Source organism: Erpetoichthys calabaricus, chromosome 2 (assembly GCF_900747795.2).
Source record: "Erpetoichthys calabaricus chromosome 2, fErpCal1.3, whole genome shotgun sequence".
NCBI classification, from domain to species: Eukaryota; Metazoa; Chordata; class Cladistia; order Polypteriformes; family Polypteridae; genus Erpetoichthys; species Erpetoichthys calabaricus.
In genome coordinates this window covers 260117806-260229100 of record NC_041395.2, presented here as the reverse complement: position 1 = coordinate 260229100, position 111295 = coordinate 260117806, and the positions used below count along the sequence as shown (strand labels likewise).

General features: G+C 37.6%; 1 protein-coding gene and 1 pseudogene across 2 annotated transcripts; both read right to left on the bottom strand.

Annotated features, from left to right (window-relative positions):
• Nucleotides 1-1658: 1658 nt before the first annotated feature.
• a1cf (apobec1 complementation factor) lies at nucleotides 1659-109867 on the bottom strand. Of its 2 annotated transcripts, none has more exons than XM_028795418.2 (12): nucleotides 109754-109867; nucleotides 77853-77996; nucleotides 51826-51960; nucleotides 50214-50344; nucleotides 45428-45666; nucleotides 34797-34961; nucleotides 25389-25486; nucleotides 21146-21422; nucleotides 13068-13282; nucleotides 11237-11373; nucleotides 8792-8922; nucleotides 1659-3811 (listed from the first exon to the last, which is right to left on the bottom strand). In XM_028795418.2, the coding sequence occupies exons 2-12, from the start codon at nucleotides 77949-77951 to the stop codon at nucleotides 3660-3662; spliced, it is 1779 nt and encodes a 592-aa protein (XP_028651251.2). In that variant the 5' UTR covers nucleotides 77952-77996; nucleotides 109754-109867; the 3' UTR covers nucleotides 1659-3659. The 2 variants fall into 2 exon arrangements, with proteins under 2 accessions (XP_028651251.2, XP_028651252.2); XM_028795419.2 differs by having other exon boundaries at nucleotides 13068-13258.
• LOC114645582 (uncharacterized protein K02A2.6-like) lies at nucleotides 90725-94684 on the bottom strand (annotated as a pseudogene).
• Nucleotides 109868-111295: the final 1428 nt, after the last annotated feature.

Below are 111295 nucleotides of genomic sequence, written 5' to 3'. Positions count from 1 at the left end.
CAGCTGACTGTGGCACTGAACAAACCATTGTAATGCATTCTGATCTTATAAGTTGAGTTGGGTAAACATTGTGACAGATAAGGGTGCTCTCACTCCCTTGAACCCTCGGACAATACCCCGGACGCCGGATAAAAGTCCAAATATGATATTTATTATAATAATACTGTGCACAATGCACCACCACTCCACAAATCTCCAATAAACCATACACAATAAACAAATCACAATAATCCTCCACTCCCAGACGCTTAGCCACACTGCCACCCAACTCAGCTCAACGTCTGGGATCTCCCAAAGTCCTTTTATAGTCTGTGACCTGGAAGTGCTTCTGAACCCTCAGTCCATGTGACTTCTTAGCACTTCTGGGTCAGATCAAAACTCTTCTTTTTCATCCCGGAAGCACGTCATTTCTTGAAGCACGTCATTTCTTCTGCCCATGTGACTGGGGCGTACTTCCGGGGTGTAAGGAAAATAGTCCTTACTCCTCCCTGCAGCATCCTCTGGCGGCCCCCATGGTATCCAGCAGGGCTGTGAATGAAAAGTCCACTGTCCATAATTCCCTGCTGGCATTTGAGGTAAATCCACGCTACAGGGAGGGCTCCACCTAGCGGCCTGGGGGTATTGGCCAGGATGAATGGCCTGCCATATCCCACAACACATTGGCCAAATTCATAATAATCCAATCATCCATACATTGTCTGACACACTTGATGATTTCAGGGTGCCTATTTCTGGAACATTAGGTGTAAAGTGGGAACTAGCTATAGACAGGAAGCCAGTTCATCCCAGGGCACACTCATACACACACACACACAAACACACACAGTGAGTGTGTCTTTGGTATGTGAAAAAAGTCTGGAAAACCCGCAAGAAAAAGGGTCAGCTTACAGATACAGTTACAGTCAACAAAGATTCCTTGTCTTTGGTAAGGAAAGGATAATACTCTGAGAAAACTAATATGCATACCCAGGAGGACTGTCCAGACTCCACAGAAGCTGTGCCCATGCTGTGAGCCTGTTAGAAAGAGGAAGCCATCAGGGGTATCCCACTCTTTTAACAGGTAGCAACTAAGAAGTCATGCTTGGGATGGTAGGCTGTCCTGTTGGTGCTCCTTTTCCTTCAGCTGGTGTATTAGACTGCTGTAGTGCCCTTTGCTCCATTACTGTTGCCTTTCTATCAACTCACACCAGTCTGGCCATTCTCCTCTGACCTCTGGCATCAACAAGGCATTTTTGCAAAGAGAACTGATCCTCAAGGGATATTTTCACTTTTTCAGGCCGTTCATTGTAAACCCTAGAGATGATTGTGCATGGAAATTCCAGTAGAGGAGCAGTTTCTGAAATACTCAGACCAGCCCATCTGGCACCAACAAACATGCCATGTTCAAAGTCACTTAAATCACCTTTCTTCCCCATTCTGATGATTGGTTTGAACTTCAGCAGGTCATCCTGACAATGTCTACATGCCTAAATGCCCTGAGTTGCTGCCATGTGATTGGCTGATTAGATATTGGCATTAGCAAGCAGTTGAACAGGTGTACCTAATAAAGTGGCCGGTGAGTGTGCAGTCTATACTTTGTTCATCTGTTTGTCCCCAAGTTGGAACATAAAGAGTATATATACTGTAGAATGTGAAAGTAATTTCAGAAACAGACAGTATACTTGTGTCAAAATTGTATTGTATTTAGGAAATCACAGTTGAATAAATCAAACATGTACAGCTCTACTACATTGAAAGATATTTGCTTTATATTTTTTTTTCCAAAATGTTTATTTCCCACTATTTTTAAACAATAATAGACATGTACAATTGATTGGAATTCAGTTCATTTCTGAGAATTCTGTACAAATAATGTTGCATGACTGGTATAAAAATAAGTTCTAAGTGCTATATGCACACTTTAATACTGTCAATGTCACCTACTGCCTTGGCTTATTTCCATTTTTACAGAAGCAAATTCTTTTAACTATTTAACTACTGTTTATGACACATTAAAATCATGTTTTTCCTCTTAATACAGCTGTCATCATAGTGACGTAAATTAAACAAGTTTCATCTTATACTTGTATTAGTTATTCCTTCTATCCAAAATGTGTAATTTAGCTCTGCACAAATGTAACATTGCCAAAAAGTCAGATGCTAGCTTATCTTTTTATTCAAATGAGAGCAATTTCAATATACGGCTTGTTTAATATATATAGCCAGCATATGGATGACATGGGCTATGGTTATTATTTGAGGTTTTAATGAGTAAACTGTTAGCTAAATTATTTTGTCGCAATCCAATAGAAATGTACAATAATAGACCATATGAACGGTGTGTGATCTCACATTCTGGAATTTACAGCCTGTAGACATACACAAGTATGGGGTCTGTGAAAGGTGCTATATAAAAAATAATAGGTGGATTGACTGAGAACAGCATCATTAAAAGGAATGCAGAAGTGTGTAAAACCCATATTTTGTGGTCTATTAATATAATATATTGAGTGAAATTGCAACTAAAACTCAACAAACTGTTAAGCAACATTCTTTGTGCCGAATGCTTAACTCTTCTGAAATGATTACATTCAAAAATAATAATAAAACTGTCTGCTTTCCACTTCATTTTATCTGCACACTTTCACATGTGTCACGACAATTACAAGCTATGGTGGTTTTTAATCAAGTCAATTAATTACTTGTCCAAAAGTCATTATTTAATCTTAAAAACCCTTCAAGTAAACGTGAGGGAAGGCTGCTGACTTTATTATTGATATACTGTATATGGAAAATTTATACATTAAAAATGTACGTACAGTATTGTAGGATTCATTATTTAACTTGTAACTACAATATAACTAGATTATTCTTGACATGTTTGTAATTCAATCACATAAATTTGAATAATAACTTAACAAGGTTCTGATTTATCAGCTTGATATGCAGATTTATGTTTTTCATAGTCAATTCCAGAGTGAAAAAACAGATAAATGAATTTTGACTTTATTTACATTATATAAAAAAAAAACTTTTCTCATAAGTATAAAATATTTGGACAGAAGGAACAAACTATTTCCTGTAAATGTTCTTTTACACAGCTGTAAAAGATAAAAAGGTGTGTATGTATGTGTATATATATATACACACACTTAAACATACCAAATCAAAAACAGAAAAACAATATAAAGCTAAATGTCCTTATAAATACTTGGATTAATCATCCTGCCTATTGAGATTTGAAGTGTGGGGCATGTTTTATATGTTGCTGCAGTTTTCATTTTAGATTCTTCAGAGAGGTTCTTTAAATTCTTTCACTTTTATACATTATAAGCATCTTCTATCTCAGTGTTTTAATTGAAGGAGATTTTAATTATAGTGGGTTCAATTAGGTGATGATAGTATTTTGTGTAAGAACATAACTCATAACTCTCCCTGTGCAAACATGTTATGTAAACATAAGGCTTATTCCTTAGAAATATCGGGGCAAAGCTAACTACAACTCCTTATTACATACAGATTCACCATCACTGTGTATCACTAGTGCAACTAATAAAGGTTATTTCAATTAGTTAATTTATAAAGGAATTACAAAATCTAAGGATAGAAGATTACACAATAACTGGCAGAGAAATAATAAAACACCAGACATAACAGCGCAAACAGTGTTTTTACAGTCCTCAGAAAACTCCATATCCATCTCCTCGAGTTGCCAGGGCAAATGCAGGATAGGCTTCATACGTGGCATATGCAGCAACATCTTGTCCCAAGGTGACAGCTTGCTTAAGCTGCCCGGCTGTCACAGTAGCAGCAGTGTTAGCTATTGTGTAGCCTGTAAAAGAATACAAAACATCAATTTTAATTCTGAATGTCTGACTTTCAGTTAAAATAAGTTTTGAACAGTTCATTGGAAAACCTCATCTCTGTCATTAACAGAAATGTATTAATTCTTGATCAAATAATCAACATTTTCAATTTCTTTGAAGAGTCTTGGGTAATGCAGTGAAGCGCTGATTAACATTTGCTCCCCACAGCTCCAGAACAGAGTATGAATCCTGGTCAATATCTGTGGGTGTTACCCTGCTGTCTGAAAAAGTGACTGGTTGGCACACATGTGATCTGACCTTCACATTGCTTATTTTGTCATCACTTGACCATAAACGACAGCAGTGTACATTAGTTTCTGTACAATATCTGGATTAAACAAATGAAATATTTCATAATGCGTAGTTAAGAAAAAGCTATTTAGTTAATATTAGGAACTATGGCTTGGTTACTTTGACTTTAACTTTTGCAGTCTAATTTTTGCTTCAGTGAGTAAGTGAGGGTGTGTAGATGAATATGGCACTCCATCCAAGTTTGTCTCCTGTCTTACACCTGTTGCTGCCGGAATAGGCTCTAAACCCTATCATCTGGGTTAAGCAGGCTTAACAAATGGATTGGTGAATTCGCAAATTTGAGCTTTATTGAAGTTTTCCTCTTTGTAGTTGAATTGTAGTTATCATCCATATGTGAAGTTTGTTTTGTCTATATGTCATAAATGAATGGCTCAGATAACTCTACTCTGGAAGCCATGCTTTAATTTAACTTCGGTTAATAGACTTATTAGATCTGTGACAGAAAGCATAATATGACATCAAAGCCACAGCCACCTGAAGAGCTGGCAAAGGCAGTGCTGTGATTTACACACAAAAATGGCAAAATGGTGGGAGTCCTCCAAAACAGAGCCCAGAAGCAGGCCAGCTTATACCGATAAGGCTGACTCCCCAAATAGTCCCAAAATATAATCAAAATTCCCTCACAAGGAAAATTATTACCAAAAACCTGGCTTGTACGGAGATGGGCCATAAGTATCCTTATAAAACAAGATTTATTTAACAAAAATATAACAAAATGCAAAAAAGAGGCAAAAGGAGTTGCCAGCAAGGTAATCCAAAATCAAAAAGTTCCAAATTGTAATCCATCAGAGTAAACCAATAAAACAGAATGAAAATAACCAATAAAGAATAACAATACTGCACTGCTATCAAAACTCACCTCCAAAGTGTATTCAGTGAACCTCAAGGGACTGCATTACCCATTAGCCTTTATAAGGCTGGGAATAGTCCCTCAGTGGGCGCTCCGGTTTCCTCCCACAGTCCAAAGACATGCAGGTTAGGTGGATTGGTGATTCTAAATTGGCCCTAGTGTGTGCTTGGTGTGTGGGTGTGTTTGTGTGTGTCCTGCGGTGGGTTGGCACCAGGCCCAGGATTGGTTCCTGCCTTGTGCTCTGTGTTGGCTGGGATTGGCTCCAGCAGACCCTCGTGACCCTGTGTTCGGATTCAGCGGGTTGGAAAATGGATGGATGGATGGATAGTCCCTCAGTGGAGGTGGACAGGTGGCCCCACCTCTTGGGGAACCACCCACAAAACACAAGGAATATAAAAACATTTAAACATTTAAAAGAAACTTTTTTTTTAACATAAGAAAAATAATAATACATTAAACTTATTGACTAAATCATAAACAAACAGAACATTATTAACTGAAATAATCATATTAAATAATCCAAACTGAAAAATGAATAAAAAAAGGCAAAGAAATGGATTATAAGCATAAGCCTGGGAAGGAACTCCGACCAAAACATAACAAGCGGAAAGAGTAATATGATACTGTTTGCTAAAAAGAGATGCAGATAAGGAGGTGACCTGTGACTTGAGGAGACCTAAGCCCTGATGCACCTGGAGGGACCCTAGCCAGCACACACTCCAACTGGCAGTGCCAGGGCTCCTAGCCTGGCAACAGAAAGACAGTGCTTATGAATGGAAGGATTCAAGGAAGTTGATAACTAAGCTGATGTTATATATAAAAGAAATGAAAGACAATATGAATGATATGAAGGAGCAAGTTAAACTATTAGGTAAACATTAAAGGCCAAAAATGGAAAATTAGAGAGTAAAATAATAAATAAAATTAATCCAGTTGGTGCCTAGCTGAGTAGTGTGAAATACAGATTAATATTTGGCACTGAACAAGTGGTGTCTGAAATAGACAAAAGGGTTTTAGAGCCATTTATTAATAATTTGTGGTCAATCATTCCATTATCTGAAAGATCCTCTAGAAATGGAGACAATTAATACATTTTCTTTGTACTATTGTGAATAAAATATGGGTTTATGAAATCTGCAAATCATTGCATTCTGTTTTCAATTTCATTTTACACAGTGTCCCAACTTTTTTGGAATAGGGTTGTAACTTTATGCCTTAAAGAGTCATTTATGTCAATTTAAAAAAAAATGATTATGTGACTCATTTAAAAGCATGAGCATTTTTAAATAAATGCTGGACCTTTGCTACACTACAAATTTCCAAAATATATCCAGGACAAGATCTGAATTGTGAACAATGTTATCGAGTGCCTGTCTTGTTTTGAAAATGCTTTATACTTAAATTTTATTGGGGGTAGAATCGTTGTTTATTTGTGAGACACAGTATTTGTGACAATATAGGCCATTGCTTCTAAACCTTTCTGGTGTCGTGACCCACTTTTTCCCATGCATGTGTCTTCATAACCCACCAATTGGAAGGGCTCCCTTGGTGAATCAAGCATAATCGTCTGAACGTATAATCGAGCAGGACGGCCGGAATATAATCGTAACCCCACGCAACCCACTACCAACTGTCAGAACACAATCGTGAACCAACATGACCCCCTACCATTATAAGCAACTTGAAGCCCATCAGTGGCAGCTCGTGACACAATAGTGGGCCACAACCTAGTGGTTAAGAAACACTGATATAGGCTACTCCAAATTCTCTAGTAGAATTTTTCAGTTTAAAACCAGATGGAACAATACTGTTGTGAAAAATCTGTTGTAAAATCTCACATTAATTTGTGTAATCCTGTGTAACTGAAAGAATCCCTTATACAGTAACTCAGTCTTACTTTACTTAGAAAATTTGTTCCTTTCTAATTTTATGTAACGAGAAAGTGTTTTCAGAAATTGGCAAGAATTTATGAATGCTGTACTAAAATAAACAAGCTGGCCTCTGTTAAGCCGATTCATACATAAGTGTATACTGTTAGGGGGATTACTGTACATCGGGCATTTTGTTCACAAAGCTCTTTGAATCATGGAAGGAAGGCATGCTGATAATGAGTGGATTTTGATATGAGTAAAAAATGTATGGTAGGAAGTATTGAATGAATTCTTGTTTGTTTTCTGTCTCATTTTTTGTAATTTGATTCCTAAAATTGACATGCCATATCATTCTCAGACTCTCTCAGGTCTGTTGTCTGTCATGGGGTGGTGGTGCTGTGTGAAAGCCAGAAACAACCAGAGATAGGGAGGCAGAATATTGAAATGCAATACATTACAACATCTCTCTATTATAAAAGAAAATCTTGAGACAAGACTATTTCCAAGAGATTTTTTTCAAGTTTCACGAGACGAGACTTTTGCCAAGAGATTTTGTCAATTCCTGCCCTCCTCTCAACCATTTACAACCACGCTCACAGTCCCCTCACCTCACATTTGTGTGAATGCTTTTGTCAGACACAGTTCCTGTGCTCTCAGCTCTTGTAAATTTTTATGTTTTCCTCACTTTAAGTTCCCAATAAAAGAAGACTTATTATGTCCAAAGCTTATTGATGAATTTCATCCCGAAGTGTTATCAACAGAAGCAATGAGTACATAGGCAATCCTAGCACCGAGAAACGATGAAGTCGAATGAATTAGTGTGAAAATTGTCGATTGGTTACACGGCAATGGCAGTAAAATTTTAACAGGCGATAAGAAAGGTAATGTAGTACATCTTCCGTGCATAACATTAGACACCAAAGGAGATCTTGATATGCCATTTGTATTAAAACATTTACAGTTTCCCATTACAATAGCTTTTGCTATGACAATTAACCAATCACAGAGACAAACATTCAAAAAATTCGGTTTATTTATTAATGTAAGTCCAAAGACAGAATCAAAATTCAATGCGATATTGACGAAAAGTTAATTCAAAAATTAGTTTTTACTGAGGTTTTACAGTAAAAGTGTAAGTTTAAAAAGTATTTGTGTGTTAATTTCAAAGCCAAACAGAACAAAAACGTATAACACAACAAATACCTCTAACGCAACATGAAATATAATTTTGTTTCAATTTATTATGTTTTACTATTTTTTACTATGGTACATTACTCGCTGTAATGTAACATAATTAGTGTAATGTAACATAATTAGGTGTATTTTGCATATGTAACAATTTCCATGAAAATAACAATCTGTTTAAATTGTAAATCCGCTTCCCCATACGCGAGCGGCAGATCCGCGAAGTGGCTAGCGTGTAGCACCTGCACTGGGGTTGGCAAGTGAAGCGAGCAGGGGGCAGAGCCCCTTAGTAAATTCAAAAATAAATCTCTAATTCTTTAAAAAGACAATGGAATGCTCATATTTAATTTAGTAGCATTACCCTTAGGTGCCAGCTGTTATGGGATTCGAATCTAATCATTATACACCCACACACCCAACAGTCAATTTAGAGCTGATATTTCACATTAAATATATGCCTTTGTGTGGAAGCTTTAGTGTCAGGGGCAAACTTTAAGGAGATTTCATGCCAACACAGACTCCTTTGGGAAGTGAACCCAGGCCCCTGGAGCTGTGACACGACCACATTAACAAATTAGTATGGTAGCTACAGATTCTCACAGAATGTAATTAATGAATAAACGATAATACTAAACTACTTCAAAATTTATTATAAAGTAATGGGTTTGTTTCTGTTTTAATACATACAGTGATCTTTTGACAAAATCTGTGGTGTACTTCATACATACCCGTGAATGCTGGTGCTGATGCAGTTTCTGCACTCTCTGTATGCAAGCCCAAGATTTGTAAAACATTCTCAGCAGCAATGATTTTCGCGTCATCCACTGATGTGCAAAGTTTTGCTGGGGTGAACGGATGTCTGTAGAGATAACAGAGAACAAGGTACCTAGGTGTTCCCATGCAGGATTTGATGAATAAATGTTAAACACGCATACTGTATACACAGAGCATGAGTATGAACTTTAGAGGACTGTAAATGGGTAGTTCACAGATGCAAGTCTAGACAATGCTGTACTTTCAGGTCATCACAAACGGTTTCCTTTCGACAATAACTAAACCAAATATGCATTATGATGAGGCCATGAGAAAGTTGATTTTGAAACCTTGTAATCCTTTAATTGGAGATCCACTCCTGTTTTTAGCTGAATTTTATTCATACATTGGTTTTCAAAATGATGATCTGTTACAACAATAATCTGAACATAACCACGGTAAATATAGCCTACCAGGTTAATGGAGAATTGTAACATTTAGCAAGCTAATTGACTCCCTTTACATGTCCACTGGGAATCACCATTGCCATGCATTGTACTTTTTATTTATTTCTTCATTTTGTTTTGTGATATATTTTGCCAACTGCTCCGATGAGACGTGAAAATAAGAATTTCATTGTACCAGAAACACCTCAAAATAAATTTGATTCGCCTTGTCTTTTAAACTTGTAAAACAAGTAATGATGAAATCTTGAAACCGACTAAGAAAGACCAGTGCTGATTTTTGAAAGAATGAGTGTATGAAAAAGGAAAAGAAGGCAGACAAATAAGAAAATTTACAGTAAAGCATAAGCCTTCCTACTGGAAAATTCACACATTGTTTTCGAAAAGAATTCAAATAAGCCTAAGCTGAGTTGTACAGTTTCAACTCATTGAAACATATTTCTGAAAGGTCTGAATTAGAACAGTTGGTCAGTATATAAATTATATATTTAAATATAATTTAAAATGTTTTTGCTCATAGATGTTTTTATCCTCTTTCTTTTAATATTTTGATAAATTGTTACCAGGAGAAGCAGCCTTTTCATTTTGCAGTGGCATTAATGGAATGTTTATATTGTAACAATGATGGAACACTTAACGTCCTTTTGCCATCTGGAGACGTTTTAGCCTCTAGATTTCATTTGCACTTGACGCTGATCAGTCTCCATGAATTTACTGTTTCATGCTTCCTAAGGATTAATTGTTTACTGAACATTTCAATGTTTCTTAGTACTTACAGAAAACCAGTATCAGCCTATAGTCACATCTTCACTATCCTGCACACAAGTCTTTTATGACGATCAATAATTTAACCTTTGCTGCAGATGTCTTTTTGAACAGCTACATGCTGGTGATAAACTATAGTGGAGGTGTAAATGCTAGCTGAGGTTGTTTCAAGAGGAAGTTGACATGTACAAAGCTGATGACCGATTACCCTGTCCTTAGTGATATACTGTAGTTAATAATGCTGTTGCAATTTGTTTTTTTAAATAAAATAGTATTGTTTGAATGTCAGACAAAATGAAGGCAGCAGAAGACAGCGGTGCTGCCTCAAGCATCCAAAGTCCTGGGTTCAAGTCCTGGAGTCTTTGTTTGTCAGGGGTCTGCATATTCTCCCAGTCTAGATGGGTTTTCCTCAAGGTGGTCCAGTTTTCCCACTTTATTTCATGACAACGTATTGGCCCTATGTGCTTGAGTACACCCTGTGATGGTTTTGCGTGCCTTATAACCATGGTTGCTGATATAAGTTCTGACTTCTGTGACCCTACATTGTGTTAAGCAAGCTTGAGAATCCTATGGTTGGGTATCACTTAATTTTACAGATATGCCGTATATTAAATTACCCACCCATCCATCTGTCTTTTGAAAATGCGTAGTCTATTGCATGTAGTAAGGGACTAGGGCCTGTCCTGGCAGCTTCGTCGGTAAGCAGGAACCAACTCTGGACAGCGCTTTGCAGTGTAGTCTCAATTTGCATTCATTGTACCTTCTAACAGACGTAAAGACCACAGCCAACTAGTCTGCTTTACACCAGTTATGCAAACATGAAAACAAAATGAGGTTGGATTTGGGTTAATCTCCATAGTGATGTTTAGCACACATACTGTACAGTCAGTCTCCTATTTCTTATTTTGTTGTTTACATCTTGCACTATTTTTGTCTGCAGTTGATTGAACGTGACCAACAAAGTGGGGTTTACTTGGACAAGCCTGCTCTTACATAATTGTTGTTTAATGAAAAGGTAACAAATGTGTGTGTTGATGTTGGCACTGCCTTCATCCCTGTCAAAGCTTGCTTTTGTAGTGCACTTTTAAAAGTGATGTTACGGTTTCATGTTTTGAAACAATAATGGGAAATGGCAAATTATCATCATGAAACATCGCAAAATAGATGAAAGTTTTTACATGTATTACTTACATATTTGGATACTGGCTAGCAAGTGCTGGGATTGCAATTTTATACAAGAAAAGCTGTCTCTGGTCAGGTCCAATAGCAGAATGAAGCTGGTAGACTGGTTGTCCCCAATTATTCTTTTGGCAGATATCTTCTAGAATCTGGTGGAAATAAGTGATATTTAACAAGAATATGGGAAATGAAAATGTAGAAGCAATAACTGAATCAAGAAAAAGAAATATACATAAATGTGTGCTTGGTCTTTCTTTCTTCATCATTGTTTATTGCTCCTAAAGTGGACAAATACTATCAGATTTCTTTCCTTCCCCTTGTAAGTCTTTCTGTGACATAGAAATTTCACTTTATCTTGTGTGAATGTTCTTTTTGGTCTTTGGAAGGATTTGAGCCCACTGATTCAGGGGCATCACTAACTTCAGCACGTATTAGGGGCTTAGCACTTGATAATATCGTTACATCAACAACAAGCAGCATTTTCATGCAGTCATCCATGCATGTCAGAATGCAGAATTGGAGGAAGAATCCAAAGTCCATTGTATGGGGGCTCTCAAAGATCAGGGGCTTAAGCCTCAATCGCCCCCCAACAATACCACTGTTCTGATAATAAAAATCTGATTATAGCAAGTTGTTCACTAATAGTGCAAGTAGTAATCACACTTTATTATAGTGAATGCTAATGATGAGGCACATCTGTATTTACCTAACAATGCAGAATTTATGATCACTCGGGGGGCCATTTTCTGAAATGGGGCTTTTAATTTTAAATGCAATTTGTCTTCGCTTTTTGATTCAACATGGTATATTCCCTTATTTAACTTAATTAAACTCATTTTTGTTGAGCGATGTCCATATTGTCTGCTCTGATGCGTTCATCTGCAGTTGATGGTTGCTCTTGTTGGGCAGGGAGCTCAATGTTAATTAAACAGTCACTCTTGTCCTTCAGTCTATACTCATCTTGCCTTGGTTGAGAATGCTTCTCCCAAATTAGCTATGAATATCTACTCTTACGCCTGTGGCGTCTGGACTATTGAAACATCACACTCTAAAATATTTCATTTCTGATTTTCAACTATTTCAAATTGCTGATTTTTTAAAGCATTGCAAGAATCAACTCTCGAAGCTGAAAGAAATCGCGTAACAGGTCAGTAACTTATCTGTTCTTTTGGGAATGTGGTTACTGGAATCATGTTTTCCTTTTAGGGCGGCACGGTGGCGCAGTGGGTAGCGCTGCTGCCTCGCAGTTGGGACATCTGGGGACCTGGGTTCGATTCCCGGGTCCTCCCTGCGTGGAGTTTGCATGTTCTCCCCGTGTCTGCGTGGGTTTCCTCCGGGCGCTCCGGTTTCCTCCCACAGTCCAAAGACATGCAGGTTAGGTGGATTGGCGATTCTAAATTGGCCCTAGTGTGTGCTTGGTGTGTGGGTGTGTTTGTGTGTGTCCTGCGGTGGGTTGGCACCCTGCCCAGGATTGGTTCCCTGCCTTGTGCCCTGTGTTGGCTGGGATTGGCTCCAGCAGACCCCCGTGAACCTGTGTTCGGATTCAGCGGGTTGGAAAATGGATGGATGGATGTTTTCCTTTTAATGTTCTTCTTTATAGATTTTTTTCAGTTTATTGAATTGTGACTTGAATGTTTAAAAAAATTGTTTTAGAGACACTGGGTACATTTAAAGCATATGTACTGTATATGATCTATTCACTGTAAAGTCATTGAAACATATTTAAAGCCAAACATTTAAAGTAACATAGTACAAACATATTAATATCCAGGCTCATGAAAGAAAAAAATGAGTCAACTAAAAGCAAGGCAGACAAGACCAGGATGCCTAATAAATCATGTACCTGAGGAGCATGTTTGATACTGGGAGGTTTTATGGTTACTGAGTTCATAGGCGTCAGCTCCATTCCAGGAAGAAGGTCGTAAAGTTTGTCCTCTCCTCGCTTGTCCTTCAGGTGATAGCCAACATATCCACGGCCCACACCAGCATATGCCAGGTACCCTCGTCCGCCTGGGCCCCGGACACCCGCAGCCCCTACAGGTACATTCATGTAAATTTCTAGGAATGCAAGAAGGCATTAAATCAAATCAAATCACCAGAAATCACCCAGAGTCATTTGATATGAATGTTTCCCACATTTGCACAGTAAAGAGGTATTTCTGTAGAATTTGTGGATGCTAATTTAGACACATCATTTAACCCTTATAATGTCCTCAAATGCTGACTCGATGAATGTTAATGTCTTTTCTGAACCGATCCTGCCACCCCTTTTTAGATGCCTGGACATCAGATTTTTTGTTATACCCCAAACCTATTTTATTTTGATTAATCTATAATACTGTTGATACATTTTACAGTATGTGGATGACATTTTGGTGTTTTACGAGATGTCCTAAACGGATTGTAAAATCCACTAAAGTAAATGGTGGGTCAAAATTGACCCAATGGACATGGCAGTGTTCAAAATGTGTAGCAACTGCACGAAAATGTGACATTTGGAACCTGGGCAGAGTTTGACTAGTAGACATTTGGGGTTGATGAACCATAAAAAATAACTGCATTTATTTAAGTGTCCCAATCGTATTGCTACATATTTGCAAAATCCCAAGTAAAATATAAATTGTTTGTAATATAGTTATAATATAAATATCACATTATTATATAGTTATAATAAAAATATCACATTAACACATTTAAAAATTGTAAATTAAAAAAATACTGTTAACTATATGTAAATAACAGAAAACACTGTTATTTTTTGTTTTTTTTTTAGTTTGTCTACTTATTTTGCCATAATTACAAAAAGTACTTTCTGACTTTTTAAACAAGTTAGAAAATATAAGCTTGTGTTACATTTTGGGTGCATTCTGGGACTGGGCTACCTATTTTGATAGTCGTGATTTATTTTTTTATTTTCTTCATAAAATAGACACTTGCTTGTTAAATATTTTGTGTGTGTGACGTGCGATAGATGTTTGCTCTGACCTCCATCCTGCTGTTTGCACAAGGAGCACATTCAGGCATAAGCCATGGGCACACAAGCATAAACACACGACTCAGAAGGTGTTTAAATAGCTTGGAGTGTCTACTGAGGCTTGGATCTGTTTGCTAACATGAATGGTTATCTGACTTGTAAAAGAGGAAAATGCTGTATACCAAATATACAAGTTGAAGAGTTCGTTTTAAAGTTTGTTTCACAATAAATTACAAATGCACTTTGTTTGGTAAGGGTTGTGTAAATATATTAACTGTTTTTCCTGTATTCAGATATCTATGTCTAGTTATGCAAGATGTTGAACTTTTTGAGGTTTCCTCTCTAATTTTGGCCTTTTACACCTTATGATAAAGATTACACCAATTGGTGTCTGGCACCAAGGGTTTACCCCCTAATGGGATACTTAAAATATGGGCACAATGGCCACTGACTGGGGACCCCAAGAGTGTAGGGAACCACTTTGTTTCTGATGCCTATGTATGTTTCTGTTTTGCTATCAAAACAGTGGCCCCAGGACCCTGGGATACTGAAAAAACGAGGATTGGTAATATTGGCAAACGGAGTGTAGTTTTATGTTGTTTTGAGGTTGCTGATCACAAATATGATAATATTTTTCATATTGGATTCTTTACTTGTGGTGCTAGCCCTCTAAGATACACTTAAGGTTAAAAATGACAAATTTCAAACATAATCATGTGGGGTATTGTTTTAGACTATTTCAAGGTCAGTGATTATGAATGATATTATTTTTGATTTTGATCCTATACTACGGATATAGCCCTCTGTGGCACTGTATGGATGAAAAATGACAAATTTCTATTACAATCAAGAATACTTAGACTTTAAGAACACATTTTAATATTTAAAATATTTGATATAACTATTCTTGTTTTTAAGTATTTCCAACTCATTAAGTAAAATATTACATTTCTTATGAGCACAATCCGAATTAGGATGGCTTATGCTAATTTAGACTTTTTTTTTACTATAATATCACAAACATCTTTGTTAAAAGCACAGCATTAGTGCTGGAGCAACACTATACTCATACAGTTATAGGGTCATTATTGCAATTCAGCCACAGGGGATGCACAAACCAGTGCGTTTCTTCGTGCTGGTCCCAAGCCTGGATAAAGGGTTATGTCAGGAAGGGCATCCGATGTAAAATTTTTCCAGATCAATATGCAGACAACAATGTAGACTTCTATATGGGATCGGTCGAAACCCAGGTTAACAACAGCCGCCACCAGCAGTGTTTGTCAACAGGGTGATGGTGGAAATTGGTCTATTGTTGGCTGAAGTAGGGGAAGAACATGTGTGAGATATGTCCAGAGGCAGGAGGAGAGGAGGAAGATAATGAGAGTGGAACTGAGAGCAGGGACTTTGAATGTTGGCAGTATGACTGGTAAGGGGAGAGAGTTGGCTAATGTGATGGAGAGAAGGAAGGTTGATACTGTATATTGTACGTGTAACAGACTAAATGGAAGGTGAGTAAGGCTAGGTGAATCGGAGGTGGATTCAAATTGTTCTATCATGGTGTGGATAGGAGGAAAAATGGGGTAGTGGTTATTCTGAAGGAACAGTATGTCAAGAGTGTTTTGGAGGTGAAAAGAGTGTCCGATAGAGTGATGATTATGAAGCTGGAAATTGAAGGTGTGATGATGAATGTTGTCAGTGAATATGCCCAGCAAGTTGGGTTTGCGATGGATGAGAAAGAAGATTTCTGGAATGAGTTGGATGAAGTGATGGACAGTGTGCCCAAGGAACAGAGAGTGGTGATTAGAATGGATTTCAATGGACATATTGGTGAAGAGAACAGAGGAGATGAGGAGGTGATGGGTAGGCATGGTGTCAAGGAGAGGAATGAAGAAGGTCAGAGGATAGTGGATTTTTACGAAAAGGATCGATATGGCTGAGGTGAATACCTATTTTAAGAAGAGAGGGGAACATAGGGTGATGTACAAGAGTGGAGGAAGATGCATGCAGGTAGATTATATCCTGTGCAGGAGGGTCAATCTGAAGGAGACTGGAGACTGCAAAGTGGTGGCAGGGCAAAGTGTAGTTAGGCAGCATAGGATGGTGGCCTTTAGCATGATGTTGGAGATCAAGAAGAGGAGAAGAGTGAGGGAAGAGCCAAGGATCAAATGGTGGAAGTTGAAAAAGGAAGACTGCAAGTTTGAGTTTATTGTGAAGGTGAGACAGGCCCTGAGTAGTAGTGAAGAATTACCAGATAGCTGGGCAACTACAGCAGAAGTAGTAAGGGTGGGAACAAGAAGGGTGCTTGGTGTGACATCTGGACAGAGGAAGGAGGTAAAGGAAACCTGGTGGTGGAATGGGGAAATACAGGAGAGTATACAGAGGAAGAGGTTGGCAAAGAAGAAGTGGGATAGTTGGAGACATACAGAAAGTAAACAAGAGTACAAGAAGATAAGGTGAAAGGTGAAGGGAGAGTTGGCGAAGGCTAAAGAAAAGATGTATGATGAGTTGTATGAGAGGCTGGACACTAAGGAGGGACAAAAGGACCTGTACCGATTGGCTAGACAGAGGGGCCGAGCTGGGAAAGATGTGCAGCAGGTTAGAGTGATAATGGATAAAGATGGAAACATACTCACAAGCAAGGAGAGTGTGTTGAGCAGATGGAAAGAGTACTTTGAGAGGCTGATGAATGAAGAGAATGAGAGAGAGAGAAGGATGGATGATGTGGAGACAGTGAATCAGGAAGTGCAACAGATTAGCAAGAAGGAAGTAAGAACAGCTATGAAGAGGATGAAGAATGGAAAGGCTGTTGGTCCAGATGGCAGTGGTGTTTTTAACCAGGTTGTTTAATGGAATCTTGGAAAGTGAGAGGATCCCTGAGGAGTAGAGAAGAAGTGTAGTGGTACTGATTTTTAAGAATAAGGGGGATGTGCAAAGCTGTAGTAACTGATGAGACATGGCATGAGGTTATGGGAAAGAGTAGTGGAAGCTAGGTTAAGAAGGGAGGTGATGATTAGTGAGCAGTAGTATGATTTCATGGCAGGAAAGAGCACCACAGATGCAATGTTTGCTCTGAGGGTGTTGATAGAGAGGTATAGAGAAGGCCAGAAGGAGTTGCATTGCCACTTTGTGGACCTGGAGAAAGCATATGACATGGTGCCTCAAGAGGAGCTGTGGTATTGTATGAGGAAGTCGGGAGTGGCAGAAGAGTATGTAAGAGTTGTACAGGATATGTACAAGGGAAGTGTGACAGTGGTGAGGGCTGCAGTAGAAGTGAAGGTTGCATTCAACGTGGAGATGGGATTACATCAAGGATTGGCTCTGAGCCCTTTATTATTTACAATGGTGATGGACAGGCTGACAGATGAGATTAGGTAGGAGTCCCCATGGACTATGTTTACTGATGACACTGTGATACGTAGCGAGAGTAGGGAGCAGGTTGAGCAGACCATGGAGAGGTGGAGATATGCTCTAGAGAGGAGAGGAATGAAGGTCAGTAGGAATAAAACAGTATACATGTGTGTAAATGAGAGGGAGGTCAGTGGAATGGTGAGGATGCAAGGAGTAGAGTTGGCGAAGGTGGATGAGTTTAAATACTTGGAATCAACAGTACAGAGTAATGGAAATTGTGGAACAGAAGTGCAAAAGAGAGAGCAGGCAGGGTGGTATGGGTGGAGAAGAATGTCAGGAGTAATTTGTGACAGACGGGTATCAGCAAGAGTGAAAGGGAAGGTCTACAGGACAGTAGTGAGACCAGCTATGTTATATGGGTTGGAGACGGTGGCACTGACCAGAAAACAGGAGACAGAGCTGGAGGAGGCAGAGTTAAAGATGCATTGTATGTGACGAGGATGGATAGGATTAGAAACAAGTACATTAGAGGGTCAGCTCATGTTAGACGGTTTGGAGACAAAATCAGAGAGGCGAGATTGAGTTGGTTTGGACATGTGCTCAGAAGAGAAGCTGGGTAAATTGGGAAAAGGATGCTAAGGGTAGAGCTGCCTGGCAAAAGGAAAAGAGGAAGGCCTAAGAGGAGGTTTATGGATATGGTGATAGAGGACATGCAGGTAATGGGTGTGAAAGACCAAAATGCAGATGAAATGAAGATATGGAAAAAGATGATCTGATGTAGCAACCCCTAACGAAAGCAGCCGAGAGAAGAAGAAGAAGAAGTTATAGGGTCATTATTGCCTCGTGCATATAGTACAGGTAAATGATTACATGGGCTATTCAGCACACAATCATGTTGGCTTTATGACCAGTGGCAACATGAAGGTGTACCGGTCAACTTTCTCTTCTTTTGACAATTTCATTAGCCCGCCATGATAATTTCTAAGCTGTAATATCTTGAATTTCTGTATAATGAAAGATATAATCTCATCAAGTACTGTGCAAATGTGGTAATATAGATTTGGAGTAAAGATTAATGTGATTTTTTGAGATCCTGATAGTTTACTGTGCTAGCAATTAATGACTTATTTATTAATGTTAAGATTACTTTCTGAATTTATTGAAAGGTAATAAAATACAGGTTATGATAAAGTTCAAGATTTTATGCAGAGATTTTTAATATACCTCTCTTACAATCCTGGACCCACTGAAGCACTTCTTTTTTTTAATGAATTAACAAAAGGTAAAAAGCAATTCTCAGACCAGTTTATACCAATTTAGGGGTGCAGAGGGCTGGAGCCTATCCAGACAGCCTCATGTGCAAGGCAGGACAGAGCCCCAGACAAAAAGCCGATCTATCAGGCATGTACACAGCCACATTCACACTCAGAATGGGGTCAATTTAGTTGACAGTTGACCCCAATCTACATGACTTTGGGGATATGGGTGGAAAATCAGAGACGCCTGTTGAAATACAACACAAAAACGGTTAGAATATGCAGAATTCACACAAACAGTGACCTGGTGTAGGATGGAAGCACAGGATACTGGATCCATGAAGCAGCAGTGATAACAATTGTACTATCCAGTCAATGGTTTATTTGACAGAATTGAGGCTTCAGAATCCTAGCAATCTGAAAGAAATCTGTTTGTGTATAAGAATTTTAATATGCTTTTTCTAATCAAAGAATCAAAAGTGTGGAGAAAATGATTGGAATAAAAGAATTTTTGCTTACGTATTAGCTACCTCAAGGGATGAAAATGTAAAGCAGATAAAGACTAAGCTTAATCTGTAAGTATGCTAGCTCACTATCTTTTTGGAAGAAGAAGAATTAAAGTCTCATTTTTGCTTTAGAGCATTGCAATGAGTTGTTGGCAAGGGTAAAGGTAGAATCTGGGTAGTGCCGAATGAGGATAATGCCTATTACCCTGTATGTCAGTGTGGGTCACCACTCAGGGCAAAAGCTTGAGAAGAAGGGTCACAGAGGACCTTTACAAAATCACTAGAGGTATGTACACCACTGGTTTCTATAGCTTTAATATACAGACCTTGTTGCTTACAGTGGAAAACAGGCAGGCCAACAAATTCCATGGTTCTCTAAACTACCAAACGAAAGGAGGTGTTATTTTGGCACAATACCTCTGAGGAAAGAGGTTACAGTAGAGATATTTGCCATGAAACATTTGGAATCCAAGCTCTATCTATGAACAAAATAGGCAGTACAGGAGCTGTCTTTCAGGTTTGGTTTCTGTTAGGATGCTCATAGCCCAGGAAACGTTATAGGACACTGTAGACTTGTGGCCCTGGGGCTTTATAGGACATCACTATGTGATTCTAGGCCTTGACCCAGAATAAACTTTAAATGACACTACCTGCCTGGAGAACACTGAATTTGGAGTTGGAAGCTATTCATAAGGGACTAGCCATGCTACCTGATAAAGACAGGTGATAGAATAGTTTAAAAACATTTTCTATTTCACTCCATACATGGACTGTTTTAGCAGCTTTCTTCAGCATCTATGTGTGTCTGGACCTCTCATGACTAGTGACTCTGACTCTTGCATTATTTTTGAGGAGCCTTTCTTGCCTCCTGTCCTGTCCACCTGTCTCTCAGCTTGCCTCCTTATGTCTTTTCTCCTCCTCATGTGTCTTACACTCGTACTTCCTCTTTCGATTGTGTCACCAAAGGCAAACTGACCAATCATATTGCTCTAAGGGACAGGACACATGCACAGACCTTAATATTTTATTATATGGTAAATTAATGAGTGAAATAAAAAAGACAGATAGAGTGGGCCCTCAAATTGTTTTACCATTTTTTTTAGCTTTGATACATTTTCACTGTCTTCATCCCTCAATTTGTCTATACGTAAAAAAACACATTATTTTGATAATTTAGAGCCTTAACATAGCAATATCTGCAATGTATTATAAGTGTAAAGAGTACTGATTAATCTTGCACCTTAAGGACAGAGAGTATATACTGTACTTCAACTGTATCATTTAGTGACAAGAAATCAAACTTGGCAAATAAAAGAAAATCATTAATCAGAAAGCGACACTCCCTTTGGTATCTATAGCGTAAAGTGCCCAAATGCACTATTGCTCAAATAGGTTTATTGTCAGTCTCATTTTGCACCATGAAAATGAATAATATTCAATAAAATATTCTATGTACTGTATATCAGCATTTTTAAAATCATCATGTTAGATATAGTGAACTTTCTTTGTGGTTGTTTCAATGGCTCTCAGACAGCAAAGTGAAACATAACTATTCAATTGGCAAATGCAGGCAGATGATATGCAGATGACGTACCATGGACTTGCCTTAAGAGACCATTTTAATGTTGTATTACCAGAGTGATTTCCAGCTAAATTCTTCATAATCAAATCAGAAAAGTGATGCCTACAGTTATAAGCATTTAGTAGGAACTTGTAGCTTGTCTTTCATCTAATATTGAGTATTTCATGCTCAGTGGGAACCAGTCTAAGGAGGTAAAGTCTCTTTATCAGATTAACCTGTTCTCAAACAAAGGAAATGTACACAGTTTTTATTTACCTCTGATGGAGGGAGTCCGGACCATGCCACGCGGGCTAATGTGAGCCTTGTTGGCAGGAAATCGCAGTTGGCTTGGAATAGCAGCATAAGCCTGTGGTGCGTAGAAGACTGGAGCTCCTAGGTAAGCGGCTGAAGGTTCGTACACTTGACCCAGTGTGTAGGCGTATTCTCCTTGGATCATTGCCCCTCGGCCCCCAGTGCCTCGGGTATAACGAATGTAGCTGTCCTTGTCAACAGGCTTGGCTAAAGTTACCTCAATTGGAGATCCGTCCACCAGCTTGTCAAAGAAAAGTACACATGTAGTTTGAAAAAAACTCTTTGTGGTACAAATCTGCACTGACTAATTAAATCACATTGGCTTCAAAACTTACAACCTACTTATTTTTTGACATTAAGACATAACCAGGCATTAACATTTAAGAAGAAAGTTGCAGTAACAAAATATCATTCTTATGGTATACTATATTATGCTCTATTAAAAAGAAAAAACAATGAACACAATCAGAATCTTAGAATTTCAATCAAAATGGTTTAAAAGTCACATTTTGTACATTTTGCTTTTACTTTCAAGACAGGCACTCACTTCTGTATTTTGCCAGTAAGGATTTATGGCTAAAGAATTTGGCCAGCAATTGTAAGGTCAATTGAATAAACCATATAAGAAACTCATTTTGTTCAATAATTCATTCACATAAATCTTTTTTATTTTAAGTATCTAGTCTGAAATGTCTTTAAAATTAAAACCTAAACTAAAAACTAAAATGGGAAACTGTAAAAAAGTGTTAAATTATATTTATAGGCTTTCACACCCAAACAGAAAAAAACTTTGGAGAGTCCAGCCAACGTAGCAGAGCTGAGAGTGGGCCTGTTACAAGGGCAAGGAAATCTGAGCAGGCAAAATGGCTTCATCTGCAGAGATCCTGAGTGTGCATTCAGAAGTTGGGATAGTCTTTGTCATGGATTAGTCCTGTTACAAAAGCGCCAACCTAAATGTGATCATAAATAAACAGTACAGCCTGAAAGTATCTGTAATCAACATCTAAATGAATTGACGTTTATGGGTCAGTTTTTCCAGTTTTTGGCAAAAGCTGAACTGCAGATGTAGAACTTACAACAGGGCTATGATATACCAAATGCAAAATATTTCCATAATTGTTAAAGTCTGTAACCAAAGAGAAAAAGAAAAATACAAACAGATATGTAAAAATCCAATTAAAGCATCTAAGATGGTAATTTTGAGGCAAAAAAAGCTAATGTGCTATCATGTCAGCCTAGGATATATAAGAACTTCAACAAAGCAGAGGAGACTATTCAGTCCATCAAGCTCACTACTTTAGTTAATAGCTAAGCTGTCCCAGTATCTCATCCACACATGACTAACACAATAGTGAATGGGGCACCCTCCACTGGTTTGAGATAATGATCCAATTTTATTTCTCAGTATCATCTTGTCACATGAATGCTTCATAAAAGGCAGATACACAGGGTCAAGGGCAGACAGTTTGTGATTGTACCTGACAGTCTCATGAAGCCATCACAACATCCAAACATGCATATTAGTATTACACCTTAAAACACAGTACGCAAGAGATTGTCTGACTAAGTCTTCCATTAATTTTGTGTGATTTGTTATCCACACTCTGAAGGACGTCTTTTTGCTTTTTATATCCAATGATATTTACAAATGATAACCCTAGGATCATTCATAATTATTTGAGGGGTGTTTGCTAAAGGTTAGGGTCTTTAGAGCCTTTATAATTTGGTGACATACTTTACATTTTTTGTACTGGCCCGTGAAGTTGTGTGATAATTTGCCACTCTGCTGAATATAAGAGTAGCTTTATTAACTCAGAATCCAAATTCCAGATGTTTTTCAAAGTTCTGTCTTGAAAAACAAAAAGTTTTGTGCTTTGTTCGCGAAAGTCGCTGTCACCACCTAAGATTGGGCTACCAGCTCGCAAGCTAACATTCATGTATGTTGTGTAATGTGTTTCCAGACCCTTCGTAGCTTTGTTCAGACATAAACTGAGACGATTAACAGTGATATAATATCAAAGGTCCGCATATGAGTATACAATAATACATTTCCATTTTACAGACTGTCAAGCTTGAGTGACTGGTTCTCTTGCTTGGATAAGTGACATATTTATTGTAAAGCAGATGGATCTCCAGATCCTAGTAAATTCTTTATCTATATATTTTACTCCATAATTGTTGCACAAGTATTAATAATGTTCATAAAATCTGAGGTAACTTTAAATGGTAATGTAAGTAGCTGTTCCACCAATAAAAATACTGAGTGATTGAATAAATTCAATAAAAATAGCAAATGCTGGTAGTCACAGCTCTTAATAGCGTTCATTACAATGGCCTACGCAGTAGAAGTCCTCATACTGTATATCATTTAAGCTCTTAGCTTTCCAGCAACTTCCAAAGATCTCTGATGTATCCGTTAGAATCAGAATTGCATTAAGGAAATAGATAGGCATCAATTTTCCCTTCAAAATGTTAAAACTGAATTTTCCTACCTGTTGTACATTAATATTGTGCCTGCGCATTGCTGGAACTCCACCAACAATGATAACCTTTCAGACTCAAACTTTTAAAGCTTTGCTTAGTTCCCTCCAGATGTGAATTATTTTCATATATTCCTAAGGTATTTATTTATTCTTGATGACTAACACATAAAGGTATTTTGTTTCTATTATAATAATAATAAATGGGTCCTTTGATAGTCCTTGCAAAACGAAGAGTCTGCAGCCAGAAAGAAGAATTTCACAAAAGTTATTTAAGACAAAGTGAAATCGTTGTGAAGAAGCTGTCTTTTGTTACGATCCTACCTTTGTCCAGTCTGATAGCGATCACGGGACATTGTATCTTTGATTACTGGTACAACAAATAGTTCTGAGCAGGCATCAGCCACAGAGCTGCTCTTGTGAAAAGAATGGAGATAAATGCCATCAACTCAGAGAGGGAGAGGCAATTTTGTTGTATCACGTGAACATCACTGAGAGAATGAAACTAAATAATAAAGAAACAAGAGCTAACTTTTACAACTAGCCAAAATTTACACCGGGTGTTACAGACTCAAAGCAAATGTATGTTTTTATTATATTGTAGAAATAATAATAAATAATAATAATAATAATTATAATAATCGCAGCTCACTACTCAAAACGCGGAGTGCTGTGTCTCAAACCTGGGACATTTGGGTTATAAGGCAGCAATTATTACCTCTGCACCATTCAAATATATGTGTTAACTCCCTGTCGATTGATATTTGAGCGTGAGTTTTTAACTCATTGACAGCTACCTGTAAATTCGAATGCTTTTTTTTTTCTTTGGTTATATTCTTGAATAAAAGTGCATGTATTGATTTGATATTTGGACTAAAGTCTTCACACATTATACACTTCATTCCATTATTAGTATAACATGGAAAAAGTTTCTGCTTTAGGCATGTGTTCGGCATTTCTTGCATTTCCTTTCATCCTACACTTACCCAGATCTTTGTAGACGTGGAGCACACACACAATGCATGTATTCCAAATAACGATATACTGTATTATTTACCCAGTACAACTCCAGATCTCACATGCAGATAAGGAGCCTTGCCTTGAGCTGGGAGAAGTTTTTGCCAGAGATGAGCTCCGTCAAGGCGGGGGATGGGATAGCAGGCTGCTTGTGCTGATCGACACATTTACAAAACAAAAGACGCTAATAGAGAGGTGTGAAGGGATTTAAGGTGGACCGGGATTACAAGTTTTTTCGTAGGCTTCAGGAATTCTAGTGTTAAATAGTACATCATATTTTAAACGTCTCTGGATACTCTGCAAACTGACTGTACTCTGGTATGAATAGGGAAACTCAAAAACTAAACCCAGAAGATACACAAGGCCACACCAATGCAGTCACTGTGGATTAATCGCACTAATAGCATTTTGATTGTGCTAATAACCAAAATGTCAGTAGGGATACACGCTGTAGCTGAACCCCAAAGGCTTTATGTTACATCTGTGTGGTGTTTCACTTGATGCCTAGAGGTCAGTTTCATTATTTTTGAAGCTACAAAATTCTATTTTCACTGCATTTTTACTTTGTATCAAGTCATGTTAGAGAAAAACAACATTTGAGACACGGTCCTTCCATCTAAAACACCAAGCTAATCAGCGTAAAAGTACCTTTCCACTACTTTAACTGTAAAGCTTAATTAATTCACAGTGGTCTGACCTGTTTGAATTACCTTTCCATTCAAAGCATTCATTGCATTTATTGCATCTTCTCGCTCTGTGAAGTGTACAAAGGCGTAATCTCTTATCTTCTTTATTCTTTCAACAGCCCCTGAAAGCACAGTGTTAGAAAAGGATATTCTTAGCTTCTCCCATCCAGCTGATCCATTAAATAGTTCAATGATGATCTCTCAGCAGCTGTATAAATGAATCCTAAATTACGGCAGTTCTTTTTTGTAAAAGTGCACATGTGTTTGGCACTAACAAAGTCAGCCAAACCACATAAAAATTACTGATTTTAAAGGAAAAATGTTTTAAACACTTGGAAAGATCATCAAAGGTAATGTGGACACATTTTGTTATCAGCACAAAAGAGAGATCATCATTGCTAAGATATACAGTAGTTTATTAAAATGGAGAGCAGCTTAAAGCCTTGATGCAAACAAAATTGAATAGAATCTATTTTTTACTTTCATGTCACATCATAAATTGTTATCATTAGAAATGTCTGGATCCTTCTTGTTGTTTGATAATTTTATGCATAATTTATAGCAAAGTGTTCAATAAGTTGGTTGGAGTCATACACACATACTTATATGTAACAAATATGGATATGTGGTATTAAAAACACTTTCTTGGATATGTTCTTGTCTGCTGTTTGAGACTGCACTCTGCCTGCAAAAGTGCTGTCTTTTTTGTATCTTTTAACAATATGTGGTACATCCTCTATTAAAACATTCTTGGTGGGAGTTCTGGGAGTACAGAGGAAAGAAAACTGTTAAAGTAAAAGAAAATAAACTTTAATGAACTTCTGAAGTCTAATTCAAAGTCAGCAATGTGTCATTGTGTGCCACAAGTTAATGAAGAGGAGACACGTAGAGGTGCTCATGAGTTGGACTCCTCCAATTTGGAGAGCTCTGGGATAGCATCTAGCAGAACCTTCAGCCCAGCCTTTACTGAGTCTGGAAATGAGCTGAGAGTGAGAGCTTTTTACACTCATTCCACAAAGCAAAAACTGGGAGTGTCTTGTCAATCCAGACAAACACACCATGCGTCACCCAGCATCGACACCAACTGGCAACACAGTGCAGAAGATTGTATAAATGAAACTCTTGAATTGAGAATGCCAATAATTGCACTTGGGATGGATATGAAGGCAAGAATGCTAAGCTACACAACAGTCTAAACAATTTCAATCAGGAGATGAAAGAGCAGGAAAAATGCTCAAATAATTGCTTCAAGGCAAAGGTGAGGGAAAATACAGGACAAATAGAAGGTGAAATAGAGAATACAATGAGCAAAATTTAGAATTAAATGAAAGCGTTTGGAGCTCAGTTTATTGATGTGAAACCTGAACCAAACAACTGAAACACCGGTAATGTCAGAGTCAACTAATTCAGTTAAGTTTGCAGCAGAATTTATTTTCTAAAATCCTGTGTGATGACTTCAAAGCAGCCACTGAAAGTAAAAGTGTTTTACCACCTGCCCAGAAATTGGTACCCTCAATGCTTTGCATTTGACAAGCTCCGAGATTTAGAAAATGTGTTGCATCGCATCAGAAAGACAACGGAGATTTTGTTTAAAAATGGTAAAATGCATATATTTCTAAATTATTCTGATCAGCCACTAGCAAGTGGACTGCATTTTATAGCATTAAGCAGCATCTGAATGAAGCTGACGTCAAATATACCCTTTCTGTTCCCTGCCACAGTCATTCCCACATCTACAACTCTCCAGAAGCTAAAGAGTTAAAAACAATAGTTCTTACAATTTTTAAACTTGAAAAGTTACCATTAAGCATGGGAGCAAAATTTGCCAACACTGCTATTTCATTGTGTTTGTGCATTTGTAAATAAAAAAAAGAATATCAATATGTACTGTATATCCATCCATCCATTATCCAACCCGCTGAATCCGAACACAGGGTCACGGGGGTCTGCTGGAGCCAATCCCAGCCAACACAGGGCACAAGGCAGGGAACCAATCCTGGGCAGGGTGCCAACCCACCGCAGGACACACACAAACACACCCACACACCAAGCACACACTAGGGCCAATTTAGAATCGCCAATCCACCTAACCAGCATGTCTTTGGACTGTGGGAGGAAACCGGAGCGCCCGGAGGAAACCCACGCAGACACGGGGAGAACATGCAAACTCCACGCAGGGAGGACCCGGGAGGCGAACCCAGGTCCCCAGGTCTCCCAACTGCGAGGCAGCAGCGCTACCCACTGCACCACCATGCCGCCCCTGTACTGTATATGCACACATATATAATATCTTCATCTCTTTTGCTGTTTTAACTGATATTGCATATTTATATTATTATATAGTATATAGCAAATATTAATAATCATTTATATTAGCATACATTAGTATGTAACTGGAGAGTATACATTAATGATAAATATAGTGGGTTTAGAAAGCAACATTTTTCTATATTGCAGCCTTGTGTTAAGATCATTTAAATTATTTTTTCCCCCACATAAAGCAACATTTAATACCCTAGAACGACAAAGTGAAAACAGGATTTTAGAAACAGGATTTTTTATTACAAATAAAAGAACTGAAATGTCTCATTGATTCAAGTATTCAGACCCTTTTCTATGATATTTGAAATTTGTCTTAGGTGCATCCCATCCTATTGATGATCACTGAGGTTTATTTACACCTTGTCTGAAGTCCACCTGTGGTCAATTCAATTGACTGGACATGATTAAGAAAGGCACACATCTGTTTGTAGAAGGTCTCACATTTAACGGTATATCTGAGCCAAAACCAAGCTATGATGTGTATTTCCTGTAGAGCTTAGATACAGGATTTGCTTAGATGCACAGATTTGGGAAAGGCTATAAAAAATTCTTGCAGTACTGAGAACAGTTTCTTTCATAATTCTTAAATGATAGAATTTTAGAACAACCACTACTTTCCCTACAGCTGGCCAAACTGAGCAACCATTGAAGAAGGGCCATCCAGAAGGTCAACCATCACTGCAATGCTCCACTGATCTGGGCTTTATAACACAGTGGCCAAAGCGAAACTCCTCCTCAGTAGAAAACACATGGAATCCCCCTTGGAGACTGCAAAAGGGCACATAAAGACTCTCATACTGTGAGCAAAAAGATTGTATAGTCTGATGAAAGCAAGATTAGTGTCAGGTCTGGAGGGAAACCAGGCACTGCTCACTACCTACTCTATGTAATACCATTCAAACAGTGAAGCATGGTGGGCTGGATCTTGTTGTGGGATTGTTTGTCAGTGTCAGAGTTTGTGAGACTAGACAGGGCGGAGAGAAAGCTGAATGGAGCAAAGTACAGAGATATCCTTAATGAAAACTTCTCCAGAGCAAAGACAACACTGGAGTGGCTTAAGGACTTAACTCTTGGAATGTCTTTGAATCACCTTGCAAGAGCCCAGGCTTGAACCGAGTTGAACATCTCCATTCAACTTGACAGAGCTTGAGAGGACCTGCTGAGAAGAACGGCAGAAAATCCTCAAATCCTGTGTGTGACATTTGTCATGTCAGCCCTAAGAAGACTTCAGGCTAAGTACTGAGTAATGAGTTAGAATACTTGTGTCACTGTGATATTTCATTTTTTTTATTATTGATAAATTTGCAAAGATTTCTAAAATCCTGTTTTCTCTTTCTGAAGGCTGCAACATAACTAAATGTGAAAAATGTGAATAAGGGTCTGAAAATTTTGGAATTCATATTTTTTACTGTATAAAGTAAATGTTTTGTTCCCTTAACTAATAGGAGTTTAGTTTGTTAGAGACCCAAATCTTAATGTGGTGGTTTTGGGGGAAGAGAAGAGAGAAAGAGGACATTATTATTACCCACCCTCCATTATTATTCAGTAATTTACTGGTTATTTTACTAGTTGTAAGGACCATCAACAGCAGGTGTGAAATTGGTCATATAGCTTAAATTTAAAACATCTTAAAACTGCTTTCATCTAATATTAGAAAACACTTCATGAAGGCAGACAGAGTATAACACTGATTAATCAATACATTTTATATACTGGTATGTTAAAGGTCTCAGTCACTACCTTAAGAGAAAAAAGTTCTCTCACATCATTAAGGGACGATATTTACTTAAAAAGTCATGATCAATTTATTTTTTATTACATGTATGATAACAAAACCAGAGATGTGGAAAATCTTATTCACCAAATAATTCCATGTGTTGGCAGTAATGCAGTGTGCAAATATTAAGGGTGATATATTATGATGGTGTGGAATCTAAACATACAAATACAAATTAATTTTGGCTCAAATTTACTAACCAAATTTGGATTACATAGAATTTAAGCTTAGGGTATTTGAATCATTTCCCAGTATGAGGACTCATAACCTTATAATAAATGGACACTTTAATTGTGTATTAACAGGGCCGGCCTTAGGCCACTGCAACCTATGCGGCTGCAGTGGGCCCCGCACTTTCATAGGCCCCGCGCTAATTTTAGGTGTAAATTATTAAATTAAACCATTATAACTTATAATCATGTATAGGTCAGCGTGTTTATTCTGTTTTTATGTTTTTACAGTGTTTTTTATCTATTACGTCGTTGTTTCAAGTAATTACGACAAGTAAATAAAATTGAAAAAAAATTGTAGCTGCTCGGGTGCTTTATCTCTAAACTCGTCATTTAGGGGAACTTGGGGTAAGATGAAACAGACACCGTTCTTAACCTTATGATGGCTCAGCTCAGTGAAACCAATCAAACAGGAGGAGCTATTTATGGAGATGATGTTATCGATTTTTTGGATGAATAGTTTGAAATTTACCGGCAGTGGTTTAAATTTTCTCTTTTCTGCCAGACGAAGATTTTTTCACCGGTGAGTAAAGCTTGTTCCTCAGAAACAAGTGTTGTATAAAATTCGAAGATCCTGTACATTGATAACCCACCCTATGTTAACAGTCAGCCATAGAATCATCGGCACGTCAACTTGTATGTTTATACAATTTGTTTTATGAATAGTCTCTCATTTCAAATGTTTAAGATTATTTTATTTTGTAAAACTATGTGATTCGTCTACCCAAACGATTGTTTCATCTTACCCGTAGTAGGGGTAAGATAAAAAAAAATTTTTTTCACAAACACTTGCTCAAAACGTACCGATTCATCCCTAAGCGACAAGCGCATGCATATGCAGATCATTAACAATAATTTGACTGAAAATTACTGGTAAAAAGCAAAAAATGTGGATTTGACAAGGAATTTTAAAAAGTGGTTCATCTTACCTCAAGTTCCCCTAAATTGGTAGACTTAAGGTATTTTTTTAAATTTTATTTACTCGTAATCAAATGCAAACGTGACATAATCAAATGCAAATTGTCGTTCAAACGTTAAATCACGTAATCAAATGCAATAACGACGTAATAAATCAGTAAATACTTTATTTTGTTCATTTTTCATTTTTTTAACTGTGGCATCTGGTGAAAGAAGCTTCTCGCGCCTCAAACTAATCAAGAATTACTTGAGGTCAACAATTCACGAAGATAGATTGAACAATTTGGCAATTCTTGCTATTGAGCGTGATCTATGTAGGAAACAAAATTTTGATGATATACTGTATGACTTCGCTACACGCAAGGCTCGTAAAGTAAAGTTAATTTGATCGTGATTTTGTACTTAGTAAAGAATGAATAAAATGCAAAGACGAATTTATTTTCTAATACAAAATCTTAATTTTCACTTATTATCCTTATCCCTACCCCGACTGGGCCCCGCGCAATCTGTTTCGCATAGGGCCCCGCAATTGTTAGGGCCGGCCCTGTGTATTAAATCCAATCTTAGATACGTCCTCAGCTCCTGCAAATATAACATGTAAAACTGCCGTAGTAATTTCATCTGACTCAAAGAGATTTCTATACTCATGTTTGAGAGAATATTCCTTCTTTTCTTCAGTACATGATACTCCACTACTTGAGCACTATAACTTAATAGCCTCTAGTAAGCCTTGTAAATACAAAGCTATTTCTATATCTAACCATGTTGCTATTATTTTAAAGCTCAAATCATTATGTCACATGAGCCCAATTTACAATTAGTGACATATTCTATTGATATATGCTGTTAAGGGCAATTGACTGCTCATGCATTAACATTTCTGAAGAAAAACTGTAAAGCACTGAAGACAGTTTTAAAAAGACACATTATTTTGAATATTTCACATAAAAGTAAAGTGCAGTCTAAAAGGGCTTTACAGGTAATTCCCTGAATTTCTACAACTGATCAGGAATATAACAGGTCAACAACTGAGACCTGTGATGGGGAGAAGTTATCTCTAAAGTTGACTTATCTTTAAGCTATTTCGCTATGATTATATGCAAGGAGTAAGGGTCAATAAGATTTTAGTATAAAAATACATAAACACAATTTGAAACACAATAAATACAAATTACAGAGGTTGACAATGTAGTGGGAAGTAAATTTAAGGACGAACACATTCAAGGAAAACTATAAGTCTTTAAGAAAGTGAGTCTTAAGCTAAGGACTTCCTTGATAAAATCGAAATACCACATCTTGATGCTGTCAACGTAGAAGAGCTTTTTAATAAACCTTTGAGGTTCTTTAAATTTCAATTCAACTTAGTTAGCACTGTGTTAGTTAAGTTAGAGAAAATAAAATGCTACCAAAACCATTAGGCCAAGTGTCAATTTCTGTCTTATTGGACAAAAATAAAGCCTTGCTAGAATGTGCATCATATACAGTAGACCAGTTCCTCTTCTAAATAATGATGATAACGTTTAGCTAAAAGAACAAAGAAAGGGGTTTCCATCTATAATATTATAAGATCATATCTGATTTGTAAAAGACAAATAGTATCCAATCTTTGACATTTGTTTAACATGATATATTCTCCTACAGAATCTGAATCTCTCTTACTGTCATGATAGTGTCAAGAGGGGGGTATCTGTTTACCACAGTGCACAAACCTGAGTATGGCTCTGTATATCTGCATAGATTAATTTACATGATACTAGTCTGAAAGCCTTGGTCCATATTAATTTTATTGACTAGCTGTCCCTTTCTGGAAGCAATCATTAATAAAAGTAAGCACACTGTGCCTTTACAGTGCTGAACGTACTTATTTTATTTGATGTTTTGTCTCTAGTTTGGGATCTCTGGTCATATAGCTCTCTCTGTCAGATGGAGTTTCATGGATTGTTTTCAAAACATACAGATGTACTTCACATGTTATTTTAATTTGTTTGGATGGTGTTTCAATTTCTTCTTTCTTAAAAATAAATGTTCTTTTGCATCTATTTAGAAGAATGAGCCCCATAATGACATGTATATACTGTATATAAATTAGATCCAAGGTATTTTTAGATAAGCAGTATAATATGACAGTGCTCCCTCTTTCTCTTTAACAGAAAATAATGGCAAGCAAGCCCATGATTTTACAAAAGTGTGGTGTTTATTTTCCAAAAATACAGAAGAGGGTTACAGTGATCACAGGAAAGAACACCGGGTAGCCTAGATATCACAAAGAAAAAATAAATATTCCTTTTTGTCCCATAGTGCCTCTCTTTAAAACTCATTTTTTATTCTATTGAGGACTGTATTTCTCACTTTCCAATTTCCTAAAACTACTACAGAACACTTCCTCCCATTTCATTTTTGTTACTCTCCTTCTCTGTGCCTCTGCCATGAGGCTTTTGCCCAACGCTAGGCTCATTATAGCGCAAAATGTGTGACCTTTTAACCACATTCAGGAGTTGATTCCATTCCATGTCACTTACTAGAGCCAGAGAAGGCCACAAATTCCCATGAATCTAGGAGCTCCATAGAGAAAGGTATCCCTTTTAACCAAGGGAAATCCTTCAAGGCACCTTCTGGGCATGCTGTCTGTATTGGGTGGGAAAGGGAAGGACTCTGTTTACTACCACCTGCTGGCCCTAGGGTATTTGCAATCCTCTTTGGCCACAGTCTCTTGCAGGGCTGTCTCAGCAAAACACATTTTCACTGCGCCTGGTACTACAACCTTCTCCACTGGCTGTATGTGAGTCAGGCAGATTTTAGAAATTTGTGTTTATTTCTAGTTGTTTTATGTGGTGTACCGATTATCAAATATTAATGCAAAGTTTATTTATTTTAGCACTATCCTTCTTTACTCTACTAACTTTCTCTGCTTTTTCTCTCTGGTATGTGTAGGATTGCATATGGACACATGCTGCAAATTAAATAATTTTTCTATGCATATAAATATTACATCTTTTCCAAAACACGTCTAAAATCACTTTAATGTAATGCATCACTTGCATAACTTACAACCAGTGGTAGGCTTTTACAATCATTATTACTATTATACTCTTTCATTTTCTGTTCTTTTGTAAATTTATCATTTTTGGTTGTGGAAGCAAACTCATTGCATACATCATATGACTCCATAAAGGTATTTGTAATTTTTTCTTTTGAGGAGGCATAAAAATGCTCACATTCTCTTTGTTACAGTGAGTTGCAATCATTTAATGAGCTATTTATTATGTTCAGGTACTATATATTTTTTCTCTTCATATTTTTATGTATGTTAATTTACATTCATTATGTGAATAAATGTATAAAAAGATCCATGTAATCTTTAAGTACACGGCCCTTAGTCAAACCTACTTACCTCCACCCCCTTTTTTTTAAAGTTAAATCTGTGGCAGTCATACTCTAATAAAATCATAAAAAATATTTAATCAAGCAGTATTACTTTTTTATTCTCAGTTAAATGTGCTATTTTAGCATATGCACTGAACCCCTTGTGATGTTATTTTTCCCACCTTTGAATTTCTACTCTTTCAAAATGTTTTTCTTAACAGCTATGAAACTTAGCAGCCTGTTAAATTCAGTGAAGTTTTTTACAATCAAACAAATCATATTTCAGGGTGGCACAATGTTACAGTGATTAATACTTCATACTGTTGCCTCCCAGCCCCAGAGATTTAAAGTCCTGCCTGATCACTGTCCGTTCTACCACAGGAGAGCCATTTCCTATACTGAGCATTGACCTAGAGGTCAAATACTACCAGATGGTTTTTGTAACATAACACTATTAGTAATAAATAAGCAATGCATTATAAATAATTAATTTCTTCAGTGCAAAAATCCTAGTCTTATGATCACAATAGTACATTTCACTTAGACACTCCTATAGTTTTCAGTACACACCACACATACTTTCTAACCCTAACCTAACCAAGTCTATATTTAAGGACTCATATTTCTCATAATTATCTGTCTATCTTATGTAAGTTTGCATTATTTACTTTTTGCATACTATTTTTTCAGTATTATTCTTATCTAATTTTAATTTGCTTTTCTTTGTATGTAACAACTTCTTTGACATTTTGTAAAATGTTTGTATGAAAATGTGCAATTGAAATATTGTTACACAGAATTATTTTAAGACTGTCTACTTGCCTGGCTTGAGGCTGTTGAATTCTTTTTCAATTGTCTCCTCGGTGGTTGAAAGCATCAAGTTTCTCACATACAAAATTTTAACTGTTGCCATGGTGTCTTCATCAACTTCAACCTCTGGCTCAGCCCAATCAACAGCAATGGCATGGCCCCATAACTGAATTCGTCCTGCAAAACGAAGTACACATTTTTTGTATTATAAATATAATTGAATATCTTCTCTTTTTGCTTATTCTTTAATTTATTCAGTTATGGATATTAATCAGTTCGGTTTCACAGTCTATCCTAGAACTATAAGTGCGAATGACATATTCCTGTTACTAATCTTATTAAACTGTCAGGTTTGAGTTGCACTGGATGTGCTGCAGTATGTTACACAACTTTTCCAGCCACTAAATAAGAGAGCACCGCATCTAATAATATTGACGCATTATTTGTAAAGTTCAGGATTGAAACTCAATGATAACCCTTGTATATTTGTTTGTTTTACTGTACTCATTAGTTCTTCACTGTTGAGCTGTGCCTTGTGACAAAACAAAGATGGATTGTCCTGATTTCATATAGTGCCTTCCATCCCTGACATCATCTCAAAGTGCATTGCGTTTGTAATGTAACAAAATGCTGTACTGTATATAGAGGGATAATATTTTAACTAAAACATTGGCAAAACTCTCTGTGTAACCTCAAACTGTACGATACAACTGATAACCTTGTAATGCAATCATGTAAAACTTCATGTAATGATTTTTACCGCAAAACAAGGTACACAAAATGAAGATAAATTTCAATCTGCTGAAATTTCAAAAATTTCAAATTTCAGTTCTGAACAAAGGCAGTGGATTGTAAATTTGAAGAAGAAAGGTTTTCCTGTACTCCTACCAGAGTTAAGGCAGAACCAACATCACTAGGTAGAAGACGTTTGCTAGAAGAAGTTCATCATGCAACTATATGATTTAGCTTGCTACATTTAATTTCTCTGATAAGAAAGAAAGAAAGAAAGAAAGAAAGAAAGAAAGAACGAAAGAAAGAAAGAACCAAAGAAAGATGGATGATGTATGAAAGCGTCTCCCAAAGCGAGCCCCCTGCCCCCAGTGTTTCAAACGCATCACACATATAACCTTGCTGGACATTGGTCTTGTCTCAAGTGATCACCCATAATTCTCTCTTTTGTTAGATTTTTTCTGGTGCTTACAAGGCATTGGAGTAATATTGAGATATAAAGTGAAGTGAATTTATACTTCTGTAATATGGATAGAATATCCATCCATCCATCCATTTTCCAAACCGCTGAATCCGAACACAGGGTCACGGGGGTCTGCTGGAGCCAATCACAGCCAACACAGGGCACAAGGCAGGAACCAATCCCGGGCAGGGTGCCAACCCACCGCAGAACACACACAAACACACCCACACACCAAGCACACACTAGGGCCAATTTAGAATCGCCAATCCACCTAACCTGCATGTCTTTGGACTGTGGGAGGAAACCGGAACGCCCGGAGGAAACCCACGCACACACGGGGAGAACAAGCAAACTCCACGCAGGAAGGACCCGGGAAGCGAACCCAGGTCCCCAGGTCTCCTAACTGCGAGGCAACAGCGCTACCCACTGCACCACCGTGCCACCCAGAATATTCAATTCAGTCTTTAAAAATATTTGTTTTTAGTTACTTTGTTATCGACTTTTGTCATAATAGATGTAACATTCTTCAAACTGCTTAGTCCAAGATTCAGGGTTTCAGGACATGTAGCGTTTATTCTGGCAGAACTGGGCTTAAGATGGGAAACAGCACTGGTCAATTTTGGCCTGCAAATTAATTTACCATGTATGTTTTGAGTATCTATAATAATAAAAGGCAAAGCCCTCACTGACTGACTGACTGACTCACTCACTCACTCACTCACTCACTCACTCACTCACTGACTGACTCACTCATCACTAATTCTCCAACTTCCCGAAATTCAAAGCGTAATGGTAATGGTCATAACTGGAACATATTTTTGTCCATACACTGTAATGGAGGAGGCGGAGTCAAGTATCGCGTCATCACGCCTCCTACGTAATCACGTGAACTAAAAAACAAGGAAGACATTTACAGCACGAGTCACAACGCGGGAACGAAGGTAAATGTCGTTAATTTTTGACTGTCTTTTAATACTGGGTAAGCATACATATTAACACATGTGCAATTAAACGTGTGCATTTACGGGGTGATTTCTCAGGCTTAAAAGCTCACCTTTTATCAAACGCGGGAAGAAAGGTAACTGACGTTGTTCACTGTCTTTTAATACTGTGTAACTATACATATTAACACATGTCCAATTAAACGTGTGCATTTACGGGGTGATTTCTCAGGCTTAAAAGCTCGCCTTTTACTAAAAAGGTAAATGCAAAACTATTTTCAATCAGTTTATTGAAACGCTCCCGTTAAGGATTGCAATAACATATTCGCAAGATAAAAGAACGAAGTAGGGGGAAATGGAGGAACAGCCGCAAACAGCGAAGAGCAAAAAATTAATTAAACAATTGAGAACGGAGCGAGTTAAGCATACAAGCATGTTCATAAGGGAAACAAAGCACGGTGTAAAACGTAAGTTTAAATTAAGTTTATAGAAACGCTCCCGCTGCGGATTGCGATAACATATTCGCGAGATAGAAGTTAAATGAGGTATAAACGAACCACACGCCGTGGCGCAACGTTAGGGGCAACAGTTTCAACCATTCTATGATCTGCTTCTTGCAACTGAAAGACGGCACATGGCGGATGTTAGCCGACTTGCTGACCGCAATGTTAGGGGCTTCAACTATGGCGCTGACGCCATATCTCAGTGCCAACACTTTGCAGACTGTACTTAAAAGACACGCCCTCCTCACTGGACAGTTAAAAACACCAATCAAACTAACGATGACATCAAGTATTACCCAATCAAAAGTAGGAAAGGAGGCATCTTCATAAAATGCGTGTGGGATGATTTGCATGAGACGCTGCTTTAAAAAAAAAATGATAAAAAAAATACGGGATAAATCCCGTCCAGTATTGATTCAAAACGGGACGCGCAATTTCATTCTCAAACGCGGCACGATTCCGTATTTTAAAGGACGGGTGGCAACCCTACACTGGCAGGTAACCACCCATACAATCAGATTGTGATTCAGACTAGGAATGCAATGAATGTAATTACCCGATCTACATACAAGGCGAAAGTCTTGCAACATTCAAAGATGATGGTTTGGGATAAGTACACCATACAACATAAAAGAGCTTATGAAGCCTTGAACCGAAAAAAGCAAGATCTCAGAGATCGTAAAAAAAAAATAGGAGGTAATGTCGTTTTACTCGCTGTACATTTTACTCAAACATTACCAGTTATTCCACGACGGAGACCAGCAGATGAACTCAACGCGTGTTTAAAATCCATGCTTCTCCCACGCTCGGTTATATGTCGCGTGTTCTCGGGTAGGTGCACCAAAAAATGTATACATTTAAGCATGTAATGGGCAAACAAAAAATGAGGTATACCCGAAGGCACTGCAGTAGTACTTAATGTAAGTTTACTTCTTAAATGTTAATGTTTTACTGTTTAATAATTTATACGCTTCTTATATGTTGTTCAAATTCTTTTATCAAAATACCACTGACAGCGCAATGCACGATAACATGGAGTGAATACACCATACGCATCCGCCCACGGCTGCCCTCAGATAGGAGTTGATTCTACAATAAAATAAAATAAACATAAAAAGAGTAAAACAATCATCACCCATAAAGCGGATAGTAGACGTGACGTACTATATGTGTACCACATTTCAAGTGTATAGGTGAAACGGTTTGCGAGCTACAGGTCATTTAAAATCCTGGACAGACACACAAATTGCCACGGTAGCAAATTACAGAAGAAGATTTTACTGTTTAATAATTTATATTTATATGAAAACTGCTTCTTATATTACTTCATATTCTCATATGATAATGATGTTAATGTTTATATTGATTTCTGTGTTATTAAAACTGCATGTATGTGTGTATATGTATATATATATATATATATATACTAGCAAAATACCCGCGCTTCGCAGCGGAGAAGTAGTGTGTTAAAGAGGTTATCAAAAAAAAAGGAAACATTTTAAAAATAATGTAACATGATTGTCAATGAAAGCCCGTTTCAGTCAGTAAGTCTTATGTGTGTGTTTATGTATGTGTGTATATATATGTAGATGTGTATATGTAGATATGTATATATATATATATGTATATAAATGTTTATGTGTGTGTGTATATTATATATTTATATATTATGGTAATAAAACTGGAGTACCTATAGGGTAAAAAATAAACGCATGGGGCAAATCTACAAGTTTAACAAGGATGGTGACTGGATGCTGGATCAGTGACATGGTTTTTACACCTTCGAAATAGAAAATATTTTATTGTTAGTTACTTCCTAAAACCATTTATTAGGAACAACCTGGTAATAGCTGTAGACATTTTTTAAAGTTATGACATTATGTCAAAAAATTATTTCACATAATATTGTAGTAAGGATGTCAAAGTAAAACTACACCAACAGCACGCAGAATGCAATGTTTTCCAGTACTGACATCTCATTGATTGTAAATTAGTAATAAACCATCTGCAGTTCCAGAGAGATGTGGGAACTAACCAGAGTTCTGAAGGCATGAGGTTCTTGTGATGCAGGCCTCGGCAGTGGCTTAATAATAAATACATGCTTCATCTCAGGAATGCTCCAAAGGTCTTAGCTTATGATTGCATGTCCCATTCTCTGATAATGAAAAGAAGTTTGTGTGCAAAGCTTATTTTTATTGTGGCTTTTACTTCTAATTGCTATGCTCATTTAAATGAAACTTCTCACCGTATCTTTTCCTGTTGGTCCCTCCTGGGTTATTAACGTTCTGACCAGTTTTGGTTTTGTCAAAACACTGTATGGGATTCAACTGAATGTCAATATCAGTTTCCTGAGCTTTCAAAAAAGCAAATGTTATGTATCCTGAAAATGTGAAAGGTTTCTGCTTCTGTTGCAACAGTCATTGTCATGTAAGGTTTATGTGTAACTCCACAGGTCTGGGAGAAAGTGAGAAATGCCACCATCTGTTCAGTACATGACTAGATAGATAGATAGATAGATAGATAGATAGATAGATAGATAGATAGATAGATAGATAGATAGATAGATAGATAGATAGATAGATAGATAGATAGATAGATAGATAGATAGATAGATAGATAGATAGATAGATACTTTATTAATCCCAATGGGAAATTCACATAGATAGATAGATAGATAGATAGATAGATAGATAGATAGATAGATAGATAGATAGATAGATAGATAGATAGATACTTTATTAATCCCAATGGGAAATTCACATAGATAGATAGATAGATAGATAGATAGATAGATAGATAGATAGATAGATAGATAGATAGATAGATACTTTATTAATCCCAATGGGAAATTCACACATGACTAGGCTTTCTGTGGGTTTAAATACTGTGTTAGGCAGAAATTCCATGAAGCCATTCCTCCTTTGACAGTTGCTGCTCTTGTATACAGTATGTTAAAAGTGGTGCATCTTGTGCAGCCAGACATTAGTTTATCTTGTTCCATCCATAAAAACTGATTATTTACAACTGTATATTGTGTTTTTCAGTTCCAGATAATTAACTTCAAATGTAAAGGAAACACCCTAGCCAATATATTTCAATATGAAGCACAGCTATGATAAGAATGCATTATCTGAACTGTCTATCTGGATGCTTAACAATAGCTGCAATAAGCTTTTGTCATGCAATGACTGTAATATAAAAAATGAACCTCAAGTGGCACGATTAAAGAAAAGTGACAGTGTATGTGAAGTAATCAATTTTTTAATGATGACCAAGAGGTAATCCTCTCCTGAATTTTAAAGTCCATTTGCATCAGTGAAATGACTGCATATTTCACTTTCTGATTCAGTTTTGCTATATTTCCTACCAGTCTGTTCATCAGATTATAATGGAAATATTACAACTTTATCAGTTGTTTTGGAGATGACAGCAATTCACCGAGATCAACAAGTCTAAACATGGAGATTACTTTTAGCACCTCTCTTTCAATCTGACTCTATTAATGTTTTCTCACCTTAGCATTACTTTTGCACTGCTGGCATGCCTTCATACCTTTATGAAGCCACAACATGTATAGTACTGAAAAATGTCAGCTGAACGACCAATTAAAAAAAGCTGGAAACCATTCATAATGCTCTTCTACTGGTTTGATTCCCAGAGATTTGGGTTCTGGGCTGGTGTTTAGTTGTGTGGTTTCGCTCTCACTCTCTTTACTTTATTTCTCATCCTTTATGTTTTTCATTTCATTTTATCATTTTGTGTTGCATGTCAGAATTTGAAGTTTAAGACCTCTGCATTTAACTACTCTCAAAAACAGTGTTCATCAACTTTTGTGCCCTTTGTGAGGCAGTGCTTCTAGATTTCTTTTCTGCTGTACCCAACCTGGAATCCTAAAACTGGATGCCCTTTCTGACACCAGTTTCAGTTAGTCATCAATTCAGTTAGTGATCTAACAAGTTCAGTCCAAGTCTGTTGGTGGTACAATACAATATGTGCATATGTGAAAATTCAGTTTTTATATTCAGGATTTTTTACTTTTCTATTTGATTTTGGGGTGGCTCAGTGGTACAGTGTTTGGAGCTGCTGTCTCACAGTTTCAAACACCCAAAGTTAACTTCAGCCCAGTCACCCCTCGACTGTATGGTTTTTGCCTGTGTATTATAGTGTTTGTTGACATTCAAAAGATGAACTGAAGTAGTTAAAAAAATAACTCTTAGAAGATATCTGTAAGAGTGCAAGCCCTTTTAGAGACTGCTATCCAATATGGGGATAGAAAATGGCTTGCTGTGACCCTTAATGGAAAAAGTGGGTTCAGGAAATTAATGGAGGGAAAAAGTCTGTGATAAAAATGTAGTTTATAAAATAAACATGTATTTAACAATTGGTACTTTCAGATAACAAACATCATTACGGTGCAAGGCAGACCAGTACCAAATTGGTAAAACCAAAAGTTGAATGTAATCAAAATTGTATGTTAGAGAGAAATAAGGAAGCAATATGGACACTGTGAGAAATATAAAAGAAGAAACACCAGCAGTTGAGAACAACGCACTGTACCAAAAAAGGAACTGGAAGGAAAAAAAAACATGTAACAAAGTATATTTGTATCTTGCTTCCTAACTACAGTAACTATAAAACATATTCACCCCATTTTCACATTTTCTTATTGTACAAGATTGAATCACAGTGGATTTAATTTGGGTTTTTTGGCACTAATCAACAGACTCTTTGCTGTCAAATTGAAGACATTTGTCTGCAAATGGGGTCTAAATTAATTACAAATATAGAACACTAAATAACTGATCACGTGTTTACCCCTGTAATACAACACACCTAAACCATCTCTGGTGAAGCCAGTTGGCTTTAAAAGTCACATAATTAGTTCATTGGAGATCATCTGTCTGTATTCAATGGATTTCAGTTGATTGTAGTATAAATGCCTCTGTATCTGAATGGGCCAATTTGTGTGAGTCAGTATGGTGGTCTAACCTAGTTAATGTTTAAAAGAAAACTCCAAATAACTCAGTAAAAAGGTGATTGAAGAGCACAAGTCAGGGGATGACCACAAGAAAATATCCAAGTCACTGAAGATCCCTCGAAGTCCAGTTAAATCAATCACTACAAAATGGAAAGAGTATGGCCCAGCTGTAAATCTGTCTAGAGCAGGCTGTGCACAAAAACAGAATGCTTCTGGAAGAAGGAGACTAGTGAAGTAGGCCACTAAGAGAACTATGAGAAGTCTGAAGGAACTACCAGATACAGTGACCAAGAATGGAATGGAGAGACAGTGCAGACAACAACATGCTGACCAGGGGCTTCACCAGTCACAGTTGTATGGGAGATTGGAAAAGACAAAACCACTGTTAAAAATGTACATGACATCTCCACCAGACTTTGCCAGAAGGCACATGGAAGACTCTGGAGTTATTGGAAGAAGGTTCTGTGTTCTAATGAGACAGATATTGAGCTTTTGGCCATCAGTGTAAGCCAAACACTGGAGATTATCAAAACACCACCTCCAGCATGAAACTTGGTGGTGGCAGCAGCGTTTTGTAAAGATGCTTGTGTGCAGCGGGCCTTGGAAGATTTGTGAGGGCAGAGGATAAAATGAATGCAGCGAAATACACTGAAATCTTAAGGGAAAATTTGATGCAGTCTGCAGGGAACCTGCAAATTGAGAGAAGATTTTTTTTTAATGCAAGACATTTACCCCAAACATAAGCCCAAAGCTGCACATTCTTATGTTTCAGCCAGGGTTTCTTACCTGACTGATGTTTAAATTCTTGTTTAATGTCTTTTTTTCTTTATAAATAAAAATATTCATTTTACAAACATGCTGTGAAACAAGGAAGCTCTGAAGAGCACAAAATACCCAGAAGAAGTTGCCTTAAACAACAAAAGCAATCCAAGGTAAACAAATCCTAAAAACACATATCCAGAAGGCAAAGTCAAAAACCAAGTTCAAACGTCAAAAAAATCCAGAGAATCAATATACAATAATCACAAGACAACTCATACAATACCATTAAGCACATTCAATGAACCGCAAGGGACTGCTTGTTTCCTCAGCTTTAAAGGGTTGAGGGTAGTCCCTTGATGGAGATGGATAGGTGATGCCCTGCCTCTTGGGAAACCACCAGCAAAACACATGGAACATAACTGAACAAGCATTGACACATAGGAATTAAATAATACATAAAGTTTAGGTAAATATAAATATGAAAAGTAACAATATTAACATAGACAAAATAATCAAAACTGTACAAAAAAATCCATTCAACAGAAATCTGGACACCAGCCCAGCTAAAAAAAACACACAATAATGGCTTAAAAACAACAATGTTCATGACCCAACATGGCAGAGTCAAAATCCAAATCTCAATCCAATTGAGAATTTGTGGCTAGACTTGACAAAGGCTGTTCGCCTATCATCATCATGCCGCTTGACAGAGATTGAGCAGTTCAGCAAAGAAGAATGAAAAAAATGGCAGTGTCCAGTGTCACGCACATGTGCATGGGAGGCAGCTAAAGGGCTCAAAAAAGGATAATTCCATGCCGGACCAGAGGATAGCAGAGGGCATTGATCCTTTCTCTTTTTCCTCAGCAGACCAACCATGAGAAATTCCGCCTGTGCCTGATGTTGTCACTTCTGGTTCCGGGGCCCAATGATGTCACTTCCGGTTCAGAACCTAATGACATCACTTCCATTGCTTAAACTTTTTTGCTTTTCAAATTTTGCCTTCAGCCTACTCTTCAAGTACACAGGGTGGCTGCCCCAAACCTTTTTGCAGTGTCATTGGCATTTATTTCATACCAGATGACTCAAGAGGCTGTCATGGCTGCCAAAATTGCATCTACTAAATATTGACTTGAGGAGGGTAAAGACTTATACAACCAAGTTTTTGCGCTTTATATTTTTAATTAATTTAGACTACTTTGCAAAGATTTGGTTTCACTTTGACATTAAAGAGTCTTTGTCTGCTACTGTATATGCAAACCATGGCTATGTATTATTAGATAAATAATCATAAAACTATTATAAAATTTGTGCTAGTTTAAATTTTAGAAATTTGTTACTTTGGGATTTCACACTACATTTGCATTTAAATGCTTGTCTGTAATTGTAGAGATGAGTCAAAATTATCATATACCCTATCTCCTCATAATTTAAAGTAGAAGTTTGTAAATGAAGAGTCATGCTGATAGGTATTTATACATTTATAGAATCTGCTATACTGCATGTGTCAATCAGTGTCTTTGGTGCAATGTAAATGAAAGGCTTCACAACTCACACGCAGCCCGACAAATGGGGCAACAAATAAGAAAAAGATAATTGCTGGAAAGAGACCAGTTATGAAAAGTTGATGAAGGGAAGGTCAATGAAGTCTCACTCGCCAAAAAATGTAATCATAATCTCCCCTTCACATAATCTTACCATTTCCTTATCTCTTCACTTCAAGTTCACATTTCATCAAAGTATTAAACAGATTGCTGATATTTTTATGTTACATAATTGTGTTAAGGTTAGGAGACCACTAGAATAGTAGTTGCTTATTCGTAATTAAAGTACATTTATAAGTTCTTTATCATTATTCTAGTTAGAATGAACAGAATCTCCAAATTCACACTCAGGAGGTTATTGGTATTCAGTATACGTGTTACCTTCAAGCTAAAGGGAAGAACAGTTAGTGCTGGTGCCCCACAACTTCAGGAGCTGGTTTTGAATTTTGGACTGCTTTCTATCAGTGTAAGGTTTGCACATTCTCTCCTATCCGTATCTTAGTTTCTGTAAAGATACAACAGACTTCCTTCCTCATGCTAAACATGGCCAGCTTAACTGATGATTAAGAGTTGGTCCTTGGTTTAAATAAGTAAAGGTGTCTACATGACAATGCCCTGCAAATGGACTGGCACCCTGTCTTCTGCCAAATTCTGCCAGGAGAGGATACACTTCTCTAAATTGGAGACGCTAAACATTTTCAAAAAATGAAAAGTAATGGCACCTACCTGGTAGTAATTTCCTTCTGGCCATTGCAGCAGCACGATGGCTTTCATATTCTACAAAAGCAAATCCTCTGTTCTTTGTTTTGTCAGCTGCACTGGGGTAGACAATGACCTCCACCACCCCATCTGTCACTTTTCTCATTTCCGATAAAATTTCTTCCCTTTTCTTTGTTTTTGGGATGCCTCCAACAAAAAGGCGACTGTTGTCAACACTTGCACATACTCCCAAAAGCCGTCCGGTTCTGAAAATGATGACATTCCTGACTGAATTGACATTTTCAAAGATATGCATTTGATTGCTTAAACATAACTAAAAAGTTTTGTAAAAAACTTTTATAGCTTGATCACTGAAGGCAAATATACAGTTTTTTCCTAACAGATACAAAACATTGTTTTAACTCTTGAAATATATATTTTCACTCATATTTATTCAGTCATCCATTTATTTTTTAAAGAGATGGACTTGAGGCGTATAGAAAAATTCTGACTCATCAGAAGTTTTAATATCCTTGCAGAATAGAAACAAATGTAATTATCTGTTCACTATATTGCACAAATTCAGGTTTGGCCTCAATATTTTTGTAAAGATTAAACTACTTTATACTAGTCAAGAAGCCTTAGTCTGCATTAATAATGCAAACAACTTCAAATTAGAACAAGGTACTCGATAAGGGTGCCCACTGTCACCAATATTTTTTGTGATAGCCATGGAGCCATTAGCTATTCATCTCTGGAAGCATCCAGAGATAAAGGAGATTATCAAAGAAGAAAATCTCACTATAGATAATATGGAGCTTTATATATCAAACACACAATCATCTCCACAAATTAGTCTTAAATATGTTAGGAGACTTTCATAAGATTTCTGGAATTTAAATCAATCTGAATTAAAGTGCATGTGTCCTAGTGAATTCCCCAGCACATCATATTAGATTGGAAAGCTATTCGTTCATAATATCAAATCAGTTTAAATATCTGGAGATAACCATCACAAGTAAATTTAAAAACCTTTCCCAATACAATTTTGGAATTACCATGAATAAAATGAAAGAAGAGGTTAACCGATGGTCCACATTCCATCTCACCCTAGCTGGAAGAATTAATACTGACAAAATGAACAACCTCCCTAAAGTACTCTATCAATACTTGAATATCCCATTATATACAGTATAAACAAATCATTCTTTAAAAATTAGAATCAATCATGACATCAATCATCTAGTATTCAAAGCAACCTTACATCTAAATGACAACACTACCAAGATATAAAGCAGAGGGTGGCATGGCACTACCTTTCAGTTTTACTAGTGGACAGCAAACACATGCACACTAAAATCTTGGAAATTAGCAGAATTTCATGAATTTACACCATTAAATCCTATTCTAAATTTTCCCTGTATGCTGTTTTTTGTGCTCCACTCAGTACTAACTATTGTGAGTTTACAGGCAATCCAAAATATCGAACCAATGCAGGACAGTTTTCAAGGTCGAGTAGTTCCTATCTGTTGCTGTTACACACAATAATCACCATTCTCAACCTTCTCATACCTACTCTGTCTTTAACTTCTGAAAAACACTAGGGATTAAGACACTTAGAGATCTTTGTATAGACAACGTATTTGCATCTTATGAACAATTCCGCTCCAAATGTAACTTTCCAGCTACACACTTTCTTCACAAAATATACAAATTATAAATTTTGTTAAAAGAAACATATCCAACTTTCCAGATCTCTCACCCTTATCAATTCCAGAGGCCATACTAGTTAGTCTTGATGAAGACTCTGAGAATATTTCCATCATACTGTATATAGCAATATTTTTTTTAAAAATCTATCATTCAAAGATCCAAGGGAATTGTGGGAAAGGAACCTTTCAAATGGCATCTCAGAAAAGACATTCATAGAACATATTTCAGTTCTAAATTTGCCAAATTGTCCAAAATATACCTAGGGCAAGACTCAACCTGCAAGCACTGCCATCTAGCTCCAGCATCACTAGGCCATATGTTTTGGGAATGCACTATGTTAACATAATTTTGGACCAAAATATTTAGATATCTGTCAGATAGCCTTGGTGTATCAATCACTACTAATTAATTAATGGCGACATTTGGTGTACTAATAGATGGGGTTAAAATACAATCGGATAAGCCCATTTTAATGCCTACACCACACTATCAGCATGCAGACTTTTCTTACTTAACTGAAGGAATCCCAACCAACCTTCTACAACCCAGGGGTAAACAACATTCTATATTATCTCAAATCAGTAAAAAATCTATTATCTATAAGAGGATATGTAAGGGCGGCACGGTGGCGCTGTGGGTAGCGCTGCTGCCTCGCAGTTAGGACACCCGGGTCCACCCTGCGTGGATTTTTCATGTTCTCCCTGTATCTGCGTGAGTTTCTTCCAGGTGCTCCGGTTTCCTCCCATAGTCCAAAGACATGCAGGTTAGGTGCATTGGCGATTCTAAATTGTCCCTAGTGTGTGCTTGGTGTGTGTGTGTGTGTGCGCGTACCCTGAGGTGGCCTGGCACCCTGCCCAAGGTTTGTTTCCTGCCTTGCACCCTGTGTTGGCTGGGATTGGCTCCAGCAGACCCCCATGACCCTGTAGTTAGGATATAGCGGGTTGGATAATGGATGGATGGATGGATATGTCTAAAACATTTTAAAACGTGGCAGTGATTCATTAATATTATTTAGAATAAGCATGCTGAGCCTGTGATTGACTCTCCTACGTTATTGTTTTATTATTTTTAAAAATGGTAGATGGGTTTTCTCATTCTCCTTCTTTAGGATGGAGATTGAGTTTGTTTTGCTTTGCTTTTTTGTTTTTTTTTCCTTTGTATTTTTTTTTTCTTTGTATTTATTTCCAAGTAAATGGTTGTATCAGTTATATTACTGTTAAATGTTTAATTAAATAGAATACAACTGCAGTGTTCTGGTTTTTGAAAATAAAATGTAAAAAAAAAAAAGCCAGCTTGACATTTACGCGTATATCGCAGGTTCACTTAGAAACTTTCTGAGAGATTGCTGTCTTCAAAGAATCAATTATTAATATCCTCATAGCACAAGTTATTATTTCCAATAAACCATTTAACTACATTTTGCTGAGCTTTAAATTTTGAGTGATTTTTATAGAGAATATTTACAGTGCATCCGGAAAGTATTCACAGCACATCACTTTTTCCACATTTTGTTATGTTACAGCCTTATTCCAAAATGGATTAAATTCATTTTTTTCCTCAGAATTCTACACACAACACCCCATAATGACAATGTGAAAAAAGTTTACTTGAGATTTTTGCAAATTTATTAAAAATGAAACAATTGAGAAAGCACATGTACATAAGTATTCACAGCCTTTGCCATGAAGCTCAAAATTGAGCTCAGGTGCATCCTGTTTCCCCTGATCATCCTTGAGATGTTTCTGCAGCTTAATTGGAGTCCACCTGTGGTAAATTCAGTTGATTGGACATGATTTGGAAAGGCACACACCTGTCTATATAAGGTCCCACAGTTGACAGTTCATGTCAGAGCACAAACCAAGCATGAAGTCAAAGGAATTGTCTGTAGACCTCTGAGACAGGATTGTCTCGAGGCACAAATCTGGGGAAGGTTTCAGAAACATTTCTGCTGCTTTGAAGGTCCCAATGAGCACAGTGGCCTCCATTATCCATAAGTGGAAGAAGTTCAAAACCACCTGGTCTCTTCCTAGAGCTGGCCAGCCATCTAAACTGAGCGATCAGGGGAGAAGGGCCTAAGTCAAAGAGGTGACCAAGAACCTGATGGTCACTCTGTCAGAGCTCCAGAGGTCCTCTGTGGAGAGATGAGAACCTTCCAGAAGGACAACCATCTCTGCAACAATCCACCAATCAGGCCTGTATGGTAGAGTGGCCAGACGGAAGCCATTCCTTAGTAAACGGCACATGGCAGCCCGCCTGGAGTTTGCCAAAAGGCACCTGAAGGACTCTCAGACCATGAGAAAGAAAATTCTCTGGTCTGATGAGACAAAGATTGAACTCTATGGTGTGAATGCCAGGCGTCACGTTTGGAGGAAACCTGGCACCGCTCATCACCAGGCCAATACCATCCCTACAGTGAAGCATGGTGGTGGCAGCATCATTCTGTGGGGATGTTTTTCAGCGGCAGGGACTGGGAGACTAGTCAGGATAAAGGGAAAGATGACTGTAGCAATGTACAGAGACATCCTGGATGAAAACCTGCTCCAGAGCGCTCTTGACCTCAGACTGGGGCGATGGATCGTCTTTCAGCAGGACAACGACCCTAAGGACACAGCCAAGATATCAAAGGAGTGGCTTCAGGACAACTCTGTGAATGTCCTTGAGTGGCCCAGCCAGAGCCCAGACTTGAATCCGATTGAACATCTCTGGAGAGATCTTAAAATGGCTGTGCACCGACGCTTCCCATCCATCCTGATGGAGCTTGAGAGGTGCTGCAAAGAGGAATGGGCGAAACTGGCCAAGGATAGGTGTGCCAAGCTTGTGGCATCATATTCAAAAAGACTTGAGGCTGTGATTGCTGCCAAAGGTGCATCAACTAAGTATTGAGCAAAGGCTGTGAATACTTATGTACATGGGATTCCTCAGTTTTTTTATTTTTAATAAATTTGCAAAAACCTCAAGTAAACTTTTTTCAATCCATTTTGGAATAAGGCTGTAACATAACAAAATGTGGAAAAAATGATGTGCTGTGAAAACTTTCCGGATGCACTGTATATCTCTAATGACAACTCCAGTCATTTACTGAAAATGAAAGAAGACCTACCTGATTTCGTAGTTGTTGAGTTGTTTCATGGCATTTTTTGCTTCTTGTTTGTTATAAAATGTCACAAAGGCATAACCACGATTATTTCCATTAAAATCCATCATCATTCGTACTTCATAGATTTTGCCAAACTGCAAAACAAAGTTATAAAGATGTTTTTCTAGTAAAAGTAATCCAGTAATATTTTAACATGTCCAACTATTTGGTCATCTCTCTTATACATAATTATTACTAATTTTTACCTCTCATATTTAAGTACATTAACTGTTGATGGCTCCTTCATGCACACTTTATAGTATGCTAGCTTCAATACAGCTATGCTACAGGTAAGACAGGTAATACAGTAATTTAAAAATATTTGCTATATCTGCCCTACTTGTACTTCAGTGTATTTCCTTGGTATCCATGTATGTGTAAAACTCTTCTCTCGAGCATGTTCCTGTAAACCCTGCTTCTCACACTTTGTCACTACTTTTGAGGCACCTTTCTTGCCTCCTGTCTGGTTTTATACTATCCGTCTTTTGAGGTGACTCTCTCAGTGCGCCTCCCATGCTGTTTCTCCTTCTTGTTTGCTGCACTTCCTCTTTCAATCACGTCATCAAAGCCAAACTGACCAATCAGATTGCTCTGAGGGACTGGACACACATACACATACTGTACCTTAGTGTTTTACTTCAGAGTAGATGGATTTAACTGTACAAGTGCCACCTGTACATGCCACTCAGCCCAATACCTTTCAGGCATTGCCCAAGTCCAAAAATTATTTAATACTACCCACCATCTACCCACTACTTCATTTTTCAGAAGAAATTCTGGTGAATGCACACTTTCCTGTTCTAAACAAATTGAGAATGTCTTGCTTGATTGCTTCTTTTTTACACTAAACATGTTTTCTTCAGTGTTTGTAATAGTGTTAACATGAAGTTTCCATAAACTTTCAGAAAATTAATTGTACAATGTATATGTTGTGGTGGACTTTTATATCACCTAATGTTGGTTTTCTTTTTGTTTCATCATTTAATGACATTCATTTTAGCTAATATAACTAAGCAGTAAATTTAATTACTTCACTTTATAAATTATTTTCTTCTAGTTTTTTTCGTTACATGAAAGGTATTTAATTGTCATCTAGCAATCCATTCATACAGTTACTAAACCTGCTTTTTCATCTTGGGGTTTGGAGAAAGGGCAATAATGGATGTTAATGAAACAACCATGTCTGAAAGAGAAGTGAGCCTCTAATTGGGCACACATTCACACTTGGATCAGGCAGCGTTGCATTAAAGCTGAGCTAAAACATGCAAATCTTTTTATGTGTAAGGGAGCTGCAGTACCCGATAGAAAACCCACATCAGTATAAGTGCATGGCCAAGTCACCAAATAAGAGCTAAAATAAATAAAATATCAATAACAAAAAAAAATTCTAAAACTTTAGCTTGCACTGAATTATGTAAAAATGTGTTTTTCTAAATTTCATTCCAAACTTTTGTTGCATTTGTATAAAAATTTTAAAACTTCCTTTCAACAAAGTTGTCTTAAAAAAGGTTTCTTGAAATGAAGAGACATGTCATCCAATTGTTGTATCAACATCCCACCTCGACATTTTCCTTACTTTTTCACACAGGGGTACTAGCTCGTCTTCAAAAAGATCCCGAGGTAATTTTCCAACAAAAATCTCGCTTCCTCTCTCAGGTGGTGGCCCCTCCCATCCCGGTGGAGGTCCACCATATTTCCGTTGCCCATTTTCCTGTAACATATAACAATATGCATTAAAATTTTGACAACGTAAAAAAATAAGTACAGTAGCTTCACATTTTACCTTATATGCAATTAAGAACCACAACTGTGCAGCTCTATTAGCTTATCATGTCCATGTAATGAACTATATGAGAACTGTTATTGGGAAAAAAACACAAGGAATGGCCCACATGTCCCATGAATCTTTGCCTAGTATGGAAGTGAACTGTATTTCGGACAGATGTTCATACAATGAGCCCTCACGAGGGTTTTCACTGACTTTTTAATCGTTTAGATGTCATCTGCATAATATTGTTAAGGTATCCTGGAGTCAATTCCACTCCTTCTATTAGATTAAGAATGTTTTGGTTAGTTTTTGAAGCTGAAACTCCAATGGTTTAGCAAAAAGTAAATGTGAAAATTGTGTTATAGAGTGGTCCCTCATGGAATCCCTTAATTTTCAGAAAAATAACCAGTAGGCAAAATGTGAATAAAAATGCCATCTTTATTAAAATAAAAAATAACTAACTTGTAAGAATTACCAAAAATAACTAACTTGTAAAAGATGAACACAGGGAGTGGCTGGATATATCAACAAAGCTACAGTCTCTGTGGGCCTCAATAAATTTCTGTTCATTTGTCTAATAGGGTGGCCTGCTATAGACCACACAAAAGTCCTCTGCTTCTCTTCTTCTCTCTTTCTCTGTTGTTGTGTCTTTATCTCTCCTAGAACTTGGCCTTCCACACTCTGACCAGTTGAGCATTTCTTCTACTTTCCTCCCAATTCTGTGTTTAATAGGCTTCATGCTGAGAGGTGGCTTTGATCCCCAGTTACACCTCCAAGTACAGTATATCCTCTAGTGACCACTTAGTGCTGTCACTTTTGGCATTCTGTTCCTGACATCACTCTCTTTTTTTCATAAAAAAGGGTCAGATGACCCTAGCAAATGCTGTAGTGCTCCAGTATGTTGAACAAATATTGGATCCTTGATTTTAGGTCAATGTTTTGGACTGACAGCCATTTTGCTAAAGTCAGATCTAACTGCAGATCACCTGAGTTTGACATTCACCCTTTGGTGTAATTCTAGGTTACATTTCCCAGATTTATTTTCTAAAAGGTATTTATGTGAAAAATGCAAAGAGTCTTATACACTGTTGCTACAGTATTTTTACGTTTTAGAAGTTCCTGATTTCAGTCACTGATTCATAATAATTCCTTAGCCATGAAGATCACTTAACAACTGGCAAACTGTTCATTGATGAGTGAGTTACCGACGGCATGGAGTTAAAGGACTCCCATGACCAGACATGGGATCTCCAGGGCTTTCACATTAAAGTGAGTTTAGAAGAGAGACCTGCAGAATGTTTGAGACTGACAGGATTGAAGGGAAAGGGAAGGGAAAGGGGGGTTCACATCCAGCCACACCACCTGCATTTCAGAATAGTTCATCCAGCTTGTCTGGGCACAGCCAGTACGTGGATGGAAGACCATCTAGGAAAGCTTAGACTGCTGCTGGAAGATATGCTGGCTATGCCCTTCAGATGGGGTTAAACCCTGTGGTCTGAGTGTGGACTCAATGCCCCAGTGCAGTGACAGGGACTCTGTTTTGTAAAAATTGGAGCTGTCCATCAGATGAGATGTAAAACCAAATTCCTGACTCCCTGTGGCCCTGTGGTCATTAAAAACATCCCTGGAATCTTTCAAAAAGAGTAGGGTGTTTCCCAATGTCCTGGCTAAACTGCCCATCACAGTCTGGTCATTCTGGTCCCCTAATCATTCCTTGTCTCTAAGTGGCTAACTATTTATATCTCATCCCTTCACAACCTAATAACTATTTTGTGGTGAGTGTACTGCCACAAGACTTGCTGCTGTTACATCATCCAAGTGAATGCTACACAGTGGAGGTGGTTGAAGTGGCTCTCCGCTGCCTATGTAAAGATCTTTGAGTAGGTTAGAATAGTGCAATATAATTATTATTAATAATTAGTAATAATAAGAACAAGCAAACAGGAGCAGAGCAGGAAGACTTGGAGTTGAAGCCAAAGTTGTTACCATCCTCAATAAAGTTGGACAGTGGGCATTTGTTTAGTGGACCCTAACCTGAAGTTGACAAGCAGCCTTGATGTTACACATAAATGCCTAAGTAAATATATAACATGTCAGAGCGATTTAAAGGTCACTATACCCTGATGACTATCGGCTTCCAGACCACCTGGCTCACACTTGGACACTCCCATGTATGTTTTTGGGCACCTTGACATATAGGCACAGGGCTCACCATCTCCTAGAGGCCCATGCATTCCCACACTGGCATAAGCAGAACCTTTCCTGCTGCCATTCTGCCTGGTGGCTGTCTGCTGGGCCTAACTCTGCCCTTGGCCAACCTTGTAGTGTCCCTGCTCTGGTAACCTCTTGCCAGCCTGGCACCACATCACAGTGAGCTCACTAGACTTCAATATGTTAAAGATAATGTTATAAGCACTGTAATAATGTAAGGCCTAATTGCTATTGTGACATACAGTAGTTGATGAAGATTTAAAACAAATTCAGTACAATACTATTAACTGATATGTTTACAAATGCACATATTTTTCATATTCTATGCCCATATCATAGTTTACAACTCTTTGCAAAAAGTTTGAAAAAATTCATTTTAATACTCTTTTTTTATTTTTCTTTGATGTAGAACTGAATTTCAAACTTTGTCACTAAATTTGAATGATTTAGTATTGTATCAGCTTCTGGTATGTGTCTACCATTTCAGCCTCTGTTAAAAAATCAAAATCAATTCACATTATGATATGACTAAGAACGTAGGCTAAACCACTAAGGTGCAAAACTAACAAAGAAAGAGATGTATCTCTTAGTTGTATTCCATGAAAGAAACTCCCTCATAACAGAGGAAAATCGCCTGAGAAGGAATGAGATGTAGTTATTAAAAATCAGAATTTGAACACAGCTTGACCTTTGCTTACCCAGGTAAATATTTTGTATGTGATATTAATTACCATCCAGTTCCTCCAGTTTTCCCACTCCTTATACTATTCTATTTTTAGAATAGATTGTTTCTTTTTCTTGCCATGACCACTACAAATTTCCACTACAATTGTTCTAAAGCTTACAGCTCCTCTGGTACTTTCCCCAAAACTGAAAGTCTTGCATGTAGTGATGGGTTGTTTCTGATCAGGGGCAGATCTACTATGAAAGTAACGAAGCTTAAGCTTCAGGGCCCTAGAAGTGACTTTAGTCCACACTGCTTGAAATTTTGGGTGTCTACTGTATGAAAAGGGGCTTTCAAAAAATAATAATATTAATAATATCATGTAAATTAATACAAAATAAACAAAAAATTGAAAAGTTATTAAAGTATCCTCTAAGCTAACTGTAAATGTCAAAAAAACATTAAAACTAAGGATGTTTCACTCTAAATACTGTATATTTGATATAAATAGTTATTCATTGAAAACACTAATGACAAAAATTACAGTTTTCATTAAAAATATTTTTCTTAGATTAGTAGTTTAATAGGGGGACATGGTGGCGCTGCTGCCTCACAGTTAGGAGACCCGAGTTCGCTTCCCGGGTCGTCCCTGCGTGGAGTTTGCATGTTCTCCCCGTGTCTGTGTGGGTTTCCTCCAGGTACTCCGGTTTCTTCCCACAATCCAAAGACATGCAGGTTAGGTGCATTGGTGATCCCTAGTGTGTGCTTGGTGTGTGTGTGTGTGTGTGTGTGTGTGCGTGTGGGTGTATGTGTGTGTGTGTGCACGCCCTGTGGTGGGCTGGCGCCCTGCCCGAGGATTTGTTCCTGCTTTGCGCCCTGTGCTGGCTGGGATTGGCTCCAGCAGACCCCCTGTGACCCTGTAGTTAGGATATAGTGGGTTAGATAATGGATGGATGGATGGATAGTAGTTTAATCCAATAAATGAAAGCATATTTTGTTGCTTGTGGTCATTGTAAAAAACAACATTTCAGTAGTTTTTTTTTACACGAATAGACTTATGAAACCTTAAAATCTACTAATCATATAATAATAATGCAGTAAATAATAGTTTAATTTATGTACAATTAAAACAAAAATGGAAAGGTAATAAAAATATAATCTTTGAAGAAAAATGTGGTTCTGCAGACCTCATTGCTGGTTGTGAATAGGCCCCCCATAACAGTTCAAGCTTTAGGGCCCAAACATTTTAGGTTTGCCACTGCTTGTGATTTAAATGATTTCAAAAAGGGCTAACATCTACTGTATGTACTGACTATAATAATCTTATAAATACACTGATATATAATGATTCTATTAATTATCTTTTGATTCTAGTCTCATTATTTAATACCCTCACGTATTATCTTGTGAAAAACACAAAAATCGGCAGAATTCTCCAAAACCTGTTTATCTAGTGCTGTGAAAATATTTACTTAACCCTGGTGAATTGATTGCAGCTTCAAATACAGCAAATGACAGCCTTTCACAATGACCTACATGAGGCAGAAATCACTAATCATCACTTTGAGGGTCAATGTTCAAGAAAACCTTATATTTTACAATTCAATCCGCCTGTTTGAAGCAGTACAGGGTTAGTAAATGCAAGACTAAAACATTTATAAAAGCTCACCTGCTACCCATCATTGTACAGTATGATTAAGATAAGCCATGTCCAAATTTGCTAAATACAAAACAAAGGCAAACATTAACATTTCCATCATTCTAACAATTGTCATTATTAATCATGAAAGGCGTGCTTTTAAAATTCAGGGTTTTTTTTTTCCTACAATAAAGTTGTTCATCCAAAATGAATAATTTCTTAACTTCCTGAAATGAAAAATGGTTGAGCTACAAGAAAGGGAAATTCAGAATCAGATGAGGCCTCTCTTGAACATTCCTAGAGTCTTCATTCGAGATCACTGTCTAATTGGATAGATTCTTTACTCAAACCAACTCGGTTATCCTCAAGATTATGCTACATTATATCACTTTCTATCACCAGAGAGTTCTTCTTTTTCTGTTTGTTTTTCCTTGTGTTTACAGTAATTTCAATAAATTTGTTAAATAATTCTTTTCTCATTTTTTTCTAGCAGTGTAATTAGTTTTTTATCTTTAATGACCAGATCAGGTCATAATCACCAAACAAATCACCCCATACCAAAGGGGAATTTCCCCTCTCTCGGCATTTTACAAATGACACATTTTTAGATCCTCCTTAATAGACCCTTGACGCCTTGGTATTGTACAGTATATCATCTGTTCAACAAGCCAGTCCTACAAGGCTTAGGAATTCAGCTCATAAATTGACCCTGCACAAATCATTTTATCTGCCAGTTGTAGAAATATATACAGTATCAAAAAATCGTAACACATCCTTATTTTGTTGTGCTCTAGAAATAAAATCTATTATTATTAGGGATGCACCAAAATTTCCACCACCAAAAATATTCAGCCAAAAGCAGCAAAAAATATCACTTTTAGTTTTCAGCTGATTAAGTAAAAATGAGTATAGAGAAAAGCCAAGCAAAATGACACCTTTTATTGGTTAACTAAAAAGATTACAATATGCAAGTTTTCGAGGCAACTCAGGCCCCTTCTTCAGGCAAGATGTAATGTTACATCTTGCCTGAAGAAGGGGCCTGAGTTGCCTCGAAAGCTTGCATATTGTAATCTTTTTAGTTAGCCAATAAAAGGTGTCATTTTGCTTGGCTTTTCTCTACATTCATAATGGCTAACACGGTACAACACCCTAGTACTAAAAATGAGTAAAAATGCCATTTCCTGGCTGTAGCAATGTTATATTGTGAAAACCTTAAAAAAAAGCAAAGCAAATGGACAAAGCATGCAAAAAAAAGAGAAAGGATCACACAGTGACAAATTGAATCAGGAGAGAGAAACGCTATTTAAACAAGCTGAGCATAATAAACATCTGTGCATCTGTATGACTTACCACCCAAGAATTGAACAAAGCACCTGAAAGCTAACTCTGATCACATGCATGGAGTCCAAAGATGAGGTAGTGCAAAGTGTCAGTGGGTACTTTGGGATTGAGTTTAAAATTTATAAATCAATGGAAGCACACAGCAACTTGTTAATGGTTGAGGGCAAATTTGCAAGCCAGCAGACTCTGAGAATATGGTCATTCTAGCCAAGGTAAGGTGGTTAAGCTATTAGTAGTACTTCATGTGTGGTCCATGGCAGTGTGCAGGTTTTTAGTAAAAAGAGAGCACTCAGGATCCGAGTGGGTGTAGTGTGGACCAGTGGCCCTAAGGTGTTAATAGGGTAACTTGTGTTCATGTGCAGACATGCACAGCTCAACCAATTTCCTTAGGAATTCTCTGGGGTGCAAAATTAAGTACCTCCGCCCACTGAAGCATGAAAGGAGCCTGAGTAGGACAGAGGGGGAAAAAGAGAAACCAAAGGTCAGAAAAAGACAGAATCGGGAGTGTGAACCAGCATGGTGGTGAGAATGCCAGCGGCCAATAACCCCGTGAGGGAATGAGAGGAGTGGTGCTCCAGGAGTATATTGTCCCCTACTGAATAGTTTGGAGGAGAAGTTGTGATTGTAAGGACACCTAAGGATCCTGTAGACACTGAGGAGGGTGTATTGGAAGACAAAGGTCCATCTCTGAGTGTCCTGGTGAATGTAAAGGATGAGAGATGGAGAGATGGACTGTACCTGTTTCCACCTCAGTCCATCTGTAAGACCTGCACGATGAGCTGGGGAAATGGACAGATTACTTAATCTTCTTAATTAAATGATAGGTGTATGTTTCAGAACATCTTTGAGGGCTGATATATTGTATTTTATTTAGGTTCAACATAATAACAGATTTGTCCTGTGATGGACTTAATGTACATGTACTCTAGTGTTAGTTCTTCTCTGGAACTTGATCCTGCCATAATAAGCTGCTGTAAGGATTCACATGACCCTAGCACTAGATTAAGCAAGTTTAGGAAATGGATGGATGGATGGATTGATTATTATATATTACAATTTTGTATTTTGTGTATTATTTTTAATGACTAATCCATCACTTTCAGTGGTTCATTGAGGCTTACTATGAGTAACTGCTGAGCTGTCCAAAGTCTTTAACGTATTGCATTTGAATTTTTACTTGTAAACAGTACATACAGTACATGCATCACCATATATACATCATTCTCAATATCATAAAACTATTTATCAGGAATTAAGGCAATTACCTCATAGGTTATTTGTAAATCGCAAGTGATTTAGGGATCCTGTTTATAATTTTGGTAATTTATTATCAGCACCTTTAGCTATGGCACTAGGTAAATGAAAATCAATGTAGTTCAGCTTTCTGGGACATAAAGTTAAGGTAGAACTTTATAATTCATCCAAAATTAGTGAAAATTTAGGAGGCCTCTTAAGTTTTACCACACTATAAGTTGCAGTCGCTTTGCTGAGGCAGGGGCGTTAGCAGTATTGGCACCAGCATTTCATAATAGGGTCTCCTAAATTTGTCAAGAGTGAGCCTAATTTTATTTTTATTACTGTTAAATATACATTTAAAAAATTAGAAGTCCAGTCATACTAATGTAAATTGTGTTTTTTTTTTGGCACGTCTAGTTTGAATGGTTTTTGTAAATACTAATTTAAATCCACCTGTAAATGGCGAACACAAATTGACTGCCTCTTTGTTGATATGTGAGACATAGCAGCCTTGTTTTGCTCTTGAACGCTGTAAAATCGTCATCCATATATTGTATACGCTTTCCAAATACCTTTTCAGTATTAAACAAACTTTTCTAGTGATATAGTTAACACTGGTGATTTTGCAGTGTAAATGTATAGTCAACTGATTTTTTATTCAATAGAATATGTATTGAAATGAATGTATGCAGTATATGCTAATTTTCATTTGAAGAAAAAAAGTGAAAAGGCTAAGCTAGATGGGGGGGCCAGTGAGGAAAGTGGGTGGGCCTTCCACCCGGGCCAATACAGACACCACCCCTGAGTGACAGTGTACCCTCATCTTTTACATGAAACAAAAAAATTCAACGCCAAAGAGATAAGAAGAAAATGTAAAAAAGTTTATTGACATTTTAAAACTATTATATCATCTAGACTTAAGTTTGAAGTATCTCTATGAAAGTTAAATTTATTGTCACAGGTTCCTGGTGAATGATAAGATATCATTATATAGAAACTAGCAAAATACCCGCGCTTCGCAGCGGAGAAGTAGTGTGTTAAAGAGGTTATGAAAAAGTAAAGGAAACATTTTTAAAATAACGTAACATGATTGTCAATGTAATTGTGTTGTCATTGTTATGAGTGTTGCTGTCATATATATATATATATATATACACACACACATATATATATATATATATATATATATATATATATATATATATATATATATATACACACATATATTATATACTAGCAAATTACCCGCGCTTCGCAGCAGAGAAGTAATGTGTTAAAGAGGTTATGAAAAAAAAAGGAAACATTTTAAAAATAACGTAACATGATTGTCAATGTAATTGTGTTGTCATTGTTATAAGTGTTGCTGTCTTTTATATATATATATATATATATATTATATATATAATATACACACACACATAAACATTTATATACATATACATATATATACATATCTACATATACACATATCTACATATATATACACACATACATAAACACACACATAAGACTTATCGACTGAAACGGGCTTTCACGAAAACAGGGCTTTGCTACAGGATACACCCTCCACAAGTTAACCAAGTAAAAATAAAATATATATTTCTGTTTTATTTAAACCTTTTAAGTTCATATGCATAGCCCCATTTGGCTGTTTAATTTTTTTTTTCTTTCTTCAGTAATATATATATATATATATATGTGAATGTATGTATGTATATATCTATGTCTATATATATATATATGTAGATATGTAAATTTGTATATGTATATATATGTTTATGTGGATGTGTATATACGTATGTATATGTAGATATGTGTATATGTAGATATGTATATATATATGTTTATGTATATATATGTTTATGTGTGTGTGTGTGCATATTATATATATAAAAGACAGCAACACTCATAACAATGACAACACAATTACATTGACAATCATGTTACGTTATTTTTAAAATGTTTCCTTTTTTTTTCATAACCTCTTTAACACATTACTTCTCCGCTGCGAACCGCGGGTATTTTGCTAGTATTATATATACATATAGACATATATGTTTTATATATATATTTTTTATATATATATATATATATATATATATATATATATATATATATATATATATATATATATATACACATACATACATACATATACACACATAGATGCACTTACAATAACATAGAAATCAATATAAACAACATTAACATCATTATCATATGAGAATATGAAGTAATATATAAGAAGCACATTTCATATAAATATAAATTATTAAACAGTAAAATCTTCTTCTATAATTTGCTACCGTGGCTTTTCGTTGGTCTGTCCAGGATTTTAAATCACCTGTAGCTTGCAAACCGTTCCACCTATTGACTTGAAATCTGGTACACATATAATACGTCACGTCTGCTATCCGCTTTATGGGTGATGATTGTATTACTCTTTTTATGTTTATTTTATTTTAGAATCAACTCGTATCTGCGCACACCAGGGCGGCCGTGGGCAGATGCGTATGGTGTATTCACTCCATGTTATCGTGCATTGCGCTGTCACTGGTATTTTGATAAAAGAATTTGAACAATATATAAGAAGCGTATAAATTATTAAACAGTAAAACATTAACATTTAAGAAGTAAAGTTACATTGAGTACTACTGCAGTGCCTTCGGGTATACCTCATTTTTTGTTTGCCCATTACATGCTTAAATGTATAAATTTTTTGGTGTACCTACCCGAGAACACGCGACATATAACCGACCGTGGGAGAAGCATGGATTTTAAACACGCGTTGAGTTCATCTGCTGGTCTCCCTCGTGGAATAACTGGTAATGTTTGAGTAAAATGTACAGCGAGTAAAACGACATTACCTCCTTTTTTTTTTTTTACGATCTCTGAGATCTTGCTTTTTTCGGTTCAAGGCTTCATAAGCTCTTTTGTGTGCCATGGTGTACTTAATAAGTACTAATTATCCCAAACCATCATCTTTGAATGTTGCAAGACTTTCGCCTTGTATGTAGATCGGGGTAATTACATTCATTGCATTCCTAGTCTGAATCACAATCTGATTGTATGGGTGGTTACCTGGCACTGTAGGGTTGCCACCCGTCCTTTAAAATACGGAATCGTGCCGCGTTTGAGAATGAAATTGCGCGTCCCGTTTTGAATCAATACTGGACGGGATTTATCCCGTATTTTTTTTTATCATTTTTTTTTTAAAGCAGCGTGTCATGCAAATCATCCCACACGCATTTTATGAAGATGCCTCCTTTCCTACTTTTGATTGGGTAATACTTGATGTCATCGTTAGTTTGATTGGTCTTTTTAACTATCCAGTGAGGAGGGCGTGTCTTTTAAGTAGAGTCTGCAAAGTGTTGGCACTGAGATGTGGCGTCAGCGCCATAGTTGAAGCCCCTAACGTTGCGGTCAGCAAGTCGGCTAACATCCGCCATGTGCCGTCTTTCAGTTGCGAGAAGCAGATCATAGAATGGTTGAAACTGTTGCCCTTAACATTGCGCCACGGCGTGTGGTTCGTTTATACCTCGTGTCTTCTCATTAAAGTTTTATCTCGCGAATATGTTATTGCAATCCGCAGCGGGAGCGTTTCTATAAACTTAATTTAAACTTACGTTTTACACCGTGCTTTGTTTCCCTTATGAACATGCTTGTATGCTTCACTCGCTCCGTTCTCAATTGTTTAATTAATTTTTTGCTCTTCGCTGTTTCCGGCTGTTCCTCCATTTCCCCCTACTTCGTTCTTTTATCTCACGAGTATGTTATTGCAATCCTTAACGGGAGCGTTTCAATAAACTGATTGAAAATAGTTTTGCATTTACCTTTTTAGTAAAAGGCGAGCTTTTAAGCCTGAGAAATCACCCCGTAAATGCACACGTTTAATTGGACATGTGTTAATATGTATGGTTACACAGTATTAAAAGACAGTGAACAACGTCAGTTACCTTTGTTCCCGCGTTTGATAAAAGGTGAGCTTTTAAGCCTGAGAAATCACCCCGTAAATGCACACGTTTAATTGCACATGTGTTAATATGTATGCTCACACAGTATTAAAAGACAGTCAAAAATTAACGTAATTTACCTTCGTTCCCGCGTGTGACTCGTGCTGTAAATGTCTTCCTTGTTTTTAGTTCACGTGATTACGTAGGAGGCGTGATGACGCGATACGTGACTCCGCCTCCTCCATTACAGTGTATGGACAAAAAATATGTTCCAGTTATGACCATTACACGTAGAATTTCGAAATGAAACCTGCCTAACTTTTGTAAGTAAGCTGTAAGGAATGAGCCTGCCAAATTTCAGACTTCTACCTACATGGGAAGTTGGAGAATTAGTGATGAGTGAGTCAGTCAGTCAGTCAGTCAGTGAGGGCTTTGCCTTTTATTAGTATAGATGAGTGTCTGTAGTTTTCATTATCAAATCACTAGCTTTCAGTTTTCAAAAAAAAATCCACATTCTTTCTAATAGGTATAGTTTTCATATTAAATAACATAAATGGTTTTATAAATTCTGTGACATGTGTAAATTTCTTTGCACTTTACAAGCACATGTCACATTCAAGGCTACTTAAAATGTCCAGAATTTTCAAAAGTGCATATCCACACCTTTTTTTAAAATGGTTGACTCTGGCATTAAATAAGATCTAGTACTATGCAAGGAAGCAAGATGTTAACAGATCATCCATTGCCGGGCCGTCTTAACGAATGGGCATGCTGGACAGTTGCCCAGTGCCCCCCCTTGCATAGGGGCTCCATGCCAATCTCTGTATGTTCTGACTTGCTGAGTGGTTGTGTAAGTAGGGGCCCCTGTGCACTGCTTTGCCCAGGGGCCTATAATGCTGTTAAGATGGCCCTGATCCATTGTCCATCTCACCTTAGCAGGGAGAATTAACAGTGTCATATTTAACATCCTCCCTTAAGCTGCTGTATCTATTCCAGAGTTTCCCTATATACTGTACATAAAAAATCATATCATTCATATCATTGAGAAATTAGACTCAATGATGACATCGTTCATTTGGATTTCATAACTGTCATGTATTCTTCTTCTTCTTTCTGCTGCTCCAATTAGGGGTTGCCACAGCGGACCATCTTCTTCCGTATCTTCCTGCCCTCTACACCTTGCTCTGATACACCCATCACCTGCATGTCCTCTCCCACCACATCCATAAACCTTCTCTTAGGCCTTCCTCTTTTCCTCTTCCCTGGCAGCTCTATCCTTAGCATCCTTTTCCCAATATACTCAGCATCTCTCCTCTGCACATGTCCAAACTAATGTAATCTCGCCTCTCTGACTTTGTCTCCATGTATTCAAAAGATGTAAATCATAACGTGGCATAGCACTACATAACTTTAATTTTTTTTTACTGAGCACCAGATATAAGCACAGTGAAACCGCAGTGAGAATCAGTCCAAATTCATAAATTCCTGGCAAGCAATGGAAAATCTATTCCTATTGTATTTTCCTTGTATGCCATGCTTTGTGCTGCAGCCAATATTAACTGTTGTCAGTTTATCAGCAATCCAGTCATCCACCAATTACGTCAAATATGGAAACAATCCAGGACACATTTCAAGGTAGAGTAGCTCTTGTCTGTTGCTCCTATACACGACAAACACTTTATGTTACATCTTCTCATACCTACTCTGTGTTTATCTAATGCAAAACACTAAGTATTAAGACACAGAGATATTTATATAGATAATACATTTACATGTTATGAACAGTTATGGTCTAAATATGCCTTTACAGCTGCACGCTTTTTTCCTATATGCAAATTAGATTTTTTTTTTTTTTTAGTAAACCTGCCTAACCTTCCAATCAATTCCAGAGGTTGTACTGGTTAAGCATTGATTAAGACAGATAGCATTTCAAAACTATATAAAAATATTGAAAAGAATTTAACCTTCAAAGATCCTTGGGAATGTTGGAAAATGGACTGTTCAATTGGAATCTTAGAAAATGAATGGAACTCAGCCATGCAAAGAAGACACTCTCTAGTTCAATGTACACCAAGCACTCCATAATTCTCCTAAAAATCTATTATAGATCACATTTATCTCATTTAAAGTTGAATAAGATGTACCAAAAAATCCCAACCTGTGAGCACTGCCGTTTAGCTCCAGCATCACTGTCTCATATATTTTGGGAATTAACTAAATTAACATAATGTTGGACCGAAGTCTTCAGATACTTCTCAGCCTTAATGTCACAATCACTCCTAATCCATTACCGATGATATTTGGTGTACTACCGGATGGGAGCCCATTTTGTACCTGTTTTGCAGGTATTATTTGCTTTGGACTGTTTTTATTTCTTTTATTGTTTATTGTTATCCTACTAATGCATTTTCATTTTTTGGATGTTTTAGATAGTTACAACCATTTTGTGAAAGTTTCTGCATGGTTGCAGCCATGTGGTTTATGGTTACTTGGCTTTTTCCTGGTCACATGGCACAGATGTCACATGACATATTGAGTTATCACTCCACAACTATATGTCGGCTTCTAGCATCTGAGCAGTCTTTTTGTAGTAGTAGTTTTGGGGGACCAAATCAGTGTCGGGATTTTTTAGTTTTGAACAACATTTTGCTTACTGTGATTTTAATTTGTGTTTTGGGTTTAACAGACTATATAGTTTTCTTCTTTTGGCCTTTTGACCGTAGCCAGTTTTCAGACCTCTGGGTACCAACTTATCACAAGGAATACTCACTCTTACAGTGCCTATTGGAGATACCAGTGGTTCACTTATTGAAATTTGTGGGTGGACCACCAAGTAATATTTACCAGTTGGCATTTACGGATTACTGGGGGGGTTAATAAAGATACTGTGGTATCCAGTCTTGAAGCAAATTAAATTAATCTATTGACGACTCTTCATTTTTGTGAAGGGTGGAGCCATCAACCAGAGTGTCTATCATGTTCCTTTGTTTACTTTCATGCAGCACTCCAGTTTTACTCTGCCATTCTTTATTCTGATTGCCTACCAAAATGACCCTAAACATGTGTTACTTGCGTGGCACAATACACCACTTTAATCAATGTGAAAAATCAGAAGCAACCTTGTAAGTAGTCACACTCTACAATTCATTGAGGAGTGAAGGGAATTTAGCAACTGCATTTAATAAAATGACCCCCCCAGAGCAATTGCATTTCCATGGTTTTCACTTCTTTTCAATAACTTAAGTTACAATGTAGAAGAAACATTTGTATTCTGAGCTCTTACTCATTCAAACAAGTTATAAAATGTCTGTATTGCAAAATATTTTAATTAAATTCAAGGACTTAATTAACTGTTTTGACCGTTAAAGCATTTTTAATTTTGCTTACTCATTAAAGAGAGAGAGATCACTTATTTCTGTATTGTAAATTTGTATGACTATGAGACACAATCAGAAATGAGAACAATAATACAATGCAGTTGTAATTTGTAGAGTACAAGATGTGCTTTTGAATGACAATCTATTAAATCAGTAGTTCCCAGCCCCAGTCCTGAAGACCCCCATGGCGACATGTTTTTCTTCCAGCTAGTTCCCCAATCAGTCAGTCATTTTCTCTATAATTGATCTTATTGTTTAACTTTTCTTCTTTTACTGTGCATTTAGAAAACAGCACTAAGGGCAGATTTATTTATAAGAAATTTAGAGATATTACAATTTGCCATAGTTTTTTGTTTCTTTATTTTCCTTGGTCAATTTTCTTATAAGTTCTCCTTTGTCTGTGGAGTTTGCTCTCTTAATTATTTCCTAACTAGACAAAAAGCCTGTTTCGACAACGTGAGATGAAACGGTCACGAGTTTGTGTCAGCAGTGTATGAAGAACAAATGATAAGTAAGAAATAAATAAGAAAGTGATGTAAGTAATGATAATTAACTAAGAGGTTTGGGATATGTATGACTTTATCACAGCGAAAAATACTGTACACTTAAAAAATACATGCAATCTATGACAACATTTTTTGTTTGTATACTGGAGGCCTGTCAGTATGCAACTAAAGTTGTAAAATCTCTCTGTAGACTACACTTTTTGTGAAGACACTCTCACTGTTTGGTAGTAATTTCCCTTGATGTGGCCCATCTTTAACTTGCACCTTCACATCACTCGCCCTTCTGACTCTTGAAAAAGCCACATACAATTGACCATGGCTGAAAACGGGTTCTGCAAGGAATATTCCTACCATGTCAAACGTTTGTCCTTGTGACTTGTTTATAGTCATGGCGAATGCTAGTTTGACAGGGAATGCCCTTTGAATTTGGAAACACATGTAGTCTTTAAGCTTAATTTATTTTGTGTCATGTGCATAAAAATTGCCATATTTTATAATTATGTAGGCCTATGGCAGTAAAAGGGAAAAAATGAGAAATACAAATCAACGAAAAGTAGAAGAAGAAACGAAGAAGTTTTTTTGTAATGATTTTAGTCCGCTTCACTCATTACTGTACAGGCTTGTACTGTTAGTTGATGAATTTTCCAGGCCTATAGTATAATATTGAATGATGAATGTTCCAGTAAAATATGGAATAGTAATAAGTATAAGCACCACAAACCTGATATAGGTGTATCGAATGAATGTGTAATTGAATCAGAATGTGTAATTAGGCCTCAAGCTGTAGTTGAAATCGCCTTTCAGGCCTCTAGAGCAGGGGTGGGCAAATTCATTCCTGGAGGGCCGCAGTGGCTGCGGGTTTTTGTTCCAACCCAGTTGCTTAATTAGAAAACAATCCTTGCCATTAATTACATTTCATGGCTTGTTAGTGCTTTAACTCTGCTATGTCAAGTCATTCTCATATCCTAGATTTTTTTTTCCATTCTAAGGATATCATCCAAATACTTTGAAGTGTAAAACGGATGGGTAATTCTCAATCCTTCACTTTTTTCTCTTCTCTTTCCTTCCAAGTATTTAATTAAACCAAATAGTGCACGATAAATACACACAGGTGTAAAGGGTAACAAGCACAATGGATAACTGCTGGTTTCTTTTGTCATTTGCATCTTATTGCTAATAAGGAGCAATTAAAAACCAAGAATGCAGCTAAGACTTAAATAAGCAATAAAGGTTCATAATCTTAACAAGGGAGATAACTAAAATGAAGCAGAAGTGTTTCTAGAGCAATAAGTGCTTCTTATTAAGCAATTGGGTTGGAACAAAAACCTGCAGCCACTGTGGCCCTCCAGGAATGAATTTGCCCACCCCTGCTCTAGAGCTTTAATCGAAGTCGCCTTTCTCTTTGAATTTTTGCGGCCGTTGGCACCAAGTTGCGAGAATAAGCAGTTTTGAAAGGGCGAGGATGCAAGGGGCATTAAAATCACTCCAGATGGTGTGGTGAACATTCAGTGCTTGGTGCGAATAGGCCAGCAACGTTTTATTTTACTCAGATCTCAGTAGCTGCGCACGACAATGCGTGCCGCGCCACCTGTGGAGATTTGTATGCGGCTTAGAATGTGTACCTCGCTTCGCACACATCAAAATCTGCGGACGACGGTAGTGTAATGATCGTGATGGCTGTGGAGTCGTTCCTGCCGCTGAAAGTACTTAATAATAATATGTTCTTACATATATTATTTTGAGTGTGAGGGTTGGCTGTGATCGGGGGTTAATATCCTACGCCTGGGCGGAAGGATTTGGGATTTCAGAATAATAATCCCAAAATGCGTAGGCTAAATCCGCCGCCTGCCGCAATGTTGGGGTTGGATATCGGTCTTGTAAGGTTTTTCGGGCAGCTGCGCAGAAGGTGACTGTGCATTCGGCTTCGGACGTGAGTGAGTGAGTGAGTGAGTGAGTGAGTGAGTGAGTGAGTGAGTGAGTGAGGAAGCAGGCAAATTATGTATTAAGATATGACAATTAATAACAAGCAGAGTAAACACAGGACTAGTGTTAGAAACTACTGGATTAAATCATGTTGTACAGCAGTGTTTCTCAACCTTTAAGTATTTGCGACCCGAGTTTTCATAACAGTTTTAATCGCGCCCCCTAACATTTTTTTGAAACCCTAATAAAATGTATTCCTATATTTTTTGCTGCCGATATACCGCTACAAGTTTAAAATTTCCCTACAAATAGCAAAATCACGCCACATATGGCAACATTCGCGCCCCATTTTTTGTTACTTTACACCCCTTTAGGGATGCACGCCCCACAGTTTGAGAATCGCTGTTGTACAGAGTACTTGTATGATGCCATTATAAGCTTTGAGTGTTGTGTAAAATTATCAGTATTTAAATATTTAAGTATATGCAATAAAATACAAATTTTGTATGCATTCCCTATTGTTCTAAAAAGATGCTCTTCATATTATTTAATCATTTATTGAAATTTAATTACTTCACTAGGCAGAATGAATTTTTAAATGTATTGTTTGATACTAGCAGAATCTTGTAGGACAGGACATTTATTTTTTGTGTGTTACATATACTTTTCTGAAGAAATTTATGAGTGGATGTGCTGCATAAAAATTCTTTAAATATTGAGTATTATAAGTATGTTTACCTTATGGCTAAGGTATAATAACGAAAGACAACCATAACCATTTTACTTAGTAGAAAGAAAGGGTTCCATCTTCACTAGGTTTAGTAGTTCATTTATTATTTCGATGTATGTGTATGCACACATTTAAGTGACAGTGACTCAAAAATATGACCAAATTCTTACCTTGTAAAGCAAGTTGTAAAGGCCCTCACAATAATATGGGCTATGTAAAATAAAGACTGACTGAATTAAAGAGTCCCATGTGGGACAGTGCTCACCACTATTGCTTAATCGCCTAGTTCAGATCCCTAGCTAGATAGCGTTTTGGTATAATTTTCCCCTTCTAACATGTTTGCATCTACATCCCCTTGATGTGGCAGTTCATCCTGTTGGCAGCTTTATTAGCAAAGTGTAGCTGAGTGTGAGGGTGTGCATAGGGGTATCTTATGGTGGAGTGCTATCCCATCCAGAGATGACACCTGGGATAGCCCCTGGCTCATCACAACGCTGTAATGAAGAAGGTGGGCTATAAGATTGGATAGATAATGGAGAACTGGAAGGCAAGCAGATACCAATGCCATGTAAAATGTGCAGTAGTCAGAATGAGCAGTGGTTTCTATAGATAAGCTGTTTGAAGCTCTCAGTTTACAGGTTACACTCCTTTATTTGTCCTGAATTCTAAACCACCATGGTTGTCATATTGTATTTAGCATTTGTCACATGGATCATGTTATGTGACAGAGAACAAAACAGATTATATATTATTGCTACATTTTTAAATGTCCAAATTACTTTATCAGTATTTTCTCTAATAACTTCAACTTAGGCAAAAACATCACTAGCATTTACCATGTTAATTTTATTTTCCAAGACCCACTGGTCTGAGGGAATGTTACTTAAGCTCACTAAACAAGGTGATTTTTTTTTCTTCTGCAGCTTGGCTTGCATCTAGAAACAGGGACTGGAATATTCAGGATGCTTTTCTGGAGAATAAGGAGCCTTTTTTACATCCACAATGCTTAAAGGAATGACATAGTTTTAGGAAATTGGGTCAGTCTCATTGCAGCAGTGCACTGTGGACTATGAAAGCTGTGCAGCCACTTTCTGGCTATAAATACACATTGCTTTAAATTCCCTTGCCGCTGTAGCAATGATGTGCTTTTTCTTTTTTTAACACATTTGTCTGGCTGTAAAATGAAATGAAGCTGGAGATGTAGTAATCTGCATTTACTTTCCTTCTTATAGTATTGTGCCAACCTCAGAATATCGTCTCTCAGTAGAATTTCTGCATTAATGGTCAGTGGACACAGCAAGATAATTAATTAAGCTTCCCACAGTAATTTAACTTATTCTTAAAATATTTACTGAGTAATAACCCTAATGTTTATCTTCGTAAACAATTTTTTCAATTTTCTATTTTCTGCTCAATGTAACTACTTACCTAGAAAAATACTGTGGTGGTATGTGAACTTGTTCTTGTGCTGGGTGCTGTGAGCCTGTTCTGGCTGAAGGGATTTAGCGCAGTCCTCCTAAATGGTGGCTGCACATCACATTACAGCATAATGTGTTGTGAACGATGCATTCCAAAAATTAATTTCCTTTTTTTTTCTTAATTTTTATTTTAATTGGCCCTGCATTGTTCTCGATACCGTTGGGTTTGTGTGTGCATGTGCAACCTGAATTTTCCAGTTTAGTGATGTGGCTTGAAGGTCATCATCCATATTAAAATGATGACTGCCTCTTGCTATTTTTTCTTAATTGCATGTTTGCACTTCTGGTTTTAAGCTTTTCCCAGTTTCCCACAACACATTATGCTGTATCTTGATTTGCACCCACTATGTAGGAGGACTGGGCTAAACTGAAAAAGCCGCTGAGGGAGATTTACGTGTGCTTCTTCTGCTGCATGGGAAAGAAGCCAGCAGTACGATGTTTCTGTTTTAAAGAACCACAGAAGCCTGGTCTGGCAAGAACCTCCAACAGTAACCATGATAATTAACACTGCTATTAAATATCCTGAGTATGTGGGGTCTTCATGTTCTTTCCATGTTGTCATGGCTTGACATTTTTCATCAAAAAAGGTTTTGCTGTTTCAGTTTGGTCAGTTCACAGCCAATAGTCTTTCCTGAGCAGCTGGTGGCTGCGATGCATTCACCTTTTTTAGCTTTTAAATTTGTATGTCTGTATTATGTCAGATGATGATGATGAAGACGTCAGAGGGTAATACAGTGATCTGATGCTAATCAACACTGACTAGGTAACAGGATCTTATTGTTTTGATTGCTAAATTTGATGTGAAAGATGCGTGAACATGTGTGTTTCACTAGTCATTTACAAAAGAGGGACAGATTGGATTAGTTAGGTAAATTCATAAAAATATTAAAGAGGTCTGCACCCATAAAAGAAAATTCTGGTATTGCCCCACTTGAATTTTCATGGCAAAAGTGCCACTGCTTTCTGTTTTCTATTGCAATATAAAAGCTACCATTCTTATTGTTACATACAGTATCCTGGCATATACAAATCAATTCTTAATTGGGACCATACTGTTTTTACTTCATACCTCACCTTTAAAATCATAATGTAATTAAAGTGTGGCGCTCTCAAAAAAAAAAAAAAAAAAAAAAAAAAGTGGCCACAATAGTTTTTTTTTATTAATGTAATAAATCACCGATAGTGATGCAATTTGGGAAACAATGGGTTCCTGTTATAGAGTAGACCATGAAAACGAACTGTGGAATGCAGCAGTAATCAATAGGAATGTGTTTCACACTGAAATTGTTCCGTCTGGGTTGCAGTGAAGCAGCGAACTTCTGCCAGCCCCTTAGACGCAACTTGGACAGCAAACTGAAAGTGGTGTGCTCTCCTGTTCCACAGATAGAAGACTTCAGGGCCAAAGACCCGGATTAAATCACCATTGAAGGATTTCAGTTCCAGACCTGGTTAATGTAGCTCATCCTCTGGTGGAGGCGAAGTTCACATATTTTTCGGGATTTGCTACTTTTGTCATTTTTGTTGCTGTGGCCCACTTGTGGGGCCCGTAACAAAAGCAATCGGTAATCAATAATAGTGCTAAAAATGAGCTTAATCAGTTGTTGGCTTTTTTTCCTATAGCTTCAAAAGTCTTCTTTTATTTCACAGCACATAAAAATCGTAAATCACTATCAAATTCTACATTCCACTGCACTCCAGTAAAATGTTGCTGAGACATGCATGCATACAAGTGCACTCTGTTTCCTCAGAATGATACTTGATTAGCCTGGCATACCATTTGGTGACAGGTCAAAGGATGACTGTATCCCAGCTATCACTTATAATGGTGCGTAGGTTGATCAGTATAGCATGCAGCAGGGTGTTAGTCCTCTTTATTTGTTCTAATCCACTAACTGACTGCTTGTCTCAGCCTAAAATAAGAAAATGGTCCAGTGAAGCCAAGTCAAGTTCTATTCCTCATACTGAGACCAATTAAAATGAGATGATTGTTGAGACCTCTGCATATTTTGTAATAAAGATAATTGTCTTCAAGTTCAAGTTTATTGTTATCTGTACATAGTACAATAAATTTCATACTTGCATATCTCCTTGAAGCAGTAAAAATATTAGGTAACACTTTAGGTGCTGCAAAAATGCATCTATTACTCATTTACTCATATGTGACTAGACTTCAGCAAAGTCTTCTTTTAGTCTTAATTAGGTTATAAGGCAGTAAAGAAGTTAATCATATCTGTGTGGTACAGCATTTGATATACTGGTAGAATTACTTATGAATATGAAGAATTCACAAGTCTTATGCAGAAGCATGCAATATAAAGCCCACCTCTGACTGCTCGACAAAGAAGTTATTTTAGTAGGTTACATGGCACAGATGAATAACCCCTTTACTGATTCTTTGACACTTTGGCAATGGAACCAGGAAGTTCAGCTACAACTTAATAAATATAATTTGAGTAGAGGCAGAGGTGAGAGCATTGCAATAATAGTAACGGTGAGAGGCACACACATGAAATTCCTGAAGCAATCCCACATACTGACTTCTAAAGGAGGATTCCTGCCGTTGAAGGGAAAAGTTTATTAAAGGTGTGTGAGTTGTGGCTGTTGAAGCTGGAACATAGAAAGATAATGCTTTATTTGATCGAATAAAGCAAAGCTGGAGAGAACAGAGATGATTAGAATGATCAGGTGGACGTGTCTATTGGCATTCACATAGAGTGAAAGGAAGATGAGTGCTGGGCTAACAGAAAGACCTGGTATAGAGGAGTTAGGAGAAACATTCTAAGGTGGTTTGGGAATGAGAGGCAAATCCATAGGATGATTGTGTGAAAGGATGTATCAGAGTGGAGGTTAAAGAAGATATGGTTGGAGGTGGTGTTACATGACAAGTGTAGAAGTAACATTGGGCGCGGGGGCATCTGACTAACCTGGGCCATTACACTAATTAGATAGATAGATAGATAGATAGATAGATAGATAGATAGATAGATAGATAGATAGATAGATAGATAGATAGATAGATAGATAGATAGATAGATAGATAGATAGATAGATAGATAGATAGATACTTTATTAATCCCAATGGGAAATTCACATTCTTCAGCAGCAGCATACTGATACAATAAATAATATTAAATTAAAGAATGATAATAATACAGGTGAAAAAAACAGATTAATTAATGATGATGATCATATTATAAATAGCATAACCTGCATGTTCGTTCCAAGTTCTTCTGATTTATTTTATGACTGACTTTATAGACTACTATTCTATACTTGGCTTGCTCAATTAGTTATTAATAAATTCACCTTTTGTAATTTATTTTGCTGTAAACCACTTTACGATAATGCTCACCAACAATGGTGTTTTGTAAAATAAATGTTGATTAATGGATTAACTGGCAAATAAGGGGCTACGGAATTTTCTGTTTTTGTTAGTTTATCAGCATTAGGTACGTTGTTCCCATTAAGACATTTCTTCCAAACAGTAAAATAAGGTATTGTCAAGTGGTAGAAGAAAGCCTGTTTTTGTAACCACTGTGATGATGATAGTATATTTTGCTGTTAGAGTACTGATGCATTTTCTTGAACATTTTTAGATAAGGCTAAAAAAGGGCATGCATAAGCCACAAGTTGTGCTAAGGGGCAGTCGTTTGGACTCCCAACGACAGGTCTTCACCAAAAGGACACAAACTGGATCGATCGTCTTGCAAGGAAGTTAATATGCTGCTGCTTCACAGCTCCCTGCGGAGTGGCCATACAAAAACAGCACTCAGGCTGAACCTGGGAGTCAACTGCTACAGGCAGGATGTAAAGGTAGATGAGACAGAGCTACGGGGGCCTGTGAGTGGGTGTGACAAAGACCCCTGGGAAGGGGAAAACAGACAGCTGTAAGCAAGATGTGTCTGCTTTTCTGCAAGGGCTGGCCACCTGAGAACAGAGAAGGAAGGCTGAATCAGCTATAATGATCTACTGATGCTGCTAACATTTAAGTGCTGCTGGAAGTCAGGTTGTATCATGTGATTTGTTACACGTAGTTGCTTCTGCTTTGGCATGTTAATGGATAAATACACTGAGAACACCTGCTCTTCTGTCTTGCATATTGCTCTAGCCATTGGGCAAGAAGGGTCTGCAGGTAGACGTCCTGTAAGACGTGTAGGGCCACTTGGTTTGGGTGAAAGCCTGTAGTACCAGAAGTCAGTTGTACTACTGCTGTGGGATCAAGTGATACCCTACAACAGAGAGGAAAACAAGTAGCAGGAAGACATGGATCACAGTAGCAGCTTTAGGACCGACTGATGCCGAGTCATCAACAACAACAACATTTATTTATATAGCATGTTTTCATACGAATGATGTAGCTCAAAGTGCTTTACAAGATGGAGAAAGAAGAAAAATATAAAAATTAGGCAATACTAATTAACAAAGAATAAAGTAAGGTCCGATGGCCAGGGAGGACAGAAAAAAACAACAAAAAAAAAAAACTCCAGAGGGATGGACAAAAAAAACAAACAAAATCTGCAGGGGTTCCAAGGCCATGAAACTGCCCAGTTCCCATAGGCATTCTACCTAACATAAATGATCTCAATCAGTCCTTATGGTTTCAGGCTTCGAATGGAAGAATTAGATGATGAGAATTAGACCTGGGAGGCACGCTAACATGTGCGAATGGGCTGTGACTCTACAAGTTATACTCCAGAGGAACAGGGCAGAGCAATGATAATGTACAGTAGCCATTAAGTGGCATAGAGATGGCACATCCATAAAATAGAACCTTGGGGGGAAGAGCATGGCACACCATTCACAGCAAAACAATCACATTTTAATGGTTAATTTGTCCACTTTGGGAAGTGACCCCGTGACTTTACCCCTTCACCAGCTCCCCCCATGGTATGAAAAAAGCAAGCGAGTATAACATTGGATGCTCCTTTATACCGTGAAGTGCATATTGCTATTAACTGAACGTCCCGTGGCATCACTATGCTTTTTGTGGATGGCTTACACAAACCAGACATGTCATCATGAGTCACCAAAACTGAGAAAGACATCTGCTGATTATTGTATGTTATATTTCTTTAGCTTTCTGATCACCTTATTTCACACAAGGGTCACAAGTAAATGATATATGATTTTTTAAAGAAACTCAGATAATAAATTATGTCCTTATAGACCAGTCCTCAGTTGCCCATCTAAAGTGAAAATTGTTTTCGTGACCTTAACGTCATTTTTTTATGAGCTATATCAGAGAGCGCAATGCATTTCTCTCTTTATGACTCTCGTATGGTTACAATGCTGTCATGAACCTTTGCACATAAAAAGTGCCACCCTCTTTTACAATAGGGATTTGCAATATAACAAAATAGCAAAATGAGGTTTGGTCAAGTGGTCATTCAAGCTACATTTGTTTAAATGCTAATCTAGGATATAAAACCAAGTGCACATGTACTCAGGGGAAAAAGATATCTATTTACTGATATTAAATATAAATAAAAATATTAAAGTATTTTTGTAGGCCACTTTTTAATAAACATTAATCTTTTAGATCAGGGAAAACAGATGACAGTGTAGACTAGGATTGTAATGTAAAAAAACAGACAGCTCCTTAGATAGTGTGATTCTTGCTTCTGCTGGGTGTACAGTTTATTACTTTTACTCGTTTTACACTAGTCTATTTATACACATGTCATCAAGGCTGTCAGTGAATAAGGTAATGGAAAGCGGTCTCTAGGTAACAAGTTAGGATTACAGTTATGATTTGATCTTTGGTAAATTTCCTGGGTAAGTGGACAAAGCAACTTGGTTTTTGTTCGAGAAAAAACATAAAAATATTTTTTTTTTCAAGAAAGTGTAGATCAATTGCAAAGACTGTTGTGATAATCGCACTGTAACATATTAGCATCATGCCAGATGTAAGAAATATTACAGCTTAATATATCTGATCGGGTGTCGTAGTAGTGACGTTTGTCACACTTCAGTTTTAACATGTCCAACATTAGCTCTTAAAATTATCACCCCCAATTTTTCAGTATGTCATGAAAATTCAGTGCTGTTAGCCGCTTGTCCCCCTTCCCTGCTGCATACTAACTATACATTATATAACTAGACAGTCAACTCTCAATCAAATTATTTATAGATTAACTTTGGTAAAAGTAATAAGAAGAGTAGTAAGTAGAAGATGGCTGATGGGGTTCTTTGCCTTATGTGCAGCTAAGCAGATGAAGTAAAGGATTGAGTATCACAGTTACTTCTCATAAACAGAGGATATAAAGGGAGTGCAGCCCCTTGTTGTAGAGTGGTAGTCAGCCAAATAAGCTCAGCAAGTAATTTGAACAGGGTGGCTAAAAGGTTCATTATTATTCCAACTTCTGCATGAGGAAATTGTCAGTAATTTTCCTGTTTGATGCATTCAGGATTGCAGATGCATCTTAAAATAATAAAGACTTTCCCCTTAGTACACCATACTTCGTAAACCTGCTGTCTCTTGTCCTTAACCTTTCTTCCCTGTCTTTTTGACTCATCTTCTCTATGTCTTCTAGTGTTCCTTTTTGTTTCCAGGTTCATAATAAGCTACAATAGTTCATACCCAAGTAGTAAAGCAAACTAAATTTGTAAATAAAAGCTTCCTTAAGTTAACCTAGAAATGATCACTTTTCCACCCTTTTAATTCAATTTTAGTTTTGCTGAACTACTTCATGGTAGCAAGAGTTGACTTCATATTGACAAGTTGCTAGCGAAAGACAAAAGGTAAGTACTCATGGGCTGTAATACAGGAGGTCCTACCTGAAGTAAATTATATCCTGTGCGCTGGATCAAAGTTCGAAGGGCTGCTTCTTTCTGAGTGCCTGTCAGTCCATCCCCAGATTTTTGATTTGATTCCATTGTGAGTGATTATCAGGAAAAAATCAGCTTAATTACGGGTGCTCACTGCAATTAAAACCAAAGTTCAAAAACATTTAAATAACAAAACAACACAACATCAATCGTGTCTATTTTGTTTTATATTTCGCACATTTCCCAAGACACCTCTTCTAGATTATAACTTTTTTTTAAAAGGTTATGTAAGTTAAATACTTAATGGAGACTGACACTGATTTCTGATTCAAAAGTGGTATATTCTTAAGGTTAAGTGAGAAAATAAAAATGTCTTTCTCATTCCCACAGGGTTCTTATTTTGGGAATCTCTTAACCCATTTAGAGACTAAGACTTGGAGACATTATAACCACTACCCTCAAAAATACAAAGCCATTACATAATCTATACTGTCATATACATCATTCATTCATTATGTGAAGCTGCTTATTCTGATTTAGTTGCATTGGTTTTTTGCAGTGAAATTTATCTTGGCAACATGAACAATTTCAGACCTGGTGAGAAGTACTCCTTTCGCTGTGATTTTTGTTCACAACAACTCAGTCTGCAATGTTACAGATAATCTCTATAATACATTCCTTTTAAAAAAAATTATTAATGAGATTAAAGTTCTGAATTGCTCCTATGAGTTAGAAGTTTATGAATATGAATCATACAGTTGCAGATAAGCACAACAGTTTGTTTTTCCACTTCTCATTGCCACTTATAAAATAGTTTTTACTCATCTAGCCAGTCATTTCTTACTATGTCTTTCCAATTTAGGTTTATGTGTGTCAAAAATTAATCTGTGTGCACAATGTGCCAACCATTCCATGAAAAGACATTCTAAAATCCATACCCTCACAACATGCCAATCAGGAGAACACATAATTGTAGCCCAGTTACAGGTAAATCTGGAAAGCAATCTACCCTCCATACCACTGTGTTATCCATTGCTCAATCAGTCCATAGGAAATTAACCTATCAGCATATTCTTTGCATTTAATTCACAATTTGGGAAACAAAGCATTTAATTTTATAAATTACATTAAAATTTAAATAACGTCATAATGTAATGCTCTAGATCCACAAAATATGAACATGAGGCTTTAAATTTAATACACTACTGCCAGGGTTCTTAATAGACTTAACAAACAAATCACAACTGAACTGGCTTGAATACACTGGCTTCCTGTATGATATAGTATTATCTTCAAAACTTTGCTACTGACTTATCTTTAACGCCACATATTTACATTTGATAGACAGATATCCCCTGATAATCCTTATTGTTCCGTGCCATGTACTTCTTAGTTAATACTTAATTAGCCCCCTTTACCTTCTTGAACTTTCTTCCTGAGTCTGGACTGGTTTTGTTTCTACTGTATTGTCATTTCACATTTCATTTCACATCATCTATCATTAATCCATTTTGTAAATTAAATAGATTATACTAGGTTTGTTTCATTCTGATTTATTATGTACTGAATGATTTTGTATTTCATGTTGTTTCTTTGAAGTAAACTCTTTGTAAAGTGCTCATTTTGTTATACTTGGTGAAGAGACCTGTGTAAAATAAATGTTGATAGATTGACAGATCTCTATAAAAAATTGGGACATTTCTCCTCTCATTTCAGCTCCTCTCCTCAGCTCAGACTGGGTTGTGGTGGCAGCAGGCCTAGAAGGTCAACCCAGACTTCCCTGTACCCTATCTACAGATTCCAGCTCTTCCAGGGGAATTCCCAGGTGTTCCAAAGCCAAATGAGATATATAATTTCTCCAGTGTGTCCTGAGTCTGCTGCAGGGATTCTGCTCAGTTTGACGTGTCTGGAGCAATTCGAGTGAGAGTCGTTCAGCGGGACATCCTTACAAGATGCCCAAAGCACTTCAACTGGCTCCTCTTCATCCAGAGGTGCAATGCCTCTGTTCTGAGACTCTTGCAGATTTCTCACCCTTTATCAGCTCAGCAGCCCTGCAAAGAAACCTCATTTTCACTGCTTGTACTTGTAATCTGATTCTTTCGGTCATTACCCACAGCTCATGACCACAGGTGAGGACAGGGATGTAAATCTACTGTTAAACAGAGAGTTTTGTCTTTAGGTTCAGCTCTGGCTTTACAATCACTCCCCTCCCGAGATACTTGAACTAAGACCAGTTGTGCCAGCTTCACCTGGAGAGAGCAATACACTCTTTTTCAAGAGAGAACCATATCGTCAAACTTGGAGTTGCTGATCCTCTTCCCAGCCAGTGCGCACTGAGCAGCGAATTGCTGGAGGGCATGACGAAGGTCACAATAGTATGAGGCAAAGAGAACAACATCATGTGCATAAAGCATCAATGTTACCCCTAGTCTCCTCAACTGGACGATCTGATATCCTCAGCTGTGCCTTGATATCCTGTCCATGAAAACCACAAATGGGAGTAGTGACAAAACACAGCCTTGACAAATTCCAACACCCACAGTGAATGAATATGAATTAAAGTCAACTCTTCTGACATGGCTCTCACTGCATTCATATAGGGAATGAATAGCATACAAGAGCAGCCTTTATATAACACATGCCAAGGAACATGATCATATGCTTTTTCCAAAAATACAAAACACATATAGACTGGGTTATCCTATACACACACCCTTCAGCAACTGCACAAGGGTGAAGAGCTAGTAAATTGTTCCACGGCCATGATGGGAATCCACTTTGTTTGTCCTGTATTTTAGGTCAGCCATGAAATGGAGTCTCCCTTTGGAAACTAAAGCTCAAGCATGGAATGAGCTTGGAGAGACCATGGAGAAAGGCTCTCAGATGGCCTTAAGGCTGTTCTGGCACATAGTTCAACGCCTCAGAAGGGGAAGCTGTGACCTCATCCAGACTGTATTAAGCAGGGATGGAGAGTTGCTGACGTGTTTTGGGGAAATTGTTGAACAGTAGAAGGAACATGTTGATTAACTGCTTGCTGTTGTTAAAGTCACTATGGTGGTCTAAGGACTACATGGTGGCAAGGCTGCTGGGGTGGATGACTTCCAGCTGGAGATGTTGGAAGCACTGGACATTTTTTGGATGAAATGATTAAAATGTCTTTTCAATGCCAAACAGAAGGGTGGTAAAGTATCCTTGGATGGGCAGACTGGTGTGTAGTCCACATATTTAAGAAATTGTGAAATTTTTCAGTACTACTAATTATATTAACATTATATCAAAAATACAGTACATTTGTAAAATATGAGCTACAGATTCCTGGCAATTACCTGAACTTTCCGAAAACTGTATGTACTTTGCATAATGGGAAGAATAAATTTAATAGTTCCTTTAGTGCTGCCTGCTGGAATCATAGTATATTTGCAAAATAAACCATTTGATTCTATCTATGTGATGTTTCTACAAGCCTTAGTAAACAAAAGCAAAAATGTTAAATCAGATTGTGTCAATAGGGCTCAAACTGAATACATGTCATGCTGCAATGTAATCAAAAAATATTATGTTGAGTTTTCACAAGACACGGAGGCATGAGTGACATTTTATTATGACATTTTATTAATGGAACCTCTCACACATTTCTCTGGCTGTAAATAAAAAGACTAGTGTAACTTTTATTGGTGTTTTTATGTTGTGGGATTCATCCTTTACCATTTTATTTTTAACTGTTTCAATTTAGTAAAGCTAGCTGTGCGCATTAATACACACACTTTTGTTTTTTTCCTTTATCATCTTCACTAAACTGAGTTACCATTGTTGTTCACTGTGGCTTTCATTACTTGCATACTGTTATGTGATTCACTTTGACATCTTGACTAGGTAGGTCGTGTAATTATCAATATTTTCATAAACTTCTTTTTCAGTCGGTTAGGATTGAGATTACATACATGTAGAAAGAAACAGGTCTATGAAAACATCTGAACTCCATTATAATGCATTCATTGTCTGTGTGCTGCAATATGAATACAATATAAGAACACAAGACAAAAATATAATGCAACTGTCCCATTTTCTCTCTCAATGTGTCTTATTACTTTGAGTTCGTAAAGGGGTTACAGTTGCAATGTGTAAATGGATTAATGGTGGCAGGGTGGTCTATGGATCTGGTTTATGTTTTATACCATGAACCTGACAACGCATTGTCTATGCATTGTGGTGGATGCCCCTTCTGTATATGTTCTGGGGAAGCAGGCATGGTCTGCACAGTACCTCCCCCGGACCACTTGGTGGTGCCTCAGATACCCGCAGGGCTCCATGGGAGATGGAGTTCTCCACGGCCCTGTTGGGATCTGGGGTGGCCACCAGGGGGCACTGCAAGGGTTCCTCGGCCCGTCTGGGCCGTAGTTCAGCCACACCCGGAGGTGCAATCGGTGGCAGGTGGTCAAGCACCCAAAGCACTTCTGGGTGATCTATAAAAGGAGCCAGCAGACACCACTCCGGGAGCCTGAATCGGGACGAGGAGGAAAATGCTTGCCACGAGGAGGAGTGGTGGTGAAGAGAAGGGTGTTTTGTGTTGTGCTTTTGGACTGTGTACTGCCTGTGGGACACGGGGAAGATGTGCCCCACAGGTGAAGACAAATAAAAGTTTATTTGCTTTTATACGTGCTTCCGGTGTCAATCTATGTCGGGTCGGCGGCTATATAGCGCTTTTGTTACAGCATTGACATAGTAGATAGCTCATCTGTAGTGATTACTTAAAGAAATCGTCATTCTTTAATATTGTGTCCTTCTATCATAAACTCTATTTATATATTGTTCAATTGTTTACAAACACATGCAAGTCAAACATATTTGGCTAGTGCATCATTGTGTGTTACTGTGCAAAACATTTGGCATGATGGCTTACATCCTGCAAAGTCAGTTAAAACACCAGCACTGTTTCCTTTTATTAGTTAACGTTACTGTACATTGTAGGAACAGAGGCACAGTGACAGAACAGGCAAGGCAGGCAATTGCCTGGGACCCCAAACTGGGAGGGGGCCCCTCGAGGGTGTCTGTTTTCATAGGTACTGTCACGCATGGGCGTTGGAGGACTCCTCTATGGGCCAGGGAAAAGTAAACAATAGCCCGCCGAGATGAGAGGGGGGGCTACCGCTGACATTGTCCTGTTCTTCCTCTTCCCCCACAGCTCCGAGAAGCCACCCGGCAACAGCACTTAACGCCGCCCCTTCCGGAAGTACCGGTATAAAGGAAGCACCGACAAAGTGAAGGGCGGCTTCTGCCAGGATACCAGAACGAGCTGCACACCAGAGCCCGTGACGTTTTGAGAGCTCTATTATTTGGAAAGAAGTCCCTGAACGCGAGAGCGCTGAAGCTCTAATTTTTGTTACTTGCTGATTTTGTTTGTTCGTCTCACGACGATTAAACGGGATGACCCGGTTGGTGTCCCAACGTTCCTACTGTTTACAGCCTGTCCTTCCACCGCCTGACCACAGTACTCATTGCAACAACAAATCTACAGCTAGCATTGAAACAATACAACAACACAGTCAGAAACATCCAAAAGGATGGCCCAAATCCCTGTTAAATGGAATCAAAGCCAATTTCATGAATCACAAAGAGCATTAACATGTCTGCACTTCTGGAGAAAAAGTCCAGAGAAGAGCGACTAGGCTGATTCCAGGGATATAAGGGATGAATTATAAGGAGAGACCAAAAGAGCTGGGCCTTTTCAGTTTAAGCAAAAGAATATTAAGATGAGACATGATTGAAGTGTTTAAAATTATGAAGGGAGTTAGAAGAGTGCATCGAGACTGTTACTTTAAAATGGTTTAATGAAGAACTGTTATTTTAAAATTAGTACAACAAGAACACAGGGGCACAGTTGGAAACTTGTTAAGGGTAAATTTCATACAAACATTAGGAAGCTTTTCTTTACACAGAGAACCATAGACACTTGAAATAAGCTACCAAGTTGTGTGGTTGACAGTAAGACTTTAGGGACTTTCAAAACTAGACTTGATGTTATTTTGGAGGAATAGAGTGGATAGGACTGGCAAGCTTTGTCGGGCTCATCTAGATTGTTCTAATGGAAGCAAAAATTGGATTGCCTTAGTTTGTTTAGACAATTTGACTATTTCTTATTCAGTGTCAGTCTCTCCAGACCCCACCACAGTCAGTGTGTGGCTAAAATCAGCAGCACCAATTCTGCTACAGGGTGAGTGGGTAGCTTTGAGATAGCGTTCTAAGAAGTCAAGATGTCATCCCTAGATAGTCCTGACTGATCCTACCACTGCCTCTGGTGAGAGAGGGTTCCATCTTTAAAGGTGTTTAACTCTTACTCGAAATCTGCTATGTGCCAGGAGAGGCTTTCAGCTTGAGCTCTAACTTCAAAAGCACGCAGTGTTCAAAGATCTATAGACTTGATGGCTGAATTTGCTGTGGTCAAAGCCTGCAAACAATGACTTCAAAGGTACAGTAATACCTTTACAAGCCAAAATTTCTGTTATGTGCAGTTTTTTTTTTATTTTTCAAATGTTCAATTTGTGTTTATTTTTATTACCATGTGCACCTTACATGTATTTGTATTTTATTTACTTTTTCATTTATTTAGATTTTTAAAGTTTACTTTATTCTGTTATTGTTTTCTATTTTCTACACAAACGTATTTATTTAGAGGTTTTCTTTAAATCTGTTTTTAACAAAATTAAAATAAAGGATTTGTGTTTATTAAACACTTCCTATTGATTTTACTAACTTAAAATTTACACTAAAATAAATTTTACCATGTTGAGCCTCGGTGGTGGAAGTGCATTGGAGAACCCCAAGGAGTTTCTTGACTGGGGCCCCCAGAGTTCCTAGAATCGCTTCAGTGTAAGAATTCTAGAAGATCAGCAAACATTTGAGATGGATAATTAACCTTATGGCTAGTCGTCACTGGCATGATGTCTTAGTTTGTGTGCTTCATTTGGGAGGCTGGTAGTTCTCAGATTTTAGTTATAATCTTTGCTGGTATAGAAACTCTGTGAGCACTTTATGTATAGACGTTTGCTATGAAATGTGCTGCATTAAACAGTCACTTTTACCACACATTAGTTAAATCTGGTTATTTACTTTTAAGTGTCTTATTCAGATTGAGCAAGGACCAAGGTAAATGACAACATGATTTAAAATTTAGTTAGCTGATTCATGAAGTGCTACCTACTCAAATGATTTGTGAGGGACACAAACGCTGGGCTTTATTTTCTGACCGTCTCCCTTGGTAAAGCAATTTGACATAATGGCATAATTTGTTGTCGACTTTCTGTATAGATTGAAATTGGGCAAAACTGTACAGAAATAGCTCTGCGCTACAGAAGAAGCTGACACTTCAAAAGTTCAGGTTGCTTTTAACCCTGAAGCCTGAAGAATGTGACCTTTATTTGCAGTGCAGATGTGTAATTTTTGTGCGAGTCTCTTGAAGTAGCTCTCACTCTGTGTTCATCATAATAAAAGTGTAATTTCAGTTTAGTATGAACTCAGTAGAAAGCTCCATTAAAAAGCCGAAATGGGTTATTTTAAATTTAAATTATAATGTCAGTTCCTGTGCTATTTTTTAATTTTTTTTGCTCAGAGTCACGGAAAGCAAAGCCCATCTGGGGCTTAGAAGCCAGTACATCACAGAACACAATTAAGATCGGCCTCCCTCAGTCCCTTTAAAGTTGATCTAAACCTACTGGGGAACTGGACTGGTTCTAACTGTGACACTGTGAGAATGCATTGCAACCAGCTATGCCACGATTGGTTAAAAAATCAGTTGAACATTTTTAGCTGTTTATATTGAAATAAGAGGTGTCTATTTGGTATTTCTGGAGGGGGAGTTTGGGTAAAACCTCCTTTAATATAAGCAGACTTCACTAGTGTTAAAAAGGCCCTTTCACACTCATTGAGAGATGATTAGTTACTTTGTTTCAATCTCCAGTTAGTTTGGTTGAATTTCACAGAACAAATTTTCAAGTGAAGCAGAAGGAACAATAACCTTCCTTGGGATGTGTTACTCACTTTATTCATTTATCGTGATAGTCTGGTTATGTGGAGCTCTGTGAGCAGATTGTCTTTTATCTGATACCTAGAACAGAACATGAAAACGTGTTACTTTGCAAGCTACAGAAAGGACACATCTTCAAGTAGGTGATTCTATAGTAAACTCTGCTGAGGGCATATAGTGATGTGTCTCAATTTCATTTACACAATAGGCGTATTGGGTGAATTTAATATCATTCCGTGATGTTGTGTATTTATGTTACCTGAACATCACCTCTCAAATCACATGTCTGCTGTCTTTAGGCCTGTAAATATTTGTTAATGATGTTCACTTTAAAATGTTTGATTCTCATTTACTTAATAGTGTCCAGCTCATGCGATCGTATTGAGAGGACATCCCACCTGCGTGTGTCACTTTTGCGGTGTAAGATTAAAGTGTTTCATTGTTAGTCGCAGACAGCAGTCAAACTAGATATGATAATGCCCTTAAAATCAGAGCTAGGTATTGATATTACCCAGTCAAAGGGTATTTCATGTTCTCCTTAATTAATTCAGTTTATCTTTTCTTATTTCTAGAATATAATTGAGGAGGGCTTGGTCGCACATTGGACAGTGCTGTTATCTCCTAGTTCTAGAACCAGGGTTTAAATTCTGGCCTTGAGTTTACACGTGTTCATGGGTTTTCTGCAAGTGCTGCAATTTCCTTCCACATCTCAAAGATGTAGCTGTTATGTTAACTGACATATCTTTAGGTGTGGTTGTAAATGTGCATTTTGATTGATTGTTGTGCACCCACAGTTGGTTTTGTATTATATTTCTTAATAAAAGTATGAGGGTAAAGGTGCAGACTACAACAAAGTAACTTCCAAGAATGTCACTGGCTTCATTACAGAGGTCCCATTGGAGAAGACCAACATGCATATAGTAGCTATGTCCAGTTATCCTTTGGTTAATTTTCAACAATCTCTTATTCTCTGCAAAGGAAAGTCTATGCAAGTGAAATCAGTCATTTGGGGGGATTTGGTTGGTTATACACCCTGATACATATTAGTTTACCTTTTGAACAGCAATCCATAAACAGTAGCCCATTTCTAAATTATGTACAGCACTTTCAGAGTCAAAAATCTATGATACACATAAATATAGTTTACACTTAGTTTTTACCTAAAACTATTTGTCTTTATGGAAAATATTTCAAATTCATTATTATCACAAAATTTCAAAATAAACTAATACTGTATATCTATCCATCCATCCAACCCGCTATATCCTAATTACAGGGTCACGGGGGTCTGCTGGAGCCAATCCCAGGAACAAACCCCGGGCAGGGTGCCAGCCCACTGCAGGGCACACACCCACACACCAGGGACAATTTAGAATCGCCAATGCACCTAACATGCATGTCTTTGGACTGTGGGAGGAAACTGGAGTACTCGGAGGAAACCCACACAGACACGGGGAGAACATGCAAACTCCACGCAGGGAGGACCCGGGAAGTGAACCCGGGTCTCCTAACTGCAAGGCAGCAGCGCTACCCACTGTGCCGCCCCTACTGTATATCCTCTATAATTTAATGAAATGAATGCAAAGATATTTTCAAGGACATATAGGCCTTAGGCACATAAGACATGCCACCAGAGAATAGTTGCAAGTTGTTTTTTGGGACTGCTGAGACTACACACAAAAAAGCACCAGTAGAGACTACTAGAGCACTTCTTTCTTTTTAAATCTAAGGGTACCCAACCTTTATGTTTTAATTGGAGAGTCACACTAACTGATTGTGCCCTGAAGATGGATTTTCTACTAAATGTTATGCTCCAAAATCAACTACAGTAAGGGAGGCATCACACTGGGTAGGCCAAACCATATGTGCTGTGCCTGTTGATTTGGATGGGGTTTTGGGGTCAATCTTAAAGGAGAAGACTTGACATCAAAAAAGCAATGAGTGGTCTTAAAGCAGTTAAATAATCAAAACACTACAATGTAGCATAACATGTTCAGATATTGGACCATAGATGAATTGAACACCATAAGGTGGCCTCAGTTGTTAACAGAGCATCTGATTAGCTATTACCATTTTTTGCATAAAGGACTTCTTCACTGTCCTTAATTTTTAGTTCTTTTTGAGACAACATAGTCTCCTGATGCTTAGAAACAACTGTGGATGCATTAACCTTGTTAATCAAGTTTAAACTTTTGGCAGTACTTCCTCATGCTCATTCACATTCAGATTTAAAATAGTTCCACATCCATGAAATCATGATTCAAGTAAACCTTATCCATTATAAATCATAGGTTACCACCCCCAGAGAGGCTTTTCTTAACAGAGAAGACTAATGTGCCATAATTTCAATTCCAGGTTAACCAACTCTAAGGGAAAATGTGCTTGAAACTGCCTGCCTGTTTAACTATGTCTTCCCAACATAATTTGTGCCATTATATTTAAATATATACTGTAAAAAAGACTTTAACTTTATATTTTATTCTCTGATAACTGTTTACATAAAGAGATATTATTTTCTTTAGCCAGATATTTACAAAACTTTTAATAATGAGCTGTTTGGGGATCTTTTGAATGGCATGGGGATCATTAAGGAATGTCCCATTTATCTGTGTGCTGATTGGTGTAATTGAAATGCTTTCTAGCTGTTATTATATGTAAATGGACCCAACAGATAAAGGAATCAATTCTGTTTCTTCTGGCTGACGTGTTCCACTGAACAAGATAACTTGAAAGCTCCAATGCTTGGTGTGATAAAAGGATGCCATCTTGAATTTCTTTTGTATTGATAACTCAAGACTATTTTTTATTTATTTCTGTACTTTCCGTAACAACACTACACATTCCCACTATCTTCTCTCATGAAATTATCTTTTGTTTTACTTTCTCCTCCCACAAAATGATATCTAGTTGTTTAATTGCTTTTTCATCTTATATGCCCTTCTTCACAATCAGTCTCACTTCCCTTAACCATAGACACTGCAAACCTGTGGAACAACGCCTCCCTATCCTACCTCACAGATTTAATTTCACTGTTCAAAATCAGATGGCCTCTGGATCATCTCACCTCTTACATCTCACATTTTGTTTGATGCCTGAGCTTACCAGCCAGAGTAACAATTTTATGTACACACATGTGTTAGTTTTAAATGGATCAGTTATCATAAAAAGTAATAATGAAGACGACTGTTAAAGAAATTGAGGTCCATGTAATAAAAGCGGTCACTGATTCTTGCTCTTTGCACAATGCTGAGATCTGCCTCTGCACTGAAAACTGAATACGTGAAATTATTCTGTCTAATTTCTAGTGCTAGCTGTATGATCTCTTGCACTTCCACACTCTGTGAGTTCCCACAGCAGTCCTTGAAACCCGTGGCCATTCCCTTCTTTTGAGAGTATTTGATGAGGCTGGCGATTCGAAGGTCAGACTAACCCTATATACAAAATTTAGAAGTTAATCGACACTCTTACCCTGTATCTTATAAAGACATATTTTACCCCAGAGTTCAAATGAATTTTTTCTAGTTTTCTTTTCCATATCAAAATGGACACCTCAATTTTAGAAATTACTATTAACTAGCCTGGTGTGAATGAAAGTTGTATTGGTATCTCATCCTGAAGTGGTCTTTGCTCCCAAGGCTGCAAGAGCAGACTTAGTCTGCTTGTGATATTTTCATGGAATAAGTAAATTCATGCAAGAAGAAGCTTAAATTGCCTACTAAAATCTATGCCTCTAACTCATGCATATAGGAAACAAGAGTTAAGTTCACAAAATCATTCATTTAGCACATTTGCATGAACTTCAATAACCCAGTTAGTTACAGAAACCGGATTTCTAAAATGTCATGTAAACCTCTATTCCGGTTAGAGAAATCGGGTTATTGGCCTCTGAGAAACCTGATCAATAGTGGTAGAGATCTTCAGGAATAACCCCAAAGCCAAGTAACTGTTAAGGATTTTGTAGTCTGCACATGTTCATTGCACTCTGTCAGCTTGCGCATGTACTGTATTACCTACTTTACTCATGCTTTCAGCAGGCATGGGAAGAAGTGTCCACAAAGTACATTCCCAGAGGCAAATGTTTGAGCGATTACATTATTCCTTCTTCTGGCTGAAATAATCTGTCTCAATATTTGAGAAATCAATAAATTTATATTGATGAGCCGAATGTACAGTACTAAGCTCAGCAACACATTATTGGCATCAGTAGGGTAACACATTAAAAGTAACATACATTAAGTAGTCCGATTACTTTTTAAAGTAACGAGTAACCTAATGGGTATCTTATTGAAGTATAAAATGCCTGTGTTATTATTATTCCAGCCGCACTGGGTGTAAGGCAAGAAACACACGTACCAGGTCCTTTGCAATGCTCAATCACTTAACCAAGAGGAAAAGAGTGTGTTGTGTGCAATCTGGAAACAGAAACCTATAAATAAAGCATCAGTTCTGTTATATCTATGGACAATAATATTGTACCAATAAAAAGGAAGAAGACGGAGACAGGTTCAAGGTAATAAACTTTAACAGGTCCCTTTTTTTAGATTACACGTTGCACAGTCTTATATTTTATGTCACTTCCTTTAAGCTCCCCAATACCCATAATTCCATATCACTATGGAATCTCCAAAGGTCCAGACTACAATATACTACATATTCCTTCCCGCTTAAAATTGTAAACTCGACTAACATATAACAAACAACATCTGCTATTAAGAACAGGAAAATAAACATGAAACAGAACACATTCTGTTATCAATGCAATTACATTCCAACAAAGGAAAAAGAGGATAAATGACCTCAACATCCTGCTAACATAAGGTATTATTTTGTGCCTTTATCTCCATATACATATAGTTAGTTTTCATAAGTTAAGACGGTCAGGAGGCTTCCTGCTTCTGAGAGGGTTACGTCGTACAGCTGAGGTGTGTTCATCCCCTAAGGCAACCTCAGGTAACCTTGGCACGACAGCATCGGCAGGAATTGAAACAGGAGAGTCAGGTGGTATTCCTGGCTGGCTTTGGATCAACTCACTAAAACTAGGTTCCTCAGACGTTTCTGTGCTACCGGCTTCTTCAACAGGTATAGAGGGTAACAGCTGTTCAACATGTCGTCTCCATGTCTGGTGGTCTCGTGTGCATACCTTATAAGAGACAGGTCCAGTCTTTTGAAGAATGGTTGCTGGTACCCATTTCTCAGTGGTGGAATAGTTACGAGCAAGGACAGCATCTCCACTGAAAAACTCACGATCTTTAGCCCGCTTGGCACGTTGTTTTACTTGATCGTGCTGCTTATCATAAACTCTCATTTGAATGGTAGCTGGTCTCAACAAATCAAGACGTGTTCTCAGCTGCCTTTTTAGGAACAGATCAGCTGGTGACATACCTGTTGTTGCATGGGGTGTGTTACGATATTTAAGAAGAAAGGTATAAAGACGTTGTTTGAATGGTGCTTCACTTTTGGATGCTTTAAGAGCATGTTTAAGGGTTTGCACCATTCTTTCAGCCAGGCCATTTATTTGAAGGATGATAAGGGCTGGATAGGAGATGTTTAATACCATTACCTTTTAGGAATTCTTCCATTTCTTGGGATACAAAAGAAGGCCCATTATCCGTCACGATCTGCTCTGGCAGTCCAAAACGTGCAAACATCTCTCTTAAGGTTTGGATTGTCTTTTCTGATGTGATGTCGGGCATGACAGTGATCTCAGGCCACTTAGAATGTGCATCCACTGCGACCAGAACCATAACACCCTCTACAGGTCCTGCAAAATCTAAATGAACGCGTTGCCAAGGACTGGCAGGCCATTCCCATGGATGCAATGGTGCTGGACTTGGCATATTTCTGAGGCCTTGACATGATGAACATGAATTTGCCTTTTCCTCAATATCACGATCCAGTCCAGGCCACCAAAAATAACTCCGGGCTAGCTCTTTCATTCGGACTATACCACAGTGTCCAAGATGTAACTCATCCAGAATGGGTTTCCTCAACCTTTGTGGTATAATTACTTGCATGCCCCACATGAGGCATCCTGCTGTCACAGATAGCTCCTTTCCCCGTGAAAGGTAAGGCTGAACATCAGGCAGTGCATTAAGGGTGCTAAGGTCCTGCCCTTTAAGAATGCAGGTGAGTAGTTTTGACAGTGTATAATCACCCTTGGTTTCTTGCTTAATCTGGTGGGCAGTGACAGGTGCATTTTCCACCATCTTAAAGTAAAAAAATCTTTTGCCCTTGTTCTCTGGGTTGGTCAGGTAGGGGAAGTCTTGACAAACCATCTGCATTTCCATGTGCCTCCAAACGCCTGTATTTGATCTCATAATTGTGAGCCCCAAGAAGCAATGCCCAGCGCTGCAGTCTGCTTGCTGCCATAGATGGTACACCAGTGTGTGAGCCAAAAATAGACGTGAGAGGTCTGTGGTCTGTTAGCAGGGTAAATTTTCGACCAAAGAGGTAAGTGTGGAATTTCTTTATTCCAAAAATGATGCTTAAAGCCTCTTTTTCAATTTGAGGATATTTTGTTTCAGTTTTACTCAATGTTCTTGACGCAAATGCAATTGGTCGCTCCTCACCTGTTGACATAATATGCGACACCACAGCCCCAACACCGTAAGGGGATGCATCGCAAGCTAACTGAATTGGTAAGGATGGGTCAAAATGTGTTAAAACTCTTTTATCAGCCAGCGCGGCCTTGGTTTTGCTAAATGTCGTTTCACACTCCTGTGACCATTTCCAGGGTCTACTCTCACACAGCAACTCATGGAGTGGTTTCAACAACGTTGCTAGCTGTGGAATGAAACGCCCATAATAGTTCACGAGACCCAAGAATGATCTCAGTTGGCTGACATTGCTTGGAGCAGGGGCATCTACTATTGCCTTCACTTTTGAAGGAGCTGTGTGCAACCCCTCAGAATCAATAACATGTCCTAGGTACTCCACAGACATTTTGAAAAAGTCACATTTCTCCTTGTTTACACGCAGCCTATACTTTTCTAGCCTGCTTAAGGTTTTATCCAGATTGGCCATGTGCTCCTTGTCATCTCGCCCTGTGACCAGGATGTCATCCAGGTAACACTGTACCCCTGGTAATTCACTAAGGATCTGATCCATGGCACGCTGAAATAACGCTGGTGCTGAAGTAATTCCAAAGGGTAAACGACAATAACGGTACAGCCCTTTATGTGTTGTTATGGTGAGGTACTTTGTGAGTCCTCATCTACATGCATTTGCAAGTATGCTTGGCTGAGGTCTATTTTACTAAATTTGTTTCCCCCAGCTAATCCAGCAAAAATATCTTCAATCACAGGAAGGGGGTATTGCTCAGCTATGAGTACAGGGTTAACTGTTACCTTAAAGTCCCCACATAATCGTACAGATCCATCAGACATGACCACCGGAACCACAGGTGTGGCCCACTCAGAATGGGAAACAGGGTCTAGGACTCCTAGTTTGACAAGCCGGTCAATGTCCGCCTCCACCTTAGGTCTTAAAGCGTAAGGAACACTCCTTGCCTTTAAAAATCTTGGCTGACAATTTTGTTGCACCCGGAGTGTCACTTTAATCCCTGTTATACTCCTCAGTTCCTCTTGGAATACAGCTTGGTGCTTTCTCAGGACCAAATTCAACTCGGACTGTTCAACAGACACAGCATTCACTTTGGTCCAATCCAACTGTACTTTTTCTAGCCACGATCTGCCCATCAGAGCTGGATAATCACCTTTTACAATATATACAGGCAATTTGGTTCTTTGCCCATTTAGTTCAACCTGAACCTTTGTTTTACCCAACATAGGCACACTCTCCCCAGTGTATGTCTTTATTATGATCTTAGGGTGTTTCAGTGGAAGGTGATTTAATTTTTTCTTAAACAGTTTCTCTGATATTAGGGAGACCGCTGCTCCAGTATCCACCTCCATCTTCACAGGGTGCCCTTCCAGCATGGCAGTAATAGTATATGCTGCTGAGCCTCTTTTTTTATTCAGTGTTTTAATTAGTAGCTCAGCCTCAGAATCAGTCTCACTGTCAGTTTTATTTTCATTCTGTACCACGTGCAAATTTTTCTTTTTATAAGACCAGGATGGCTTTTTATCTTTCCCTGTTTCCCCCTTGTCTGTGCCTTCCTTTCTCTTTGCTCTACATGCACGCTCCACGTGCCCTTTTTTTTTTTACAGCTACGGCATATGAGTTCTTTTGCCCAGCAATTCGCTGGATGGTGATCCATCTTTCCACATCTGTAACACTGTTTGGTGCCCCCTGTTTGTTTGTTTGAGTCTGCTTGCACTCTGTGTACTCTAGCAGCTGCCCCTAACTGCTGTGCTTCTTTAGCAGCCAGCTCCATAGACACGGCTACCTCAATCGCTTTCTGCAATGTGAGGTTGGCCTCAGTGAGTAACCGCTTCTGAAGGCCCTCACTTCTCAATCCGCACACTAGCCTGTCCCTTAAGGCGTCATCCAAATTAGCACCAAATTCACAATATTCTGTAAGTTTCTTGAGTACCGCTACATATTGAGCAACAGACTCGCCTTCTTCCTGGTTCCGTTTGTGAAATCTAAATCTTTCAGCTATTAATAACGGCTTAGGCGAAAAATGTGAGTCCAGAATCTTTGCAATATCATCAAATGACTTGTCACCGGGTTTTCCTGGCCGTACCAAACTTCTCAGTAGACTAAATGTCTTTGCCCCGATAACGCTAAGAAATGTCGGCACTTTCAAGTCATCGTCAATGTCGTTGGCTTTCACAAAAAACTCAAATCGCTCTGTATAATCGCCCCATTGCTCAACTGAATCATCGAATGGCCCGAAATGTCCCGTTATCATTGCCATTTTATCCCTTGTGCTTATCTTCAGTGAATGACTAAGAAACGTTACCACAGAAATAGAAAAAAAAAACTTGCAGCTTTTCTCTTTCCTCTCCAGCGGGAAAAAAAAAAACTTACTTTACACGTTGCGTAGCCATAGCGGTGCACTTTTAAATCCGTCGCATCCTCGTCGCCAGTGTTATATCTATGGACAATAATATTGTACCAATAAAAAGGAAGAAGACGGAGACAGGTTCAAGGTAATAAACTTTAACAGGTCCCTTTTTTTAGATTACACGTTGCAGTCTTATATTTTAAGTCACTTCCTTTAAGCTCCCCAATACCCATAATTCCATATCACTATGGAATCTCCAAAGGTCCAGACTACAATATACTACAAGTTCGACAAAAGATATTTATAAAACACAAGAAAATGATCACATATCATGCCTCTTTTCGAATTCACGGTGGCCGATGATGACATTTAACAATTTTTTGTGCAGTTTGGAGTGTTTTCCCGAAGCAAACCTCCATAGGATAACGTGCCCGTGTAAATATGGATTATTAAGAAACTAGGTTTCTGCCTTAACCGGGTTATTCACCTTAACCTGATTATGTGTGTGCATGTGAATGGACTGATATAAAAGTTACAACTCAATCCCACAACCTTGGAAACTGTAAATCTGTAAATAAGTTTAATTTAAAACACTTTTGATCATCATGCTATACAGAATACAGATTCGCTTTTTTAAATTGGAAAAAAAATAGATAATCATTCAATCCTTGCTATTACACTCCTAATTATGGCATTGGATGCACAAATCGCCGCCAGTAACTACTCAGTGAAATCAACAGACTCAGTTGCGTGATTCCAAATAAAATTCAACTGTCTCCGTGAGTTTCTTTTAAGGTAAGATATCCATGGAAAGATTAAAAAGCATCCAATAGAATTTCTTGATACAGCTGGCTTTATTTTAAAAACATGTTGTCGGATAGATTGGATGTCAGATTTCACAAGTGTGGCTGTTTTTTTTTTAATGTTCTGCTTTGCTTCTCCCTAAACTATCTGGATATTTTGTTATTACTTGATACTAGTTTGCATAACCTGATTTCCATTATAACAATTTTTAAAGAGGTCTGACAGCAGTGCATTTTTACAATTTTGAGCCACAGTGAGCTAAACGGGTGCTCCACTTAGTCTAATCAGTATTATTTAGAATCTAAATAAGTTTTTCTAAATAATTCTGAGCCAAGAAGAATCTTCTTCAAGGCTTTTGTTTGGATGACTCCCTGTTATGTTTGTTTTTTGTGGTTCACAGGTATTGATTAATGTAAGTGTATTCTGAAGTACAATTTATGTAAATTTAAAAACAAGAAAGAGGTTTTGGTCATTGAAAAGCTGTAACATCTTGTGCTCTGATTTAAATGATGTAGTTTGTATTGCCATAAGTTATACAAAGCTGTGAAGTGTTTTCACCAACCTGCAAAAATCCTAGCTTGTTTCAAGGGCTTATTAATGTAATTACTACATGCATCTCTTAGGCAGTTGTTTACTCTTAGTGGTACTGTTAGGTTCTCATAATGAAGCATGGCCATCATTTTAAGAACGATGTAACTGTTATTTTCTTAATATTCAAAGTCAAATTTAAGTATATCCCAAAGTCTTCAGAAAGAAGTTGTCTCAGTCCCAGAATTTGCTCTCTTGTGACGTTGCTAAACACAACTCATCCCCTGCCAACTGGTGGCCTTTCAAAAAAGCTCCTTCGACTCAGTGAGTAAAAAAATGAGAACTGTCCCTACTCTTGGGATGGGACTGTTTCTAAGTCCAAGTTACTATGTTTTCATTTAAAGATATTTTTAAACAAAAATGATCACATTAGCAGTTTCACATTGTTTTATTAAAGTATCTCTGCCCACATTAAAATGCTTGAAAACACATATGACGAATGCTTTTGGCCTAGACACAGGAAGTCTCCTCCTTGAAGGAATGGTTACACCACTGAAGTGACTAGTAAATTATTTGCCTTTTGCAAATGTATGCACCATTCAAGTTGTACTAAACGTAACTTGGACACATACATTTAAGAGTGTTTCCGCTCTGTTGGAGTATGGCTTTCTTCTGTGAAGGGTGACCAATCAGGGAATGAGATTTTGTAATGACCAGGAACCAATCAGAATGTGATTAGAATCTGGGTTTTCAAAATTCTGCATTTTCACCCATCCACACATTTTCAGAAATTTACGGCTCTGGAAAGCATTTTTAAAAGTCTCAGTTTCTGGTGGTTAAAAACGCAGAGATAGTAGTAGTGTGGACATGGCCGAAGTTGCAGCAGCATGTTCCCATGTGTGCCATGTCAGGCTGAGTCTTGCACAGCTCCTATGTGCATTGGACTGTTAAAACACTAATATCTTGTCTATTAATTTTAAATGAGCAGTATGATGATAACACAAGTTTACAACATGCTGAAATTATCCTGATCAGGAACAGAAATAAACTTTTTTATGAATTACAACATTAATTCTTGCATCTGTTCAACTGTTTGATACCTTTTTATATTACAACATGGGTGTATTTCTGAGCGGCATGGTGGCGCAGTGGTAGCGCTGCTGCCTCTCAGTGGGTACGCTTCCTCCGAGTTCCTCCGAGTGCTCCGGTTTCCTCCCACAGTCCAAAGACATGCATGTTAGGTGCATTGGCGATCCTAAATTGTCCCTAGTGTGTGTGCTTGGTGTGTAGGTGTGTGTGCCCTGCGGTGGGCTGGGATTGGCCCTGCCCAGGGATTTGTTCCTGCCTTGTGCCCTGTGCTGACTGGGATTGGCCCCTGTGTTAGGATATAGCGGGTTGGAAAATGACTGACTGACTGACTGTATTTCTGCAGATAAGAAGCATTTATAGTTGCCAGTTAAGGTAAGAGTTCAAAGAGAAGAAACAACTTGAACCCAAAGTGAAATGCAAAACACGAACTATCAGTGGCTGAACTGGGAGTTGAGGCCTGACTGCAATATAAGCAATATTGTCAGCTTAATGATCTGTTCCAAACAGATTTATGATCACTTTTATAAATCAGACATTTTGAATAACAAAACCAACAGTTAGAACAACAGAAGTTATTTTCAGAGAAAAAAATAACATTTTTCTGAATGGCCAAGGAAACAAACACCTTTGTGTTTACAGACATATTTTTGTCCATGCCATCTGCGTTCACTTACAGTGTACAGTCCGCATAATTGAAGTGAGATCACTTGTCATTCCTCAATTGGCTCTCTGTTTGGGTGTAACTTCTGAGCGCCTCATCTCTCTGTTTCACTTGAATCTAAGATACTCTTCACAGAAACCTCATATATTCAGCCAAAACAAGAGAAAATAACAAGTGTACAATATGTGCTTTTCTATTTCTGTTTCAATTATTTGATTCACTGGTTAAACCCTCTTGAAAGAAAAACTAGCTTTGTTTAAATGCTTTGTATCAAATATCCAATGTAAGCACAAGGCTTATCTTAGCCATTAGACTGACAATAGAAAGGCGCAACATGGCATTGCATTTTCTAAATCAGGAGCTCTCTGTCATATTGGATCACACCCTTTGTTGTATTCATATGCACCGCTCTTGTAACTGACGCATGCTCTCATATTTGAGAACACTCTCTGAACTGAACAAACAACGTCAAAATGAAAGTCTTCCATTTTTTCCTTTTTAGATTATGCTTTACTTGATTCTCCGTCTGGTTACTGCTGCTTTGGAGTTTGCACATCCTTCATGTGTCTAGGTGGCCTTTCTCTAATCACCCTGGTTTTCTTCTCACATCAAAAACAGGTGATTGTTAGCATTATAAGTGATGCTAAATTGGTCCCATAGGAGTGTGTGTGAGAGCTTTTGTGACTGTGCCCTGTCTTTGTCTTGTTCCAAACGTTCATGGAACAGACACCCTGTGACCCTGGAATGGAAAAAACAAACTCAGAAAATGGTTGAATTGATTTACAGAATGCAAGTGTGATTTGCTGTTTTTTTGTGGTGCAGAATAAACTGCTGCGACGTGCCGAAGTACAATGGGAGGTAGTTATTATTAAGAAAAAGTCTGAATTAGCATAAACCATCCTAATTCAGGGTGTTCATACAAAATGTAACGATTTACTTCATGAGGAAGAAGTACAAAATAAACAAGAGTTGTGTCCCATATCTGAAATATTAAATTGTGTGCTTTGATTTAAATGTTTCAAGCCTATATATTCTTCATTTTAATAGAAATTTGTCATTTTCCACCCTTGGACAGAGGTCCACTGAGGGCTAGATACCAAGTAAAGGATCAAAAATCAGGAATAACATCATATTCATAATTGCTAACCTTAAAATAGTGTAAAAAGATAACTGCACATGTTTATGTTTGAAACTTTTCATTTTTAACCTTCTGGGAGTGGCTCTTAGAGAGCTGGGGTCATAATTAAAGAATCAGATATTAAAAATATTATCCTGTTCATGATCAGCAACCTCAAAATCGCATAAAATGACACTCCACATGCCTGTATTACCCATCTGGTAACTGACCCCTTGTACCCCATTAGGGGATGAACCCCTGGGGTCAACTGATGTGACATGAACAACTACTTCAAGTCCTTCTGATCACTTTTTTCTGCTGAAGACACCTATTGGTTTGTTAGTTTTACCATAAAAGTGTAATTTCCTTTACAAAATATGGTTCAAAAATGGACAAGAAATGAGGATTTTTCTAGTCTGGATGGCAGAAAATAACTAGTGTGAGATATGGCCAGCCATTCATCTAGGCCAATATCCCCAGGCCGCTAGATGGAGTCCTCCTTGCAACGTGGAGATGCCCCGAATTCCAGCAGAGCATCATGGACTATGGAGTTTTAATACACAGCCCTGCTGGATAACGTCGGGGCCGCCAGGAGTCGCTGCAGGGAGGCCCAGAGATTTATATTTTCCATATAGCCCAGAAGTATTTCCAACTCATGGAAACGGAAGAAATGATATACTTCCGGGCTGAAGAAAAAGAGTTTTTGTCTGACCCGGAAGTGATAGAAAGTCACATGGACTGAGGGACAAACACTTCCGGGTCATGGACTATAAAAGGACCATGGGAAATCCCAGTCAGTGAGCTGAGCTGGGTGGAAGGGTGGCAACGTGTCTGGGAGAGGAGGATTGGTTATTGATTTATTATTGTATTGAATATATGAGTAGTGTGGAGTGGAGAGTGCTTTGTGCACATTATTATTACAAAATAAATAATAATTGTAATTTTACCCGGTGTTTGGAGTGGTACCTGAGGGTTCAAGGGAGCTCTAGCGCCCCCTACTGTTACACTAGACATCAAGACACATAAAATGGTGTATCATATGTGAAGGTTTTCTCATTCAGGTGAGTCTAGGAGACGCTGGACAAAAGCATTCGTTAGTATTTCTTATGAACACAATTAGCTTTGTTTGAGCTGGGCCCCTAACAGTGAAAATGACCACTAAGCACAGAAACTTAAACTGGAAACGTTAACCTGTTTCTGGTTGAAGCTGAATTTGTTGTTACTCTGATGAAAGGTGAGAAGCACTAAATGTGACACAGTACAAATCTTTAGTGGGGTTTATTTGACTGCATTCATTGTTGTACTTGTCAGCTATGCATTGGAGCATTTTTGGAACCTATATAAAGAATTTAGCTGATAAGGAAAGAAGCCCTTCCTTGTATTTTATTAGCATTCCTGAAAGGATACAGTCTTTTGTGCAGTGATTGACAATTTCTGACAGTTTTCAGATAAGGTAACATTATTTAGTTTTACACCCATGCTGCTGAAAGTCAAGGCATAATGCAGGTTAGTTTCACATTTACTTTGAGCACAAGTGAAAAATATAAGCATTCTTTTTGCTGCCAGTTCTCAGATATTTAGAATTAACTCATAAAATATAATTTGGAAAAGATGTTTCCGCATGTTTGTAAATTTAAAAAAATTAAAGTACATATATTTCCCCTTTTTTAATTGCCCAATGGCCATACACATTTATGCTGTATTTGTATTTTCTTTTATTTTAGTATATAACATTCATCCATTTTCTAATTCTGCTTAATTCATTTCAGAGGAGATAGAGCCTATCCTGGCAACACTGGGCACCAAGAAGAAATCAAAACCTGAACAGGGTCACTTCCATTGCAGATGATATTCCCATATGTTAAGTTAAAGACTGTCAGTTATCCTAGCCTGCATGTTTTTGAGATGTGGGAATACACCGAGAAATGTCCTTACAGACAGAGGGAGAACAGTCAAAATGACAGGGCCAGCATTCAGTAGTGCAACCTTCAGTATAGAGCATTAATATTTAACATAAAAGTGTTCTAACACTAAGAAACAGCACTGCTTAGAATCAAATCAAAACAAATTACAATATGGTTACCATCTTTTGGAAAAATGTACTAGTGGAAAAGCAAATGTCAAGAAGAAACTCTGTGCTTGTTGTATGAGTATCAGTCATCCAGCTGCTGTGCACTGCCGTACTTTACCCTCTGGTCTTGAGCATTAGTCAGTCTAAATATCCAGAAATGTACTAAATACAAAATATATTTAGACTTGTATCTTACCTGAAGTAAATAAATTTAGCATAATGTAAAAATAAATCTGTAGAATTTGAATCATAACTGAACATTCTTCATGACCATGTAATGCTAAGTAACTTTAATTATTTCCTATTACATTGAGTATTTTTTTCATTAAACAAATTCACAGATTTCCAAGTTCATCTCTGGACATCTGCTATGATCATTTTTTCTCTGTAGTCTGTGAATGCTTCAAGGCCTTTATTTTGGTTGTCAGTATTTGGTGGTAGAAAGTAATTCAGAGTCTGTTTTGTCTACTTTCACGTCAGTATCTTTCTAGTAAGTGCTGCAGGGGGCTGGAGTGTGGCATGAATCAGTCCAAGGGGAGATCCAGTCCTGGGTATGATGATAGCAGGTCTCACAAGTGTCTGAAGTGTGGGAAGAAGCCGGAATAAGAGAGTATGCTTCCTGTACAGTATAACCGACCGACACCAAGAGTGCTCTGGGATTCTCAGTCAATTTATAATAATTACATTTTACTTGCACTAGTGAAATATTTCCTTTTCTTTTGCTTGTGCCTAACACGCTGTAGGTAGCCTTAATGTTCTGTCAGTATTTAATAAGTCAGTTTTTTCTTTGTTCTTAAAAGCTTACCACTATTAGAGAGAGAACCTGTTTATGAGATGCTGTTCTTTCATATAAACTGCTCAAAAAATTAAAGGAACACTTTTTAATCAGAGTATAGCATCAAGTCAATGAAACTTCTGGGATATTGATCTGGTCAGTTAATTAGCAGAGGTGGTTGTTAATCAGTTTCAGCTGCTTTGGTCTTAATGAAATTAACAACAGGTGCACTAGAGGGGCAACAATGAGACAACCCCCAAAACAGGAATGATTTAACAGGTGGAGGCCACTGACATCCGACAACACCAGGTTGCTCCTCAGACTGTCCAGGAGCTCAATGATGCCCTGGTCCAGATCTGGGAGGAGATCCCCCAGGACACCATCCATTGTCTCATCAGGAGCATGCCCTGATGTTGTCAGACATGCATACAAGCATGTGGGGAGTACGATTTTGAGTTGCTGCAATAAAAATTACGGCAGAATTGACTAGCCTGCCGAATCATTTTTTTCACTTTGATTTTCGGGGTGTCTTTGAATTCAGCCCTCTGTAGGTTAATAATTTTCATTTCCATTAAATGATGTGGCAGGATTTTTTATTCCCATTGAGAGCTAATGTGTTTTCAAAATGTTCCTTTAATTTATTTGAGCAGTGTATATAATATTCATATCTATAAATATATAAAATCCCTATGTGCGTCCAGATGTCCGTGTGTGGGTGTCTTCTGATGAAGTGTGCATGCGCGGGGCACGGTGCGATGCGCGATGTTACTGTCAGAGAAAGTTAGAGGCGTTTTACGGAAATACAAACCAGTATTACTGCGAGAGGAAATTAAAGGTACACAATACAGTGACGCATATTACAGCCACATACAAGCCAGTATTACTGTCAGAGGAGATTAAAGGCATATTACCGATGCGCATGCCTGTATTACCGCCAGAGAAAATTAAAGGTATATTACGGACATACAAGCCAGCGGACGTACAAGACAGTATCCTTCAATAAGGGCGCGCACAGGCATCCTTCAATAAGGCCGCGCACAAAAAGGCGAGCCTCAAAAGGGCAACCTCAATTGGGCGCAGCGAATAAAGGCGCGCGTAAAATAAAGATCTGCACCTTTGTTGCTCTTCACATATTCCAGAGCCATTTGAACTAAATTATCTACGAACGCCTTTATTCACCGCACTCAATTGAGGTTGCCCTTTTGAAGCTCGCCTTTTTGTGCGCGCGCCCTTATTGAATAGAGCCGTACAAGACAGTATTATTGTCACAGAACATTAAAGACACACAATACACGGCGGCAGCCCACAAGAACAGTCAGCTCACCAATTAAACATCAACAAAAGAAAGGTTGAAAGAAAGAAAAATACGACCAACAAAAAGAATGAGGTCAAAGTCCCTTGCCATTTAATATAGACTGTTCTTACTAATGTTTATGCACTACTGTTCTAGCGCCTGTTATTGTAACAGGCTAAATGACTAGTATTCAATATAATATAATTTCTGCTTACGATTATTACAGACCAGTGACCCTTATATCCCATATCATGAAGGCCATTGACAGACAGACTGGTCCTGATCTATATAGGTCCTCTTGTGGTAGTCCACCTAGACCCACTGCAATTTGCATATTGAACAAAGATTGGGAAATGCAATTACTTATCTGCTCCACAAAACTTATTCCCATCTGGACAGAGGTGGCAGCACTGTGAGGACTGTTTTTGTTTTCTTTTTTAATGTCTCCAGTACCTTCATCTCCATCTAGCTATCCCTGTTAAGGGGCATCAGCTATGACTCAGAGCAAGAATTGGGATACCATTCATGTCATACTCTTTTAATTTGCAACTCAAAAATTGAAATAACAAAACAAAACAGGTTATAATAGCCTCTGTCATTCTCTTTGCATATTCTTCTGTATATTCTGTTCTTTTCCCATCAATGCGTCTGTTGGATTGAACACCCTCTTCAAATCTGTGGCTGGACTTATAGCACCCAGCCCGGAACTTTTTACCCGTACAAAGCCTTTAAAATGCTCCTTAGGTGTGTTCGTGTATAGCCCGGAGGTTAGCCCCCAGGGCTATACAGGTGGATGAGCCTATGGTGCCCTGGTTAATGGACTATCTGTCAGGCAGACCACAATTTATGAGAATGTGGGCAACACTGGAGCACCATAAGGAGCAGTGCTGTACCATTTTCTCTTCACTCTGACCACCTAGGACTGTAAATATAACGGCAAGTCATATCACCTGCAGAAATTCTCCGATGATTCTGCATTTATGGGTGTGTATTGATAAGCGGGATGAGACAAAGAAAAGGAATCTGGTTGAGAACTTTGTTTCTTAGTACAAAGATAATTGTTTTTAAATGAACATCAGCAAAACCCAGGAAATGGAAACTGACGTTCACTGCACTAAAAAGCCTCCATAGCCAGTCACTACTCAGGGAATGGATGCAGAGATGATGTACTGCTACAAGTATTTGGGGGTCCACATCAGTGTCAAGCTGGAATGGTCTGGTGATACAGAAGAACTATAAGAAAAGATAGAACAGACTATTTTGTTTCTTATGAGACTCCTCTCTTTCAATGTGAATTGTGACATCCTTTACATTTTCTACAACTCTGTGATAGCCAGAGCAATTTTCTACTCTGTGGGGTGCTGGGCTGGTAACATCACTTCAAGAGAGGCCCACTGAATTAACAAGCTGATTAAGAAGGCAGGCTCAGTTATATGACACACTCTGGACCCCCTGGAGCATAGTAGTGGAGGAGAGAATGAAGACAAAACTATTTTAAACCATTTTAAACAATGCTGCACTTCCTATCTATGATAAACTAACACTGAGGACTTTCAGCTAACGAATCATTCTGCCAAAGTGTGTCAGGAAAATCTACTGGGACTTCTTATTCCTTACTGAAATGTACCCTTCTAAAGCCTCTCTGTGCTCTCTTATCTTTATCTAGTCAGATGTGTTTTCTTGTTTTTTTGTAATTGTGTGTGCTTGAGGGGTTGGTTGTTGCTTGTTATAATATTAGTATATTCCTTGAGTGTCTGTAATAGCTAAATTTCCATTTTGGACATGTAACGTACCATCTGTCTACAGTATTTATTTACATTCTTTGCTTTTTCTTTTGTTATACATTCTTGCTTTTATTATTATTATTATTATTATTATTATTATTATTAGTAGTAGTAGTAGTAGTAGTAGTAGTAGTATCATCCTCATCTGCCATGAGCAATGCTGAGAAAATTCTTTGATTTCAGAGATTTATAGCTGTTTGCTAATTTAACACAGATTTAGTTTATTGAATCAAAGCAATATTAAAGTTCCAAAGAAGTATTACTGCACTTGGGGAATCCCACAAACACTCGACCTGGACACACTAAAGCATCACAACCAGCTCAAAACAAGGACTTTTAAGTTATAGCTCTGCATAGCATCCCAATTTCCAAGCTTCTTTATGCTGTACCAGCACCTAAAGAAGATAACAGCCAGAGCACCTGAGCTAACAAAGAGGAAGTGAGCATCCTAACCACTGCACTAACTTTCACTCTGGCAATATTTAGTGAGGGTCCCCTGGCAGAGCATGATGTGGATTGTGCACTGAATGATTCTCTAATACAGTAAGTAATAATGAAATATAAAATTACCAGTAATGGCGCACTGCACGATAACGTGCAGTGAATATACTTGACTTGAGCATTCCTAGTTTTCATCCTCTTTCTCTATACGTTTAGCATTCATTTGCTCAGAGGTTGATGCACTTGCTGCTTCCTGAGCAGCTCTTCTTTTCTCCACCCTAGCGGCCCGTTTCTTCTCATCTTTCGTCTGCATCTTTTCACGTTAAAACTGATTAAGTCAGTGTTTGTGTTGCAATTACTTAGTACGTTTTCCTTAATTTTTCATTTAAGCTGGCACTTAAGTCTTCAATCTGCCTCAAGAATGATTTAAGATATGAAGAGGTGGGGAAAGTGATGGCGAAGGTGGTAGGGATGAGAACGGTGCCCGTACGCATGTGCCGCATGGCTGCCCTGCTGGCCTCTGTGGAGAGTTGATTCTACAATAAAATAAAATAAAAATAAAGAGAGGAATAACCTTGGTGGTCAATCATCACCCCAAAAGTGGACAGTAGATGTCACGTAGTATATATGTACCAAATTTCAGGTCAATATTTCAAACGGTTTGCAAGAGCTACAGGCGATTTAAAATCCTGGACAGACAAATGGACAGCCACGGTGGTGTATTTTATAAAAAGATAACTTGTGTTCTGATTTTTTTTGTTGCTGTTGTGGTTTTGCAATGGTACTTTAAACAGATCTGCTGTACCTTTCCATAGTTAATATCCATGCACTGAACCTAACATACCTAACACTCCCTGCTTTAACCACATTGTCTCTCTCTTCCTCTGTGTTTTCATTTGTACCCATGTCCTGGCATTGCATTTTCATTTCACGGTTTTACAATTTTTATTACATAGCAAGTGTTTTTTTTTTTTATAAAGGTGTATGTTTCCTCTGTGTGCTTTGGTGAAACAAAGCAATGGAGTGAAAATGACTTCAATTTGGAAAAACATTAGTTATTTTATTAAGTGGAAATTTAGCAATTTTTCAATTTTAAGTATTAGCTGTGCTCCATATGTAACATTAGCTCATCACATTTTAAAAATAAAATATGTTGATACATTGCATCAAGTAGAAGTGACGATTGTAATGCTTTATTGTCAACCCTTTAAATCATCTGCTCGCTACTCTGTAGTTAATTCAAAACGTTGCAGCAGAATAATAACTACAACTAATGAGTATGTCTGATTAACTTCAGTTTTAATATCATAAGCCTTGCTCCAGTTAAATTTAAACCCAACTTTAAAATCCTTCTTTGAAAAGTTAAATTCTTAAATGGCTTAATACTTCTTGTACCTTACAGAATTAATAATGCCAATACTAAAGAGTGAACACTGTGATTGTAAGATGGAGGGTTGATTAAAAGTCCAAGGATAAGCAAAACTATTGCGGGAGGCAGAATATTCAGGTAAGAAGCCTTTGAACTCTCCCTGTCACATTAGAGTGACCCATTCCACCATTCTGTCCTTCTGTCCTAGTGTTTAGTTCGAGGCTGAAGACTCATTGTTTTAGCATGCCATGCCCTGATCAGATGCTGCACCATATTCTGTCATTTTATATTTTAATTTCTTATATTTATCTTTTGTATTCTGTGTTGTCCTTATATGTTGCACCAATACTATCAAGACAAATTCCTAATACACTTTAGTGTACCTGACCAATGAATTGAATTCTGATTCTGAATCTATTGAGACAGTTTTTAGTGCTGTTTAACAATTTACCAGTCACGTTGATTGCTTAGGATTAAATCTTTCCCATTCCCTTTCTCTTCTCTTCTTGGCACCCTGGTACTTATTGTACATTGTAGTATAGATATGGTTGGCCTAGGACTGTTGTAATAAAGGACTAGAGTTTTCAAAAGTGCATGAAACTAAATACAAAACCTGTAAATATACATATCTATCTATCTGGGTACATATCCCATTGTGTTTCATGTTTTTTATTAAATACCCATATCTTTAAATCTAACTAAACTCTCTGTACTGTATATACTCTATATACAAACATATCTGTATAGCAGATGTGGTGTATTAATGAATTTACAATTTCAAATACAGCAAAAAAGATAGCATCCAGGTACAATAATGACCACCATATAATTACGCTTGTAAGACAAAGCAATCAACACTTTCTGAAAGTATTTTTTCATAGCCGTGTTTTAATAATTGTTTTTATTTGCTTTGCAATATATGCTGACATTCTATAATCTTTAACAAGTTTCTGTTCTCCTGTAATCGTATTGCTGCCTCTTTGAAATATTTTCCTCCTACTCTTAAAGTATTTACTGTAACATACTTTAATTGATCATGTATTTAATTTAAGGGGAACTATATCAAATGAGTATTAAATGATACAGTTACAGAATGGTATGTCTATACTGTGAAGGTTAGGTGTAAACAATATGTAGCTTTATTCATATAAATTATGCCTAAAATGCAGTCACCTGGTGTTTTGTCCCTTTGCGCCCCATTTTTTTTTTCTGCTATGCAGCACCAGCTCTTTGGAAAATCCTGGTTACGGTTTGCATAAACAAGATAACTAGATGGACACTTATCTTGCACAGATCAATACATGCTTTTCAGAGGCTTGTTGACTTAAGCTAAACACATATGGTGATGAAGGCCATTGTGCAAGCATGGCTTTTGTAGTGCAGCCAAGAAGCACAGGGGTGAGCAGGCCATTGGCTTGGATGAAAATTAAGTAAAAATAATAAACTTTATGTAGAAAATGCAGTCATTTATTAAACTTTGCAAAATGTAATTAGTATAAAAGAAACCTTTTTGTCATTGGATATTTTAGTCCTTTTAATTGAGTTTTTTCTTTTTCCGAGAATGTAAAAAATATGTATCTACCTTGCTGCTTATACAAAGCCAACAAATTTTTAATCATGCAATATACTTTTTTTACTGAGAATTAAAATTTGTTATTTCTGAGTGCGTCTTCTGATGGCGATGACCAAAGTTTAGTTAATCATAAATAACGCAGTGTAATTTTGTGTGCCACTGCTCTGTTTCTTGTTCCATCCATCCATTATCCAACCCGCTATATCCTAACTACAGGGTCACGGGGGTCTGTTGGAGCCAATCCCAGCAAACACAGGGTGCAAGGCAGGAAACAAACCCCGGGCAGGGCGCCAGCCCACCGCAGTTCTTGTCCCATAGTTCATTTTTAAAACTATTAGATGTTTATCTGTGTTATCTGAAATTGTGTTTCCAAGGATAGCCCTCACAAAGAGACTTGATAAAATGGACAATGAATGGTTTAATTATGGAAATACTCTACAGTCCTCCTTTTGCTGTGCGGTATGGTATAAATATTAAACTAACAAGACATTGACAATCACATGTTGCTGCAATATTTCAGCATTTTATGAAGTAAGCTTAGAAAGGATTTGTCATTCAGATCTAAAGCAGCCAGCAGCATTACAAGAAAGAACTGGGTACTCACTGTCAAGTGAAGTGGTTGTAAAACTAGATATTTAAAGGTACAGAAAGACAGAAACTGTTGTCTTCTCTAATAGCTTTTAAGAAAACATATTTCATGCACTATATTTCATGTCTCTTGGTAAATGCTTCTTTTACAACTAGTGTCATTTTCCTCAATTAAACATCTAGTACTAATTGTCTAATTCGAGTAATTGTAATAGAAAAAAAAACATGTTTTTGAAATGCAGTGAAAAATAGCCTCAAGTGTAGAAGTGCGTTCTTCGCCTAGGTTAAGCAGCAGATAATTAGCCGAAATGCGTTCCTCAAATCCAAGAACCTTAAAGTTGACAAGTTAATGCACAAATAATGAATCGATCTGTCACTGCAGGCTTTAACTTTCATTACAGTTTAAAACTAGCATTGGGAAGCTGTTTGTTCATGATGAACTGACCTCTATGTGCATAATGAAGAATAAAATGTATCAAAAAGCAGATTTGCCTCTCATACAACAAATGACCTTTTCCCCCTGCTTGAATAATATTGTTAGTTGCCTTTACAGTCTGTTCACTGTATGTTGATTAATATTAATTCTTATCAGTACATTTAAGCATTATATATTAGAAATGTTAACACCACATCCAGTAGTTGTGCCTGAAGATATTGTGCATCAATAACGGGGGTTTCCATCTGCAATACACTGCTTCCTCAGGTCCCAAACACACAGTAATTCAACTGAATGTATTCTCTATAAGTCATTTCACATACGAAAAGGGCCACCTGTAGCTTACAATTCACAAGCAACAAACCTTGCAGACAATTTTGATTCTTTCTGTCTAAAAAAAAACAACAACAGAAACCTGCCATATAAAAGCAATTAATAGAAGACATTACCTGAGCAATTTCAGAGATCACCAGCCAGATGCCTCCTACGTTGATTATACTGAGTTCACCACATCTCCTCTTAGTTATTCTGTAATCATCATATCAGACTCCAAAGGTTCAGTGTCCAGGGGTTGGTTTACAATCCCAGTGAGTTAAATTTTAACTTTCTCTATCTCTCTCTTCCAGGTAGCACTTTGAACAGAAAGTGAATGACTACGGATTGCTGCTGTTCATTTTAAATGTGTTTTCGATCAAATTAATTAGAAAACAACTGTATTAAATCTTGCAGGACACTGTGCTAAAATACAATAACACCAGAGGAAAAACTCAAGCATATCTTTAGTTAAAATGGACCTTTACTTATTTACAGATATACTGGGAAAACAGAAAATACGGTATTTTCTTGTAAGATTAGAATCAGTTGATTATAGTGAATGTTTGAATATCAAAAATATTATGTACTGTACAAAAACACACACACAAAATAACAAGTAAGGAAATTTTAGAGCTTTCCAACTTATATATTTTAGACATCTCTACATACAGTATAAGGGATTTTAAATTGAAATTTGTCTTCTCTGGCACCCAAAAGATGTGTTTTCTTTCGCAATCTGTGTGTCAACGTACTTCCATTTACTTAGGTGCTCCTGGCATCTATACCCACCAATATTTAATGAATGCCTTCTTGCTCTTGTGTGTATATTGCGATTTGCAAGTCTGTTTTAAAACTGCATTTTTATGTTATTATGTACATGGTTTTCATGGATAAATGTCTTGTCTACAGACTCATCCCAGTTTTAATGATGAACCATGACTGCTCTAAAAAACAAACTACAGCAGTCAAGGTAAAGGTGAACCTGATGTTTTAGGCTAACTGATGTAAGTTTTTGTCTGGCTTTAAATTGTCCCTGCTTTGTTTTTTATAGATTGATTCTTTATCTAAAATTTTCAATGTTTTGAAAAAAAATCTGTGTTCCTTATAGTCTTTTTTAGTGACAGAAGAAGATCTAAATTATGCCTGCTTTACATCCCGGCTGGCCCACCAGCTCATTTTGTAAATTCTGCAACCAGTATGCTCCCAGGATTTGAGATTTATTCAACTTCATTAACATGGAAATGATCAGACACACAAGTGGGTACTACTTAGAAAATGGCATAGTTCATTACAGCTGTTAACTACCTACTGTATATCAAAGGCTTAATTTCAGATATCTAAAATGTGCTGTCCGAACTAGCCAGTGTAGTAAGGTGACATCTTGGTGTATAGTAGGCACAGTGCTTTGCTAATTTTTTGGTTACATGTTGATTTTTTAAAATTAATTTATTCATTGATTTTATTTTTTTTACATTCTCAGACCTGTTTAAATGAATTAAAAGTAATTTGTTTATTCATTCAACACTTGGACCAAGGTGGGATTTAGATTTGGACAAGGCATCAGTTCTGTCTCTGGTCTCACTCATTTACACATCCTCACTCATACTCACAAAGGGATAGTTATGGTTTAGCAGTCATCCCAATCTACATATTTTAGGGAATTCTGGGGATATAGG

Coding starts and splice junctions, on each gene's coding strand:
- a1cf (XM_028795418.2), bottom strand. CDS start 77,951: ATGGAATCAAATCAAAAATCTGGGGATGGACTGACAGGCACTCAGAAA. Junction 21,423..25,388: donor TGAATGCTTTGAATGGAAAG/GTAATTCAAACA, acceptor TTCTTTGACAAG/CTGGTGGACGGATCTCCAAT. Junction 8,923..11,236: donor GCTAGCCAGTATCCAAATAT/GTAAGTAATACA, acceptor TTATCTCTACAG/ACATCCGTTCACCCCAGCAA.